The following is a 144,179-nucleotide window of genomic DNA, read 5'->3' as shown; positions in this document are numbered from 1 at the left end:
TACAATGGAAGGAACTGATTAATGTATCTGTAAGAATGTTTACAGTTGAGAGAGACAGAGACAGAGAGAGAGAGAGAGAGGAGAGAGAGAGAAAAGAAAAGAAAAGAAGAAGAAGAAGGAGAAGGAGAGGAGGAAGAGGAGGAAGAAGAAGGAGGAGGAGGAGGAGGAGGGAAAGAGCGATAACACAAGAACACAAGGGAAAGTATTTTTTAAAAAGTAAATATGTTATCTCCTATAACAAGAAGTCTGGATATGAAATGGCTCCCCAAGGGATTCATCAGGTGATTCATTGCTGTCACCAAGGATACAGGTTCTTCCCCACTAACTGTCCTGCCAGCCTCTGCTAAACTTTGGGATGGATCCTTCCAACATCCCACATTTGCTGTTGAAGTTTTCGCATCATAGGCAAAAACAAAACAAAACAAACAAAAAAACCAACCTCCGGAGACAGACAAGTGAAAGATCTCTGTTTTGTCTCAATCTTTAAGATCAAGGAAAAATTCCTAGAGTCTCATTAAATGTCCCTTTATATCTCCTTTTTCAAAATAACTTCACATGCCCTATGCTCAACCAAACTTTTATGAGGACATGGGATGAGCTTGTGTATAGGTAAGAATTACACTGACCAGAAGGGAACAGAGAAACCCCGTATAACAGTGTCTAAACAAGACAGAAGTTGCTTTCTTTCACATTTTGGAAGTCTGGCTATGCAGTTGGGAAACTCTAGCTTCAGGAACCCAGGCTCTTTCTAATCTCATGCTCCTCTGTGCATGGTTCCACTCCAAGTTGCTTCATAGCCCCAAACGGCTGCTCCAGCTCCAGTCCTCTTGTACTCATTTCAGCACCAGAGGAGAGAAAAAGAGAGGAAAAGCAAAGTTCCAGGCTGGGTGCGGTGGCTCACGCCTGTAATCCCAGAACTTTGGGAGGCCAAGCCAGGTGGATCACAAGGTCAAGAGATCAAGACCATCCTTGCCAACATTGTGAAACCGCATCTCTACTAAAAATACAAAAATTAGCCAGGCATGGTGGCGTGCACCTGTAGTCCCAGCTACTCAGGAGGCTGAGGCAGGAGAATCACTTGAACCCGGGAGGTGGACATTGCAGTGAGCCGAGATAGCACCACTGCACTCCAGCCTGGGTGACAGAGCAAGACTCCATCTAAAAAAAAAAAAAAAAAAAAAGCAAAGTTCCTTTCTATAATGGACACTTTTAGAATTGTACATTCTACATATGCTGACTCTACCTGGACAAATCTCAATCACATGGCCTTACCTGGCTGTGACAAAGGCTGAGAAATGTCTATCCTGCACAGCCATGGGCACAAATAAAAATTGGAATTTCTATTGCTATTTAAAGGGGAGAAGGTGCAGCTTACTGGGTGATAACTGGCAGTCTATGCCACACATGATTCCATCAGCACTGGGCATGACCTGGCCTACCTGAGGCCATGGCTGCCTCATACCTGCACAAAATCAGGTTCAGCTAACCTGGTGGCAAGGTTGGGAAGGGTTGTTGGATAGGCAATCACAGGTTACAGAGACTAGCAAACTCCCATCACTGCTTACCAGGTTACCCATTAGTAGGAATGAGCAAGTTTTCCTTTTGGTCTTTTCAATGTACCACATCTTCCTCCTACATTCTCTCTCCTCTTTCTCCTCTAGAATAAAATCTATAAAGCACGCAGTTGCATTATTCATCTGCTAGTCACACAACTCTTGTGCTCAGTAAGTGCCTGAATCACTTGTGAGACCCAGAGCACAGAACATTCCATCCCCATCAGATCCACTTGGGGGAGGAGGTGCTATTACCCTGAAAGTCATTTCTACGGTATAAATTCACCCTTCTTTGCAAAATGATTCATTTTTAGTGCCCACAAATCACTCTTCCAAGAATATCACCACACGTGTGGAGGGAGATTCTTTCCCTCCCAAAAGCTCAACCGTTGTGGATCTGATGACGTTATTTCCAGAATTCAGAATGAACAGAGTTACTGGGAATAAAGGATGTGACTTACAAGATGACACATGGAGGAGAGGCACATGATCAGCTCAGCTATCTAGATGTATTTAAGTATGGTTTATCATGGGGTTTCACGAAGAAGGCTCCATGTTTAAACATCTGGCTGTTCCATCTTTGCAGGAGACATTTGTTGCTTCTCTCTGTCCAACATCCAATTCCTTGAGTTTTATTGACAGAATCCATATTGCCCTTGGGAAACCGGCCCTGCAGAGGTCTCAGTTCAAGCTGAGACTAACACCACCTTTGTCTTTTGGAGTTGACATGTTACTCATGCTGTTATAGAAGTATTGAGTTCCCTTGTCCACAGCAATTTGTTCATAATTGGAAAAATGATCCCAGTCACTCAATATATCCCATTACCTGGCTTTTTATCAAAACTGTAGCAAAGACAGAGGCTCCACGTTCAGCTTGACTTGCGGTTAGGAAAATGCAAATCTAGAGATGCTGGCTGCCGTGATGTGAAGAGAGGCCACCTAAAAATGGAAGGTTTTACTTGTCTCGGTAACCTATTAACTCCCAGTACAGAAGCCATTCTCTACTTTGTCTGGTTAGCAAAACCCTGATTTTGTACATAGGGAAGCAGAACCAAGAGGTTTAGAGAGAGCTTGAATTTTCACTTCATATGTTAAGTGCCTGGGTCCACCATACCTGAAGGAATCTCACTTAAATTTTCCATTAGTGAGCCAACGTTTTTGCTTAAGCCAATTTTACTTGGATTTATATTACTTGCAATCAAAGATCCTGGTTAATTACAGCCATGTCAGTCATTGAGCTTCTCCTTTATTTGACATTGGTATGCAGTTGTGCTTCTTTTTTTTTTTTTTTTTTTTTTTGAGACAGTGTCTTGCTCTGTTGTCCAGGCTGGAGGACAGAGGTGCAGTCTCAGCTCAGTGAATCTTTGACCTCCCAGGCTTAAGCGATCCTCCCACCTCAGCTTCTCAAGTAGCTGAGACTATAGGTGCACACCACCACATCTGGTTAATTTTTGTATTTTTTGTAGAGACAGCATTTCGCCATGTTGCCCAGACTGGCCTCCTGGGCTCCAGTGATCCTCTTGCCTCAGCCTCCCAAAGTGCTGGGATTACAGGGATGAGCTACAGCACCTGGCCTAGTCTGTGCTTCTTAAAATGGTTTCTTCTCCTTGAATATCCTACAATGAACTTAACCATGAGCATTCTCCAAGGCTTGGGCTGTGATCTCCTCTTTGAGGGACACACAGTTCAACCCATACACCTGGGAAACAATGTGAGATGGGGTTTGGTATGCAGGATGGTTATCAGGGAGTGTTCATGTTGACACACGTGAAAGGAAGATGAGGAAGTAGGACCAGGCACGGGGGAAATTCAGCTATTGAGGCAGGACCACTGACTGTCTTGGCCAACCCCACTGGAGGACCTGGAGCTAGAATGGCCCTTCAGAGTCACTTAGTGTTGGGACAAGAGGGCCAGGCCCTTATATTCTCACATCTGTCAGTCACTGGATATTAGGCTGCACTAGGAAGGGGCACAACCTTGGCATGACAGTGGCATGCAGCTGAGGCAATCTCTGAGGGGCTGAAGCTGGAAGCTCTCTGCAGACACCACTGTCAGCAGCTGGGCTGTGAATCCTTCACTGAAGGGTATCTGGGGACAGGCATCTCAGCATCCTCCATGTAAGTTGGTCCCTCTGCCTGCAGGAACCTGCTTCCTTTCATCACTCCTTCAAGCCTAATGGTGTTGACAGCCCCTCAGTTACCAGCCCTCTGGCACTGCACCATGCCTTGTGGGATTCCTCTTTCCTACTTACACCTTTGCAAATGGTTCCTTTATTAAAATCTCCTCCAACTGTTGTCAAGTCCAAAGCTTGTACTGCTCACTGCATGACAACTATTAGTCGAAAGACAAGATGTTGGGGCAAGGAAAGAGATTTTATTTTGGAGGGCCAGCAAACTGAGATGGCAGACTAGTGTCCTAAAGAAACATGTTAAGCTACTATGAATTTAGGGCTCCCTTTATTTTAGGGAAATGGGGAAGATGCAGGGGGTTGAGGCCAAAAAGTGACAGATGACCACAGACATCTGAGTGGCAGTGAGGGTCAACTTCTTTTTCCTTGCTCAGGTCACAATACTCATGAAATTTTAATATAACATTGTTACTTCTGTGTATACCCTTGTTTTCTCCTCGGGTGTTAGTTTCGGAGAAGGGCTATTCTCATCCTTGCTTTAAAGTTAAACTATAAGCTACATTCCTCCCATAGTTAGATTGGCCTATGTGCAGAGACAAGCAAAAACAGTTAACCTAAAAGATATTGATACAGGAGACAGAAAGAAATTATTTAGGCAAACAGCGAGGGCAAAAGAGTCCTTGGTGGAATTTCCCTTTTAACAAAAAGCAGTCCCAGAATTATTTATTTTCCAACAAAAAACGGCTTTAAAAAGTTGAGCTGCAGACATAGATAAATAAGCAAGCTGGAAGCTTGCATGAGTGAATGCTGGCAGCTGTGCCAATAGAAAAGGTATGTTCAACATGGAGGCTTCATCTTGCCTTTTCTTTGTCACCACATATATGGTAAAGGAATAGGCAACATGGCACTGGCAGGTAGAGAACACATCTGCATAATAAAAGATTAGGGTGGGGATGGCCAAATGGCATGCCTAGTCCTAACCAGTTTTCAAGCCTTATGCAAATGGCACACCTGGTCCGACCAATCTTTTGTGCCCTATGTTAATCAGACACCACCTCCTCAAACTCATCTATAAAAACCCCTGCCTTTTGTTGGGGGCCAGAAACCCACTGAGGACCCCTCTCTCTGCAGGAGAGAGCTCTTCTCTTTTGCCTATTTAACCTCCACTCTTAACCTCATTCCTTGTGTGTCCATGTCCTTGATTTCCTTGGCATGAGACAATGAACCTTGGGTATTACCCCAGATGAATGATGTCGCTTCAATATCATCATGGGAGGCTGGACAGAAGGGGTATGTGTGGAGGGAGTTAGTTGTGCTAGGCTTCCTTTTTATGTCACATGGCCATCATATTGAGTGTGCTCTCTGCTTCCTGATGGGACCCTGACTGATGTAACCAAACAGGTCCAGAGTACTCCACCTCAGAAGATGCCACTGTGGCATATTGAGTATTTTGAGGTAAAGGCAATCAAGAATCTGCAGCAGATACAGGAAGAGCTCTCTGCCCTCCCTTGATCTGCCTAAGAGCTGGGAATAAGTTTCCCTTCCTTTGTGAAGGTGACTCCTCACTAGCACCAGGAAGGGAAGAGTAGTAACTCTCATCAACAGAGATAGGGAGTTGACACAGAGATGAGTTTGCATAAACAGACCTTGTAAAAATAATGCTTACTGTAGAAGTGAGGGGAATTTTTCCCTTTACTTTCTGAAGATTCAATTCTTTAAGTCTGCTGAAACAAACTGGCAACAGACAGAGTAACAGGAGAAAAAGCATCCAAATTCATTTCAGTCCATGGTGTCATCACAGGCAAGTCAATACCCAATAACCCAATGAGGTCTAGAAGCTCAAATGTCACTTTATGTTATGGAAAAAAATGGGGAATGGAAGATTCCTGGAGGGTAGTTGTGACAACATATGGGAGGTGGGGGGAGGAAGGCTGTTTTTATGCAGATAAGGTCTCCCAGGTAACAGCCATCAGAAAAATAGGTGATTGCCTGTGGTAAGCTCTGTCTTGAGGAGGTTTCAGACCTTTATCCATCTTTAAGCAGCTAAAACGGCCTCAGAGAAAAACCTCTGCTTCCATCTGCAGTTTACCATACTAAGGTAGATCCACGTAAGTTTCCTTTAAGAAAGGACAGCTTTTCAGGTCTATTCCTGCCTGCAGTTCTCTGAATAGCCAGTTTGAAATACATCAAGGAAGTGTGTTCTGGGGTGGCATATTCTTGCCTTCCACATTAGCTTCCACTCGTTCCCCCATGAATTCCCTAGTCACTTCCTTACCCTGCACTGTCCCTCAAAGCCCAAAGCCCCTTTCATTCTTTAAAATGGTATATAAGCCCCCAAGTCTAACCACTCTTTAGTTCTACTTCTTTTCTATGAACCCTCATGCATGTAAATATTAATAAAAATTGTGTACCTTTTCCCGTTAATCTATCATTTGTCAGGTTAATTCACAGTCCCCCATTTACTGAACCGAAGAGGGTAGAGGAGAAGTTTTTCCTCCTAGACATGACCTTAGGTTCACCTCAGCAGAGTGTGGAGAACATCACACAGCCAATTAGGAGAAGGACAAATCTTGATTTTATTCCCTCACTCTAGGTTCTGACCAATGGTACTGAACAAAACTATCAGGGAGGCCACTGTGGATGGGGGAGTGTTGGAAATATAATAAAAAGCAAAATCTCCTGGCCAACATGGTGAAACCCCGTTTCTACTAAAAATACAAAAATTAGCTGGGCATGGTGAGGTGTGCCTGTAATCCCAGCTACTCAGGAGGCTGAGGCAGGAGAATCATTTGAACCCAGGAGGCGGAGGTTGCAGTGGTTGCCACTGCATTTCAGGCTGGGTGACAGAGCGAGACCCTGTCTCAAAAAAACCAAAAACCAAAAACAAAATCTCTTTTTTTCCCAACCCAGAAAATATCTCCACAAAGCTAAAAGAGAAAGAAAACAATTTGATTATTGAATGAGCATTAAACCAGATGTGATGCCCATCACAGGCAATGCTGCTGAAAGGATTGTAAAGACAGAAAGAAATCTCACTCTTTTATGTAACTAAGTGGATGCAACCCATTCAATATGTCAGGTAGGTTTTGCAATTTGGAGTCAGGTGACAAGTTAAGCCTGTGTCCTCCCAGGAAACCGGGAGCTGGGATTTATCTTCCTTGATGATTACATTTCAAAGAGAAAGAGGTGGCTCCCAGTTCCTTGAGGAAATATTCTTGAGTTGTGAGACTGATCAGAGGCTATTTAGCCATTCAAAAGATTTACATACATTTGAGAAGGACAGAAAAAGTAATTCTGAAAGAAAAGGAAGACAGGGAGAGAAGGCTCTTTCCTTATTTTTAACAGGGAGAAAAAAAATGCTATTTGCCTTACAGAAGCCAAGGCCACACTCCAGCTGTGATAACGGAAAACGGGTGCAGCAAGGAAGAGGCCAAGGAGCTGAGGGTCCCTGCTCAGGTCCCTTGGGCACTGGCTCCTCCAGCCACCTACAGCAGGGACAGCTGTTGGCCTTTTGTTCAGCAATTTCAGAAGCAAAGAGAGGGCTCCCCTGCTCCCACACCTCTCTCTCTTACCTGTTCAGCCATTTCTCAAAATATCTGTTTTAGGCTCAGGACACGCGACTCCAAAACATGACTGTAGAAGACCAGAATAAGCTGCCTAGGCATATTCATTATTTTGAACTAAAAGAAATCAAGAACAAGCCAACACAGTAAAAGCTCTTCATGTTCCCCTCCACTGTGTAAAACAGAACTGAAACTGCCTTTGCAAAATGACTGAGACAGTGAAAGAGATCTAACTTAACCGACTCCATTTTGCTTCTAACCTCCAAGCTGTCCTTGTTCATTCCTGGGCGTAGGCCGAACTAACTTTAGGAGTAACTTAGTTTATAGTTTTGTAACAGCGCTTTCCCAAAGCAGATGTCCTTCTTGCCTGGGGACTAGATTGCCTTTGTAGGACTAACATTGGCCACAAGATTGGAAATTATGGTTTAGGAGTCATGCAGCTGGAGGCTGCAAGATTCTGACCCTCCCTAAACTGCTCCTAAGATCAGTGCTTGAGATATTTTGTAGACCTTGCACTTGATGGATCAGCTGGCACCACCCAGATGAATAAACTGGCTCATCTGATCTTGTGGCCCCCACCCAGGAATTGACTCAGCAAGAGAAGACAGCTTCTACTCCCTATGACTTCATCCCTGACCAATCAGCACTCCTGGCTCACTGGATTTCCCCCATCCACCAAGTTATCCTTAAAAACTTTAATGCTTGGGGAGACTGATATGAGTAATAATAAAACTCTGGTCTCCTGCACAGCGGCTGTGCGTGAATTACTCTTTCTCTACTGCAATTCTTCTGTCTTGATGAATCAGCTCTGTCTAGGCAGCAGGCAAGGTGAACCCCTTGGGCAGTTACAAACTCCCCTTTTGTAGAGAGAAATGTATAAAGGAAGTTTTCATTAGTAAAGATATCTATACCAGGAAGAAAGCTGCTTTGAGCCAACTTTTATTACCTGAGAGACTCTTATCTGCATAACAAGGTAACCTTTATTTTCACCATAAATTTCCTCCTCTCACCCTCCTACGATCTGTCTCTACCATTCCCTAGAAGCCCCAAACCCTTATGCCTTTCTGTAGCTCAGATTAAGTGTCAATCATCTGGCCTATCTTTTTTTTTTTTTTTAAGAGAGAGATGGGGGTCTTGCTATGTTGCCCAGGTTGGTCTCAAACTCCTGGGCTTAAGCAATCCTCCTGCCTCAGCCTCCCAAGTAGCTGGAATTACAGGCATGAGCCACTGTGCCCGCATTGGCCCTTCTTTGAGTCTTATGTTTTCATGGGGCTCCTGTGTGTGCATATGTACATAATTAAAATGGTTTCTTCCTGTTAACCTGCCTTATGCGAATTTAATTTGTAGACAAGTTCACCGAGGAGGGTAGACAGAAGCTATTTTTATTTCCCCTACACTTTCAGCAGGAGAAGGGGTTGTGATGGCTAGAGAGTGGGCTCTGGGGTCAGGTGGTATTATGGGCTAAATTGTGTCCCCCTAAAAAGATATGTTGAAGTCCTAATTCCCATTACATCAGAATGTGACCTTGTGGCAGGCCAGGTCTCACTAATGCAGGCCTCCAGTACGACTGTCCCAGCACTCACTGAGTAGCTAAGTTAAACAGTAAAAGCTGATTGAGCCAGTGCTCTTATAAAAAGGCTGAAATATAGCAAAGAGCCCAGCAAGAGTTTTGCCTAGGCTTTTCCTGAGCCTTGAAGCATGACAATATAACAAAGGAATTCTTAACAATACCTTTTTAGGATTAAACAAGTTTTATTGGGGGTCTGAAATAACTCCCCAGGCCTCCACAAACAAGTTTACTGGGGTCTAAAGGAACTCCCCAAATCTTTATGATTTAGCAGGAGACAAGATAAGGGTAATCACCCCAGCACCTAGACCCATTTAGATTAAGTAAACTTACTGAGGCTTCAGAGGAAGGTCTTCAGGACTCAGACCTTAGTTATAGATTATAAGAAGTTAATCACTTATGTCTTTGAATAAATACACACTTACACATAGAAGGTATATAAGCTCTGGTAAACTTTATTATTTTGAGTTGGTCTGGCAATAATTTCCAGGCCTTCTCCCTGTAACCAGTTACAGAAATAAGGACTCTCTTCCTTCCCAGTTCATCTGCATCTCGTTATTGGGCCACAAGAAATAGCAGCCCAACCCTCAGTTTGGTCCAGGAACACATCTTCAGCAAGAACCACAAGCAATTCCGCATCATCAGCTGGAAGCTGGATGAGCTGCACTGCCAGTTCCCAGTTCTGCTGCCAGGCAGCCTGCACTTGCTGCCGCTGCTCACACTCCACTGCAACATCATGGAATCCTATCCATCTTCTTCATCGATGTGGTTTGTGGACTCTGATGACCCAAATCTGACATTAGTTCTGGAATGTACTAAGAACAAGTTGACACCAAGAACCTGGACACCCTCCACTGGTGAGAACCTTATTTGGAAATAGGGTCTTTGTAGATTTAACTTCCTTCCACAGGTGTTGAGTGCGATAACACCCTCAGTTATGATGAGGTCATTAGGGTGGGCCCTGATTCAATATGACTAGTGTCCTTTGACAAAGAATCTTTGCTTGGCCTTGAAGTTTGCTTCACACACGTCAGTAATGCTTATAAACTTTTCCTGGCCCCTTCTGTGTACTTCCTTGTAAAATCCAGTTTCAGCAAAAACAAACAAACAAACGAACAAATGTGAAAGGAAAATATCTTGGGCCCCCAAAATCACTAAGCTACAGGGAAAAGTCAAGCTGGGAACTGCTTAGGGCAAACCTGACTCCCATTCTATTCAAAGTCATCCCTCTGCTCACTGAGATAAATGCATATCTGATTGCCTCCTTTGGAGAGGCTAATAAGAAACTCAAAATAATGCATCCATTTATCTCTTATCTACCTATGACCTGGAAGCCCCCACCCTGCCTTTCCAGACTGAACCAATCAATGTTGAATGTTCATCTTACATATGTTGATTGATGTCTCATGTCTCCCTAAAATGTATAAAATCAAAATCAAACTGTGCTCCGACCACCTTGGGCACATGTCATCAGGACCTCCTGAGGCTGTCATGGGCGTGTGTGCGTCCTCAACCTTGGCAAAATTTTCTAAATTAACTGAGACCTGTCTCAAATTTTCTGGGTCCACACAAACAAACAAAAAACCCTGCTGAAGCAGCTTAGGAGGAAGCTCCTCAACCTCGAGATCTGATCATCCTTGATATCTGATCAGGTTCCTTATCCTCCACCATCCCCCAGGTGATGTCCAATCATTCCAGCCTGTCTTCAGCAAGAATTCTAGTGGGTTGGTTTAACCAGGATCCCCCTTACCATTGATGTTTTCCTCTTGGTAATTTTCCACCCACTGACCCCCACCCTGCTCAGTAGCTATAAATTGGCTCATGTTGTATTCGGAGTTGATTCCAATCTCTCTCCCCCACTGCAAGACCCTTTTGCAGTGTTCCTCGTACCTATTGCAATGGTCCTGGATAAAGTCTTCCTTGCTGTGTTTTAACAAGTGTCACTGAATAATTTTTTCTTTAACACCAAACAAAAGAGGGAAATTTGAACATAGACACAGAGGACTATGTGAGGACACACTAGGAGAACACTGTATGAAGAGGCCCACAGAGATGAGACTCATGCAGCTGCAAGCCAGGGAATGCCAAGAACTACTGGCCACCACCAGAAGGTGGAGGATGCAAGGAAGGATTCTACCCAGAGTTTCAGAGGGAGCATGGCCCTGCCAAAACCTTGGTTTGGGACGTTTAGTATTCAGAATTGTGAGACAACAAATTTCTGTTGTTTTGAGCCACCCAGTGTGTGGTACTTTGTTATGGCAGCTCTAGCAAACTCATACAGATGGAATCCAGGCTGAGTCAGACAGACACAAGTTCAAATCTTCGCTTAGCCACCTATTGGTTGTGAAATTTGAAGGAAATTTACTTAATTGCCCTGGGTTTCCATTTCCTCTTCCGTAAAATGGAGAAATAATATTAATAGCACCATTGTTTTCAAGTTCTGAAGATACAATGTCTGTAAGGGCTTGTGCCAGTCAGCCTCCAAGATGGCTCCCAATGGTTCCTGCCTTCTGCTTGTCATTCCTTTGTGTAGTCTGTTCCCACAGTGAATGAGGATAATCTCTGTGACCAAAAGCATATTGCAGAAATACAAGGATGTCACTTCCAAGGCTGAGTCATAAATGACATTGCAATTTCTGCCTAGCTCTCTCGAATCACTGCACTGGATAACACTGGCTGCCATGTCATGAGGGTCACGAGGACTCAAGCAGCCCTGTGGAGAGCTGAAGACTCCTGCCCACAGCTAGGCAGCCATGTGAGTGAGTTATCTGGAAGTGGCTCCTCCAGCCCCCATCTAGCCTTCAGATGACTGCAGCCCTCAATGACATCTTAACTGAAACCTCATGAAGGACCTTGAACTAGAATCACTCAGCTAAGCTGCTCCTGATTTCCTGACCTGCTGAAACTATGCGAAATAATAAATATCTCTTGTTTTAAGCTGCTAGGTTTAAGGATTGTTTTTTAGCACAGTCATAGGTAAGGAATACAAGGCTAACAGTTGCTAAGTAATCGCTCCATAAATGTTAGTGGTTGTTTGTTTTCCACATGACTACTTAGGAATATGCCTTTACAGGCACTTTGCTCCTAAATCCAAATTTCTAATTGATCTTGAGTCAATGTCCAGTTTCAACTGGTAATTAGACTTTTATACGGGGTGGCTCCACTTGCAAGTAAGACTGGCAATGTGCATGGTTCCCGCTTTCCTTGAACCATTTCCCAATCCTGGAATCATGTCAACCTCTGCCTCACCCAACTAATATCTGCCCTTCCTTTAAGGTCCATCAAGAGCCTGCCTTTGGGAACAGGTCTCACCATGGCTCACACCTTCTATAACTCTGAACTTACCTCCCGATGGACTCCCACAGGATTTATTGCCTAAACTTCCAGTAAGTATTTATCTTTCTCTGCTTTATATTGTAGCTTACTTAAACAACTCTTATATTTTCTTATTTTTTAAATGGGTTACACATACCACAACTTCAGTTAGAATGATATTTGAGGTCACCTCTCTGAATTTACCTTCCAACATTCCTAGCAGAGAACCTTGCAAGTGTGCAGGTTTTGAGGAACAAATTACTGAACGAATTAGTATAAAATTTGAAAGTAAAAACATCTGGCTTACTGGCTGACTTTCCTACCCCTCACCCTCCTTTTCTGGCTCTTTTTAACTTACTTATACTTGGAAGCTAGGAACAAATTAGCATTCATCATTAATATATGTAATGAAGCCGTTTTCCACGTGCCTGGCTCTATCCGTGAATTTGTCTCCTGTGTAGGAAGTGATACATGGTATTTCTCTCTCTCATTCTAACTCAGAAGGCCTTTAACATGAGCTGAAAATATGAGGCAATTAACCATGTAATTCAGACAAAATCGCCTGGAAATGTACTTCGTGAGTAGGTACACAGCCCAGTAATGGAAGACTTGAAATTCATTCATGATAGATATGGAATCATTTATTAGCAGAAGCGTGGGCTGTGCCGGGAACATTTCTAATCTGTTAAAGTCAGCATCTTAGAGCAAAGCAGGCTTGATGACACAATCTCCCTTAATGCTTCCACTAGAGACAGAATCTGCAACTGTGAAGAGAGGAAGCAGCACTGGTTTGTGTGGAGATTGTTTCACTGTCATTTCTGTGCTGGCTAGGGTTCTAGGGTGGCAAGTAACAGAGACTGCGTCACAATATTAGGCCAAATTAATAAACAATAAAGAATTTATTGGAAGCTATGGTATAGCTCTCAGAATGGAAGAAAAAGCTGGAAAATGAGCCTTTGGAAAAAACTAGAACCAGAGAAGCTCTAGGTTTCTTGGTAGCAGGAACTAACACTGGGACTTTTTAACTTGGGAGCCCCAATGGGATCTGCCAGTACCCCTGCTCACAGGGTGCCACTGCCAGGATGAATCCACTCCAACTACTTTCTCCCTATGCCACCTGCCCTCTACCATGTGCCTTAAATGGGCATCTGTTGTTACAGATTTGCATTAAATTTTAGTGGGTCTTTTCAGTACCCATTCATTCATCTACCCAGTATTTCTTGAAAACTGTGCAAACCTTGTGACAGGTGTTATGGAGGACTGAAAAGTAAATTCATTACAGGTTCTGCCCTCTATGGAGATAAGTGCTCAAATATTCTTAAGATGGGGTAAAAAGCTGTGCACATCATGATCTTTTCATTACACAGGACAGAAACCAGTTTCCAGTCATCTTTAGGAAGGAAGAGAGATATTGGTCCCAGACAAAGGAAAGTCCAGTGACAGAGCTAGCTGAGACATGGCCGGAGGCAGGGGCCAGACACTGGGATTGGGACTCTGTCCTTGCCCATCTCTTGCTCTTCTCTCTCTCTGCTCCTCTGTTCTCAGGGATGGTCTCTGAAGCAGGTCATGATGGTGTCCCGTGTATAGCCCTTCTGCATTTGGCATTCCTGGACACACAGCTGGGACTCCTCAATGCAGCTCTGGTGATTCTCAGCCTGGGGACTTTCTCTTGCCACAGGGGCTGGTTCAGTCTGTTGTGGGCAGGCAAAAGAACCAGGGAGTTAATGGCCCTGGTAGCAGCCTTCAGCCAAAGACAGACCAATTTAGTAGATTCAACAATGAATTACTACTGTCTTTGGCTGGGAGGACTCCTGGACATGTTCTATATTTTCTCCAGATGTTTACAACAGTGCTAAGCCTCAGTTGCCTGCTGTGGCAGCCTGCTCTCCAATGTACTCTGATTTAGCCCCCTTCTCTTTCCTGTCTCACTTTCCTATTCTCCTTCCCATGCTTCCTTGGAGTCTCCAAAATAAACTTCTTGCACAGAAATCCTTGCCTCAGAGTCGTCGTCTTCTTAGGGAGCCCAGTCACTGACTCCCTGGGTGGTGGTAAGGTGGCTGCCAACAGTTGTAGGCTTGTACCCTGCCAGTGTCTGATCTGGTGGAGACAGAGATTTCTTACAGACACTTCCATTAGAATCCTGAGGCTGACTCTCATTGTTCAGAGTTGGCTACATTCCCATCCCTGGGTTGAAATATACTCATTGACTAGTTCCAGCCACCTACTCACCAGGGAGCTGAGAAGGATGGAGTGAATTCCACTCAATCCTCATGGTCTGGGAAGGGAGGAGGAATAGTTTTCTCATGAATAAGGAGGATACTGTTGCCAGTTCAGGACTGAAGGGATGGTGAACAGGTCAAATCATCAGGTGTCTGCTGCATGTGGGGTCCTCCGAAGGGGACAAACACAGTTCAGAGGAACATGACACAGGCTCTAACTTGGCGGGGAAAATTGTAGGAGGTTAAGGATCAAGGAACCTGAGATATCACCTTCTGAATTACCTACCAACCCCCCTTTTTAAAGCCACTGAGACTGGGCTTGGTGGCTCATTCCTGTAATCCCAGCACTTTGGGAGGCTGAGGCAAAAGGATCGCTGCAGGTCAGAGTTCAAAACTAGCCTGGGCAACATAACGAGACCCCCATCTCTATTAAGATAAATAAATAAGTCAGTCACCAAGAAGATGGCCAATATTCTTCCTCTTAATAATGGCATGTTTTGAAACACCATGTCATCCAAGCAAAACAGCATGTAGTCAGCAGTAATTAATTCATTCTCATATTTTTAAAACTGATAAATGGCATTATTGAGTCCATGTTCCTAATAATAGAGAAACATACCATTTCCAAGTGGTTATTGGAAATATGAAAAAGGCCTTCTAGTCTCTTCTGTTCTTCTTAGCCCCTAGGAGCTGGGGGATCCCATCATTTGATAGTTGAGGTTCTCTGGTTATACACAAAACTCTTATCAGGAGATTGGCTAGCAAATTGGGCAATTTTCATTTCTGTTAATAGTCTTTATGGCCTGGTGAATTACCCTTCAGGTCACATCTCCCAAAGAAATCCCCTGGCTTCATCATCACAGCGTTTATGTGCTAGAAAGGATCTTTGAGAGATTACACATTTCATGCCTAACTAAGGAAATTGACATGACGGGATGAACCCAGGTTCTCGCATTAATTCACAAGCCATGCGTCTCGGGCCCCTTCTATGTGCCAGGCATCTTGGGGAAACAGAGTGAAGAAAATGGAGACAGTCTTTGCCTAGGAGGCAGACAAAACTTAACAATAAAAACCATAGTTGGTTTTGGTCTACGATGTAAAGAGCTTGGAATCACCCTCACAACAAGAAAAATGCTGAACACACTGGAAATCAGCAGCTCTTAGATCCATCAGAGAATTTTGCTTACAGGGCAAGCTGCTGCCCCCAAAAAACTGGAGAGACAGATGGGTGGCTATAGAGAATCCCAGCTTCCTGAGAGCAGACTTCTTGGCCGAGCCAGGATTGGGATGAATGTGTTCAACTGTAATTGACAAATTACTGGAAGCTTGGCGTGGACCGGATTGAGATGTAAAAATTCTGAGGGGGTTAGTCTTAGGGGCTGCTCACACTTTTGTGGGTTTACCTTCAGGAGCCCTACCAAGTTCTCGCAGTGAAGATCAGAGAAAAAAAATCCCTCATGCCTCTGGCAGGGAAACGGAAAAAGGAGCCATTTTTAAGAACTTGCAGTGCTAAGTGCTATGGAGGGAATAAAAAGCGAACACTGAACAGCAATGAATGAGGAACCCATGGGAGCAGGCAGCACAGAGGCCTGAGTGAGCGAGAGCTCAGTCTGTCCCAGGAACTGAGAGGAGTCCCTGGTGGCTGGAACATGGTGAGGGAGGGAAGGTTGGAGAGGAAGCAGGGGCCAGATCACCCAGGTTCATGGGAGTTTGGTCTTTACTTTTCCTCTAACAAGCTTCATTCTTTATTTTTATTGCTCATTGTTATCAAGGCCCTCAGAAACAAACTTCATTCTCTTTTTTTTTTTTTTTTTGTGATGGAGTCTCGCTCTGTCACCCAGGCTGGAGTGCAGCAGACAGATCTCTGCTCACTGCAACCTCTGTCTCCCGGGTTCAAGCAATTCTCCTGTCTCAGCCTCCCGAGTAGCTGGAATTGCAGGCACTCGCCACCATGCCCAGCTAATTTTTGTATTTTTAGTAGATATGGGGTTTCACCATATTTGTCAGGCTGGTCTTGAACTCCTGACCTTGGGTGATCCACCTGCCTCAGCCTCCCAAAGTGCTGGAATTATAGGCATGAGCCACTGCGCCCAGCCAAGCTTCATTTTTTATATACAAGCTTGTTAGCAGATGAGCTGGGACATGAGTCTAGGTCTCCCTGCTTTCAGTCTAATGCCTGCTTCCTACTGCCCGAACACATAAAGTACTAATTTTACAGTGTACGGTCTAGAAAAAACATACATTCAGAAGCAGGTAAGATTTTCAGCCTCCCCAAGCCATGTAGGGTCTCCTACAGGGGCAGAGAAGTAGTAAAACAATCATATGCGGTTGGGTAGCCCGTATAGAATGCAGACTAATTATATTCAAATCCTGCCTCTGCCACTGGCCCGCACTAGGATCTGGGACAAGTTACACTACTTTTCCAAGCCCCTGTTTCCTCTTTTGAGGAAAGGAGAAAATAAAAATACCTCTAGATAGGGTTATTGACACAATTAAATTAAATGAGATAAAGATTGATTTTTCCCCAGACGTGTTCATTCCCTAGTCATCCATCTCAGTAAATTGTACCACCTCCCATTTAGTGCAGAGGCTCAAGACAAAGCTATTAGAGTCATTCTTGATGTTTTTCCTTTTTTTGAATCCCAAATCTATCAATCTACTCCAATGATTCTATTTCTGAAACATATCCTAAATTTGTGTGCTGTGGTTTACCTCCATTGCCCACATCCTTGTCCATGACACTATTGTATCTTACCTGGTCTACTGCAATGGTGTCCTAACTGGTCTCCCTGCCTTCTTTTTGTGTGCTACAACCTATTTTTTCACAAAGCAGCTGTTTATACTTGTTAAATGTAATTTGACTATGTGTAACTCCTTAGATTAAGCGCATCCACTGGCTTTTCGGTGTATTTACAATAAAATCCTTAGTCCATGCCTCTCTGATCTTGCACGTGCCTGTATCTCCATTCCTGTCTCCCTCTCTGCCACACTCTGTGAGAAAAAGTGGATCATTCCATGTGATTCTTAACCTTCTGAATAACCCTGCCATGGTTTTACATGGTAGAGGAGACTTCCTCGTACCTGGACTTGGGGCTTGGCCATGAGACTTCTTTTGGCCAGTGGCATATTAGTGGTCATGACATGGAAAGAACCCTGAAATCTGTGGATGGTGCACTTTATCTCTCCCCTGTTCTTCTGGGAATACTACCAGGAGAAGGGTGTGCCCTAGCCAGCTGCTTGTCCAAGGAAAGCGAGAGAAGATTTGCAGCAGATTTTAACCTAACCCATAGTCTGGAACCAAGCCTGGCCAAGCTGCAGCCAGAAGAAGAGCCATCCCAGAAGACTCCTAGTTTAATGTTAATGTTTAATATACTTGGACCACCAGTTTTGTTTCCTTTCCTGAAACTTTCATGCTGTTCCCTCTGTTTGAAGCTATTCTCTTTGGAACAGAGTTTCTCAACCTCGGCACTACTGACATTTGGGGCTTGATAATTCTGTGTTGTGTATGTATGTGGGGGAGTTGGGGGGAGTGTCCTGTACATTGTAGGATGTTTAGCACATTCCTGGCCTCTGTTGACTAGATACTGTAGCACACCTTCTGGTTGTGACAACCCACCATGCCACTAGACATTGTCAAATGCCCCCTGGAAGGCAGAATTGTCTCCAGTTGAGAATCACTGGTCTAGAACATCCCAGATCTTCACAAAGCTGGCTCCTTCTTGTCATTTAGGTCTCACCTGTGATGCACTTCTTCAGCAAGTCCATACCTTGATCGTCTTGTTGGGGCTCAGAACACAATACTCCAAAGTACGGCGCTTTGGCATGCTGAGTACTTTGAACTAAAGGAGACTGGATGGACCTCTGAAGGACCTCTGAAGCAAGCAAGGTCTCTCTGACCTTCTCCTCCCCTCCCCCCCGTCTCTGCCCCTCTTTCTCCCCTGAAATGAGTCACAGAAGCCAGAGTTCTTCTTCCTCAAGGTGGGTCATAGAAACTAGAACTTCTCTCCCACAAAGCAAGCCATAAAACCTATGTAGGCCTCTCTCCCTTCCCACTTAAAGACCTTCATCTCAGAAGGGTCCTGCCTTGTACCAGGGTTGGGTGGAAGTGGGGAGGAATGCTACACGGAGAGCCGAGAATCAGAGCCGACAGGCCTTGATGGGTGTGATATTACCATGTATTTTTTGGTCCATCCCGACTGCCAGCTCTCAGTTCCTGTAAGCCTTGTTATTTCCTAAGTGATTGGAGTAATAAGAACATCTTCTGTTAAAATATTTGCTCTTTTGTCTTTGGTTCCTGAAGTAGCAACTAAACGATAAAGGTGAAAGACAGTCTTTTGTTAATTACACCAAGCTCTTTCAAACACACCTGGGCTTATGTTAATTAGACAGTTTTTGGAAAGCCCCTAGATACTACAGGATAAAGTTCTGGTTGCCAGGAGAATCAGCCTTGTGATCAGAGGGTTGGAACTTTCAGACCCACTCCCTAACCTCCAGGGAGGAGAGAGGTGATGAAGGTTAACTTGATAGCTAGAGGCTAATGGTTTAATCAATCATGCCTTCGTAATAAAACTTCTATAAAAACCCAAAATGGACAGAGTTCAGAGAGCTTGGGGAGAGCTGAGCACATGGGGACTTACACATTCCCAACTTCTGCATTCGGGACCCTTCTAGACCCTGCCCTATGTTTCTCTTCATGTGGCTGTATATCTGTAGCCTTTGTAATATCCTTTAAAATAAGCTAATAGACATAAGTAAGTGTTTCCTTGAGTTCTGTGAGTTACTCCAGCCAATTAATCGAACCCAAAGAAGTAGCTGTGGGAACCCCAATTTATAGCTCATTGGTCAGAAGCATAGGTAAGACAACCTGGGGCTTGCAACTGGCATTGGAAGTCAGGGGCGGTCTTGTGGAACTGAGCCCTCAATGTGTGGGTCGTGATGCTATCTCCAGGTAGATAGTGTCAGAAATGAATTGCGCTAAAGGCAGGTAGTTTCTGCAGGAGAATCTGCTGCAGAATTAACTGACTGGTTGGTTGACGGTGAGAAGGAATCCCCACATGCTTCTTGGTGACCAGGGAACATTGAAGGCTTTTGCATTGATTGTTGAGTGACAGTGTGGTAGGAGAAACTGAGCTTGTTTTTTCTACTCACTGGATTCTGCCCCTCAGTCTATTACCATTAGATTATACCCTTCTGTCCAATCACACTTCCACATGGCTATCCATTCTTCATGCAACCTAAGCATAAAAATAGATAGTTTTCCTTGGGTCTCTGGGTCTAAATTTCTGAAGGCTCCTATATCACATAAAACTTTGATTAAACAAATACGTTATGTTTTTCTCTTGTTAACCTGTCTTTTGCTATAGAAGTGTAGGCCATGACCCTTACGATGGGTGAGGAAGGGTATCATGCCTTTTGCAGCTACAGTTGATTATCTTGCTCATTTATTTCTTGACTTGTTTTTCTTCCTTTCCTTCTTGCCATCACAGTGTAAGAGCCACAAAAGCAGGACCCTTGTCTGTTTTGTTTGCCATGAAAGTCTCCACTTTTAGAATGCTTCCTGGCACATGACAAGCATTCCGTAAACTTATTCCAATGAATGAAAGGTCAGAAAACACCCTGTCAACTGTGTTGACTTTAAAGCATTATATGAATTAATTATAAAAATAATAAAAGAAAGAAAAGTTATCAGAAGCAGGTCCACAGGGAGTTGAGCAGCTGGGAAATTTCTGATGCTATAATTTCCTTCTGCAGCTGTTGTCCTTCAAGTTTTGGACAGAACTACCATCAGAATGAATGTTCTGGAGCCCTAGCTGGGTTGTTTGAGAGCGCTCATTGCTCCTAGGATATCTTTAGAATGGATTTAAACAGCAAAATAGTTCAGTGGATGTGATTTAATTTATTCCCCCAAAGCAGCTGTGTCCCCCCATCCACCACCCCCACCTCCACTGATAGCTCTGCCTCTATTTGCATATGTAGCCTTCAAATAGCCACAAGTTAATAGATGGGGGTGAAGGAGGCATGTTAAAGCAAATGAGCAGGGGTACCAACCTGTTCTTAATAACTCATAATGCATGGAATTTATCATCACCCTCCATATATCCTCTAACTTAATAACAATTGACAATGCCAGTTTCCCATCGGTATCAGCCCACCAGAGTGAAATTATTTTTCCCAAATGAAGATGTCACTTTAAATACAGAATCAGCAACATCAAAGGATTTGCTGGGACTTTCAGTGGCTCAACGGGAAGGTAAGGGGAGGGGAGGTGTGGCTGGGCCCCAGTCCTCAAATCACACTTTGATCTGCAAGCTGGTGAGATAAGAAATGGCCCATACTCTTCTCGGGGAAGGCAGTGAATGTGTTGCATGTGAACTGGGATTTAGGGGCTGGAAAGAGGGAGTGGAGACAATGACAGATGATGCTTGACAAGGTCTTCCCAGAGATCAGGCAAGACAGATATGTTTTGACTCAATCTGATAGGACCTGAGACCCTGTGGTAAATTCTCAGAGCTTTACAGCTCCCTTTGGAAGACCAAATGTCTGATTTAAATTCCTAGTATTTCAGTTTAAGCCTATTTCATTTCATTCTTTCTTTTCCATAAGCTGCAAGTTGCTTCCCACTGGGTGATACAATTCCCATTGACATGGAAAAGTGATAAACAACTTTACCTTGACCCCTCACTCCCTCCAGAGGATCCTGCAGTTTCAGACCCTCTTCTTTAGGAACCACTCTATCACTCTGCCACTCAGTAGCCACATTTTCGCTGAGTCATCCCTCCCAGTGACTCCCTGGCCCTAGCTGGGCCAATCAGGACCTCTCGCCTCAGAACTGAGCCACAGAGAAGGAAGCTGAGTCACATCACAGCAAAGCTCTGAAGGGGTTCGGTTCTTGCTACCCCCAAAATTGGCCAGTTTGATACACTGATTATTTTGAGTTGAAGGCACTTAAAAAAACAGCAGCGCAGAGAGAGCCCGTCTCTGAACTTCCGTTACCTGCCCAAGGACAGATCCTGCAAAAGAAACTAAATTGTCATCAGTCCCATCCCTGGGAGTTTCATCAACCAGGGAAGATGAACTCATCACAGAGAGACTAGAAGTTGACACCACCCTCAAACAAACTTTGTCACAACCTAGCATATCTCCCATCTTATTTTCTATGGGCTCATTCATCTTTCCTAAAAATCTTCTACTCTCCTAAGTGACCCGCAACCCGCCCCACTTTCCTTATTAAGATGGAATGGAAGCTCTCAAATCTCATTGCTTTTTTGAAGTATTCACTTTTTTTTTTCTGTGATGCATTCATGCATGTTACATTAAGAATTCATAAATTTATATACTTTTTTCCCTGTTAATCTCCCTGTTGTCAGTTAATTTCATAGACCCAGCTATCAAACCTAGGAAGGTAAAGAGAAAAATCTTTCCTCCCCTACAGCTCTCAAGAAGCAACCACAAACTGGACAGAGATCTAGCTGGCAGACATGCTTTGTTTGGCCTGCACAGTTTTTAAAATATTGTAAACTTTACTAAAAACCCAGACTTTTGGATTCTGTTAGAAAACTGGACCATCTAACTATACCAGGCCTGGGATTCTGAAAGGCAGCAATTGTCTGGAGCTAAGTAGCACTCTCTTTAGTTGGGTCCCACATTCTCCAGTTCCCCCACAGTCTCTGCCAATCCATTTTGTTTACCCTGCCCTCGTTAATCCTACCTCCTAGTGCTTGGAAGCATTACGGTTTGGGATTCTTGCTCTAGAAGGAAAAATCTCAGCCAGCCGCGGTGACTCACACCTGTAATCCCAGCAGTTAGGGAGGCCAAGGCGGGTGGATCACTTGAGGCCAGGAGTTCGAGATCAGCCTGGCCAACAAGGTGAAACCTTGTCTCTACTAAAATACAAAAATTAGCCAGGTGTGGTGGTGGGTGCCTGTAATCTCAGCTACTCAGGAGGCTGAGGCAGGAGAATTGCTTGAACCCAGGAGGCGGAAGTTGCAGTGAGCTGAGATCGCGCCACTGCACTCCAGCCTGGGTGACAGAGTGAGACTCTATCTCAAAAAAATAAAATAAAAAGAAGAAAAAATCTCAAATACCTGTCGGAGCAGACCTGGAATTTGCTCTCTCTCTTTCTGTATTGTTTAGACGAAGTCTCACTCTGTTGCCAGGCTGGAGTGCAGTGGTACCATCTCAGCTCAGTGCAACCTCTGCCTCCCAGGTTCAAGTGATTCTTCTGCCTCAGCCACCCAAGTAGCAGGGACCATAGGCATGTGCCATCATGCCCAGCTAATTTTTGTAGTTTTAGTAGAGATGGTGTTTCACCATATTGGCCAGGTTGGTCTCAAACTCCTGGCCTCAGGTGATCCGCTCGCCTTCCAAAGTGCTGGGATTACAGGCGTAAGCCACCACACCCAGCCTGGTATCTGCTCTTTTAAGGCCTGTTTGTTCAACCTTTTAATGGAGTCCATGAGATACTTCTGTAACTCTTGCTACAAAAAAATAAGGAAAATAAATCTGGGAACCCCAAATTCACTAAGCCAAAGGGAAAAGTCAAGCTAGAAACTGGATCACACATACCTACCTCCCATTTTGGTTCCTAAATAAGACGGCTACAAAGATGAAAAGCTACGTACCTTCCTTACATTTTGCCCATAAGAAAATTCCTTGTGGTCCCCAAGGTCTTCACCCTAAAGCAGTTCTGTTGAAGTTCACCATGATAATGTAAATTGATAGCTTATCTTCTGCAGCTGCATAGGGACACAGGCCAGAACTCAAAGTCATCCCTCTGCATATCTGATTGTTTCCTCTGCCCTATTGTCTGCATTCCTTTTTTTTTTTTTTTTTAGGTGGAGTTTCCCTCTTGTTGCCCAAGCTGGAGTAAAGCGGTGCAATCTCAGCTCACTGCAACCTCAGCCTCCCAGGTTCAAGCAATTCTTCTGCCTCAGCCTCCCAAGTAGCTGGGATTACAGGTGCCCACCACCACATATGGTTAATTTTTTGGATTTTTTTTTTTTTTTGAGACGGAGTCTCACTCTGTCTCCCAGGCTGGAGTGCAGTGGCGCGATCTCAGCTCACTGCAACCTCCGCCTCCCAGGTTCAAGCGATTCTGCTGCCTCAGCCTCCTGAGCAGCTGGGACTACAGGTGCATGCCACCATGCCTGGTTAATTTTTTGTTTTTAGTAGAGATGGGGTTTCATCGTGTTAGCCAGGATGGTCTCAATCTCCTGACCTCGTGATCTGCCTGCCTTGGCCTCCCAAAGTGCTGGGATTACAGGCATGAGCCACCGCGCCTAGCTGCATTACCTTACATAAAAAATGCAGACTCACTGAGCCTGACAAAGACATGAATGACTATTTTCCCCTCTCCCCTTCATCTGAAAATTGTGTACTTCTCAATATCCTGCCCTTCAAACATGGAAGACCTCAAAACCATCTTTGGAGAAAGGCATAGACCTGTCTCCTGGGCATGTGTCCTTAACTTTGGCAAATAAACTTCCTAAAATGATTGAACTTGCCAAGGTCATTTTCTCTGATTTACACTATCAAGGACTAAGCTCTGCTTTTTTTCTCTTGCCCAAATTCCTATCTATGGGGTCTGGGGAATCATGCCCTACAAACCATAAATTCTCATTAGTTGGGTTTTATTTAACCCTATATATCATGACTTACTTTCCAGTCTGACTCTGTTATAACATTATGTAACAAAGAAGAAAATAAAAATATTTTACCCCAAAACATTTTTCTTTGCCATGTTTTGAAATGGCCCTGCAAAGCCATCCTTTGTGGGGGGAAAATTTGCATCTGTAAAGAATCTCTATTAACATAACTAGATCTTTTTCTTCCAGGCCCTCCCAATCCTGAAGAGATTAACTGAGAGTCTAGCACCTCTTTAAAGGTCCAAATAGGAAACTTGTGTCATGTATTGTCACTAACGGCAGCCGCTTTGAGAGTTCAAATGAACCTGTCTCCACAATCTTTTCTCTTAACCTGAACATTTTCTTTCTGTTAATCCTAGGTCTTTAGACAAACTTGACCAATTGTCAACCAGAAAATGTTTAAGTTTAGCTATAACCTGGAAGCACCCCCCTGTCCTTCGAATTGTCCCACCCTTCTGGACCAAACCAATGTATTTCTCAAACGTATTTGATTGATATCTCATGCCTCCCTAAAATGTATAAAACCAAGCTGCATCCCAACCACCTTGGGCACATGTTCTCTGGACCTCCGGAGGTAGTGTCCTGAGCCATGGTCACTCATATTTGGCTCAGAACAAATCTCTTCAAGTATTTTACAGAGTTTGACTCTTTTCATCAACAACCCTAATCCAATATGACTGGTGTCCTTATGAGAAGAGAAAGAGATGGCAGGGAGACACAGGTCCAGAGGAAAGTCCACATGAGGACGCAGAGAGAAGGCGGCTATCTACAAACTAGGGAGAGAGGTCTTAGACAAAAACAGCCCTGCTGACATCTTGATCTCAGACTTCCAGCCTCCAAAACTGTCAGACAACAGATTTCTGGTGTTTAAGCCACCCAGTTTGTGGTGCTTGTTAAGGCAGCCCTGGAAAGTGAATACAGTATCCCATCAAGAACATTCCTTCTTCCTGCCTCCCTCATCATTTAAACTAGCTCAAGTTTCTTTCCGGTACTTGCAACCAGAGACCCAACTAAGAATCGTGCGTTCTCCTGCAGTCATATAACGTTTCCTTCATTTTGCCCAGTTTCCTTGCTCTAGCTTTTAATTGTATTTTCTTATAAGCCCCACATGTGAAGGTTTCTAAAATCAAGTGTCTGAGTCAAGGTCTTTAGTTTAAGCGGAGAAGCTGTGTCAGAAATGGAGGCAAATACTATCCCTTCCTCTATGCCTCTGCTTGAGTAGCTGTGTTACCGGAAAGGGGTCCTGATTCAGATCCCAAGAGAGGGTTCTTGGATCTCATGCAAGAAAGAATTCTGGGCAAGTCCACACAATAAAGTGAAAACAAGCTTACTAAGAAAGTAGAGGAATGAAAGAACGGCTATGCCTAATGCAGAGCAGCCCCCAGGGCTGCCGGTTTCCCATTTTTATGGTTTTTTGATGATATCCTAAACAAAGGGTGGATTATTCATGCCTTTCCTTTTTAGACCATATACGGTAACTTCCTGGCATTGCCATGAAATTTGTAAATTGTCCTGGCACTGGTGGGAGTGTAGCAGTGAGGACCATCAGAGGTCACTCTCATCACCATCTTGGTGTTGGTGGGATTTGACTGGCTTCTTTACTGCAACCTGTTTTATCAGCAAGGTCTTTAATGACCTGTATCTTGTGCTGACTGTCAGGCCTCTGAGCCCAAAGCTAAGCCATCATATCCCCTGTGACCTGCATGTACACATCCAGATGGCCGGTTCCTGCCTTAACTGATGATATTCCACCACAAAAGAAATGAAAATGGCCTGTTCCTGCCTTAACTGATGACATCATCTTGTGAAATTCCTTCTCCTGGCTCATCCTGGCTCAAAAGCTTCCCTACTGAGCACCTCGTGACCCCCACTCCTGCCCACCAGAGAACAACCCCCCTTTGACTGTAATTTTCCTTTACCTACTCAAATCCTATAAAATGGCCCCACCCCTATCTCCCTTTGCTGACTCTCTTTTCAGACTCAGCCCGCCTGCACCCAGGTGAAATGAACAGCTTTATAGCTCACACAAAGCCTGTTTGGTGGTCTCTTCACAGGGACGCGAATGAAATTTGGTGCCATGACTCAGATCGGGGGACCTCCCTTGGGAGATCAATCCCCTGTCCTCCTGCTCTTTGCTCTGTGAGAAAGATCCACCTATGGCCTCAGGTCCTCAGATTGACCAGCCCAAGAAACGTCTCACCAATTTCAAATCCAATAAGCTGCCTCTTTTTACTCTCTTCTCTAACCTTCCTCATTATCCTTCAACCTCTTTCTCCTTTCAATCTTGGTACCACACTTCAATCTCTCCCTTCTCTTAATTTCAATTCCTTTCATTTTCTGGTAGAGACAAAGCAGACACGTTTTATCTGTGGACCCAAAACTCCGGCGCCGGTCATAGACTAGGGAAGGCAGCCTTCCCTTGGTGTTTAATCATTGCAGGGATGCCTCTCTGATTATTCATCCAGGTTTCAGAGGTGTCAGACCACACAGGGATGCCTGCCTTGGTCCTTCACCCTTAGCGGCAAGTCCTGCTTTTCTGGGGGAGGGGCAGAAACCCTGACCTCTTATCTCTGCGCCCCAATTCCTTATTTCCATGCCCTGACCTCTTATCTCTGTGCCCCAACCCTTTATTTCCATGCCCCAGCCCTTTCTCTGCTTTTCTGGAGGGCAAGAAACCCCCACCCCTTCTCCGTGTCTCTACTCTTTTCTCTGGGCTTGCCTCCTTTACTATAGGCAAGCTTCCACCTTCCATTCCTCCTTCTTCTCCCTTAGCCTGTGTTCTTAAGAACTTAAAACCTCCAACTCTCACCTGACCTAAAATCTAAGCATCTTATTTTCTTCTGCAATGCCGCTTGACCCCAATACAAACTCAACAGTAGTTCCAAATAGCTTGAAAACAGCACTTTCAATTTTTCCATCCTACAAGATCTAAATAATTCTGTCCTAAAATAGGCAAATGGTTTGAGGTGCCTGATGTCCAGGCGTTCTTTTACACATCGGTCCCTCTCTAGTCTCTGTTCCGAATGCAACTCATCCCAAATCTTCCTTCTTTCCCTCCCACCTGTCCCCTCAGTCCCAACCCCAAGCATCGCTGAGTCTTTCTAATCTTCCTTTTCTACAGACCCATCTGACCTCTCCCATCCTTGCCAGGCTGAGCTAGGTCCCAATTCTTCATCAGCCTCTGCTCCTCCACCCTATAATCCTTTTATCACCTCCCCTCTTCACACCCGGTCCGGCTTACAGTTTTGTTCCATGACTGGCCCTCCCCCACGTGCCCAGCAATTTACTCTTAAAAAGATGGCTGGAGCTAAAGGCATAGTCAAGGTTAATGCTCCTTTTTCTTCATCCCAAATCAGATAGCATTTAGGCTGTTTTTCATCAAATATAAAAATCCAGCCCAGTTCATGGCTCATTTGGCAGCAACCCTCAGATGCTTTACAGCCCTAGACCCTAAAAGGTCAAAAGGCCAGCTTAGTCTCAATATACATTTTATTACCCAATCTGCTCCCAACTTTAAATAAAACTCCAAAAATTAAATTCCAGCCCTCAAACTCCACAACATGACTTAATTAACCTCGCCTTCAAGGTGTACAATAATAGAGTAGAGGCAGCCAAGTAGCAACATATTTCTGAGTTGCAATTCCTTGCCTCCACTGTGAGACAAACCCCAGCCACATCTCCAGCACACAAGAACTTCCAAACGCCTAAACTGCAGTGGCCAGGCATTCCTCCAGAACCACCTCCCCCAGGAGCTTGCTACAAGTGCCAGAAATCTGGCCACCAGGCCAAGGAATGCCCATAGCCCAGGATTCCTCCTAAGCCGTGTCCCATCTGTGCAGGACCCCACCGGAAATCGGACTGTTCAACTCACCTGGCAGCCACTCCCAGAGCCCCTGGAACTCTGGCCGAAGGCTCTCTGACTGACTCCTTCCCAGATCTTCTTGGCTTAGTGGCTGAAGACTGACACTGCCCGATTGCCTCGGAAGCCCGGTACACCATCACGGACGCCGAGCTTTAGGTAACTCTCACAGTGGAGGGTAAGTCCGTCCCCTTCTTAATCAATACGGAGGCTACCCACTCCACATTACCTTCTTTTCAAGGGCCTGTTTCCCTTGCCTCCATAACTATTGTGGGTATTGACAGCCAGGCTTCTAAACCTCTTAAAACTCCCCAACTCTGGTGCCAACTTAGACAATACTCTTTTAAGCACTCCTTTTTAATTATCCCCACCTGCCCAGTTCCCTTATTAGGCTGAGACACTTTAACTAAATTATCTGCTTCCCTGATTTTCCTGGATTACAGCTACATCTCATTGCCGCCCTTCTTCCCAATCCAAAGCCTCCTTTTCGTCCTCCTCTTGTATCCCCCCCACCTTAACCCACAAGTATAAGATACCTCTACTCCCTCCTTGGTGACCGATCATGCACCCCTTACCATCTCATTAAAACCTAATCACCCTTACCCCACTCAATGCCAATATCCCATCCCACAGCATGCTTTGAAAGGATTAAAGCCTGTTATCACCTGCCTGCTACAGCATGGCCTTTTAAAGCCTATAAACTCTCCTTACAATTCCCCCATTTTACCTGTCCTAAAACCAGACAAGCCTTACAAGTTAGTTCAGGATCTATGCCTTACCAACCAAACTGTTTTGCCTATCCACCCCATAGTGCCAAACCCATATACTCTCCTATCCTCAATACCTCCCTCCACAATCCATTATTCTGTTCTGGATCTCAAACATGCTTTCTTTACTATTCCTTTGCACCCGTCATCCTAGCCTCTCTTTGCTTTCACTTGGACTGACCCTGACACCCATCAGGCTCAGCAAATTACCTGGGCTGTACTGCTGCAAAGCTTCACAGATAGCCCCCATTACTTCAGTCAAGCCCAAATTTCTTCCTTATCTGCTACCTATCTCAGCATAACTCTCATAAAAACACACGTGCTCTCCCTGCTGATCATGTCCAACTAATCTCTCAAACTCCAACCTCTTCTACAAAACAACAGCTCCTTTCCTTCCTGGGCATGGTTGGATACTTTCGCCTTTGGATACCTGGTTTTGCCATCCTAACAAAACCATTATATAAACTCACAAAAGGAAACCTAGCTGACCCCATAGATCCTAAATCCTTTCCCCACTCCTCTTTCCGTTCCTTGAAGACAGCTTTAGAGGCTGCCCCCACCCTAGCTCTCTCTGATTCATCCCAACCCTTTTCATTACACACAGCTGAAGTGCAGGGCTGTGCAGTCGGAATTCTTACACAAGGACCGGGATCGCGTCCTGTAGCCTTTTTGTCCAAACAACTTGACCTTACTGTTTTAGGCTGGCCATCATGTCTCCGTGCAGCAGCTGCTGCCGCCCTAATACTTTTAGAGGCCCTTAAAATCACAAACTATGCTCAACTCACTCTCTACAGCTCTCATAATTTCCAAAATCTATTTTCTTCCTCACACCTGACACATATACTTTCTGCTCCCCAGCTCCATCAGCTGTACTCACTCTTTGTTAAGTCTCCCACAATTACCATTGTTCCTGGCCCGGACTTCAATCCGGCCTCCCACATTATTCCTGATACCACACCTGACCCTCATGACTGCATCTCTCTGATCCACCTGACGTTCACCCCATTTCCCCACATTTCCTTCTTCCCTGTTTCTCACCTTGATCACACTTGGTTTATTGATGGCAGTTCCACCAGGCCTAATGGCCACACACCAGCAAAGGCAGGCTATGCTATAGTACAAGCCACTAGCCCGCCTCTTAGAACCTCTCATTTCCTTTCCATCGTGGAAATCTATCCTCAAGGAAATAACTTCTCGTGTTTCATCTGCTATTCTACTACTTCTCAGGGATTATTCAGGTCCCCTCCGTTCCCTACACATCAAGCTCAGGGATTTGCCCCCACCCAGGACTGGCAAATTAGCTTTACTCAACAGGCCCCGAGTCAGGAAACTAAAATACCTCTTGGTCTAGGTAGACACTTTCACTGGATAGGTAGAAGCCTTTCCCACAGGGTCTAAGAAGTCCACCATGGTCATTTCTTCCCTTCTGTCAGACATAATTCCTCGGTTTGGCGTTCCCACCTCTATACAGTCCGATAGCAGACCAGCCTTTATTAGTCAAGTCAGCAAAGCATTTTTTCAGGCTCTTGGTATTCAGTGAACCCTTTATATCCCTTACAGTCCTCAATCTTCAGGAAAAGTAGAACAGACTAATGGTCTTTTAAAAACACACCTCACCAAGCTCAGACACCAACTTAAAAAGGACTAGACAATACTTTTACCACTTTCCCTTCTCAGAATTCAGGCCTGTCCTCGGAATCCTACAGGGTACAGCCCATTTAAGCTCCTGTATAGACTCTCCTTTTTATTAGGCCCCAGTCTCATTCCAGACACCAGACCAACTTGGATTGTGCCCCCAAAAACTTGCCATCCCTACTATCTTCTTTCTAGTCATACTCCTATTCATCGTTCTCAACTACTCATACATGCCCTGCTCTTGTTTACACTGCCGGTTTACACTGTTTCTCCAAGCCATCACAGCTGATATCTCCTGGTGCTATCCCCAAACTGCCACTGTTAACTCTTAAAGTAAATAAATAATCTTTGCTGGCAGGACTATGCTGAATCTCCTTAGGCACTCTCTAATTAGATGTCCTGGGTCCTCCCAATTCTTAGACCTTTAATACCTGTTTTTCTCCTTCTCTTATTCCATTTAGTTTTTCAATCCATACAAAACCATATCCAGGCCATCACCAATAATTCTACATGACAAATGTTTCTTCTAACAGTCCCACAATATCACCCCTTACCACAAAATCTTCCTTCAGCTTAATCTCTCCCACTCTAGGTTCCCATGCCAACCCTAATCCCGCTCGAAGCAGCCCTGAGAAACATTGCCCATTATCTCTCCATACCATCTCCAAAAAATTTTCGCCGTCCCAACACTTTACCACTATTTCATTTTATTTTTCTTATTAATATAAGAAGACAGGAATGTCAGGCCTCTGAGCCCAAGCTAAGCCACCATATCCCCTGTGACCTGCACGTACACATCCAGATGGCCGATTCCTGCCTTAACTGATGACATTCCACCACAAAAGAAGTGAAAATGGCCTGTTCCTGCCTTAACTGATGACATTGTCTTGTGAAATTCCTTCTCCTGGCTCATCCTGGCTCAAAAGCTCCCCTACTGAGCACCTTGTGACCCCCACTCCTGCCCGCCAGAGAACAACTCCCCTTTGACTGTAATTTTCCTTTACCTACCCAAATCCTATAAAATGGCCCCACCCCTATCTCCCTTTGCTGACTCTCTTTTCGGACTCAGCCCGCCTGCACCCAGGTGAAATGAACAGCTTTATAGCTCACACAAAGCCTGTTTGGTGGTCTCTTCACACGGACGCGAGTAAAACTAACCTCCTATCTCATCCTGTGACTTAGAATGCCTAACCTCCTGTGAATGCAGCCCAGTAGGTCTCAGCCTCACTTTACTCCACCCCTATTCAAGATGGGGTTGCTTTGGTTCGAATGCCTCTGACAGCTGTGCAAACTTGCAGGGCTTATTGATACATCTGGATATTGTGATTAGATAAGTATCAATCTTTACCTCATTGGAAAATAGGAATACCTGTCTGAAAGAGCTCAAGGTTACATCTAGACCATACCTTCTTAATGGGGACCATAAGGCAGTCAAGAAGAAAAAAAATGAGTTTCGAGGGAGGTGAAAATCCCTTAAGTTTTTAAATGCATAAAGCACAGATAGACATAAAGCACACAAACCAATATATGGAATAGCTGTGGTTTTAGTTTCATGGGTGGCAGATCAAGAAAAAAAAAATGCCTAAAAAGGCTCTGTAGGGGGCTGAAACATTTTAAAAATGGTTGAGAAACACTGACCTGTATGTTCGGTATAGCACTACTACTCCTTTTTGAAAGACATTGCTTTCGGGGCCTTTACATAGTGATGCTAATGTGGACAATTTTACAAATTCTCAAGTAGAAAATTATCCTTTGGCCAGGCACAGTGGCTCACTCCTGTAATCCCAGAACTTTGGGAGGCTGAGGCAGGTGGATCATTTGAGGTCAGGAGTTCAAGACCAACCTGGTCAACATGGTGAAACCCTGTTTCTACTAAAAAAACAAAAATTAGCTGGGTGTGGTGGTGTGCACCTGTAATCCCAGCTGCTCAGGAGGCTGAGGCTGGAGAATTGCTTGAACCCGGGAGGCGGTGGCTGCAGTGAGCTGAGATCACACCACTGCACTCCAGCCTGGGCAACAGAGTGAGACCCTGTCTCAAAAAACAAAAAAAAAAACAAAAAACAAAAAAAACAGAAAAGATAAAAGCTATCTTCTATGCAAAGTGTAATCAAGCAGACAAAGCCATCTAGTCTTGATGACCAAAGGGCAAAGTTAAAAAAGAAGGAACTTACGAGGGTATGGCTGATGGATGCCCACCCCATAGCATTCCCTCTACCTTTCTTTTTCTTTTTTTGGTGGGGAGGGGACAGGTTCTCACTCTGTCACCCAGGCTGGAGTGAAGTGGCACAATCACGGTTCACTGCAGTCTCAACCTCCTGGGCTCAAAGGATCCTCCCACCTCAGCCCCTAACCTTCCCTTCCCCAGTAGCGGGGACCAGAGATGCATGCCACCGTCCCTGGCTAATTTTTGTATTTTTTGTAGAGACATGGTTTTGTGCCGAGACCAGCTTGGTCAGGGAGACCCTAACTCAGCGGTGCTAGACGAATTAAAGACACACACACAGAAATATAGAGGTGTGAAGTGGGAAATCAGGGGTCTCACAGCCTTCAGAGCTGAGATCCCCAAACAGAGATTTACCCACATATTTATTAACAGCAAACCAGTCATTAGCATTGTTTCTATAGATATTAAATTAACCAAAAGTATCCCTTATGGGTGAAGGGATGGGCCCAATTAAAGGAATAGGTTGGGCTAGTTACCTGCAGCATGTCCTTAAGGCACAGATTGCTCATGCTATTGTCTGTGGCTTAAGAATGCCTTTAGGTGGTTTTCCGCCCAGGGCGGGCCAGGTGTTCCTTGCCCTCATTCCCGTAAACCCACAACTTTCCAGCGTGGGCATTAGGGACATTATAAACATGTTACAGTGCTGCAGAGATTTTGTTTATGGCCAGTTTTGGGGCCAGTTTATGGCCAGACTTTGGAAGGCCTGCTCCCAACAGTTTTGCCATGTTGCCCAGGCTGGTCTTGAACTCCTGGGCTCAAGTGATCTGCCCACCTCGGCCTCCAAAAGTGCTGAGATTACAGGAGTGAGCCATGGCACCTGCCCTACTTTTTTTGTTGTTGTTGTTTTAATTTGCTGGCAAAGTTACTTCGCAAGATGGAGGCTGAACACACTAGATACAGACATGATTTCCAGCCTCCTGTGCAGCTTATGAAGCATGCGGCCCAGGAATGGGAGCTTCTGGGAAGGGGACTCCTAGCCAATAAAAAGAGTCTCAAGAGATGAAGACTGTCCTTCAGCTGGCTGCTGTCATGTCCCATGTGTTGCCTGGCACTGCAGCAGCCATCCTGTGGCCATGAGGCCACAAAACCGAGTAGTTAAGGATGGTGAAGTAGAAGGAGTAAGAGACAGGGTCATTGATAACAGTGATCAGTGAGAAGGACGGTGAACAAGATAAAAGAGCAATGAACAAAATCAACCATATTTTATATTAAAAACAAAACTAAATTTGGGGAACAAGTGGCCAAGTATACAGAAAAAGGACTAAGTAGAAGTAAGAAGTGCTGATTGATTCTTAGTCCTGATTCTAGTACTCACCAGATGGATAATTTTGAGCAAGTTATTTAGCTTCTCTAAACATTGGGTGCTATTTATTCTATTTCTCTCAGATCTTTGTTGGTCTGCATTGTTAACTTGTCCAAACTTGAACTGTACTTCCCCAAATCCTCTTCCCTATGTATTATTAATATGTCTAGGTTGAGTTGACCAAAAGAAAAAAAAATTGGGGGCATGAAGTTTGGAAGGCAAAAGTGAATCAACAGCCATTACTCTCTGAAGATCATTATGCTTGGATATAGTAAGGGACAGATGCAGAGGTATCAGCAGATTCTAGCTTATCTTCACTTTTTCCCATGCCACTTCTTTCCAACTGCCAGGTTTATTACCAACAGATCCCCAGGCCACCCACGTCTCTGAGACACCAGTCTTCTACAGACTGCCTCACTGGGTTCCCCTTTGCTGTCTCACCACAGCAGCGGGATGTGCCTGCCCTCTCCTGTACTCCCTGGCAAACTCCTACTTCCTCGCTCACGCAAGTGACTCAGGAGGACTGGTTGGTGGCTTTACTCGGATCCTCCTACTTTCCCTTTTGTCCCATGGTTCTCAGCTTCTCCCACAATTGTATAAGGTCTTCTTAAACCACAGCCCCATTGCATAATATTCTGGATTCAACCCTGAGCGATACAAGAATCAAATGAAACCATGGATCTAAAGCAATTAGGACAGCATCAGGCACATAAATTATTAGTTATTTTGTTATCATTATCATTGCTTTCATTGCTATTACTGCCACAGAACTTAGAGACCCTGCTTGTCTGATTGCCTCATTCTGCAGAGGAGTAAACTGAGATTCTGCCAGGTGAAGTGACTTGTCTAGGGTCACGCAGCTCAGTTGTGACCCAGCCAGCATCAGGACTCAGGCCTTCTGATTGCCAGTCTCACCCTTTTTCACAGACTACGCCCTGCTGCACATATGAGCCTAGCATTCTGGTTATCACCCAGTCATTATGATGCTGTGGGCTGCAAATACAAAACCTAAGTCAAACTAAACAATATGGAAGGTTTATTGGCTCACGTAACCAAAATGTTGAGAGAGAGGACAGATTTCAGACTTATTATCATAATGTCTGCAGGGCTAAGCTTCATTTCCCTAGAGTTCTCTCAACACTCCTTTCTGCTGTGTCCTAGCCATGCCTCAACTCATAGAAGCAAAAATGGCTTCAGTAGTTCCAGGCCTTACACTTCCAAGCTACAGCTATCCTGAGGAAGAGTCTTTGTAAGCCAAAGAACTGTGATTCAATATGATGGGGCCTGTTTAGTTCACACATCCACCTTCACCCAATCTCTCTGGTGGGAGGTGGTGTGGTGGGATGAAAGGCAGTGATTGGCCTAGTCTGAGTCAGGTGCTACAAACCTAGAGCTGGCAGGATGGGAGGAAGGGGCGGGGAGAGTTCGCTTCCCTAGAATTACACAGAGCCCTAAATAGAAACTGGGGGTGGGGGTGGGGGTGGAGGTGGAAAACTGGAAGTGAATGCTGGGGAAGCAACATTTGCAGAGGGAGTGTTACATTTCTTGCCCTAGTATCTTTTCCCAGTGCTCTTAGTTGGTATTTGGATAAAGCCAGAAGGGCACCGTTTCCAAAAGGAATACACAGTGGTAGGTGATGTATTTAAAAGTAATGGTCATGTGATTAAATATTTATGGCCACTTAGTTTAATGTAAAACACCCATCAACCATTTCGGCTGAGTTTGCCCCATGTCCATGAATCATGGGGGTGGTGGGGGCATCGGGGCTGCGTGTCACTCCTGGTCTATGTCATATGAATTAGCCTAAAAAACTGAGTGCCATCTACCTGCTTGTGGGTAATATCCCACCGTACAGAAATGTGGAGTAAGAAATCTGCCAGGATGTAATAATGTCTTTCTTGATAGTGCAGGCCAAGTAGAGAAGTAGGAAATTTGTCCTTTACCTTGAAATTTGGTTCTTTTTTGTTGATTTTGTATCATTACAACTAATTTGACATTGTAGGGTAGGAAAAAATAATTTTCCCTCTAATCTTCTAAGCTCTCAGCTGAGACCCCCTGTAACAAAAGACAGATTAACAAGGGTAAAACAACAGTGTTTTAACATTTATACCTCACAAACACATGGGAAATACCCCAAGAAAAATAAGTAACTCTCAAAGAAGTGGCCTAGAACTCTGCCTTACATAGCATCTTTAACTAGAACAAAGTAAAAAGGGTGTTGGGGAGGCAAGTTATGGGGAAGGTGACCAGGAAATGAATGGTAAAAAAAGAAGTTTTGTTTTGCAGAATTTAATTTGGTTCCTTCTCCACTGATAAGAGTTTCTTGGCCAGGTACAGTGGCTCACGCCTGTGATCCCAGCACTTTGGAAGGCTGAGGCAGATGGATCGCTTGAGCCCAGGAGTTTGAGACCAACCAGCCTGGGCAACATACTGAGACTCCATCTCTACAAAAAATAAACAAAATTAGCCAAACATTGTGGTCTGAGCCTGTAGTTCTAGCTACTCAGGAGGTCGAGGTGGGAGGATTGCTTGAGCTCAGGAGGTTGAGGCTACAGTAAGCCGTGATTGTGCCACTGCACTCCAGCCTGGGTGACAGAGTGAAATGCTGTCTCAAAAAAAAATTTTTTTTCTGGAGATTTAGTCATCCTTTTTTTGGTACAGAGTGGGAGACACCATTACAAATAGAGACTTCCTTTATAGATGCAAATTTCCCTTACAAAAGGGTAACTTCTACTTCATTTCCAGAGCTTCTCTTTTGTTGCTGTTTCTCAAAATAATCAGTTCAAAATAATTCTTATGCCAAAGAGGCATATTTTTGGGTGGCATATTCCAGTCCCCTACAACAAATAAAGAACACACACTAATATGCACAAAGTTTAGGTTTTCAGTTGAACGAGTATTGATAATTGTATACACCTGGGTAACCACTAGCCAAACTAAGATACAGAACATTTGCTTCATAGCTGGAAGTTCCTTCATGTGCCTTCTGAGTCAATCCCCAACCCCCATACTAAGAACCACTATGATTTCTCTCATTGTAGATTAGATTTTTATGTCTTCTTGGATTCTACATAAATGAATGAGATAGTATGCACTCTTTTATGTCTGGCTTCTTGTAATCTTTTTGAGATTCATTCACATTGCTGTGTGTAGAAGTAGTGTGCTCCTTTTAATTGCTGAGTAGTGTTCCATTGTACGACTCTGCCATAATTTTGTTTATCCACTCCTCAGAGGATGGACATTTAAATTGTTCCCAATTTTGGCTGTTATGGAAAAAATGCTGTACTCATTCTTGTATAATTCTTTTTGTGCAATATTTTTATTGCTCTTGAGAAAATACCCAAGAGTGGACTTGCTGGGTCTTAGGATGGATGTATGTTTAATTGATCAGAAATTGCTAAATAGTTCTCTAAAGTGGTTGTGCCACTTTACAATCCCACCAGCAGGGTATGAATGTCTTGGAATTTGATCCTAATTTCTGATAGAGACTCAACGATGGCATCTTTGGATCTCAAAGGGCCATTTCTTCTCAGGTGAGAAGTGAGGGGCTGCATGTGGGAACCCAGAGATGGCAGCTTCTGGGGAACAGCAGTGTACAGTCCTGTTATCTTTGATCTGTTCCCACCTCTGATCCATGCCCACCCACCCTTGCTCTGCTCTGTATCACAGGAGGCCGACCCCTGCAGCCTGTGCTTCTGAGGATCCCTGGTTTGTGGCTCCTGGTTGGGGTGACCAATGGGAGGTGCTGGGTGGGGTGTGGTCAATGGGAGATGCTGAGTTGTGTGTGTCCATTGGGAGGTGCTGAGTTGGATGTGACCAATGGGAAGTGCTGGGTTGGATATGACCAATGGGAGGTACTGAGTTGGGTGTGACAAGTGGAAGATGCTGAATTGGATGTGTCCATTGGGAGGTGCTGAGTTGGCTGTGACCAATGGGAGGTGCTGGGTTGGGTGTGGCCAATGGGAGGTACTGTGATGGATGTGACCAATGGGAGATGCTGAGTTGAGTGTGTCCACTGGGAGGTGCTGAGTTGGGTGTGACCAATGGGAAGTGCTGGGTTGGGTATGACCAATGGCAGGTACAGAATTGTGTGTGACCAGTGGAAGATGCTGAGTTGGATGTGTCCACTAGGAGGTGCTGAGTTGGGTGTGACCAATGGGAGGTGCTGGGTTGGGTGTGGCCAATGGGAAGTGCTGGGTTGGGTGTGGCCAATGGGAGGTGCTGAGTTGGATATGGCCAAGGGGAAGCTCTGCGGTGAGTTTGAGAGGTGGGAGGAAGGGAAAGGAAGAATCTTTCTCCCTCACACTTTCTGTCTCTGGCAGCTTTTCTTGGAGCCATGGTATGTCTTCCTTGGCAGCAGCTTCTGCCACACAGACCTGCCATGGCTTCAGCCTCCTCTGGATGACTCCACCTCCTGAATACAAGTAACACCACCTCTTTTTTTATTTTTTTATTTTTTACCTCTCTATCCTAGTAGTGGTTATGTCTTCCTACGGTGGCAAATCCCTGGGTTACCTCACAGTTCCCTGTTGTTTGCCTCCCAGCCCCTTCCTTCATCTGTGCAACCAGCTCCTTACATTAAATTCCCTTTGTTCAGATACTTAGAGCAGGTTCTGTTTTTCCTGGTTGGACCCTGACAGATACACACAGCATCAAGGATTAACAGAGACGATTTCAAGGCCAAATCACATCTGAGGGCTGCCAGGCAGATTTATTATCAAATCCTTAAACTGCAAAAATAGGACAACCTTCTTCAGAAACACCATCTGGTACCACACTATTCCTCTAATGTCTAGCCCAAATCCCTGCTGTGATGAAGTTTGCATCTGATAACCAGATAGAACCAAGCCACTCAGCCTCAAGAGCTAATGTGAGCATAGGTGTTAGTGGGTCCATGGGCCATGCCTTAGTGCTGGCAGGAGCCGTTATTATGTTTATGGGAGAAGGAAAGGAAAAGGTTGGGAGGAAAAGGGATATTTCTAAGCAGTCACCATAATTGGATGGATTGACCCAAATTTTAGGTTGTCAGGCCACATGCTTTGTTCTCAAGGGAGGAAGTCATCTCTGTGGCTCCTCTGCCTCTTTCTTTGGGACTTAAAACAGTGCCTGCCATGTAAGGAGATGATAAATCCTTACAGAATTGAATTTGTTCATTCACTCATTCATTATCTACTAAGCACCTGGTCAATTGTTGATTGCAAGTGATAGAAACCCAATTCAAATTAGCTTTAACAAAAAAGGAATTATAGTAACCTACATGATTCAAAAGTTCAAGGATATAATAGCTTCAGGTGTGGCTAAATCCAGGTGCTCAAATGAGGCATCAGGAGTTGTTTGTCCATTTCTCAGCTCTGCTTTCCACTGTGTTGGCTCCATTGCAGACAAACTCTTCCAAGGGAGGGTAGTGAAGAGGTCCTCAGTAGCTCCCAGCTGATATTCTATCAGAACAATAACTGTAGGGGAAAGAGAGAATGTGTCTTTTAATATATTTTTAGCAAAAATCTAGTGCTTGGCATTTACCGATTCTGATTGCCTTGGGTCTCCTGCTTCCCCTTCACCAGGGCAGAAACCAGGGCACTTTGAATTAAACTCCCCCTGCCCCTCAGACTGTCTGCAATGCGGGAGGGGTGGCTCCCCAAAGGAAAAACAAGAATGTTTTTGTCAGCAGAACAACAAATGGATGTTGAACAGGCAGGAACTGCAAATGGCCACTATGGGGACACTGATGTGATAGGCACTGTGGGCGAGGGGCAACAGCAGGGAACCCACCAGTATTTCTGTCCTCGTGGTGCTTATGTTCCAGCAAGGAAGCCTGGTGAGGACCAAGTCATTAGACTCAAGGACGTGAACCTTACCATGGTGGAAGTCCAGGATGCAAGAGGAACAGTCTCCTTGAAATGTGAGTTCACAGGCTGCCATTTGAATACTCTAATATCCTCAGATTTGGACAGGCTGGAAGCTAGAAAACTGGCTTCATGCCCACATTGGACACTCAGAATTTCAGTGATGTCTTCCAGAAATCTTTGCTGAAGCTACAGTCTAACAGACTGTGGTTTATAAGAGATGGCAGGAGCCTCTGGGAGAATGGACTGTAAACAATTTGGTCACATTGTGGTGGGGGAAGGGTTGAGACAAGGAATGGAATCTGTGGGGCTGAAGTGCCCTTTGGTTCAGCTTCCAACTTTCAACTACATTGGAAGTTGTGGAATTTTTTTTTTTTTTTTTTTCTAAAAAGCTTTTAAATTTTGAGATACTTAGTTTCACCTCAAATTGTAAGAAGCAATACAGAGAGATCCATGTTTCCCCAATTTCCCCCAGTGGTAACACAAGATGATAACATTTGTGTTAATTGGTAACACAGTTGGTTGAATGATAACATTTCAATCAATCAGAGCAAGTTGATGTTGATCACTTCATTGTATCTTTACAGAATTCTGGTTGAAGAGATTGATTCTCTTTCCCTCCCTCCCTTCCTTCCTTCCTTCCTTCCTTTCTCCTCCCTCCCTTCCTCCTCCCTCCCTCTCCTCCTCCCTCCCTCCCTCTCCTCCTCCCTCCCTCCCTCATTCCCTCCCTCCTTCCCTCCCTCCCTCCTTCCCTCCTTCCTTCCTTTCTTTTCCCTCCCTTCCTCCTCCCTCCCTCTTTTCCTTCCTCTCTCCCCTCCCTCCCTCCCTCCCTACCTCCCTCCCTCCTTCCCTCCCTCCCTCCCTCCTTCCCTCCGTCCTTCCCTCCTTTCTTCCTTCCTTCCTTTTCTGTTTCTGTGTTTTTGCTTCTTTCATTGGGCTTGAGTTTGATTCCTCCTTCTGGATAGGTCTTATCTCCCTAATTGGATGTTGGTCTTTGCCAAGTGGCCCTGTGTCTTCTGTGCTTTGCATGGTGCCATGCATTGAGTTCAGGGATGGCAAGGCCCTGATGCCTTTATTCATATATTCGATACTTGCTTAATGCACACCTACTTTGTGCATAGCGTGAGGGAGACAGTGGTGAATCAAAGAGACACAGCCCTGTCTTCATGGAGCTTATAGTCAGCAAGGTGAAAAAGACCAGAGAAAGAAACAAGTGAGCAACTAAATAAACAAGAGGGCTACAGATTGTAATAAAGGCTGTGATGGAAATGACATGGAGATGTGTTAGGGAGGGAGGTGCACTGTGCTACTTCAGGTGGTCTGGAAGGCTGCTCTGATGGCTGACTTCTCATATAAGATATGTATAGCTGGAGACTTGATGTTTCACCACCTCCCTTTCAATGCTTGTGACAGTTATCTTTAGTCAATCAATGCGGTAGTACCCCATATGCACTAGAAATATGTTCCCAGACCCCCAGTGGATGCCTGGAACTGTGGAATGTATGGAACCCTGTGTACAGTTTGCACTAATTTCCTTTCCCTTCTTCACAATTTCATGAATAGAAAATCCATTCTTACCATAGATCTTAGCAACCTCAGCATAGGATTTTTTTTTTCTTTCCACAAATTGAGAACTTTCACCATTTCACTTAAAGGAAGCACTTTATGGCTTCTCTTTGGCAATCTGAATCACCAGCATCACTACTCCTGCACTTTGGGGCCATTATTGAGTAAAGTAAGGGCTCCTTGAACACAAGCACTGTGATGCCATGACAGTTGGCCTGATAACTGAGATGCTCCTAAATGACTAGTGGGCAAGTAGTGTATACAGTGTGGATACTCTGGACAAAAGGGAGGATTCAGGTCCCAGGTGGGACAGGGTGGGGAGAAGCAGCGTGATATTTCATCACATTACTCAGAACGGTGTGCAATTGAAAACTCATGAATTGTTTATTTCTGGAATTTTCCATCGAATATTTTCAGACTAGTTTTCTGCAGGTAAGTGAAACAGAGGATAAGCGGGGGACTGCTGTATACAGTTTTAGCAGCCACTTGTAAGGAAGTAGATGTGACACATAAGATGAAACTTCTTTGCCTCCTTGACTGAGTCGTTCCTCAAGGAACATTGCGCAAGAATGAATAAATCATTGGGCTGGACGCGGTGGCTCAGGCCTGTAATTCCAGCACTTTGGGAGGCCAAGGAGGGCGGATCACTTGAGGTCAGGAGTTCGAGGCCAGCCTTGCCAACATGCAAAATCCTGTCTCTACTAAATATACAAAATAATTAGCCTGGCATTGTAACATATGACTATAATCCCAGCTACTCAGGAGGCTGAGGCAGGAGAATCACTTGAACCCAGGAGGTAGAGGTTGCAGTGAGCTGAAATTGCACCACTGCACTCTGGCCTAGATGACAGAGCAAGACTCCTTCTCAAAACAAACACCACAAATCATCCTCTTGTAAGAAATGTCACAGGCTGGGCGATATGGCAAAAGCCCATCTCTACAAACAAAAACAAAAATTAGCTAATTAGCTGGGCATGGTGTCACATGCCTGCAGTCCCAGCTACTCCAGAGGCTGAAGTGGGAGGATCACTTGAGCCCAGGAGGATGAGGCTGCAGTGAGCTGAGATCCACTCCAGCCTGGGCAACAGTGCAAGACCTAGTCTCAAAATAAATAAATAAATAAATAAATAAAAATGGGTGGGGGGGCGCAGAAGTTATGGAACTCATCAGATCAATAAAGAAATAAATCCAAGGAAAGCCTTGAACTTGCCTAAAATTTCATAGTTAGGAAGGGCAGAATAAGGAACAGAATGTAGCTGAACAGACACTAGCATAGCCCAGGCATTCTGAAACTTGGGTTGCAACAACGTTACATGGCACATATGGTAAAATGCAGATTCCTGCCCTTGGCCCAGAGAGTCAACTGTGGTAGGTCTTGCGGGGGACTCAGCAGGCTGCATTTGCAACATGCATCCCAGGGGCTTCTGATGTGGGTGATCCACAGACCAGACTCTCATAATCATTAGTCTATGGGCCACCAATTTTGCCTTGTTTCCATAACTAACCAAAGGCTCCTTCTCACGGCTGCATCTAATTTACCCACTTATTCCTATCCGGAGGTCCAGGGCCCCCAGGTGTCCTGTGCCACTGGAAACTCTAAGTAGGGAGGTGAAATGCTGACCTAGCCCTGTGCGATTTAGCTCCTGCTGCCTTCTCCAGCCTCATTGTGCACCATGCTCCCCATTCTACTTGCTGCAACCTCCCTGGCTGCTTTTCAGTCTCTGGGATACAATGACCTCAATAAGAACCTGCTGTTCCCTGCATCCAGGACATTCTTTTTTCTGTCTCTTTACCCTCTCAGCTCCTACCCACTCTTCAGATCCTAGAGCTTGTCCCTTACTGGGGGAAGACTTTCCTTTTCTTCCTGGCAGGAGCTCCACTAGGCCATAGAATTAATTTTGTTCAATTTAAGGAATGGCACCCCTTTCTTAAGACAGTTTGGATGCCACATTCCAGAAAACTGTCATAATAAATATTCAAATTTATAATGTCTATGATGTGACTGGCTCCCCCTAGAGTTGTGCAGTGTACAGCCTGCCCAACCACATGGGAGAGTCCTGTCTTGGTCAATTTCCATCTCATTGCATCTCTTTGCATTAAGAACTTCCCTCTTGGGGGCACTACTCTCAGTTGCAACCTTAAATTGCAGTATTGATTATCATCTCTTTACCCTCTCGGGGTGTAAATAGAAACTCTGTCTGGCTTTATCTATGTTTGGATCCCCAGGACCTAGAGTAGTGCTTGGTTCATACAAATCATTTAGTCAATGCTTGAAAAGCTTTTGCTTCTACACTGCTCTCAAAGTCTCCCTCAAAGAGCTCTTTCTCTGTGTATCTTTCCTGACCTCCCTGTGCTCCCTGGCACCCAGGATGTTCCAATTGTAACACACATCACAAAGTATGGCCATTGCCTGTTTTCTTTCCCCTATTTTATTTTAATCCACCCATCCCCTAACACACCAGTAGACTCTAAGCTCCTTTAGAGGAGGGGGCATGCCAATTGTTCATCTTTTGTCTTCCTCTGACTAGCCTGCTACCTGGCAGTTGCTGAACTGGGTGCTGAATGCCTGGGAGGCGAGAATGCTGCCAGTCTACCCTGAGACTGAGAGGTGCGGAGGGTGATGGCTCTGCTTAGAGGCACCTCTTAGGGTGCCCTTCACTATAAGGACAGCTCCTGGCTCACCCCACAGGGCAGAGGCCCCTGTTGTGCCAGCGATTACTATAATACAAGCCACTTCTCATTCCAACCTCATTGCTTGATATGAGAATGAATTTAGGGTATTGTCTTTCAAAGGATGTATTTATTCAGTCCCTGCCAGTTTCCTATTCAGTTCCTGCCAATTTCCTACAATACATGGCACCTAACAAGCTTCAAGACCCAGAAGCCAGAGGCAAACAGGTGCCCCAGAATGGGTGGAACGTGCAATCCTGGGTAGCCTGTGAACCCACTTTCCCAGCCTTCACAGTCAGATCCCTGCAGAATAATAAGACCCACAAATCTTTTGTCTGGAAAATTATCTTCCTGTAACACTGGAAGCTGTTACCATGGAAATAAAATAGCCTATTAGCCCAAATCTACCAAAACACGGGAGAGGCCCGGCTGCATTTCCGAGGCCCTTCATTAATAAGGAGAAAAGCAGATTAACCTTTAAGAGAATTGACAAGAATGGCCATGACTTGCCAGATTATGATTTTCATGTTGAGTTTATCTGGGCTAATATCTCAGCTTGGAGCAGCCATGCTGAGTGGAAAAGAAAGAAAGACAAGACTCAGTTTGGAAATTCAAATGACTGCCAGGTTTGGCTGGGCTTAGGTGTGTTTTTGTATTTTGGTCTTGGCCATCCTGGACTCCTTCCCTCCTATGGATTCCTGGGTATGCCTCCTAACTAGACTAGTCCACAGAAGGGAGAGCAATTTTCCTGTCTCCTATTGAGCAGCTGCTGAGAGAGGCAGGGAACTGCAGAGGGCTCCTACAGCACAGCCAAGATGCCAAACAGAAGCCGGAGACAGATGGAGCTGAACTCAGCCTGTCCTGGTCTGCCTCCTCCTCCAGAAGGGTCCTCAGTGCCAAATCCCAGACATGCAGGCTGCTGGGAGAGGCAGCAAGGACTTGCCTCTTCCTGTGGCTGGGCACAGAGGTTGCTAGCCCCAAGCAGGGATGCTCCATGATCTCAGCAGTGCCCAGCAGCCCCAGGTGCGCAGCAACCCAGTACCAGGTGGCTAGCAGAGACCTGGTCCTGCACAGTTCACTGCTCCCACACCTGGCCAGCAAGAGCTGTCAGCATCTTAACTACTGGCAGGTGGGATGTGCCAGTGTCTTGACAAGTATCAAGGAGACTCCATCCCGGGGAAACTGACAATGGCCATCCGAAGCTTGGGCTGTGCTTAACCACAGGGCACAGATTACTGGGATTTTTTTCTTCCTTCTCTTTTGATACCTTTTCTTTTTGAAGAAAGGTGGGAGAGTGGCTCTGTGAGCATCAGTCATCATTATTAAAGGCTCTGCTGCCTCGGGGACAGTGTTATGTCTTCCTCAGGTGTCTTTCATTGCCTCTGGTTACTGACACTGGGAAACAGAAGGCACCTGTTCATGTGAGCAGTGGCCTTGTGGTCTGAGACATGAGATGAGGAAAAAAAAAAAAAAGAAGTCACCTATTCATCCTCCCATTCATGTTTAACAGGGTTGTGGTAGGGGCTGAGTGGGACTCTGTTTTCCTTGAATAAGCCCCAGTGGTCAGCCTGGGCTAACTGCCATCATGAATGAGTCCTGGATCTCAGCAGCTTCATGCAAGAGTGGGGTTACTTCTCGCTCCTGTCTTAGTCCAATCAGGGGGTAGGACAGCTTTCAGAGGTCTAGATTCTTCCCATCTGTGACTCACTGTTCCCAGGGCTTTGGAATGCCTCACTGGATCCTAGCATCTTGCTGAGAGTTGGGACAGGAGAATGTGGACAACCTAGAGGGGAGGTTCCAGGGGGCAGGCCACCTGCTCTTCTCCCATTGGCTGGGCACATGTCTCTCTCCCAGGGGTAGGGGGATGAGAAATGTGGTTGAGCCAACGCAGAAGAGGAGAGTTCAGCAAGAGTCTCTTAACACAAATGGCAGATGCAGAGCTGAGAATAGCAGATATCCACTACCCTGAAGTCACAGTAGAGATTCTGAGTATCAGAGGCTATTGTGCCACGTAGCATTGCCCAAGGTATGCGAGCAATTCAGATCCTTCAATGTGCTTCACATAAATGAATTTCCTTGAGCAGATATGTTTGGAAAACAATGAAAAAGACATGTTTCCTCCTGGGCATTCACATTGTGTGGTAGCATATGAAGGCTCTGACAAGTCCTGCATTAAAGAAAATCTATCATTATTTAAAACATTTCCCACAAGTACTTGACCAGGGATGTGTCATTATTTTTCTGCTTGAAAATCTAGTAACATTTCTTAGAATCAATGTTCTAAGGGACATAGTTTAAAAAACAGACCTGGTACAATCCTACCTTTTAGAAAATATGTGTATTTTTGGCATACAAGTGCATGAGGCTCAGAATGAGGATTTGACTTACCCGAGATCAAACAGCTTGCCTCAGGAGGAAGTTGCAGGCCTGCATTAGGTCCCAAGCAGACTGCTCATTTCCCCAAACCTCTCAAATTAGGTCATGACCCCCAGGAACATGAAACTGGCCAGTATATAAGCTACAGATAAGGTACAGCACGAATACAGCACATCTTCTGAGGCGGGGGTGGGGGCTGCTATTTATTCATTCATTTGGCAAATAAATGAATAAACTGTGCCTCAGTTTTCTTACCTGTAAAATAGGGATCATGGAAAGATCATGCATTTAAAAGCACTTAGCCCAGACCTGGGGACTGTGTCTACAAATAGACAAGCCTGGCCTCTCTCTTCATAGAAACTGCAGACCATAAAGGAGACAGATAGTTAACTAAAATAATCATGAATTGTGCAAGCACTAAGCTGAAATTGCTCAAGAGACTGATAGTGACAAGTCAGTAGTGGCTGCTGTGGATGGGATGGTCCCAGGGAAGGTTCTCTGAGGATGTGATGTTTTTGCCAACACCTGAATAATAAGGGGGACTTACTATAGCAAAGCAAAAGAAGAGCCCAGTACAGGCATTGCACATAATAGATGCTCAGTAACTATTAGTTAAGTGAATGAATGAACAAATGAATGAGTTGTGGATTGGGGTATAATGTGATATTTTGAAGTTTTCAGATAAAACACCTTGAAGTAATATCATCTTTATAACCTCAAAACAATGAAGGTGTATGTTTTCTCTTCCCACTGCTCTCTGCTGATAGGGTTAATTCAGTAGGAAAGTTCAAGATATCTTAGAGTAGGTGATCTCAACCTTGGCATGATTGGCATTTGGCCGGATAGTATGTCTGAGGGATTGTAGGATGTGGAGCAGCATCCTGGCCTCTACCCGTTAGGTGCCAGTAGCCTTCTCCTTGCCCCCTAGTTATGACAACTAAAAACATCACGAATGGGGTACAAAATTACCTGTAGGTTTGGACCTATTCATCTTAAACATGGGAAATGTGGACCATAAAATCACCAAACCTCCTCTCTTTCCTCCTCCTCCTGTCTGTGGCCTCCCAGAATTTGTGGCCCAATACCACAGGAATGGCCCAAGTCCACATGTCATCATTCAGCACAGCAGCAGCTTTCCTGGCAGAGCGGTCCCAATGAGCCATATGTGTGCTTCTCTCTCCTCTTTCCCATGCCCCAGAAAAGTCCAAGTTAATTTCCAGCCATCCCATTATGACTTCTCCAGAAAGAAAGGAAGTTTCCTGGGTTTGCATTCCAGCAGCATTGCAACCTGAGCTCTTTGTATTTTTTGACATCCTGTTTCTGATTTCTGTGCTGAGCTTAAAGTAGGGAATAAACACTTTTTTGAAAGCTCTGTGCATTCCAGAGAAAATCACCCAGCAGGCTCTGAAGAAGAGAGAGGATGCAGGGACACGCTGGTGGAACGTTCTGTGCTTGCCACTGGGTGTAGAAAGAGAAAGAGCCCCAGGGTGAGCTACACGCAGGGAGTTGGGGGAAGAGAATGTGGACAACATAGAGGGGAGGGTCCAGGGGGCAGGCCACCTGCTCTCTTCCCAATGGCTAGGCACATGCAGAGACATGTGCCTAGCCAATGGGAAGAGAACATTATTATATATAATAGTAATATATAATTACATATAATAATATAATGTATAGTATAATTATTATATAATATGGCTTACATTATATATAATAATTATATATAACAATATAACTTATTTTATATTTAAATATAAATATAATATATATTTTAAAATATAAATATATATATTTTTAAATATATAGAAAATATATATTTTTAAATATATATATGTTTTTAAAAGTAGGATTGTACTAGGTGTGTTTTTTTAAACTGTGTCTCTTAGAACATTGACTCTAAGAAATGTTAGTAGATTTTCAACCAGAAAAACGATAGCACATCCCTAGTCAAGTATAGGGGGATAAGAAATGTAGTCTAGCCTAGGTAGGAGAGAAGCCTTCAGCAAGAGCCTGTTAACATAAATGCCGGCTACAAAGGTGAGATTAGCCGATGCCCACTACCCTGAAGTCACAGTAGAGATTCTGAGTATCCGAGTGAAGGTAGTCCTCGCTATTGTGCCATCCAGCATTACCCAAGAGAGTGTGGACAACTAGAGAGGACGCAGTTGCCAAAGCTGGAGAGAACATGTTCACAAGATATGGCTCTTCACTTGCTGGGGTTCTCTGGCAAGTCACTTAAACAGAGACTCAGTTTCCTCATTTGTAAAAGGTGAAAGATGCTACTGTTACTTGTGGCTGCTGTTTATGTACTGTGCTAAGCACTACGTTTTAATAATTCTTGCCCTATAGGGCTCAATGAGTTATGGTGAGGGTTATATTATATAATAATATAGATGTAAGGGCTTTGTAAACCGTAAAGTGGTATAAAAATCCAAGGTCTATTTAGGATCATTACCTACCTCAGATAGTAATATCTACAACAACAACAAAACAAAAACAAAACACACACACACACACACATACACAAAACACACCCAGGAAACAAATTAACAGAGTGGTTAAGAGCCCAAGGTTCAGAGGCAACTAACCTGGAAGTCCAATTCCAGATGGGCTACAGTGACTGTGTGACTTCGGGCCTATTATTCAACCTTCATGTGCTTCAGTTTTCTCACTGTGAAGTAGAGCAAAGTAGGATTTTCAAGAGAATTTAGGTCAGGCGTGGTGACTTATGCCTGTAATTCCAGGGCATTGGGAAGCCAAGGTGGGAAGATTGCTTGAGGCCAGGAGTTTGAAACCAGCCTGGGCACTTTAGTGAGACCATGTCTTTACAAAATAAAAATAATAACAAATACGTAATTAGCTGGGGGTGGTGGGACATGCCTGTAGTCCTAGCTACTCCAGAGCCTGAGGTGGGAGGATCTCTTGAGCCCAGGAGGTTGAGGCTACAGTGAGACATGATTGTGCCACTGCGTTCCAGCCTGGGCAACAGAGAGAGACCATATCTCTTAAATGAATGAATGAACAAACAAACAAATACATAGAATTTAACGTGATCATGCATTTAACGCACTCAGCACAGAGTCTGCCACTTAGTGAGCCTCCACCGATATTTGTGCTTGAAGGTTTGGGTACGAAGGGCCTTCCCCAGCTGGATCTTTCACTAGAAAAGCAGAAAAAGAAGGTTGAGAGTGAATTGAGTTGGAGAAATGGGGGTGCTGAACCTGTGGAATGAAGGAAAAAAAGCCCCTACTCATGGAGTTGATTCTGGCTCAGAAGGAAAGGAATAGTAAGACAGGGTCCTTGCGTCTGCTGTGCCAAGTGCGATTGAGTGGAAGAATCCTGCCAGCAACTCTTCTCAAAGCCCACGTCTGTCTCTGCTGCCAGGATGTGCTAATCGCCTGCCTTTCTCCATTTCTCCATGTCTGCCTAGTCTGGAAGAGGCTTAGCCTTGTCCTTGGAGTTCTTCTTGTGTTCTAGGTCAGTCTCCGCCGCTGCACATACACACACACACCAGCAATGACCCAAAGAAGGCGGGATACCTCAACCCCAGCCAGCCCCTGCTTCCTGGAAGTGTTGACCACTCGTGTCTCTGGAAGGCGCCCTCGAGCTTATGATGACGGAAGAGCAGAGATGTGTTAGTTGTAGCAAACACCTGGCCCTCTGAATCAGGGCTCCTCCAGGTTGGTGTTTTTGGGGGGGGGTCTTTCTGAATCTTCTTTTTCCGGCGTTATTGACACAACCGTTTGCCAGGTTTCTGATCCTCTCTGGGTTTTGTTGTTGTTGTTGTTGTTTTGTTTTTTTGAGATGGAGTCTCACTCTGTTGCCTAGGCTAGGGTGTAGTGGCACGATTTCGGCTCACTGCAACCTCTGCCTCCCAGGTTCAAGCGATTCTCCTGCCTCAGCCTCCTGAGTAGCTAGGATTACAGGCATGTGTAATCACCACATCTGGCTAATCTTTGTATTTTTAGTAGAGATGGCATTTCACCATGTTGGCCAGGCTGGTCTTGAACTCCTGACTTCGAGTGATCCACCCTCCTCGGACTCCCAAAGTGCTGGGATTACAGGCGTGAGCCACCGTGCCCAGCCTGATCCTTGCTGTTAATCTGAATTTCCCTGGCAGCCCTCTCTGGCTTGGAACCCCTCTGACTGCTCCTAGGTTGCAGTCTCCCCACAATCAGACCCTGAGGTGAAGATTTGAGTGCAAGTGGTTTATTTGGGAAGAAGGACAAATGAGGGAGTGCGGATGTTGAGATGGGGAGGGGAAACAGGCCAGGAGGGGCACTGTCAGGCAAGTTCTTGTGGTCAGTTGAGCTCATTCTGGAGAGCTCTGGGACACAGTGTGGAAGGTGCCTTCAAGTTATCCTACCTGGGGGCATGGACTGGGTGTTGGGCCACCCATCCGTATTGTTTGGGGGCTCAGAGGCCAAGGAAAATGCCCAGAAGCAGAGAGACCCAGCAATGTGCAGTACCTGCTTTCGTGGGTGGAGCTGAGAGCTGAGGGCTTATGGCAGGGCCCCAATACTCCCTACCCCTCTTCCCAACAACATTTCTCAAATCTCAGGATCCTAGACACAAGCCCAGCCTCTGCTGTGTGGGGGAAGTGGGATGTCAGGGGACCGTGACTCCACCACAGCTTCCCAGAGGGGAACCAGCTTGCAACTGTTGAAATATTGATGGAACTCTAAAAAATATGTGGAATCCGCTAAGGAAATTGCAAAACATCGGTCACAGTTCTGTTTATTTGGTGCCTCTTTAACCATAGCAAATTTTTCATCAGGAGAGAAAATTAAAACTAAGTAAAACCATGAGCACTCTCTCTCGGGAGAGGCCCACAACTCATTTCTCTGCCTGTTCCCAGCCAGCCCCTCAATGCTAATATTGAAATTAAAAAAAAAAAAAAAATATGCTTGTTTCTTTCAGTCTCAAAGATCTTCCTCCCTCTCTTGTTACACTGGCAGGCTGGGCTGGGAAAGGTGCTGGACGTTGCTTCATCCTGTTCTCCCCGGATGATCTCTGCCAGCTGGTATGAACTGATGCCCTCTGACTGGCTGGGGGTGCAACTGGTTTCTCTCCCACCTTGTTGCCTGCATTACCCTGGACAGATGTGCAAGTCCTAGGTGCCCTGGTTTCCTCATCTTTAAGGTGCTGGTAATAATAGGGTTATGATGAGGATTAAATGAGATGATGTAAGCCCACACTAAGCACGTGCATGCACGGAGTGAGTTCCCAATAAATATTAGCTCTCATTAATATCCAGAGCCCCATCTTGAGGGTGGAGGGGTGGGCTATAACCCCCAACTCCTTTTTTAAAAAATAGTTTTAGTTCTGTGGGTCCCACTCAATATTTGTCATTGACTCTCCCAATAGGTCCATTAAACATTTATGCAGATAAAACCCTGATGGCCTGCCTGTGATCTCTGGACCTGCTGGAGTTGCAGGAGAGAACTCTACAGAAGCCTGGCAACATTTTCCCAGGTATCAAGAGAAGGGAGGTAATTCTCAGTCAAGTGCAACTACACCTCAGGGTCAGGTTTTATCCCCATGCTAATCCCAGCATTTGGGAGTCAGTGTTAAGAGGAGCATGGAGAAGGGAGAGATTAATTCCAGCCAAGGGGGTCACTACTTAAACCACATCTGCATTATTCTATTTCTCCTGGGATGTCACACTTTGCTGGGTATTGGCAAATAGATATATTTTTAAAATATACAGATCAATTTCTGGGCCATATAGGATGCTATGTGTAGGTGAAGTGTGTGCTGAGAAGAAGGCTGGTAAGAGGTGAGGAAACCACTTAAATTCCTAAAGCATCTAATGCAAGGGGCTCAGGAAATACTAATGAAATTGAATTAATGAGAATATTAGACCATAAGGCTGTGCATATTGGATCAGGCCATTTGGTTGTTCATAATTATATTTTAGCAGCAGGTAACATCTCAAGCTCTCAGGAATTTTAAGCCCCAAATGGAGGTGGAAATGCCCTCCTTTTAGAAAGCTACCGTGAGTGAGAGGAGGATGCCTGAAATCTCAAACCACAGGACTCACAAAAATTGACATTCGGGAAATCACCAAAGCTCTTCCTGCCCTCCCAGTGCCAGTCCACATCTGGTGTCCTGGATCAGGGACTTCAGGTTGCCCTGTTGATAGCAGCTGTCTCCTGGGAGTGGGAATTTAGCAGCCTCCTGTTCATTCGTAATTTTATTTGCTTTGGCCAAGACATCAGAACAGAGGTGTTAGATGTGGTCCCTGTTTAAATGTACCTCACATGGGAGACTGATTAGGAAATCGGAGCAATTCGTGGTTATGAATATTCAGGGTGGAGGAAAAAACAAACAGGGTTTGTGGGGCATGTAACTGAAGACAAATAAATACTCAACCAGAGTATCAGGAATGGAGCCCAGGGATCATGACTGCCTTAGCCATAAGCTATCTGGAAGATCAGGGTTGGAGGACTTGTCTACCATGTAAAATGCTGTATTCCCAGCGCCTAGCACAATGCTGTCACCCAGTGGGTGCTGTGTAAAGATTTATCAAATAAACAAAAGAATTGGCCCACAGGTTAGAAACCCCTGCCCCGCAGATGTGTTTGTTTATCACAAATGAGGTTTTTAGAAAGTTTTCAAGTGCTGTGGTATGCAGAATTCTAAACCTGGACCCCCCCCCCCCCCCCCGCCCCCAACAAATTCCCATCCCCTGGCTATTTAATGAGACATGAGTCTACACACTGTTGGGAAGGGACTTTGCCGATGGAATTAGTGGCAAGTCAGTCAACCTTAAATTACAAAAATTATTCAGGTGGGCCTGACCCAATTAGGTGAAACCTTTAAAAGTAGAGTTTTTCTGTCCGGTAGCGGAAGGAAAGTCAGAGAGATTCAAAGCACAAGAAAGCCTTTGCTGCTTTTGAAGTCTGGATCGTGTGGGAGGATCTTTTCTGGCTAGCAGTAGATAGAGCATGGTGGTTAGGAATGTGGAATTGGAGCCACACTGCCTAGATTCACACCCCAGCTCTGTCATTTTGCCAGCCGAAAGACCTCGGGTAAGTTATTTCATCTCCCTGTGCCTTGGTTTCCTCGTCTGTGAAATGGGGAAAATTACAGTACTTCATCACCAGGTCATGGTGAGAAGCAAGTAAGGTAAAACATGTAAAGTACTTAGAACAGTGTCTAGCACACAGTACACGCTTTATAAAACTTGTTATTATTATTTTAAGACATTGCTTTCTTAGAATGTCCCCCAACACCTAGGATCTGGGAAGGCTGTGTCCATAAACCCACAGGGCAACAATCAGCCAAAGCTGCCTGACACCACCATTCCTGGTTTCCTCATATCCACCACTCCTGGCTCATTGTGTTTCCGGCCTAGCCCTTGTAGGCATTTGGGCTTGCAATCCTTGACACTAGATTGTTGCCTAGGCAGGCAAGCCAAGACATCATTCATTAGCTGAGTGGGTATAGTCTTCTCCTAAGCCCTCCTCCGTTTTTCTTTGGAAGGATTTAGAGGGCTGGCTAGAGTTTGGCTTGAAAGGATTTGAGCAAAGACACTAGCGGGCCTTTGAACTGAAGATCCCAATGGACGAAGGAAAAGTGGCCCAGGAGGGCTCTTGAGCATCTAATCCATTTGGGGCTGTCATTGCCTCTCTGCTTTGTAAAATAAAGGATAACAAGAACCCTATGAAAGATGCCATCATCCCTCTGGTGGCTCCAAAGCCCAAGCCCACTAGACATTCTGAATTGTGAATGCTGGCTGCTCAAGGGCCCTCTCACCTCTCTCTTCTGTGGTCCTCGATGATCCCCTGGTCCTGGATCCTTGCCAAGAAGGAAGAGAAAAATGCCTCTCCAAGCCTGAAGTCATCTCCCTATCTCAGGTCCAATTAGCCCAGAGCACTGGGGACGCTGTGTGTGTGAGCAGCCAGGGCAGAGAGTGCTTTCCAGCCTGCAGGCAGGTGGACCAGGAGGAGGCCAGCATTTGTTTTCAGTCTAAAGGAGAGCCCAGGTTGGAGACCACAGGCAGCTCCCATCCTGCCTCTCAAGGGTAATCTGGGGGGATGAGAAAATGCTCCATGGCTACAATACCTCAGTTTCCCTCCCTTCTTAGACTATGACCTCCCCAGGCTGTGAAGATGAACTGCTGAAAACAAACCAACCACCATCTGGTTTTCAGCCTCAATTTGGAGCAAAAGCAGAGGAGTAGACCAGTTGGCTGCACATCTCCCCAACACCCTCCCACCCTTTTCCCTTTTTCTCTCAGACTTGTTCCTAGAACTCAAGCTTGTGTGTAGTACAAGAATGTTTTGAAATATTTGATGATGTGCTTATTCTTCCTTGCTCTCCCCTTTTAGGACTCTCTCTCTCTCTCTCTCTCTCTCTCTCTTCCACAAAGTCTTGCTATTCAAAGTGAGATTGTGAGGCCAGGCTTGGTGGCTCAAGCCTGTAATCCTAGCACTTTGGGAGGCTGAGGCGGATGGATCACTTGAGTCCGGAGTTCGAGACCAGCCTGGCCAAAATGGTGAAACCCCATCTCTATTAAAAATACAAAAAATTAGCTGGGCATGGTGGCACACATCTGTAATCCCAGCTACTTGGGAGGCTGAGTCAGGAGAATTCTTGAACCAGGGAAGTGGAGATTGCAGTGAGGTGAAATCATGCCACTGCACTCCAGCCTGGGTGACAGAGTAAGACTCTGTCTCAAAACAAAACAAAACAAAACAAAACAAAAACCAAAGTGGGCTTAAGAGCTTCCTGGGCCATCAGCATTGGCATCGCCTGGGAGTTGGTTAGAAATCTGGAATCTTAGACTTGCTCCACACCTCTTGAGTCAGAAACTGCAGTTGAGTATAGTCATGTGCTGAATAATGATGTTTTGGCCACAGGTCAAACATCTTATCTTCAAATCTTATGACGTCAAATCTTATGACAGTGAGCTCATAAGATTATAATGGAACTGAAAACTTCCTTCATCTAGTGATGTAGGCACCTTAACATCGTAGCATTACTCATATATTTTTGGTGATGCTGGTGTAAACAAACTGATATGGTTTGGCTATGTCCCCACCTAAATGTCATCTTGAATTCCCATGTGTTGTGGGAGGGGCTCGGTGGGAGATAATTAAATCATGGGGGCAGGTCTTTCCCATGCTGTTCTCGTGATAGTGAATAAGTCTTGTGAGATCTGATGGTTTTGAAAAACAGGAGTCTCCCTGCACAGGCTTTCCTTTTGCCTGCTGCCATCCATGTAAGGCATGATTTGCTGCCTTCCACCAGGATTGTGAGGCCTCCCCAGACATGTGCAACTGTAAGTCCAATAAACCTCTTTCTTTTGTAAATTGCCCAGTCTTAGATATGTCTTTATCAGTAGCATGAAAATGGACTAATAAACAAATCTACACTGCCAGTCGTATAAAAAGATAGTGTATATGACTATGCTCGATATAGAATACTTGATAACAGATGACTATATTACTGATTCATGAATTTACTATACTATATTTTTATTGTTATTTAGATTATACTCCTTCTACTTATTAAAAAAAATTAAATGTAAAACAGCCTCAGGCAGGCCATTCAGGAGGTATTCCAGAAGAAGGCATTGTCATCATTGGAGATGACAGTTCCATGTGTATTATTGCCCCTGAAGACCTTCCAGTGGGATAAGATGTGGAAATAGAAGACAGTGATATTGATAATCCTGACCCCGTGTAGACCTAGGCTAATGTGTGTTTGTGCCTTAGTTTTTGTTTTTATTTTTATTTTTTGAGAAGGAGTCTCACTCTGTTGCCAGGCTGTAGTATAGCGGTGTGATCTCGGCTCACTGCAACCTCCACCTCCCGGGTTCAGGCAATTCTTCTGCCTCAGCCTCCTGAGTAGCAGGACTACAGGCGCATGCCACCATGCCCAGCTAATTTTTGTATTTTTAGTAGAGATGGGGTTTCACCATGTTAGCCAGGATGATCTTGATCTCTTGACCTCGTGATCTGCCTACCTCGGCCTCCCAAAGTGCTGGGATTACAGGTGTGAGCCACTGCGCCTGGCCCTGTTTTTTTGTTTTGTTTTGTTTTTTGGGTTTTTTTCTTGAGATGAAGTCTTGCTCTGTTGCCCAGGCTGGAGTGCAGTGCACAATCTCAGCTCACTGTAGCCTCCGCTTCCAAGGTTCAAGTGGTTCTTGTGCCTCAGCCTCCCAAGTAGCTGGGTTTACAGCTGCACACTACCACACTTGGCTAATTTTTGTATTTTTAGTAGAGACAGGGTTTCGCTGTTTTGGCCAGGCTAGTCTTGAACTCCTGACCTCAGGTAATCCGCCCGCCTTGGCCTCCCAAAGTGCTGAGATTATAGGCGTGAGCCTCCGTGCCTGGCCTGTGCCTTAGTTTTTAAAAAATCATTTTAAAAATTAAAAAAAATAGAAAAAAGCTTTATAGAATAAGAATATATGAAGAAAGATTAAAAGAAAAAATTTTTTTTTATTCTTAGTGGACATGGGATTTCACCATGTTGGTCAGGCTGGTCTTGAACTCCTGACCTCAAATGATCTGCCTGCCTCTGCCTCCTAAAGTGCGGGGATTACAGGTGTGAGCCACCATGCCTTGCCAAGAAAGAAAATATTTTTGTATAGCTGTACAATGTGTTTGTGTTGTAAGCTAAGTGTTATTATGTAAGAGTCAAAAAGTTTATAAAATAGTAATAAAAAAGATATAGTAAACCAAGGGAAAGAAAAATATTCTTTTGTAGATTTAGTGTCGCCTAAGCCTCCAATGTGTACAAGGTCTACAGTAGTGTACAATAATGTCCTAGGTCTTCACATTCACTCACTGACTCACTCAGAGCAACTTCCAGTCCTGCAAACTCCATTCATGGTAAGGGTCCTATACGGGTGTACCATTTTAAAATCTTTTAAATTGTGTTTTTACTGTTCCTCTTCTATGTTTAGATATGTTTAGATGCACAAATACTTACCAATGTGTTACAATATCCTGCAATATTCAGTACAGTCACATGCCATAGAGGTTTGTAGCCCAGGAGCAATAGGCCATACCATACAGCCTAGGTATGTAGTAGGCTCTGCCATCTAGGTTTATCTAAGAGTTTGGACTCTGCTCTGTGATATTTGCACAATGACAAAATTACCTGATGACACATTTCTCGGAGTTCATTCCCTCACTGAGCCATGTTTAATTGTATTATCCCTAGGGGATTGATGTGAGCATTAAAATTTGAGAAGCAATCCCTAGGCTGGGGCTCTTCCTCCCTGGCCCAGATGGACAGAGTCACCCACTGCTTTGGGGGAAAGAAGAAAACAAAGCAGGAAGAGGGATGCAAATTCCTGACTACCGAGTTTTTAAAAATTCACTTGCTTAAATTTAAGGCAGAAATCATAGTGCATATACCTGCAGAACACATTTTTTCTCTGCTGTCAGATAAATGAAGACTCCACCCCTGAGGGACAGAGGAAGAAGAGGGACCATGGAGACAGGAGCTAAGTGAGATCAAGAGGCTCCAGGTCTTGGGAGTGATGCCATCCATCCCAGTGCCAGGGAGCCACATGGCTGCCCAGTTTGTGCCCAGTTGTCCTCCTCATGGCCATCTGCTAGGGCACACTCATGGTCATGTTGCCAGCGAATCAGACAGAAGGACTGAGGCTCTTCTGCAGCCAGAGAATTTGCTTTAGCCACTGTCTGACTATGCAGACCCATGTGGGCCACAGCTCCCCCCGGAATAGAGTATGGGGCCCTAGATACCTTCAGAGGTAATGTGACCAAGAGGAAAAGCTCCATTAGGAACAAGACCTCACCATGTCAAAGACATCCAGCAACGCACTCTACACTTTTGATTTGGTTTCCCCCTTGCATGTCCCATTATGTGAAGAGAAGGCTCTGGAACTTCCAACTTCATCCTTCATGGGAAAAAATGAAAATAATGAAGGTGACTTAACAGCACAATGGCTTGTCAGAGCTGGGAATGACCTTATAGTCATCCAAACCATAAAAAAAGATCTCTCCCTTCCATCTGTCCATCCTTTCTTCTATCTCTTCCTTCCATCTTTCCATCCATCCTTCCATCCATCCATCCATCCATCCATCCATCCATCCATCCATCCATCCAGACTTTCATTAACTGGACAAGCATTTATTGAGTATCTCCTACTAGTCAGGAATCAGGCTAGGCACTGGGGGATCTATTGCTTGGCAAAAGCAGATATAGATCCTGCCCTGGAACCCCTGGCCCATTATTGCTTTGTCTCATTCAGCCACTGACCATCTACTGGAAGAACGGAAACAGAGGATCTCTGAGCTCAGAAAAGTATGACGGATTAGTTTTCCAAGAGATAAATTGGGAGAAGCATGCCTCCCTTTAAAAAGTCACTTTGCTAGCAATAGCTAACAGTTTTTAAGGTCTTGCTTTATGCTATATGAAGAGAATGCATTAAAGCCTCACACTAAGCCCTATTACATAATCTTTTAATCCTCACAAGAACTTTTAAGAGTTGGTTGTATTATTAGTCCCATTTTACAGATGCAGACACTGAGTCTTAGAAGGTTAAAAGACTTGCCCAACATGATTGAAACTAGTAAGTGGTAAAGCTGGGGTCTGAATCCCATGCTCTACTTGGGATAGGAAACATGGTGTTGAAATACTGCAAGGCAGCCATGAGCCTGCTTCATAGACACACAAGCAGTGAAGTGGCACAGAACCTGGCTCAGAGGCCCACATTTGGGGTTTAATGCTCCAGAGTTGTCACCTTGAAACTCCTAATAATTATACCTTTGATTTTGGGTTTTGTAAGCCGATTTTGATGGGACTGTGGAGCTGTCCTGCTGCTGCTTTTCTACCTCGTCATCTCCCCAGGATGAGTTCTCTGTCACTCGCTCCTGTGCCCCATAACACCCTGATACTGCTTGGCCTCTCTCTCTTTCTCTCTCTCTCTCTCTCTGCCACTCCCCAGTGACTACAGCAACCCCCACCAACAGGTGTCCCTAAGCATTGTCCAATGATTGATGCTGCCTTCCAGCCCCAACAGAGGCCTAGGCGCTGGCATGGGAAGAGTGAACTTCGGTGCATGCACTTAGTGGCATCCAGGAGCAAGATACGGCTGCACCTCGGCATGCCTGGTAGACAGCTTGGCAGGAGTGAGCCTCTGCCCATCTGATCCATACCAGTGTGCCCAGCATGGAGGTTGCAATCCTTGAGGGTTGCCTATCCACTGCGGGTTGGGGTAGCTGGCCAGTAGGAAGGGGAGAATGGCTTCTCTGCCCTTGGCTGGGGTGCAGGCGTCAGTCTGGTGGCTGCTAGGAGCAGGAGCCTAGCAGGTGGGGCCGAGGGCTGGCATGTGCTGAGTCACAGGATTCCCAGTACCTGTGACAGTCACACTGTCTGCGTGAGTATTCCTTTGCCTGAGGAGATGGCACATTAAATAACAAATAAAAACACAGAAGTCGGGGAGAGAAAAGGAACAAGAGACAAAGAGACAGACAGTAGAAGAGTAGAAGAGTGGAGAAAGTTTTCTTTTTCAGTTCCTTTGATTGCACCTTTATCTTGATTTATGAACAAGGGGTCCTGTGTTTTTATTTTGCACTGGACCTTACAAATGATGTCGCTGGGCCCCAAACCGCACCACAGATTGCTGTGCCGGCAGTGAGTGTCCTTCACCTACTAAGCTTCCAAGAGAACCTTTTCTCACTCCCCTCCCAAAAAGGAGAGACTGTTCCTTTAAAAAGAGCCCTCCCTACCCCCGCCCCATCTAAATCTCAGTGCTCCAATTTGGAAGCTTCTCTCAGGCTAGGTCTACATGCATTCCATCTGTCTAGCTTCTTCAGGTTCATTCCCTTATATGTTACTTTACTTAGCTTTTAATGCTCATATTTGTTGGGTGCTTGCCATGTTAAACCCTTTACACAGAATGTCTCATTTAATTCTCACAGCAGCCCTGTGAACTACATGCTACTATTATGCCCGTGTTGCATATGGGAAAACTGAAGCTTGAGAGGCTAAAGGGTTAGCCCAGTGAAAATGAGGACCTTTCTGCAGTTCCTTTGCACATCTTTTGTCTGTTCAGCCCAGCATGCCTTGCACTTGCTACCACCTGTCTTTGCCGACAGTTTCCATTTCATAAAGTAGCCTTCCTTCTCATTCCCTTCTAGGGCCAGACTACCTTCATGGAACCTAAAATTCATGGATTTTCTAGCGTTATTCTTAACACATTTCAGAGGTGCCTGGGATCTGCCCTGGACAAGCTTCCTGGAGTTAGAAGGACTGGCTGCTGGTCCTGGGAAACGCTTTCTGGAAAGAGGAGATACTGGGAACACATAAAAAAAAAAAAAAAAAAAAAACCCATTGGGAATATATGGCTTGGGCGAGACATTTTAAATATCACCCCTCCATGCCACCAACAGGCAATGACTTAGTCCCAGCTGCCCAGTTATTTACCAAAGGAAGTCTGCCGCAGGCAGGCACACTGGAGACTTTCTTCTGCGGGCCTTTCATTGCCAGGAGGCACCCAGAGAATGTACAGATTACAAGCCCCATCACCTCAAGCCAACTTGCAGAGGGATTGCTGAATAGAGCTCTCTTTGGAGGCCAAGCCAGGATTACAGTAATTGCAGGCCGGCTGCCGGCTCTCTGGCGGCAGTGCCCGGTGGAGGCTGCCAGCTGGCCCTGCTAATTACCTGTCGCCCAGAATAGGGAGGAGAACATGAGAAAGGACTGACGAGGCCCAGACAGAAGGCACTGGAGCATGGCAGGCTGGCATCTCCAGGATCCAGGCCTCCCAGCCGGCCCCATGGCTATGTCTCTGCTGTTGCAGAGAATGACTTGGCATGTTTCTACCTTGTTCCTCCCAAACAGCTCCCTTGCGCAGGCCTGCCTGTCTCCCCTTCAGAGCAATAAACCTCTCTAGTCTGGAGTTTTCCCTGGGACACTACAGGAATTGCTGAGAGTGGGGTTTTGGGCAGAAGCTCAGAGAAGGCAAGAGAAAGAAACCCTTTCTAGACTAGTGCTGTTCAATGTAACATAAGCCACAAATGTAATTTTAATTTTTTAGTAGCTATATTAAAAAGAAAAGGTAGGCGGGGCGTGGTGGCTCACGCCTGTAATCCCAGCACTTTGGGAGGCTGAGGCAGGTGGATCACCTGAGGTCAGAAGTTCAAGAGCAGCCTGGTCCACATGGTGAAACCACATCTCTACTAAATATACAAAAAATTAGCTGGGCGTGGTGGCAGTCGCCTGTAATCCCAGCTACTCGGGAGGCTGAGGCAGGAGAATTGCTTGAACCCGGGAGGCAGAGGTTGCAGTGAGCTGAGATCGTGCCATTGCACTCCAGCCTGGGCAACAAGAGCAGAAACTTCGCCTCAAAAAAAAAAAAAAAAAAGAAAAGAAAAGGTAAAAAGAAACAGGTGACGTTAATTTCAGTAACATGGGTATATTTTATTTAGCCTAATATATCTAAAATATTATTTCAACATGTAATAATGTTTTTAAAGTATTGAGATATTTTACATTATTTTCTTGGTACCAAGTATTGAAAATCCAGTGTGTATTTTACATGTTAGAGCACATGTCCATTAGGGCTAGCCCATAGCCACACAGGGCCAGTGACTACCATGTTGGCCAGCACAGCTTCAGATGTGATGGAAAATACAACTCAAAGCTTACCTACAGGCTTTCTTTAGCCATATTTGGGTTTTGTCCGAGCACATGTCCATTAGGGCTAGCCCATAGCCACACAGGGCCAGTGACTACCATGTTGGCCAGCACAGCTTCAGATGTGATGGAAAATACAACTCAAAGCTTACCTACAGGCTTTCTTTAGCCATATTTGGGTTTTGTCCCCAAACTTCCAGTCTTTCTTCTGAGCTTGACATTTGCTCTCCAAGTCTTAGATTCCTGCTCCTCCCGCTGTGGGCCAAGCACAACAGCACTGGACATTCACCTTGGAGCTTGGTCAAAATGCAGAATTTCAAGTTCCCGCCAGGACCTACTGCATCAGAGTCTTCATTTCACCAAGATCTCCAGGTGACTTGAATAGTCAGTTTGAGAAGTGCTGCTCTAGGCTTCTCCCTCTTCCCCCATCCCTCCTGATTGCATTTGAACTGGTGCACCTGGTCATTCACTTCAATCTTGGGCTCCTTTTTGCCTGGATTCCTTTTTCCATCTTCCAAACCTTTGGCTTTTGCCAGATGTAGATGACACTTGCATTATCTGCTTCTGTCTCTGGACTGCAGAAAGGCAAAAGTGGAAATTATCAACCACAAGTGAAAATGACAACTTGTCTACCACTTATTTGATACTTTCTATGAATCAGGCCCCATGCTCAGCACTTTGCATGCATAATCTCACAGAATTCTCACTGGGTTTTAGAACCTGGTGCATTATTACATACATTTCAGAAACAAAGCCCAGAGACTAACATCCACACACAGCTAATTTCTGGTGGAGTAAGAATGAAACCGTGAATCCGCCTGATTGGAAAGCCCATATACTTTGACTAGGTTGAAGTTAAAGTTGTTTTAATGTGGGTGGTGGCAAAGGCGGGTGTATTAGTCTGTTTTCACGCTGCTGATAAAGATATACCCGACACTGGGTAATTTATAAAGAAAAAGAGGTTTCATGGACTCAAGTTCCACGTGGCTGGGGAAGAGGCCTCACAGTCATGGTGGAAGGCAAAACGCACGTCTCACATGGCAGCAGGCAGGAGGGAGCTTGCGCAGGGAAACTCCCCTTTATAAAACCATCAGATCTCGTGAAACTTATTTACTATCATGAGAACAGCATGAGAAAGACCCCCCCCCCCCCATGATTCAATTACCTCCCACCAGATCCCTCCCGCACCACATGGGAATTGTGGAAGCTACAATTCAAGATGAGATTTGGGTGGGGACACCACCAAGCCATATCAGTGGGGGTACTTATTCTTGTTCAGAAAGCCTTTCATCCTGATTTGTCCATTTTCCATGGTCTTCCTCTCAATGGTAGCTACATACTTTGTTGTTTTTGAACTCCCACCTCACCAACCTGACCTTCTGAAGATAACTTCTCCTTCTAAGGGAAACTTGAACCCCATCTCACATGAATGTCCTCAGTTTCCCTCTTCTCAGTCTCAAAATCTCCATGTGTCTGCTTTGCCTTGATTTGGCTTTGTTTCCTGGCTTCCCAGGCAACCTTCTGACTTTGGGATTGCAAGCTAGCTTCAACCAGGCACTTTCCTGGGGGGGAGGAGAAATGCTGCTAAGGCTATATTAGTATTCCTGAGCCTGCCTGGCAGCTGGCGTAAATTCACTTACTGTAAGTTCACAATTCGCATTCTGATTTATATCCCAGACTCTTGGGGGCATGGTTAATGTGAGTCTTTAATGTGGCTTTTTAAAACCATATCTCTATGCTGGGTCAGCTTAGAGAGTTGCATCTCTCCCAGAGAGATTTTGGATGCACATAGATAAAGACCCAGGTGAAGACTCTGCCACGGGGCTCCAGCTGAGCAGTTGGCTGGACAACTTTGCTGTCATTGCTCTTTCTCTCTGTATATGACACAGGGGCTCTCTGACAGAGCTCCTAACACATGGAGTCTTGTATTGTGTTGGCTGGATAAACTGGTATTGCCAGCTAGGTTTTAAAGCCCCTAAGGTATGGGCCACAGCCTTTGCTACATAGGAGGAATTGGAGGGATGCTTGTGAATGAATACCTAGCTGTGTTAGTTTGGGTTCCTCCAGAAATTGTCTCTAAGGCAAGGATTAGAGTGGTGACAGTTTGAGATTTGGGAAGGAAGGGGACATTAGGAGGCAGGTCAAGGTGAAGAGAAGGAAGGGATAAAAGTTAATAAAGGGTATGTTTTCAAGCTAGCTACTCCTGTGGGTGACTAGAGCTTAGTCCCACTGAAGAAACTCTAGGATTCAGTGTAGAAATGTGCCTCTGAGATATCCTGCTCCAAGGGTGAGGGGGCTAGGGTATTTATATACCAACTCCCATTAGTAATTCATTGAGGGCTGCTCTCAGGGGGTTCCGTCAGGAAGAGAAACTCCCAGGCAAAGAAACAGAGATGCTAGCAGTTGGAAGTCAGGCCAGTATGCATAAAAGTGGCAAGAATGAGGGGTACAGGAGGGTCCTGACAATGTCTGCCATGGCAGACTAGATTAATAAACCTCTTGCCATAACCAAGTCAAGGGGGAATAAGCTAGCTCTTGCCCTTTGACACCTAGCTCTTGAATTCCTTTCAGTCATTTATGGTGTTCATTTTTAACCAGGTATCACTCTTATTAAAATGTTGGAATGAGCTGAGCCACAGGCAGTTGGCCTACATGGCAACTTGTTCCAAACCCTGACCTACAAATGCCTTTGGATAGATCCCTGGAAAGGCATGGCTCCAAATCCCTCTCTCTTGGTTTCTGTTGGCTGGCTGGTAAGGCATAGCAGTGAAGTCAGGCTCCATGTGAATGTTGGGATCCTGTCCCTCTCCTGTCCCATGTGTTCCAACTTGACCAGTCAAGACTGGCTGGGCAGGCACACAATCCAACTCAAAAACACCAGCATCAAGCAGTTTCTTGGTGTCTCTGTTTTGGGGGCAGAAATGAATTCTGGGGAAAGGAAGCTATCCTGGGGGAAGGAGGGTGGAAGAAATTTCTATTATCTGTCTACACCTATCTATGTATCTATCTATGTACTCTATCTATCTATCTATCCATCTCTCTCTCTCTCTCTATCTGTATTATCACACTGCTGATAAAGACATACCTATAAAAGAAAGAGTTTTAATTGGAATTAAAGTTCCACATGATGCAGAAGCCTCACAATCATGACGGAAGGCAGGAGGAGCAAGTCACATCTTACGTGGATGGTGGCTGGCAAAAAATGAGAGAGCTTGTGCAGGGGAATGCCTCTTTTTAAAACCATCAGATCTTGTGAGACTTATTCACTATCACTATCATGATAACAGCACAGGAAAGACTTGACTCCATGATTCAATTCCCTCCCACCAGGTCCCTCCCACAACACATGGGAATTCAAGATGAGATTTGGGTGGGGACACAGCCAAACCATATCATTCTGCCCCTGACCCCTCCCAAATCTCATGTCCTCATATTTCAAAACCAATCATGCCTTCCCAACAGTCCCTCAAAGTCTTAACTCGTTTCAGCATTAACTCAAAAGTCCACAGTCCAAAGTCTCATCTGAGACAAGACAAGTCCCTTCCACCGATGAGCCTGTAAATCAAAAGCAAATTGGTTACTTTCTAGATACAATGGGGGTACAGGCATTGGGTAAATATACCCATTCCAAACGGGAGAAATTGGCCAAAACAAAGGGGCTACAGGTCCCATGCAAGTCCAGAATCCAGCACGGCAGTCAAATATTAAAGCTTCAAAATGATCTCCTTTGACTCCATGTCTCACATCCAGGTCATGCCGATGCAAGAGGTGGGTTCCCATGGTCTTGGACAGCTCCACTCCTGTGGCTTTGCAGGGTACAGCCTCCCTCCCAGCTGCCTTCATGGGCTGGTGTTGAGTTTCTGTGGCTTTTCCAGGCACATGGTGCAAGTTGTCAGTGGATCTACCATTCTGGGGTCTTGAGGACAGTGGTCCTTCTCATAACTCCACTAGGCAGTGCCCCAGTGGGCACTCTGTGTGGGGGCTCTGACCCCACATTTCCCTTCTGCACTGCCCTAGCAGAGGTTCTCCATGAGGACCCCACCCCTGCAGCAAACTTCTGCCTGGGGATCCAGGTATTTCCATACATCTTCTGAAATCTAGGCAGAGGTTCCCAAATCTCAACTCTTGACTTCTGTGTACTCACAGCCTCAACACCATGTGGAAGCTGCCAAGGCTTGGGGCTTGGACCCTCTGAAGCCATGGCCTGAGCTCTACGTTGACCCCTTTCAGCCACAGCTGGAACAGCTGGGATGCAGGCTACCAAGTCCTTAGGCTGCACACAGCATGCCCATGAAACCACTTTTTCCTCCTAGGCCTCAGGGCCTGTGATGGGAGGGGCTGCTGTGAAGACCTCTGACATGCCCTGGAGACATTTTCCCCACTGCTTGGTGATTAACATTCGGCTCCTTGTTACTTATGCAAATTTCGGCAGCCAGCTTGAATTTCTTCTCAGAAAATGGGATTTTCTTTTTTATCCCATTGTTCAAATTTTTTTGAACTTTTATGCTCTGCTTCCCTTATAAAACTGAATGCTTTTAACAGCACCCAAGTCACATCTTGAATGCTTTTCTGCTTAGAAATTTCTTTTGCCAGATACCCTAAATCATCTCTCTCAAGCTCAAAGTTTCACAAATCTCTAAGGCAGGGACAAAATGCTGCCAGTCTCCTTGCTAAAACATAACAAGAGTCACCTGTGCTCCAGTTCCCAACAAATTCCTCATCTCCATCTGAGACCACCTCAGCCTGGATTTCATTGGCCATATCATATCAGCATTTTGGTCAAAGCCATTCAACAAGTCTCTAGCAAGTTCCAAACTTTTCCACATTTTCCTATCTTCTACTGAGCCCTCCAAACTGTTCCAACCTCTGCCTGTTACCCAGTTCCAAAGTCGCTTCCACATTTTCAGGTGTCTTTTCAGCAGTGCCCCACTCTACTGGCACCAATTTACTGTGTTAGTACATTTTCATGCTGCTGATAAAGACATACCCAAGGCTGAGCAATTTATAAGAGAAAGAGATTTAATTGGAATTACAGTTCCATGTGGCTGAGGAAGCCTCACAATCATGGTGGAAGGCCAGGAGGAACAAGTCACAACTTATGTGGATGGCGGCTGGCAAAAAATGAGAGAGCCTGTGCAGGGGAACGCCTCTTTTTAAAACCATCAGATCTTGTGAGACTTTTCACTATCATGAGAACAGCATGGGAAAGACTTGTCCCCATGATTCAATTCCCTCCCACCAGGTCCCTCCCACAACACATGAGAATTCAAGATGAGATTTGGGTGGGGACACAGCCAAACCATCTCTATCTATCTATCTATCTATCTATCTATCTATCTATCTATCTATAATCTATCTATCTATCTATAATCTATCTATCTATCTATAATCTATCTATCTATCTATCTAGTTTTAGAAGGGATATTGCAGGGCAAGGATAGGAGAAATATGTTTCCTGTCAGTGGTGGAGAAATCCCACAGGAGGGGAGGATTTGACAGTTTCAAAGGTTAGCACCTCATTTTGCCAAAATCAACCTAGATGGGTCTGCATTTGGGTCTGTTTTCTTTCTAGTCTGTTGATATTAATATCACCCTGTGAATACGTTCCATATACTCCAAGGCCTTTTAATCTTTTTATTATTCTACGCATTCAAAGGAGGAGAGAGAAAGGAAAGAGGGAAAGAAAAGGTAAGCGATAGAGAGGGTAAAACTGAAGTTCCGATGAAAATGCAAACATGGCACATCTCTTTAAAAGAGAATGAGGCAGCAGGTTCATTGGTTTTCCACAGTGCTACAGAGCTCCAGGCCTTTGTTCATTCATAGCTCTTCAGAAACAAGATTCTTTTATTGGAGTGAACTGTTCCTCACTGGATGGATCTCAAATTCCAAGCCAAGTGAATGTGACTATAGGGGAAAGAGTGTTCACTGCAGGAGAATGAAGAGCCCAGTGCAAACCAAGGAGGCTCAGGACATCATTGATTCAATATTTTGTCAACTGTATTGATTTAACTAGGCAGAAGAGGCCCCTTCCCTTATCATTCTGAATCAAGGGCTTGAAGCGAGTTCATCAATTCACTTTTTCACTCCTTCATTTATTCATTCAGTCAGTCTTTATTGAGCATCTATTCTATTATGGATTTAGTGATGAATAACAAAGCCAGGTTGCCTGTCTTCGTAGAGTTTATATTCTAGTGGTGGTGGGAAATAGGAAATAAGGAAGTTAAATAAATGTGGTAATTTCAGATTGTGGCAGGTGCTATGAAGGGAATAAAACAATGGTGCAGTAGATGTTAATCAGTCAGGGTGGTATGTTATATAAAGTGGTGTTCTTATGATCTATTACTGTGTAACAGATCACTTCAAAACTTAATGGTCAAAACAAACATCTCTGCCCCATGGAGTGTCAGCTGGAGAGGCTCAGCTAGGGCTGGCTCATTCACATGGCTGGCAAGTTGGTGCTGGTTGTGAGCTGAGAACTCAGCCTGGACTGCCTGACACCCATGGGTTTTAGTACTTTTCCATGTGGCTGCTTGAGCTTCTTTACAGTGTGATTGTTGCATTCTAAGAGTTAGTATTCCAAGAGGCAAGGTGGCAGCTGCAAAGCTTGATATAATCTAGACTTGAAAGTCTCCATAGTTTACTTTTGCTGCATGTGACTGTTCAAACAAGTCACTGAGGCCAGCCTAGATTCATGGAGAGGGGAACAGACTCCACAGGTGGTCTGGAGGATCTCTCTGAGGAGATGATTTTGAAACTATTAATATATCTTGAAGAATGATTTAAGTACCAACTAGGTAAAAAGCACGAGGTAGGGCTTCTAGGCAGAAAGAACAACAAATGCCAAGGCCATGAGGAAGAAAAGAACATGGCATGACTGCAGGACAGTTTGTTGAAAGGACACTGTGACTACAGCACTGTGGGCTGGAGAAGCTTAGTGGTAGATGAGTTGAAAAGATAAGCAGTGACCGGGTGATGTAGCCCACATTAAGGAGTGCAGATTTTATTCTAAGTGTGGTGAGAAGCCCTTCAAGGATTTTTAAACAGGAGTGACATGACCTGATTTACTTTTGAGAGTTTACACTGACAGCTATATTAGCTTGCTAGGGCTTCCGTAAAAAAATACTACAGACTGGGTGACTTAAACAACAGAAATTTATTTTCTCATAGTCTGGAAGCTGGAAGTCCAAGATCAAGGTGTCGGCAAATATGATTTCTTGGGGCCTCTCTCCTTGGCTCGCAGATGGCCACCTTCTCACGGTGTCCTCACGTGATCTTTACTCTGTGTGTATGCATCCCTGGATGTCTTTCTGTGTGTCAAAATCCCTCTGATCACATATGCTGGATGCTATTTGAGAAGGCCATCCTCTGGCCAGCCTGGTCCTGGAATATTTCTGCACAATATATCACTGGATGCAATGGTGCATAAAGTGGTTCATCTGTCTAAAGGGGTATATTAGTCAGTTTTCACATTGCTCATAAAGACATACCTGAGATTGGGCAATTTACAAAAGAAAGAGGTTTAATTGGACCCACAGTTCCACGTGGCTGGGGAGGCCTTACAATCATGGTGGAAGGCAAGGAAGAGCAAGTCACATCTTATGTGGATGGCAGCAGGTAAAGAGAGCATGTGGAGGGAAACTCTCCTTTTTAAAAACCATCAGATCTCATGAGACTTATTCACTGTCACAAAAACAGCACAGGAAAGACCTGCCCCGATGATTCAATGACCTCCCACTGGGCACCTCCCATAACATGTCGAAATTCAAGATGAGATTGGGGTGGGGACACAGCCAAACCATATCAAGGGGCTAAAGAAAAAAATATCCCTTATTTTAACCTCCACTTTCCGCTTTCCCTATCCTCATGCAATGGACTACCTAAGAGGTGGGGAAGGGAAGATTTGCCAATTACTACCAAGGGAGTTAAAAACTTGAAAGCAGCAAAAGAGGAGTATTTTTGATGTTCAGGTTTTCTTAAGCAAGACCACATCGTGCACAGAATAAATTATACAAGACAGAAGGAGAGAAACGTTATAGGCTAAATACTATTTAACTAGTAGGGGTGAGGTTGGGAAGGTAGAGTTGGAAGAACAATATCATCAGGATCTTAGGGAGTGAAGTTTCTCTGGCACACACACAAGACAGAACTTTGGTGGTTTAAAATATGTCCAGAATTGCTTGGCAGTCCTCCTAATTTCCATCCCTGACTTGAGTGTGGGGCTGGACTTAGTGATTTACTTCTAACCAGTAGATATAATGAGACTGATCATGTATGACTTCCAAGACTAGATCATAAGACACACTTAAGCTTCCTTCTTTCTTAGGTCACTCATTCTGGGAAAAGCCAGGTGCCATGTCACGAGGATACACCAAACAGTATATGGAGAGGCCATATGGTGAGAAATTGAGGGCTTCTGCCAACAGCCATGTGCTCCTCCTGCCCCAGTCAAACCTTCAGTTGACCACAGACCCAGCTGGCATCTTGACTGCAACTACATGAGAGACCCTAAGCCAGAGCCCAGCTATGTCTCAAATTCCTAATTCACAGAAATTGTGGAGATAGTAAATATTTTTTGTGTGTTAAGCCACTAAATTTTAGGGGTAATTTTTTGTGCTACAATAGATAATTATTTGATTATTAGTGGGGGTGGGGAGATAGAACAGGAAGAAACCATCATGAAGATTTTAGGAAGCAAAATTGCTCTAGCACATGACATATAACAGGGATCAACATTTCTTGCCTCTACTGTCTACTGAATTGAAACAAAATACTGGGGATAATCTACGTATTATCTACAGAATTCTCATGGAACCAGAATTTCTGGGTCAAAAGATAACTCAGAGGGTTGAAAAATCTTCATTTTTTTCCCTAATAGATAGGGAAACCTAGGTTGAGAGAAAATAAGTGATTTTCCTGAAGTTCTTTTATCCAGTTTGGAGGAATCCTGGTTTAAGTTGGAGGCAACAGGCAAATTCTGAAAAGTTATTGATATCAGGAATTTCCAACTGGCCTAGGTAATAATGTTTTCTGCACATCACCAATACTGAGGGTTCACAAACATATTTACAATAGCCAGGAGACAAAGCTGTCTGTGGAATTACAATTCAATATCAATATGTAAAACTGATTTGTTGTTTGTTTAAGGAAAATTGTTGCAATCTTTCCTTAAGCAAGTTGTAAGTCCCCAAAACACAGAAAGTGTTGACTCATATTCAGCGGCTTCATGTAAACAATTGGTTTGCCATCTGACAACCCTAGCCTTCAAAAGGCCCTGGAGTGCAAAGACTGGTTAAGGAAAACCTCTCCATGGGAGATGTCCCATGGAGGTTCCCCAGCTATTAAGCTTGTTCTTCAGCTCTTGAGAAGATTGCTTTTCTGAAACAATAATTTTTTTGCCATTACTTTCAATGGCAAAAACTACAATTACTTTTACACCAACCTAATAATAAGGGATGGTCTGACTTTATGGAGTCCTGGATCATTTCAATTTGGTGATGTTCAGGCTTTCTTAAGTTCCACGCCTTAAGCACTTTTTTTGAGCAAGCAAATAGACACCTTTATACCAATTTGATACCCACAAATACTCAGGTAGAAGCTTCTTCAAAGACCTGCTCTAATTTCTCTATCCATCACCATCTTTTTATAAGTAGTAATAAGTAGTAATCTGGAGTTCTATAAACTTGACTTTTGTACATCACTGTGCACAACCCGGCTTCTGTCCTCGTCTCCCACTCAATCAGGTACCACTGTGCCCCTTGATCACTCCACTCCAGACACATTGACCTTCCTTTTGTTCCTAAAATAAGACAGATTCTTTCCCATCTGAGATCCTTTCCATCTGCTTTTCTTTCCATCTGGAATATTTTCATCTCGTGGCTCTTAGAATGGCAGTTTAATGCTCAGTGTTTCAATGTTCACGTATCAATTCAAATGACGCCACCTCTTAGAGAAGCCTTCCTTGTGTGGGCACCCCTCCCTTTCCCATTTGTGACAGTCAGTTGTATGTGTCAGCATGGCTAGGTTATAGTTCCTAGTTATTCAATGGAGCACTAGTCTAGGTGTTGCTGGGAAGGTATTTTGTGGGTGTGATTAAAGTCCATAATCTTTCAGTAAGGAAAATTATTCTCCATAGTCTGGGTGGACCTGACCTAATCAGTTGAAAGGTCTTAAAACTAGAGTTGAGGTTTCTCTGAGGAAGATGAAATTCTGTCTTTCAACAGCAGATTCAGTTGTGCTCAAGATTTCCAGCCATCCTTCCTGATAGCCAGTTCTACAGATTTTAGTCTGGCCTAGCCAGCCCCTATACCTGCTCAAGACAATTCTCTGCAATAAATGTCTTAATATATTCTACTGGTTCTTTTTCTGTGGTGGAGCCCTGTGTGATATAACACTCCAGTTACTCCATTTATTTTCTTAGTGCTCAGGTTGCCTGAGTTAGCTAGTAAAAATACAATATTGCAGCTAGGATGCAATACTTGGGATGTACATATACTAAAAAAATTTGATGTTTATTTGAAATTCAGATTTAACTGGACATCCTGTATTTCAGGGGTTCCCAACTCCCAGTAAGGAACTGGGCCTCACAGCAGGAGGTGAACAGCAGGTGAGTGAGCAAAGCTCCATCTGTGTTTACAGCCACTCCCCATCACTTGCTTTACTGCCTGAGCTCTGCCTCCTATCAGATCAGCAGTGGCATTAGATTCTCATAGAAGAACGAACCCTCTTGAGAACTGCGTATGTGAGGGATCTAGGTTGCTGGCTCCTTATGAGAATCTAATGCCTGATGATCTGTCACTGTCTCCCATCACCTCAGATGGGATTGTCTAGTTGCAGGAAGACAAGCTTAGGGCTCCCACTGATTCTGCATTATGGTGAGTTACAGAATGTACAATATAATAATAATAGAAATAAAGTGCACAGTAAATGTAATGTACTTGAATGATCCCAAAACCATCCCCCTGGGCCCCCACCCTTGGTCTGTGGAAAAATTGTCTTCCACAAAACTGCTCCCTAGTGCCAAAAACTTTGGGGACTGCAGCTGTATTTGATCTGGTAACCCTACTTAGTATTTATCACAATTTTAACTTACATCATCATTATTATTATTATTATTATTATTATTGAGACAGAGTCTCACTCTGCCACCCAGGGTGGTGTACAGTGGCATGATCTTGGCTCACTGCAACCTCTGCCTCCTGGGTTCAAGCAATTCTCATGCCTCAGCCTTCCAAGTAGCTGAGATTACAGGCGTGTGCCACTACACCTGGCTAATTTTTTGTATTTTTGGTAGAGGAAGGGGTTTCACCATGTTGGCCATGCTGGTCTCGAACTCCTGGCTTCAAGTGATCCACCCATCTCGGCCTCCCAAAGTGCTGGGATTACAGGCATCAGCCACCGCACCCAGCCTGAATTTACCTTACTTCTTGATGTGCTTACTTATATATTGTGCATCTCCCCATCTAGTCTGGAGGTTCCATGAGGATGGGGACCTTATATGTCAATTTCATGGCTATATCCCATTTCCTGAAACAGTGTCTGGAAATGAAAAGGTCTTTAGTAGATATTTATTAAGTGAATTAATAAATGAATATATTATGTCACCTGTACAGTTATGCTTTCTGCCTTGAGAGGCCCGAATCACCCTTCACATGCAGAAATTGGGTTTCTGTTTTTCGGCAGTTGTATCAGTGCTTCAAACGATGGCATCCGAGTGTGTGGTCTGTTGGCTAAGGGTTCCATTTTTCACATTGCTGTTGTTGTCTGCCCAGGAGAGTGTTGGTTTGTGTGATTATTTGACTATTTTAGGAGCTCATTGCTCTTATTATTTTGTAAAAATGAACGAAAACGGAAAAACAAAAGTGCTGAGAGTGGTGATAAGATTCTTGTCTCATAAACTTAGTATAATCACACCGCAAAATAAATCACAAGACAAGCCAAATGCAGCAGATCTTCAGCCCTGATCAGAAGCACATAGAACTCAGGCTGCCTGGCTGTCGAATCATGCAAGGAGAAAAAGGAGCAATAATAAGAACATGCGTGAAATCCTAAGGCTCTGTCGCTGAGGACTAGTTAGAGTGGAATTAGAAATTTTTTTCTTTTAGCATCTGGAGGCAGAAATCACTTTTAAGAAGTGAATCTATTGTTTGATTTGGGGCATTGGCTTTTTGTTCTGCCTGCAATTTAAGCCTCAACTCAAGTGTCACCTCTTCCCTGAAGACTTCCCAGCTCCTTTTCCCCCAGCCCCACCCCCGAGAACTATTTTTTTGTTTTTTTCCCTGTGCTCCCAGGAGTGTGTTGTTTGAAACCATTTTAAGTACGTGTTTTCACTCTCCTTTTAATTTTACTTACCTACTACAATTGTTTCCTCCTTTAAATAGCAAATTCCTTGAAAACAGGAAATGCTTTACACTCCCTTCCTGCAAATATCCCAAACTCCGTTATAGGGAGCTCAGTGCTAGCGTGGAAGTTAATGTGGACTTGATGTTAAATGCCTGGGTTTGGAACCCAGCTCTGCCCTTTGAAAACTGTGTGCCCTTTGATATATAATTGCATTCCTCTCCAAGGCTCAGTCTCCTCACCTGTCAAATGGGAACACAACTATCTACTGAGAGGTTTATATGGGTTACTACTGGGGAACAATTGGAACTGTAAAATGCCAGCTCCGTGGAAGGTCTTAATGATGTCTAAGCAGAAACAATGATCAAAAATGTTGGTTGAATGAATGTCTTTGTTAGCTCGAAATCTCAAGAGTTGAAAAAGAATACCAAGATATCTCTATATAAGAATACAGAGTTTTTACATAGGCAAGAATGTCTCTGGATTCTGATGGAATAGGCCCCTCCACTCTAATCTCACCCTTCTACCAAGTAGGATTGAATCTATCTGCTCCTGAACAAATTCTGTCCCGACCTGGCCCAATGCCTTAAGCCTTCACCATTACTCCTGTAGGCTGATACATTCTGTTCATTGTCTCTGGGCTGAAATCAGTGGGCCTCCAGACAGGCTTAGTAGGTCAAGTTGGGGTGAAGAAAAAGCAATGCATTTGGGGCCTGGCAGCAAAGCCTTCTACAGCCCTGCCACATACCACCTACTTGACCCCCCACCTCAACATTCTGTAATTCAACCTTTCTTAGCTTCAGTTTTCTCATCTAGGAGTCATGCATGATAAGCACACCCTCCCTCACAAGATTACTAAGGCACGGTTTCTCAACCTCAGCACTATCGACATTCTGGTTAGATAATTCTGTGTGTGTGTGTGTGTGTGTGTGTAGGGAGAGTACCCTGTGCATTGCAAGATGTTTATCAGCATCTCTATTCTCCAGCTACTAGATGCCAGTAGCACCTTCTACCAGTTGTGACAACCAAAAACATCTCCAAATATTCTATGGGAAACAAAATTGCCCATAGTCAGGAAACACCGCAGTAAGGATTGAAATCAGTAATTCCTATGTGAGCCTTTGTAAATTTGAGAGCCCAATACAAGTGTTAGTTTTAATTATTTTGCTCTGATTTCAGAGAAAATTAAATTTCCCTCTTCTGTGATTCCTTAGCACTGAAAAAATAATAACAGCTAGCAATAATTGAATACTTGTTATGTGGTAGGCTCTGGTATTGTCTTATTTTGCACATAAGAAAACTAAGCCTCTGAGTGGCATGCCCAAGATTACAAGAGTAAGCAGTCAAGGCAAAATTTGAACCCACAATGTTTGTTCAATGAGTCTAAACCCATGCTCTCAACTTGCATTAGTTATTTATTGCTGTATAACAAATTATCACAACTTAGCAGCTTAAAACAGCATACATTTGTTTTCTCACTGTATCTGTAGGTAAGGAATCTGGGCACAACTTAGGAGGTCCTCTGAATAACTACAACCAAGGTTTTGGCCAGGACTGAGGTTTCATTTGAATGCTCAACTGGAGAAAGAGCTACTTTCCAGTTCACATGGCTGTTGGCAGAATCCAGTTGTTTTTAGGTTGTAAGATAGAGCCTCAGGTCCCTACTTGCTGTCAGCTGGAGGTCACCCTGAGTTCCTTGCCAGATAAGCCTCACTGTAGGATAGCTCACAACATGGCAACTTGCTTCATCAAGTCTAGCAAAGGAGAGAGACGGTTAGCAATATGGACATTGCAATTTTATGTAACATAATCATGGAAGTGACGTGTTATCACCTTTGCTATATTCTATTGGTTAAAAGCAACCCACCGTCACACAGTAGGATCACAGGGGCAGACATACCAGGAGGTGAGGATCCTTGAGGCCATCTAAGAGTCAGCCTACCAAACCATGCTGTCCTGCCTCCTGCTTAGCCCACTTATTACAAATGTGTAAGCCTGTTTCAGCTACTAGCCCAAGTGCTGTTTTTAGGGTTTTGTTTTTGCTTTATAGATTGTTTCCATCTTCACAGGCTGCAATAACAAAATACCATAGAGTGAATAGCTTAAACAACAGCCAATTCTTTCTCACATTTCTGGAGGCTGGGAGATTCAGGATCAAGGTGCCTACTGATGCATTTTTCTGATGAGGGCTCTCTTTCTGGCTTGCAGACAGACACCTTCTTGCTGTGTCTTCAGACAGCAGAGAGAGAGAGAGAGAGAGAGAGATAGAGCTCACCCTCCCTCCTCTTGTAAAGCCATGAATCCTGTGAGGAGGGTTCTATGTGCATGACCTCATCTAAATCTAATCATCTCCCAAAGGTCCCATCCCCAAATACCAGAGAGAGGGATGTTGATTCTTCTAGGATAGGCTATATATATATATATAGCCTATCTATATATATGAGACAGGGTCTTGCTCTGTCACCCACGTTGGAGTGCAGTGGCATGATCACTGCTCACTGCAACCTCAACCTCCCTGGCTCAGGCAATCCTTCCCAATTCAACCTCCTGAGTAGCTGGGACTACAGATACGCACCATCATGCCTGGCTAGTTTTTATATTTTTTGTAGAGATGAGATTTTGCCATGTTGCCCAGGCTGGTCTTAAACTTTTGAGCTCAAGTGATCTACTTGCCTTACCCTCTGAAAGTGCTAGGATTACAGGTGTGAGCCACCCCATCCAGCCTGGAATAAGCATCTTTTTTATATACCTATCTTGGAACCTAAGCCAAGGCTTGGTACTTGGTAGGTCTCAGAAACTGTAGGCTGAGTGGATGAAAAACACATGCATAGGAACAGAGGAAAAAGTTCCAAGAGATTGGGACCCAGGACTGGTAAACATTAATGGGGGTTGTGGAAGCACTCTGAAATAAGGATAATGGAAGTCTGCCTGAGTCAAGCAATATGACAGAAACATGGGCTTTGAAGTTCAATAAACTACACTGTTGAATTAATCTCTGCAAGCAGCATTTTCTCTCTTGCAAGTGGGAATATTGTTGATACCTGCCTCAAAGTGGTGTTGTGAGGAATGGAGAAGGTAATGCATGAAAGTCCCTTACATAGTTTATGTTTAGATCAGTGATTGGCAAAATCTGTATTAGTCTCCTTTGCTGCTACAACAAATGACCATTATCGGAAGAACCAGCCCCAATATTTCAATGTAGGTTCTTTTCTATTTCCCCTAAGTGTCGGCCGGTCTGAGAAATAAAGAGAAAGAGTACAAAAGGGAGAAATTTTACGGCTGGGCCTCCGGGGGTGACTTCACATGTTGGCAGGTTCTGTGATGCCCCTTGAGCCACAAAACCAGCAAGTTTTTACTAAGGACTTCAAAAGGGGGTACGAATAGGGAGTGGCTCACAGAGATCACATGCTTCCTAGGGCAATAAAAGATCACAAGACAAGTGGCAGAGCAAGATCACAAGGCCAGGGCAAAATTAGAATTACTGATGAGGTTCCATGTCCTGCTGGGCATACATTGTCATTGATAAACATGTTAACAGGAAACAGGGTTAGAGAGCAGACAACCGGTCTGACTAGAATTCGCCAGGCTGGAATTTCCCAATCCTAGCAAGCCTGAGGGCAGTGCAGGAGACCAGGGCATATTTCATCCCTTATCTTCAACCGCATAAGACAGACACTCCCAGAGCGGCCATTTTACAGACCTTCCCCTGGGAATACATTCCTTTCCCAGGTTTATTCCTTGCTGGGAAAAGAATTCAGTGATATTTCTCCTATTCGCCTTCTGCAAGAAGAGAAATATGACTCTGTTCTGCCCGGCCCCACAGTCAGTCAGACCTTATGGTTATCTCCCTTGTTCCCTGAAAATCACTGTTATCCTGTTCTTTTTTAGGATGCCCAGATTTCATATTGTTCAAACACACATGTTTTACAAACAATTTGTGCAGTTAACGCAGTTATCACAGGGTCCTGAGGTGACATATATCCTCAGTTTACGAAGATGACGGGATTAAGAGATTAAAGTAAAGACAGGCATAGGAAATTATAAGAGTATTGATTGGGGAAGTGATAAATGTCCATGAAATCTTCACAATTTATGTTCTTCTGCCACGACTTCAGCCAGTCCCTCCATTTGGGGTCCCTGACTTTCCACAACAGATCACAAACACAGTGGGCTTAAAACAATGTGAATTTATTATCCTATAGTTCTGGAATAAAAATACTGGGCTAAAATCAAGGTGTCAGCCTATCTTCCTTTTGGAGGCTCTAGGGGAAAATCTGCTTCCTTGCTTTGTCCAGCTTCTAGAGACTGCCTGCATTCCTTGGCTTCTGGCCCCTTCTTCCAGCTTCAAAGCCAGAACTGTGGCATCTTCTCTTTTCTCTGACCTCAGCTTCCATCCTTACATCTTCTCTCTCTGATTCTGATGCTTCTGCTGATCTCTCACAAGGACTCTTCTGATTACATTGGGCCCACCAGGATAACTTCCCCGTCTCAAGATCCTCAACATAATCACACCTGCAGAATTCCTTTTACAGTGGAAAATAATATATTCACAGGTTCCAGGGATTAGGATATGGACATCTTTGGAGGGCCATTATTATTATTATTATTTAATTTAAAAAGAGACAGTATCTCACTATATTGCCCAGGCTGGTCTTGAACTCCTGGGCTCGAGTGATCCTCTTTCCTCAGCCTACCAAAGTGTTGGGATTACAGGTGTGAGCCACTGTGCTGGCCTGGAGGCCATTGTTCAACCTGCAAAAATCTGCTGTCTGTTCCCAAAGTTTTATGTCTATCTCAACTGCATTGACCCCATTCTTCAAAACTCTCAACCCATTACAGCAATCAACCTGAATCCAAAATCTCATCTAAGTCTTATCAGGTCAAAAGTTTCATTTCTCTTCACATAAATCATCTAATATAGGCATAGGTGAAGCTCTGGGTATAGTCCAGTGTGTGGCACAATTTCTTTCTATCTGTGGACCTATGAAGCTAGCAAAGAAATTACCTGCTCCCAAAATACAAAATGAAACACACTCCACCAGGGTAACAGCACTCCCATTCAAAACGAGAGAAGAATGAAAGAAAAAAAAGAGTTCCTGGTCCCAAATGTTTTCTAAATCCAACCAGAAAAACTCCATTAGGTTTCAAGGCATGGCTCTCAGCTCTGCCTTCTGAGCCTATAAGGTCTGCTCTCACAGTCATCTTTCCTTTTTCATGAAGGGTAATACTTGTTTGCAGCTGTAGTTTTACCCATCTGTTTCTTGTCTGTAGAATTTTGGGGATCTGACAGCCTTCTTTCATTTTGTTCTCTCTGTCCCTTTCAGGTCAAGCTGGCAGTGTTTTGGGGGACATACCATTTTTAAAAGCCTTGTGAGTTTCCTGTGTATGTCACACCGACTCACTCCATTTGACCATCAGGCCAAATCAAACCTATTGCCTTTTTTTGTAAATGAAGTTTTATCGCAACACAGACACACCTACCTGTTCATTTACATATTGTTGATGGCTATTTACATGATATAACAGAGTGAAGGGTTGCAACAGAGACAGTGTGGCTCACAAGCTGAGACTATTTACTATTTAACCCTTTTCAGAAAATGTTTGCTGATGACTGGCCCAGAGCCAAAACCCAAATAAGTAGTAGTTTTTAAACAAATGACAGGCTTGGGTGGGTTGCAAAAGTGGGGCCGCTTGGAGGTTGTGAATATTTCAGATGTTGTGCGGGAGGTGTGAGGAGAAAAGTGAGAAGAGGTGAGGGACGAAGGAAGAGGAATTGAGAAGCCATGGACTTCAGAAGTAAACTTGATCTCTGCGAGTTGCCTTGGAAGCCTGGGGCCGGGGTCATTAAGCAGCAAGATTACCATGAAGGAAAAGAGTGAATCAAAAGAAAGTAAGGGGAGAAATTCAAACTGGGCTCAATTGTGACAGAAAAGAAAAATTATACCTAGAGCAGTACACTGAGTCCCTTAGTGTGAAAGAACCACATTGCCTCCTCCTCATCCTCCCTCTGAAAAGAAGCCCGCTGTGCACACCTATGGGACAGCATTTGCTTAATTCTATGTGCCAGCGGCAGCTTCCCAGTAACCCTTCTCCCCTTCACTTTTGCTCCGTGGAAATGAGAACACACCAAGGGTGACGTTTGTGTGTGGGTTTTGGCGCTTTCACAAAAAGCTTGATTAGCCTTATTTAGAATATGATTACTCCTTCAATCCCTGTGCATAAATGGATTTCAGGTAACCATGCCTGTCACAGGCCCCTGCTCGCCTGGTTACTGGCTTGAGGTATTCTTTGGTTTAAACAAAGCAGGACAAATAAAGAGCAAAGACCCACTAGGGGCCCTAGACGTTCATAGAAACCGATTTTGCCTTAAAAAAACAGCTCACTGTGGGAGTTGTAAATAGGAAGAAATGAACCATTTAAGAGAGTCTTTGAGACTACTGCCTGTTGGAATGGAACCAGTTTGGGGTTTGGGGTGGAGGTGGCATGTCAAATTTGCGGTTACTGCCTAAACACACACAAACTGTTTCAATATCAGATTTGAATATGCTGCAACTGCCCCCCGCCAAACCCCTGCCCAGGAGTATTTCCCCCAACAAACAGCTAAGCCAAGAACCCCAGGACAATTTGCTCTCTGTGCTGATAGACTATCTGGGGTTTCTAAAGCAGGCGATGTATTCTATTTCAGGAAATCAGACCAAATAAAAATCATTCCAATTAAAAAGTGCCACTGGGCAAGTAGAACAGCAAGTGCCCACCTCACACAAAACAGACCAACCACAAAGTGCAGGCTTTCATATATGTTGTTGATGGCAGAGTCACTGCCTTAGAGCCTTGAGTTTATTCAATGGGATAAAAGTTGCCTGGTAAATTGGGCTGAGAGGATTTTTTCCCAGAAGGCCATCACAAGGCATTTTGATGTACTTATCATTTACAAGAGCCCAGAGGACTAGAGGAATCTAAAAGTGATTTTGATTTCAAATACTATAGAACCCAGTTATTATATAGCTTATTAATACTGAGCTTCAAATAACCATCAGATATATTCTGAGATACACACATACGCACACACATACACATATACACACACACACCCTCTGTACAGGCTTGCAATATGAGGCCTGTGATGGTGATGTCTCATCTTATTAGGGAGTCGGGTTCTAAATTTCTACAAAGATGAAAATTGTGTACGGTTAAACGTGCATTTGGAAAATCCCTTCAAATGCCCACTAGCACAGTGAGGTGCTTGTACCGTGGGAGGTAGGAAGTAAATCTGATTACTTCAGCTCTCACATGTCCCTTGCAGGTGAGGATGGGCAGAACCAACACCCTGTCAGCCCTCTTTCTCACTCTTCTTGCTGAGGGCATGGAGATGAAATCACTTTAGTCAACTGTATAGGTTATATAATTTCACCTTGATCAGCTCACCCCCCAGGAGGGTTAGTCCTCTCTACAAATACAAAAGCCACTTGGGTCTTTTTTGTAGGAAAAATTCCTCACTACCTGGTAAGGAAGACCCTCCATTGTCTCATCCACTAAAAACACTCCCAGTGTCTTCCATCCCTTTTCCTTCCTCTTTCTCTCCTAAAAAGACTGACTTCGGCTTTTGAAAATTGGTGAAGCCTTCTCTCTCTCCCTCTTTTCTCTCTTTCTCATTAGCATTTCTAAGTGTAATGTTCAAAGCTTCCAATGGGGACAATGCCCTGAAATTTCAGACAGCTCTAAAGGACCCCTTCCCACGCTGATGTAGGCACTGGAGTTTTGAATTAGCAATTTCCCAGCACAACCTGAATTCTAGAAGTTAGACGTTACAAGTGGATTGATGAACTTTATTATTCAGACCTTTTTAGTTAAAAGTGCCAGAAACCAACTCAAAGCTTAAGTAAAATGGGGAAGTTTTTTTGACTCATGCGAGTGAAAATTTGAATGTAGTATTAGCCTTGGGATGCTAGTGAATCGAACGACAAGGATCTCTTTTCCCTCCCCTTGCCTTCCTCTTTTCCACTGTCCCTTCCTCCCTCCCCATCTCTTCTTCTTCCTTTCCCCCTTTCTCCCTCCCCTGCCCAGTCTTAGCTTCTCTTTTCTCTGTAGGTTGGGGCTGATTCCCTCATACAAGAAGACTCCATTCATTTATGGGGTTGGGTGAACTGCATGCTTCACTCACATCATCACATCTTAGGGCCGTCCGAGGAAACAGTGATTTCTCTCTTCTGGTACCCATAGGTGTGTCAACAAGAAGAGTCAAACTCTGTAAAATATTTGAAGAGATTTATTCTAGCCAAACATGAGTGACCAATGGCCTGTGACACAACCCTCAGGAGATCCTGAGAACATGTGCCCGAGGTGGTTGAGCTACAACTTGGTTTTCTACATTTTAGGGAGACATAAGAAGATCAATCAATACATGTAAGATGTGTATTGGTTCGGTCTGGAATGGCAGGACAACTGGAAGCGGGGGCGCTCACAGGTCATAGGCAGATTCAGACTTTTTGATTAGCAATTGGTTAAAAGAGTTATTATCTAAAGACCTGGAATCAACAGAAGGAATGTCTGGGTTGTGATAAGGCATTGTAGACACCAAGGTTTATCATGTAGATGAAGCCTAGGGTGGCAGGCTGCAGAGAGAATAGATTGTAAACGTTTCTTATCAGACTTAAAACATCTGTTCTATCAGTCTTAAGTTTGAGTTGATGTTAATGCTGGTCAGGTGAGCCTGAATTCCAAAAGGGGAGGAAGGTATGGTGAAGCATGTCTGACTCCCTCTTCCCATCATGGCCTGAACTAGTTTTTCTGGTTAACTTTGTAATGCCTTGGCCAAGAGATGGGGTCCATCAAGATGGTTGGGGGACTTAGAATTTTATTTTTGGTTTACAGATGAATCCCAGACAAGGATTCTGATAGGCTGGTCTGGTCACAAGCTTCCTTAGCCCAGTCACAGGGGCTGAAGGAAGAAGACACTAGGATTGGGCAGACCTCGATCCCATACCCACCGTTGTGGCTTACGGGAAGACTGAGGAGTTTAGCAGCCTGACAGACACCAGACAGCAGTATGCAGTGTGCCAGGCATGGTGGCTCATGCCTATAATCCCAACGCTTTGGGAGGCCAAGGTGGGCAGATCTCCTGGAGTCAGGAGTTTGAGGCCCAACAAGGTGAGACCCCATCTCTACTAAAAATACAAAAATTAGCTAGGTGTGGTGATGTGTGTCTGTAATTTCAGCTACTGAGGAGGCTGAGGCAGGAGAATCACTTGAACCCTGGAGGCAGGGCTTGTCCTGAGCTGAGATCACACCGCTGCACTCCAGCCTGGGCAACAGAGTGAAATTCTGTCCAAAAAAAAAAAAAAAAAAAAAAGAAGAAGAAGAAGTATACAGTGACAAGGATTTTCCCAAAGAAAGATAAAGGGAGAGTGCAAGTACAAATGTAAAGAAGAAATAAGCGCTATGTGGAAGAAACCACATATGTTCACCTCAGGGTCCTAAGAAAAATCAGAAAAAAAACAAAAAAAAACAGACCATCTCACTCCTACCATCATACATTCAACCAAACATCCTAATGGGCCTGCAGATCAAGCTGACCTTACCAGCACTGTGTATGATATTACCTTGCGACTAGTATCAGTCTTAGCAACCGGCCCCAAATAGTCATCTTTGAGCAGTGATCCACAACTTGGAGAAGGCATGAAAACTAAGTTTCTCTGATTTGAAAATCTGCTCACTTTGTAAGTCAGGATTTTGCAAGTTTTCTAATTATAGTGGTTTACCCTTAAAGCCAAACAAAACCAAAAAACCAATGTCATAATTGCATGCCATGCTTGAAGCAATTATTTTTGGCAGCTCCAGGCACCACCTCCGTTCTCCGGCATCCATCACAGCGTGGATTGAATGTCTGCAGAGCAAGCATTCTGCTGCCATTCCAGACCAAAAGTCATGCTAATGTCTCTGTCTGTTTTTTCTCTTTATCTTTCTTCTTCCCTCTTTTAAAGTCTGTGTCCCTAGACAAGCAGCATCAGCATCTCCTGGGAACTTACTTGAAATGCAAATTCTTGAACCCCTTCCCAGACCTGCTGAATCTGAAAGACAAAGTAGAGACAGCAGCAACCTATGTTTTCACAAGCCCTCAAAGGGATCCTGAAGCACCCTCATGTTTGCTGAATCCCACCTTATGTAATGCCCTATTGTCACACTGACTTCAGAGCTATGCACACATATGCTTCCTCTTTTTGTTTCCTGCTCAGAATCTCCCCATGGTCCAGATAATAAATTACATACTCAGTTTAGCCATTCAAAGACCTTGGCAATCTCATTTTCCTAACTTATTGCTTATTAATGTATTCATTGTTATGAATCTTATTTATTTACTGAGCATTTAGAATGAGCCAAGCACTATACAAGGTCCTTAGTATACCTTGTGTATTAGTCAGCTTAGGTTGCCATAACAAAATACCATAGCCTGGGTGGTTTAAACAACAGGTATTTATTTTCTCACAGTTCTGGAGGCTGGAAGTCTAATATTAAGGTGCTGGCTAATTCTGGTTCTGGTGAAGGCCCTCTTCCTGGCTTGTAGACAGCTGCCTTCTTGTGGTGTCCTTGTATGGTAAAGAGACAGAACTCTCTCTCTCTCTCTGTTTTTTCATCTTCTTATAAAGCCACCAATCCTATCATGGGGGCTCCTCTCCCTTGACCTCATCTAGCCTTAATTACCTCCTGAGAGTCTTATCTCCAAATTCGACACATTGGTGGTTAGTGCATCAACATGAACCTAGGGGGTATGCAGTTCAGATCATAGTATGTTGATTTATGTAAACCTTCCAACAAGCTGTGAGATAAGAATCACTGAGCCCATTGGCTGTTGAGGAAACTGAAGCTTAGAGAAGCCCAGGAAGCTGCCTAAAACCAAAGTTAGTAGGGGGTGGTGTCAGAGTCCAATCCTGTGGAGGCATTCTTCTCCCGCACAGCATTACTCCCACGACCTGTTCTCTCCGTTATCTATGGCTGCCCAGGTGTCCAGACGTGCCCCTGCCTTCCCTCCTGGACACCTTGCTCAAACCACCCCTAAACCTGGATCTCCTCTCTGGGCTCCTTTGTCTAAATGTATTGAGTCCTGGAAAACAAATCCATCTTCACCGGCTTCCCTGATCAGAATCATTTTCTTTTTCTTTTCTTTCTTTCCTTCTTTTCTCCTTTTTTGCAGCAAGTTTTTCATTCCTTTTATTTCTAACATTATTCTCAGGGCTCCTCTGTCCCTCCAAATTCTCTTTGCTCACCCCAGGCAGTGCATGCCTCTCTAAGTTCCTTGCTAACTTCACTTCCAATAGCTCAAGGGAGATCCCTATGGAGCATTATTGATAACAGGATTATTAGTGTTTCTAAATATTTTGGAAATGTCCACCACATTCTAGCAACTACAGGTTTCTGCAGACACCCAAAGTCTTGTTTGGAAAGAGCTGATGACCCAGAGTCAGCAGATTGAAACTCAAAGCAAAAGGTTTATTTGGCCAACGGTTTTCAAATCCTTTCTGTCTCTCTCTTTCTCTCCCTTTTTTTTTCTTTTTCTTTTTCTTGTCTTTTTGTTTGTTTGTTTTAGGGATAGCAGAATCAAATGAAGCAATGATAGAAAAAGGTAAGTTGGACAGAATAATGAGTGGTGCCCTCACTCCCAGTGGTCAGTTCTGATATCAGTATGACAACAGAGTAGTATATAAGGCAGAGGTTGGCAAACTATAGCATGCATCACAATGACCTGGAGTGCTTGTGAAAGCACGATTGCTGCTGCACCCATTCCCTTTCAGATTGACAAGAACTGGATGGGGCCCAAGAATATGCATTTCTAATCAGTTTCCAGGTGATGTCAATACTGCTGGTCCAGGGACCACACTTTGAGAACCACTGACCTAAAAGGCTTCCTTACTCTTGTTGGAGATTTAGAAATAGGTGAGCATATATATATATCACTGAGATGCTTTGGCTATGGTATGAGTAAACCTACCTGAATGTAGTTTAGGCAGTAAGACATCAAAGGAAGTCTGAAGGTAGCATCCATGGATAGCTCAGCCAATGATTGACTTCAATAAGGGATTAGCCTCTCCCTGTCTTTCTGTCCTGCCATCCTCATCATGTTGGCTTTGTTCTTGGGCTTGTCTCTTCATTATTCCAGAAAGGATGAAGGCTGCCACTATTCCAGTTATCACATGTGAACCCACAAACATCAGTCTGAAGAAGAGATGGGGTTTTCTTCCTTGTGGGTTTTTTTTTTTTTTTTTTTTGGAGACAGAGTCTTGCTGTGTCGCCCAGGCTAGGGTGCAATGGTAGGATCTTGACTCATTGCAACCTCCACCTCCCAGGTTCAAGCAATTCTCCTGCCTCAGCCTCCCAAGTAGCTGGGATTACAGGCATGTACCACCATGCCCAGCTAATTTTTGTATTTTTAGTAGAGATGGGGTTTCACCAGGTTGGCCAGGCTGGTCTTGAACTCCTGACCTCAAGTGTTCCACCTGCCTCGGCCTCCCAAAGTGCTGGAATTACAGGCGTGAGCCACCGTGCCTGGCCCATGTGTCTTTTTATTCAGGAGGAACAACTCTCCCAGAGGTGCCCAGAGGATATTCCATTAAATCCCACTCACTACGATAGTCATGTACCCACAGTTGCTGGCAAGGGCAATGGAATTACCATGATCTGGTGAGTCCAAGCGATATCCCTCCCTGGGGCTGGGGAGGAGCCCTGTGCCCCTGTCTCCCTGGCCCGCCAGCAGATTGTAGGGGAGGAAAGAGAACCGGCAGTGCAGGCTTACAGAGCATTGAAGCAGCGGTAGCTGCATGGGGAGTGACCCCCTCCTCACTTCCAAGAAGAAGCCAGAGCCACAGCTGTGATGGAGAGAGCTGGGGCCTGGCCACGCTCCTGGAAAACTGGCACCAGGAGCTGCCACACCTGGGTGGGGGAGAGGCAGGCAGATCCTTTTCTCTGGCCATGCTAGCAGCGTGGGGGTGAGGCCTCCAGGTACTTGTTCACACGTTGGGCATCAGCGGGTCCACATCTTGCAAGGGGTGAGTGCCCGATGGACTAGGGCCAAGGCCTGGTTGACGGTCGGCCTGTGGGGCCCGGAGTCACTCACAGTTGCGTCTCTTTGTTCTGAACATCCATTCTGAGTCGCAGCCCAGATACACCTTAGGAAGGGCTGGGTCCCATTACCCTGTCCCTGAACACTACTTATTAAGACAGCTGATGAGCCTGGCTCGGTGTGTGATGGAGGCCCCTGGGAGTCAGCAGAGCCGAGCACATAGCACACAGCACACATCAGGCAGAGCAGGCCAGAGATGGTCAACTCTTGAACTTAGCCAGCTAAAAGAAAGTGGGAAAGGTCCTTGGGGGAGGCAATTGACTGTGTCAGCCACAATCACCTACTCCTCCTTCTCTGCAGATCCCACTAGGGGAGAAAATAGACACAAGGGGGTAAGGGGAATAAAGTATGGATCAGGGCTTCCTGGCACACTGCATTGAAGGATGCCTGCGGTGGACATCTGCAACTTTTCCTACCCAGTGTCCGCCCGCTCCTTTCTCCTAACAGCACCCAATTTTCCTCTGGGGAACCACTCCACCCCCATTTGGGTGGTCTTGGTGGGTCAAGCAAGGTGCACTGACTTCACCTGGCCTTTCCCATCACCCAAGCTTGGCCAATCTGAGTTTCTATCCTGGGGATTTCAACCTTGAGCAAAACAACACAAGAGCAGAAAACATTTGAAGTGGGCAGGTGTCCTCCCCTCTCTGGAAACAGGAAATAAGCATCCCCCACTTACAATCGTCTTCCTCCTCCTCCTCTTTTAGATATAGCATGTGCAGGTGCTCTGTGGGAAACTTTACATGCATGGTCTCAACTAATGCTAGCAACAATCTTATGGGTGACTACCATTACCTCCATTTTACAGATGAAAAGCCAAAGCTTCAAGAACTTTAAGGATCACAGAGCTAGTAACTGGTAGATCTTAGATTTGAATTTATACCTATAAGATTATGAAGCCCTGTTTTTCTTGTTCTCCTAGAATATCAGGAGAAAATGAGCTCTCCCCAGGCAGCACTGTGAAATGGCTGAAGGTCTTTTATCTTCTCTGTCCATATACGTGGGAGTCTTAGCGCCTACACTGCTGTCTAATCCAGGCTTGTTAGGGCTGGGCAGTGTTTCACAATCCTCCCAGATAGCTGGCAGTAAGATGTAAATGACACTCATAGGGGCCCTCACGGACAGCTGCTTGGAGACAGTCTGTGTGTAATATGGATAGAAAAAGAAGCACTGCTGATAGTATCTGAACCTCTGGATCTGGCAATACCTGAAGTCCAGACTCCTGAACTTCATTTTTGCATAAGTCAGTTTGAATTGGGTTTTATTGCTTACAACTGAAAAAGTTTTAGCCAGTGTTTCTTAATCACTTTAAAAAATGGAGGAAGGCAGAAGTGGCTTCGCTAGGGAAGCTTCCAGCGTGGAGATGGCGCAAGCTGGACATGGAGCAGCGGTGCCCAGGGTGCCGGCGGGTCCTGGGAGTCCCCAGCGGGAGCAGCAGTGGGCAGCAAGTGCAGCCGCTGGGGAACCAGCGCCCAGCCCCATGGTCCAGGCTTCACAGCAAAGAGGAGAAAGGGAATTGCAAGCCCAAAACCCAGGACGAACAGGAGATCCCTTTCCGGCTCTGGGAGATTATGAGGAGCCGCCGGGAGATGAAAAATCCGACCGGTAACAAGAAGAGGAAGAAAGCGGCCCAGGTGGCCTTCAGAAAGACATTGGAAAAGGAAGCAAAGGGAGTGGAGCCCAACATTGCCGTCCCCAAGTTCAAGCAGAGGAAGGGGGAGTCCGACTAGGCCTATATCCAGCGCGTGCAGCAAGAGGCCCAGCACATGCTATTCCTCAGCAAGAGCCAGGCCACCCTGCAGCCAGAGGTCCAGACAGCTCCCAAGGAGAAGTCTGAGCTGTAAAAAGCAAAAAAAGGGTTCCAGAAGCGACTACTAGATAAAGTCTGGCAGAAAAAGGAGGAAAAGACGGCAGACAGGCTGGAGCAGGAGTTACTCCGAGACACGGTGAAGTTTGGTAAGGTTGTCCTGCAGGGCCCAGAGCTGACTACCAGGCCCTGGAGGAGCCTAAGCAAGGACCAGCCTGGCAGAAGATCGCAGATGCTGAGGATGCTTCTGAGCCCCCGCGGTGTATTCCAGCCTCTGACTGCCTCCCTGGCCTACCAGCGGATTGTGGGGGAGGAGAGAGAGTGGGCCTTGCAAGCCTACAGATGTTGAAGCAGCCGCGGTGGCTGCATGGGGAGTGACCCCCCCCCACTCACTTCCAAGAAGAAGCCAGAGCCACAGCTGTGATGGAGAGACCCGGGGCCTGGCCACGCTCCTGGGAAACTGGCACCAGGAGCTGCCACACCTAGGTGGGGGAGAGGCAGGCAGATCCTTTTCCCTGGCCATGCTAGCAGTGTGGGGTGAGGCCTCTAGGTACTCGTTCACAACGTTGGGCATCGGCGGGTCCACATCTTGCAGGGGGTGAGTGCGCGATGGACTAGGGCCAAGGCCTGGTTGACAGTCGGCCTGTGGGGTCACTCACAGTTGCGTCTCTTTGTTCTGAACATCCATTCTGAGTCGCAGCCCAGGTACACCTTAGGAAGGGCTGGATCCCATTCCCCTGTCCCTGAACACCACCTACCTCATGAGGCTGGCTTGGTGTGTGACCGAGGCCCCCTGGGAGTCAGCAGAGCCAAGTGCACAGTGCACATCAGGCAGAGCAGGCTAGGGGCAGGGAAGATGCACCTGGGCCAGGGCTGGTGGGCACATCTGGACCACCTGCGAGGACTCTGCAGGGGACTGTGACTACAGGCCAGTTGTGAGTAGTCCCCTGCAGAGGCTACCCACTCAAGATTTGGTTGGGGTGGAATGTGATGACAGCGCATACACCAAGAAGGTGGGAACGGGGGCCGTGCGCGGTGGCTCATGCCTGTAATCCCAGCACTTTGGGAGGCTGAGGCGAGTGGATCACCTGAGGTCAGGAATTCGAGACCAGCCTGGCCAATATGGTGAAACCCTGCCTCTACTAAAGATACAAGGAACAAACAAACAAAAAACAGTGTTGTCAGCCACATGACAGGGCTCTGAGAGAGCTGGGCAGGCCCAAAGTGGCTTGAGAAAGTAAAGGAAGGATCCTGGCCTGGGCTCAGGGTCACAGAGTGGGGCCCAGTGGGAGTTCCTGCTGAGGGCAGGGCCTTGCCAGGCTTCAGTCTTCATCTGGTGCCAAAGGAGGGAGAGCCCAGGCTGTCAGCATCTCCAGATGAGGGCAGAAGGGAGAGGCTTAAACCCAAGTCACAGATCTAGCAATGGAGTCCGCCTTCCCAGCACCGTTTGGGAAGGGAGGAGGCTTCTGCCGGGCCGCAGCACTGTCTGGGAAGTGAGGAGCGCCTCTGCCTGGCCGCCCCACAGTCTGGGAAGTGAGGAACGCCTCTGCCGGGCCGCCCCACCGTCTGGGAAGTGAGGAGCACCTCTGCCCTGCCCCGCATCGTCTGGGAAGTGAGGAGCACCTCTGCCCTGCCCCGCATCGTCTGGGAAGTGAGGAGCACCTCTGCCCTGCCCCGCATCGTCTGGGAAGTGAGGAGCACCTCTGCCCTGCCCCGCATCGTCTGGGAAGTGAGGAGCACCTCTGCCCTGACCCGCACCTTCTGGGAAGTGAGGAGCGCTTTTGCGGGGCAGCCCCACCGTTTGGGAATTGCGGAGCGCCTCTGGCCTGCAGTCCCACTGTCTGGGAAGTGAGGAGCGCCTCTGCCCGGCTTCCGCACCGCCTGGCAAGTGAGGAGCGCTTCTGCCCGGCCGCCGTGCAACTCTCTAGGTGTGAAGTGGCAGCCTTATGTGTGATCTTTCTGCCCTCCCCAAGTTTGCGTTTTCGACATTAAAGTTTACTTTTAAATTAAAAAAAAAAAAAAAGATCCCCCCCAAGAATTTTTACACAATTTTTTTCTTTATTGTCTGTTCCCCTCACCATGAACTTTTAGCACCACAGATATACTCTGTATCTGTTTATGTACAGTATGTATATCTTTGTTTATACATAAAAAGAGTAATTTTTTTTCATTCCTTCCAAGAATGAATGTTTTGCCTGGTTGGGATGGTATTGGCCCTGCTGAGATTGCATGGCCTTGACTAGTGAAGATGGCCCTCAATGATCCTCACCTCCTGGCATTCATGCCTTCCCACATTTAATCAGGGCTTGCCTGTGTAGATGGTATACCATGGTGGAAGTGATGATTTGTGACTCTCAAAGCTAAGTCATGAAGGCTTTCTAGCTCCTGTCTTGCCCTCTGCTTGGATGGTTCGGCCTGGGGGAAGTCAACCAGCATGTCGTCAGGACACTTAAGCAGCCTCTGCAGGGAAACTGAGGCCTCCTGCCAATAGCCAGCACTAAGCTGCCAGCCATGTGAGTGGGCCACCTTGGAAGTGGATCTTCCAGCCCCAGTCAAGCCTTCAGATGACTGCAACCTCATGAGAAGTTCAGATTCTGGACCTCCCAGCCAAGCTGCTGCACAGGAACTGTGAAATGTAATAAGTGACTCTTGTTTTAAGCCACTAAGCTTTGCCATGATTTGTTATACAACATTAAGTAACTATTAGGTTGGTATAAGCACTCTTCTCCATCATATATACATATATGGAATGGCTGGGCACTGCAGCTCATGTCTGTAATCACAGCACTTTGGGAGGCCAGGGAAGGAGGACTGCTTGAGCCCAGGAGTTCAAGACCAGCCTGGGCAACATAGGGAGACCAAAAAAAAAAAAAAAAAAAAAAGAAAGAAAAACAAAGAAAGAAAGGAAGAAAAAAAGAAAAGAAAAGAATACATATGGAATGTACAAGTGGGGGCTGGGTAGTGTATAGGTATGGAATAACAACAAAATGTTTAGGAAATCAGAGATTCTATCAACATACTGCAAGGCATATTACAATAAACATTAAATAGCTTGTTTAAAAAAAAAGCTAGTGAGAGAAATATTCCACCTCCAAGTGAATTCAACAAGCCTTTGCCATTACTTACTCTGTGGAAGGCACTGTGTGAGATACTTAATATATTAGTGTCCTGGGGCTGCTGTGACAAAGGACCACAAACTGGGTGGCTTAGAACAACAAACATTTATTCTCTCACAGTTCCTCCCTGGAGGCTGGAAGTCTGGAATCAGGGTGTCAGCAGGGCTGTGCTCTTTCTGAAGGCTCTAGGGGAGATCTGCTCCATGCCTTTTTCTGAGCTTCTGGTTTTGCCAGCAGATCTGGAGTTCCTTGACTCATGCAAGCATCGTCACTGCAATCTCTGCCTTTGTGTTCTCCCTGTGTGTCTTCACATCATCTTCCTTCTGTGCCCGTCTGTGTCTGTCTCTCTTCTCTTGGATTAGGGCTCACCCTAATGACCTCATTTTAACTTGATTACATCTGCAATGACCCTATTTCCGAATAAAGTCATACTCACAGGTACCGAGGGTTAAGACTTCAATACCCTTTGGTGGGTACACATTTGAACTCTTAACTAGAGATAGCTGAGAGAATCAGATTCATTCTTGACCTTTTAGAATACAAACCATGCTGACTAGAGACCCATGCATAACTAGCAATAACCCACGTTGCAAGGGCAAGCACAATTTGGGAATGCCTCGTGGGCAGAAGCGCAGTGTCACTAGCCTTCAGAGGATGTGTAGAATTTTGACAGTTGGAAGCAGGGCAGATGACATTCCAGACAGAAGCAGAGTGAGCAAAGGCAAGAAGGCCAGAAGGCAGAAGAACTCTTAAGGGCTGAGGAGCTGCTCTGCAGCTGAGCAGGAGTGAAGATTTGACAGCGAGGTTGTCGCCAGGTGCAGGAGGTATTGATTGCTAGTCTAAGGAAGTTGCACTAGATTCTTGGAACAGACGCTATCAGTATCTGAGGTCAGGTGAAGGTGGGGAGTACGAGTCTGGGTGAGGCTGCTCCCATTGCTCAAGGGCAAGCCTCAGGAGAAGGCTGCAGATGTGAGCCTTTACCTGCAGCAATGCAGGCAGCGGCTTGGAAATGGGGGTAGAAAAAAGACCCCGTGGGATCTGGGTGGGGCACGCCAGCCTCAGCTACACTAGGGAAAATCCAGGTGCCTAGGTCTTGGAGCAGGTGGAATGAAGGACATGGAGATTTGGAGCCAGGTCTGGGCTGAAGTTGTATATCAGGGATTCATCCCAATACAGAAGATGTTAACAGCTGGTAGTGGAGGAGACCACTGAGACAAAGCATGGGGACTTCAAAGACAAGGACAGAATGAAGATGGGGGTTGCAAGAAACTGAATTAAGGAGATCAGTGTGCCTGAACTCTTTTAATTAGGCATCTGCAGTCACTAGATAATTACCACCAAGGGTGAAAGCTAGTGCCTTGGGGAGTTTCAATAAAACTTGTCCCCAAATCTTCAACATGCTTTAGGGGCAGGAAAAAAAAGTCACACGGCTCCCACATGGCTGAGGTTCATTTTACTAGGGGGCATTTGAGAGATACAAAGTCCTTACTCAAAAAAGTGACCAGGGTTAGTTGAGAGCTTGGGCTCCGGGGTTGGATGCTTAGATCTGGATTTCAACTTTACCAATCATTTAAGTGGGAGGCTCTCACCAAGTTACTTATTGATTTGAGCCTCAATTTCTTCCTCTGTAAAAGATGAAGAATAACAGTACCTATCTAAAAGAGTTGATAAGAAGATGCACTGGGATACTACATATAAAGTGCTTAGGACAATACTGTGCTTTTAATAAATGCTGAATAAGTAATTGTCACATTTAGTCATGTACTATGGCCAATGGGGGGTGGTATTTGTGGTTGGGCTGGAACTTAGGGCATCTCTCAAGTCACCTCCACAGTGATAAAGGGCAGCAGCTCTGGAGCCAAACTGTCTGAGTTCCAATCTTAGCAATGCCACCTGCTAACTCTGAGACTCTATGCCCTGGTTTTCTTATCTGTAAAATGGGGATGTAAATGGCACCTACTAATCTTGTGGGGTTGTTATGCACATTAAAAGAACCCGTGCATGTAATATGCTCAGAATGGTGCCTGACATGTAGTGAGTGCTCAAGAAGTGCTTATCATAATGATTATTATCCCTGCTATTCCTTCTTCTAAGCTCAGACACAACAATGGCCAACCTCACAATGCACACAGCTCCATCCAGTAAGCTAGGATTCCCAAATGGAATGGTCACCAAAGATGTTACACCAGACAATTTGGACCTTAAGCAGAGAAGAAAATAATATATATTATTTGCTGCATGGCTCTAGCTCACATCTCTGTGTGTGGGAGCCCGCATTTATCAGATGGTCTCTAGAGAAACTCTTCACTCTGCAAGGCTCTCAGTTGGGAGTGAAGCCCTGATTTTACCATATTTTAGAGTAACTCACATAAACTCTGGGGTCCAAGTCATTCAGTCTTTAAGCAATAGCCTGTCAGAAGAAGCACAGAGACAAAGCCTTAAGTCATCTTTGAAGGAGGTTGAAGGGGCTCCCGTCCACCTGACAGGCCTTCTTTCTGTGGCTGGAAGTGGCCCTGGAACCTCTGACCCCTTGCCCATTTTCAATTCTTCATTTTCAACTTTCTACTCCAGCTTTTGCAGACATTCAGGCTTCAAGGTCCCTGTCTTTGAAACCTATTCTTCTTCCTTCCCCCTTCCCAGACCTGTCTCTCTTCTTCATCCTCCTTCCCAGACCTCCTGATGCCACAGCATGAAGTCTTGGAATGGGCTGGCTGAACTGACCCTCATTAGAGTGCCACGAGGAGGAGGAACTGAAAGGTGAAGACAAAATTCCCCTTGGACATAGGGATACACTGGGGGCGAGGGAGGTGGGAGGCCCTTACGTGCTCTTATCTCAAACCATGCTCTCTGCTTCTCATGGGCACCAGCTACACCCATCTCCTTATGTGGCCCACGTAGGCTGCGTGCTCTTCCAATTATCTGCCTTTACTTATACAGCTCCCTCTGCCAGTAATGTTCTTCTCCCTCTCTTGTTACATCTCATTCTTCAAGTTTCAGCATAAACACATCCTTTTCAGAGAAGCCTTTGCAAATCAACTTCTCCAAGTTGCCCCATCCCTCTCCCCGTTTTTCTCTCAGCATTCTCTTAGTTTGTCTTCCCTTTGTAGCATTTACTGTAATTTGTGGTTCTTTCATTTGTTTACTTTTTTTTTCTATCAGCCTCTTCAGAATCCAAGCTCCAAGTTCCATGAAAACAGAGACATTACAGAAGCATCCCCAGGGCTGGGCACTTAGTAGGGCTCTCAGTAAATAGTTATGAATAAACAAATAACGGAATGATTGTTTTACATCTTCAACTCACGATCAGTGTGACTCTGGAAAACTCAACCATTCTGGGCTTTATTCACAACTAAAGGGATGGCAAAATTTACTCTTCCTCCAGAGGCGGTCGTGAGGACCAGCCCCATAAGGCAACCACAAAACACCTCAAAATGCAAAAAGCTTTACTATGTAGAAGTATTAGTGAGCCTTAAAAGCTGAAAGTTTGAAAAGATGTAAACAGCACTGAATGGTGCGTGTTGCTGTGTAGTAGGGTACATTTTGTTGGTGCATTCTCTTGTTTTGAGTTTTCACCCATTTCACCCTGCCCTGACCCACAGTATTTCCGAAGGAGCACACCCAAGGAGCAGTGTGCAAGTAGGCAAATCATCTGCCGCTAACTGCTGCCCCTCACCTACTGTCAGCTGCTGTCTACATAGACAGCAGCTTTCCAAGAAAAATATACATCACTCTCTACTGCTGGTCTGGCTTGTCATTATCATATTGTTCAGCTCTAGCCCCATTAAACATCCCTCTGACTGCAACTAAACGGTCTACAAGGCAGAAACCTCGCCTGGCCTTCCCAGAAAACAGGCAAGGTTTTGCAGAAGAGTGGAACGCTCTGCCGCCATCTCCACCCTAAAGCAGAAGAAAAACAACCTAAGCCCCCAGCCTCGTCACACTACAGTTTGGCTATTATTTAACTGACTAAATGCCCGCTTTTCATATTTGCACCTGGAGTAACAAATCAATCTCATCTGCTTGCCAAGCGCTCTCCTGCCTTGTGATTAGCAGGCAGTGCTGAGACTGACAGAGAGGTGTTGGGGCCTGGGCTAACCCTCTTGCATCCTGTTCTAGCACCTAAAATTGATCTTGCTTCTTGCATTTCTCCTCTCCTTTCTTCCCCACTCATCTATTTCCCACCCCACAGACTGCACTTATTTAGGGCTTGGGAAGACATGGCCATGTCCTTGATTTATTTCAAATGAGCGGAAAATCAATAATCTAGATACATCCCCTGTGTGCCTGGTTGAATGTATCTTAATTTTGTCCCATCCAGGGAGGGTAGCACTGTCTCTCTGTATGCCTGCAGCATCCACAGGAAAAAAGACTGGTGGATTACCACCACTGCAGAATGTTCTGGAGCAGTACTGTCCAATAAACTTTCAGCAATGATCAGGCTATTCTATATCTGTACTGTCCAATATGGTAGCCACCAGCCAGTGACACATGGCAATTGAGCAGTTGAAATGTATGTAGCTAGTGCAACTGAGGAGCTGAATTTTTAATTTAATTTAAATCTAAATAACCTCCTATGGTTAGTGGCTATGGTATTGAACTATGCAGTCCTGGAGCAGGGCTTTTCAAACCTGTGTGAATAGGAATCTTCGTGTTAAAATGCAGATTCTTCTTTTTTTTTCTTTTTTTGAGACAGAGTTTCATCCTTGTTGCCCAGGCTGGAGTGCAATGGCACAATCTTGGCTCACTGCAACCTCTGCCTCCCGGCTTCAAGCGATTCTCCTGCCTCAGCCTCCCAAGTAGCTGGGATTACAGGCATGCACCACCACACCCGGCTAATTTTCTGTTTTTAGTACAGACGGGGTTTCTCCATGTTGGTCAGGCTGGTCTTGAGCTCCCAACCTCAGGTGATCCGTCCACCTTGGAATCCACACAAGTTTGAAAAGCCCTGCTCCAGAACCTCACAGTCTAATACCATAGCCACTAACCACATGAGGTTATATAAAAAGGAATGAGATCATGTCCTTTGCAGGGACATGGATGAAGCTAGAAGCCATCATCCTCAGCAGACTAACACAGGAAGAGAAAACCAAACACTGCATATTCTCACTCATAAGTGGGAGTTGAACATTGAGAACACGTGGACACAGAGAGGGAAACAGCACACACCAGGGCCTGTTGAGGGGTAGAGGGTGAGGGGAGGGAATTAGAGGACAGGTCAACAGGTGCAGCAAACCACCATGGCACACATATACCTATATAACAAAACTGCACGTTCTGCACATGTATCCCCCTTTTTTAGAAGAAATAAAATAAAAAACAAAATAAAATTTAAAAGAACAATAAAATGCAGATTCTGAAACAGTAGATCTGGGAAAAGGCCTGAGAGTCTGCATTTTTAACAAGCTTCTCAAGGATGTTGATGCTACCAATCTCTGCTCCAGCCTTTGAGTAGCTGGGGACTGGACTGTTGGTTCTCAAACTTGATTGCACACTGGGCTTCCCAGGGGAGCTTTAAAAAATACTGATGCCTGGGTCCCGCCCGAGTGACTCTGATGTAATTGGTGAGGGTGCAGCCTGGGCATCTGGATTTTTTAAAAGTCCCAAGAGGATTCTAGTCAGCAGCCTTGGCCACTCACACTGCATTGCAAATGACCTAGTTAATGCTTTTTAAAATAACCAGTCATCGCAGAGAACAGAGCACTAGCTTATACTAATCTCTGAAGGGATCTTATTGGTTCATGGCCAAATCTTCAGGGAGTTTAGACTGATTTTGCCCATCCTGACTAGAATGGAAGCAAGCTTTTTAAGGTCAATCCAATCAGATCATGTGCAGCTCTGGAGATGGGGTGGGGTGGGGACTTGGGAGTTGGGAGGTCTGTAAGAATCATCCCAGGAGATATCCAGCCTATATCTGCCAGTTCTATCCTAGCCCCAACCTGGAATTCTATGTCACTACAAAGCCCTACCTGTGCCAACCCCTCCTAGTCCTTCTACCAGAGACTAAAAGCCACACGGATTTCAGACCTTAGGCTTCTGGACCAAAGTTCCTGCATTTGAACTCTAATTCTGCTGCTCATTAGGTTTGTAACTTGTGCAAGTTACCTACACTATCTGGGCCTTGATTCTCTCATCTGTAAAATGGGAATACGTATAGTACCTTTCTCCCAGACTTGTGTGAAGGTTGGCCTAGTTCCCAGCACTGTGTGACAGTTCTAAGTGTCAGCTTTGTCATTAATCCCTCCCCGCATATCTTTTCCATCCTCTGTGCTCGAATCCCACTGAACTTCTAGTTTTTTTGTTTGTTTGTTTGTTTGTTTTTGATATGGAGTCTTGCTCTGTTGCCCAGGGTGGAGTGCAGTGGTGTAATTTCAGCTCACTGCGAGTTCCACCTCCTGGGTTCACGCTATTCTCCTGCCTCAGCCTCCCGAGTAGCTGGAAATACGGGCGCCTGCCATCACTCCTGGCTAATTTTTTTTGTATTTTTAGTAGAGACAGGGTTTCACTGTATTAGCCAGGATGGTCTTGATCTCCTGACCTCGTGATCTGCCTGCCTCAGCCTCCCAAAGTGCTGGGATTACAGGTGTGAGCCACCGCACCCGGCCTCCTTCTAGTTTCTTAAGCCCACCATGCTCCTGCTCACCCAGCACACTGGCATATGCTGGTGTTTCCTGCACGGATTTATTTCCATCTCCTTTAGGCTTACTTGATGCCTCCCAACTTTCCTTAGATCAGCCCAACTATCACTTCCCTTGGAAACTCTCTTGTCTCTAATCCTTCTCAGCCCACGCTTATTAGCACTTAGTGTGGTCAATGTTTAATCATTCAATACACATTGTTTCAGCACCTACTATATCCCATGCATTGTTTTCTACTCTGGGAATTTTGTTCTCTGCAGAGAACAATAAAAGATTTTATGAAAAGAAAAATCTGTATTCTTATGAAGCTTACATTCTGGGAGAGATGGTCCATAAACAGAGAAGTATGCTAGAGAGATAAAAAGAGCAGGAATGTTGACAGAGTGAGTGGCCAAGAAGGCCATAAGTGAAGAGGGATGATTGTGAAAAGGCCTAGAGGAAGTATGGAGGAAGCCGGGCAGACACCTTGCAGGGACAAGCATTCCAGGCAGAGGGAACAGCAAGTGCAAAGGCAAAATTGCAACATCACATTTTGTGTAATCATTGGATTAATCTTTAATGCATCAACACAGATCACAAACTCTATGGCAGAGGGCAGGAATCATACTTTTTTGTTCTTAGCACCCAGCTCCTTGGCATGTAGTTAGGCACTAAATATATGTGGAATGAATCCACTCACTGAGCATTCTGGAATTTCTAGAGAATGTGTGTTAGGGATAGGGGTGGGGAGTGGTTTGTATTCACTCAAGAATCTTTCATCAATATCAATACCTGTCACTTGTTGAAAATAACTGTGTCAGGAGAAAAATCTCTTGAAATGGAATACGGTTCTTTTCTTTTTCACATTTCCTTTAAATGGTCTCCCTTCTACCCAGCCAGAGGGATCCATCACACTGGAGAGGATTAGGACTGTGTGGCAGGAATGCAGAGAGGAAGAAAGAGCTGATGTTCAGATTTCAACTCCTGAAATAGGCACTCGAAGCCCATTTCCGAGAATTCAATAGGCATGAAAGGCAGTGCTTCTGATGTACAAAACTGGTGTTTGTGAAAGGAAAACATTTAATACCTTTATAGAAATGGGTTTTTTCTTCCTCCATATGAAAAGGTAAGGCTGTGAAAGAGGAGGACACACATGTATCTATAAGAAATAGATTCCAAAGCAAGTAGATGCCATAGGGAACCCAGACCAGCTGGGAGGGAGAAGGGTTGGAGGGGTTGGAGGGGTTGGAGAAGGGGGAGCTGCAGGGCCCTGGAAGGTCTCTCTGAAGCAAGGCTTTAAGCAGTGAGCAGTGGCCTAGACCCCTTTATCAGTCAGCATCCCCACCAACTGCTCAACCAAAGAGACTTCAGTGGGGGGAACTATTGACAAAGGTGTGGGCAGGGGAAAGGAACCAGCAAGGGAGGTTGTGGCACTCAGACACCAGCAACCATGGGAAGCCCTTATGTTCCTCAGCCTGCAGGGACAAGGGGAGCGGGGCCATGACTCTGATCCCAGGAAGAGCTGTCAGCGCTACTGCCTGAGCCATGGTGCTGAGGCAGGGAGGGAATGGGAAAGGATTAACCCCACCTACCTCTTCTCCCACCCTCAGAACTCCCGAGGGCTCCTCCCAAAGACCAAGGCACCTAATGTATGGCAGGTCCTTTGGGATGCCCCACACCATGCCCCCTGGGTCTGCTTCTCATAAAGTTCAGACTCTCGCAACAGCACCCCACCTCAAGTGCACCCACTTTCTGCTCAGGATCGTCCTTGAAGACAGGGAGGCCTCTCAGCCAGTGCATATGTGAAGCCCAGAAATGCAGGGCAGTGAAAGCCCTCACAGGCAGCTCTGGTTCTGTGCGGCCCGGGAGCTGATGGACAGATACTGCCCAGTGAAAGGCTCCAGGCATCTTGTACCCATCTCAGAGGTCCTAGCAGAATCTTTGTCTCAGACAACATACCCTTAAATTGACTCTCCCTGCTTTCCTGTCCTCTTTCCCTGCTCCCTGTCTCTGAGTCCTGAGATCAGCTCTACCACAGGTTGGGTTCTCTGCAAGAAGACTCTGAGATGGAATATGGGGTGCAAGGTGTTTATCAGGGAATCAATGCCTGTGAAAGGAATGGGGAGGAAGTAGATTTGGGCAGAGGGAGAAGCTGAGATGTGATGCAGGGATATAGGATCAGCCAAGCCTTGGGTAGCCCAGCAGGTTGCTGGGAGCATGTCCTGAGTCTCCCGTGGGATGAATGGCCGGGCTTCTGTGCCCCCATGCAGATGAGGATGTGAGCAGCCCAGGAGGGCGTGTTCCATGGCTGTCTCTGTAGTTGAGGCAAATCCTGAAGGAGCCAACAGGGGGGCAATCAGTCCCTCCTGGAAGGGGGCCTGCATGGGGAGCTCCACATTCACCATAAGCTCCCCAAGAAACAGGCTGCCCTCACATCCTTATCTGGGGCTCTGCTTTTGGGAGAGCCCAGATAAAGACACTGGGTGAGGTACTGCCGGGGTCAGCATCCCAGGGCACAGAGAGGATAGAGAAGGGCAGAGAACAGATTTGGGGGTTGAGGGAAGCACATCCATTCGACAAGCACAGCTGACATCCAGTGCTGGAGGCCCAGAGGTGCCCAGTGTGTGCAAGGCTGCCCTCCTGCCTCCTTGCTGAGTGGACACCCTCCCCCTCTTCTAGCACTCAGAGGACCCCGCCCAGGAAAGCCTTCCTGCTTTTACTAGGGAGGAACAGAAACTGCTTGATCTCCCCAACAAGTGCCACCTGAGCTAGAGGGGAGTAAAATCTACCCTCATTTGGGGACTGTCTTATTTATATCTTTTACAACATTAAACAGAAGAAAGCATCACTTAGCAGGTGCCCACCCTGATATCCAGCACCACCCTTTGCATTTGCGATGATTACCTCCTTTAACACAGGTGGAAAATGTGACTCAGAGAGGTTAAGTAACTTACCCAAAGTCACACAGCCAAAACCCAACAGAGCCAGGATTTAGAGACATTCTGATTGACTTCACATTCCATGTAGATGGCACTATGAGGCACTGTCGCAGAAAGTTTTCTGCACACATATTCCCCCGTCCTACTCTCCAAGGCAGAGCAGAAGCCTGGGCTCTGGGCTTTTCTGGTTTGGGATGCCTTAATCAGACCTCCAGCCCAAGCCAGTTTTCAGCGGCTTCTCCCGCGTTCCCAGCCTGTCTTCAATCACGCCGCAGCAGCCCCTACCTTGTTCATCACCAGCTTTCCTTCTCGTGCCTCCTCTAATTTTGCTCCATATCCTTTATGATAAGCCATTGCATAGAGGGTGATTTACAGCCTCCACTCTCATCTGCCTAGGGTTTAAAAAAAAAAAATAGAAGAATTAAATTGGATCAAGCGCTCCAAGAACCTGTCTCTGACTTCAGCCTCTCTCGTTTACCCAGTGATGCATCACGCTGTGTTCTAATGGCTTCCTAATGGGCAACTTAATCTGTCATTAAACCCACTCACCAAGCGCCCCTTGCCAGACTCCTTGGCCATTGGTCTGCTTGCTGAGCCACGGCGTCTGTGGGGTGGCCCCGTCCTCAGATTGGCAGAAGTTCTAAAAGGAAGCGTATCCTTTCGTCTGGGGTCCCAGGCTCAAATGCCGACGGGGCCAGAGAGGTAAGAAAGGTGAGCAGGGCTGGGGGCTGGGACTCTGCGGCCGTCTAACGGGCAGCCCCTGCTCGGCCCCTGTCATCGCTGACTTATGGGGATCTGGGCCCAGAACTTCCCGTTTCTTGACACAAGTCGGAGATGTAGAAGTGTATGTATAATCTTCCCCTTTTAAAAATGTCAGCATCTATTTAAAAACATTTTTTTTAAACACTGGGCAGGCCAAATAAAACATGGCAGCCGGCAGCTTTGGTCCCCACTGTCAACTCCTTCTTAGAGAGACCCCGAGATACCCCCCTGTGCTGCTCCCGGCCCCGAAGATTGCCTACAGCTCTGCTCAGCACGGGTAAGAGAATAATAAATCGGCCACTTCACTATCCAATTAACAGCCGTTGCTCCCCGCTGGAGGAAGAAAACAAACAGGAAGACCCTGCCCTGTTTTGTTTAGGATCAAACTCACCTCTGTACCACCTACCGGAGGGACTCTGGGGTTTGAGCTCTGGGGACAAGCGCGTACCCCTGGCTCCGAATGAGCTCCTTTTACGTGTAGGTCCTGGGCACCAAACCACAGCCACCACAAGCCGCGGATGCTTCCCCAGCGGGCCCCGGGAAGGGAAACTCTGTGCAGGGGCAAAGCTGAGTTTTGCAACCAGTGAGCCGGAGCCCGGGGGGCGTGGCCAGGCTGAGGGGATGCGTTGTCCTGGTAACTCGTAACTTCCAGAACCATCCATCCTTTGGGGACTTCCTCTATGGGGCTGAAGGGCTTTCTTTCAGTCTCTCCTCAAGCCCTGTCAACAGCACAGCAACATATTCCCTTAAAATCCTGAAAAGGTGCCACACTTGAGAGGCAGTGTAGAGTGTGAACCCTGGAACCAGACCACATAGGATTAGGTGAAAGGCACTTAGCTTCCGCGGGAGCTGGAGCAAGACATTTAACCCCTCCTGCCTCAGTTTTCTTATCTGTCAAGTGGAGATCATAGCTGTGCTGACCCTGAAGGTGAAGATTAAATCAGTTAACATACGTAGCACATCCGCTGTAGTTCCTAGGGCAGGGTAAGTACTATGTAAGTGTCAGGAATGGTAATAATAATTTGGGGGAGCATCCGCTGTCCTCTTAGCTCTGAGAGATAGAGGCTCATCAATCTATGGGATCTCACATTAAGACATAGTTGAGCTGTCTCTGGGATGCCAAACTCCTAGAGTTTATCACTTTCCCCCTCTCCATGTATTGTATCCTCTCCCCTCCATCTACTCTTTGGAACTTTGGAAAGTTCTACCCCCTTTCCAAACCCAACTCCAACAATACTCCTTCATACCACACACAATGTTCTTCACCCTCCTCTGAACTCATTTTATGCTCTATTGGCACACACACAAGAGCACTTATCACAATTTGCCTTAGACAGTAGCTATGTGTGGATATGTCTTATCTCCCTGGAGACCGTGACCTCATCTTATTTTGTATATCCCCCATCGCACTGTGTCTTCGACATAATAGGTGTTAAGTCAATATTTGCTAAAGATACGTTAAGTGAATAAATGAATTAGATTCCCTGAAACAACCAGGGAGATTCACCTGGAGGAAGTCTGAAGTTTGAGAGCTTAGAATTCTCAGAATGGACTTGAACTTGGCCAAGGAAATCTCAGGGGCTATCAATAATAAGCAATAATTATAATAAATAATAAAACACTAGCATTTATTGTGTGTCTGCTGAATGCCAGATGCTGCTCTAAACTATTGACACGGACTATTTTCTGGAATCTTCACACCTGTCTGGTAAGGTTTGTTCTACTTTTGTCATCTCACAATCCCAGCCAAGGATGCTGCAGTTTAGGGGAGTGGAGTAATGTTCCTAAGACACAGCTGGCCAGTGGCAGAGTACGGATTTGAACCAGGTAATTTTGTTCCCATGGAAGCAAATATTTGAGCGCATACAGTTAATTAGGGAAGTGGCCCTAGGGAGCACTGGTAGGGGGATGGGGAAGTGAAACGGAGGGAAGGAAGTAGAGTGAGAGTGTGTTCACAAGCAGGTCATCTCTTTGTGCAATGAAGCTCATTCCCACTGGGGACTATGGGGAGACTTTGTAGAATAGAACCTGCCTCAGAGCCATCCTCCCAGAGGCTAGGGAGCATGGGCATTTACCCAATTCCCTTCATCTTTGATTGGGGCTGCTCTTGGGGACAACCCCGGGCCAGTGCATGGCCAGTGCATGGACTGAGCATGCTCCTGTGGCTGGAGACAGCCCCAGACAGAGTGGCAGGTTTCCACAGTAAGAAGCTGGTGTTGCGTACAGCAATGGTGAGTGCCAAAGGCAGGAGATAGGAGGCCAACATCATCTTCTACACCAGGGGCTGGTTCCAGAGGCATTCCTCTTTCCACCAGTCCACAGTCCAGCTCTGCTCACCAAAAGGTTCCTTCCTTCTCTCTCTCTCTCTCTTTCTTTCTTTCCTTCTTTCACAGTTTCACTCTGTCACCCAGGCTGGAGGGCAGTAGCACGATTTTGTCTGCCTCCCGGGTTCAACCAATTCTTGTGCCTCAGCCTCCTGAGTAGCTGGGAATCCAGGTGCCCTGCCACTGTGCCCAGCTAATTTGTGTATTTTTAGTAGAGATGAGGTTTTGCCATGTTGTCCAGGCTGGTCTCGACCTCCTGAGCTCAGGCAATCCACCCATCTCGGCCTTACAAAGTGCTGGGATTACAGGCATGAGCCACCATGCCTGGCCCAGAAAGTCCACTTTCTGATGTTCTTGTCTGGGCAGCAGATGCCTCCTCTAGGCACATTTTAGCCTATTTTTAGTCTCATTATTGTTTCCATAGCCTTGGTGTCCTACTTTGTACTCCTTAACACACACATGTATATCACAAACATAAACCTCTACGGGGCAAGACCTCCCTTCTGGAGGAAGTAAGCAAAGCCTGGAAGGTTGAAGTACCTTGATGAGAACCACCTGGATGGCTCATGGCTCATGGCAGTGCAGTGGCCAGGCCTTAGCATCCGGAGAGTCAGGCATGAGTTTTGTTTTATTTTTATGTATTTGTTTATTTGGGGGGGTAAAAATATTGTCCTGTTGAACAGCCTGATGAATATTAGAAATGAGCTCTTATTGGTGAAATTTAAAAAATTCCCAAGACACGTGGATGGGCTTCAACCTTTTGGAGCTGTGCCACATAGACATGCAGGTAGGTAGGCCGCTTCCCTAATACTGTTCTGTTTTTTTAGACGGAGTCTTGTTCTGTCACCCAGGCTGGAGTGCAGTGGCACAATCTCTGCTCACTGAACCTCTGCCTCCCAGGTTCAAGCGATTCTCATGCCTCTGCTTCCTGAGTAGCTGGGATTACAGGTGCACCACCACACCAGCTAATTTTTGTATTTTTAGTAGAGACGGGGTTTCACCATGTTGGCCAGGCTGGTCTTGAACTCCTGACCTCAGGTGATCTGCCTGCCTCGGCCTCCCAAAGTGCTAGGCTTAAAGGTGTGAGCCACCGCGCCCGGCCCCTAATACTATTCTGGCATATGGGTCATGGAAGAACAGAAAATAGCCCACCAGGAAGCCCCATGCCCACTTCATTTCCCCTCCTGATTTTGCAGACAGCCCTTCTGCAGGCAGTATAGGCCAGAAGTGAAGAACTTGGAGAACAAACAGACCTGGGTCCAAATCCTGGTTGGATCTGCTATGAAGACCTTGGGTGAGTTATGAAATCACTCTGAGGTTTGGGCTTCTCACTAATAAAATGGGTATAAACAACACTATCTACCTGATAGGGTTGTTGTGGGCATTAAATAAAGTACATGCACATAACACCAGGTACTATGCCCAGATGGAGACTGACCAGAGACAATTTGGTAGAAGACAACCCCAGGTTCTTTTGCAGTATGTGCAGAGCAGCCAGTGAAGAGGTTTGAGGTGCCAAGGGTTTGCCACTCTCTACGTGGCTTTGTTTCTGAGCTTTAAAGAAAGGGACTGTCTACCACACACAGGAGGGCTTATCAATTATTACTGTTTTAGCAAGCAGGCACAAGAACAGTTCACATGGCCTATTTTGCTGCAGCCACCACCTAGCATGAAAAGATTCATTCGTGAGAGCATTAAATGATTTTTGTCTAGTAATTTTCTTAGGGTAAAGTCTATAGACTCCCCTGCATTCTTCTATCATGTTCATGAAAACATGTGGCATGTCTCTCCAGGATTTAAGCCAATCCATATATTGTGAATGCCTTAATTTCACCAATGAAAGCCCATTTCTGATGTGCATTGAGCTGGTCAACAGGCCAATACTTACACACAGACATGCACACTCTCATATCTGACATTCTGGGTGCTAGATAACAAAGCTTTCATTGTTACTCAAGAGGTGGGAAACAAGGACTTGCAGCAGTCAGCTCTAGAATAAGCTTTCTGGTCTTCCTTGAACCATTCATTCTTTCATTCTTTTTTTTTTTTTTTTGAAATGGAGTCTCACTCTGTCACCCAGGCTGGAGTGCAGTGGCACAACCTCGGCTCACTGCAACCTCCGCCTCCTGGGTTCAAATGATTCTCCTGCCTCAGCCTCCTGAGTAGCTGGGACTACAGGCAGGCACCACCAAGCCCAGCTAATTTTTTTTTTTTTTTTTTTTGTATATTTGTAGAGATGGGGTTTCACCATGTTAGGCAGGCTGGTCTTGAACTCCTGACCTCAAGAGATCTGCCCACCTCAGCCTCCCAAAGTAGTGGGATTACAGGCATGAGTGTGGCTCGGCTGAACCATTCATTCTTGACTGGGCTGCTCATCATTACTGGGTTATAGATTAAGCAAAATCAATATCACACTACCTATGCTGAAGGACTTTAAAGGAAAGCAGAAACATCCTAAGCCCAGAAGACAATTAGCATTCAGTAACTGATAGCTCTTACTGTCGGGACAGGGCCGTCCCACGTCACCACCTCTACTTGACCCTGACTCTCCAAACTGGAACTACTTTTATGAGGCACAGGCTAAAGTGGTGAAAAAGCAAGCAACTGTACAATCTTCACTCAATTAACACTTGCTGAGGCTGAGATAAAGGTTTGTATTTCCTATGCAGCATGATTAGGAAAAAGGAAGAATGGTGGGTGGAGGCTGTGATGAGCTACCGAAATCATCCTTAAGGAGAGAGGCACTTAGGCCCCCAGCTGCTGGGAGAGCTGCCTGCTGACAGCCCTCAGTTGTCAGCACCCTAGGGGATTGCCTTGGTGGAAGAGAGCTGCCTCCTTGCCACTGTCATGCCCCCTTCCATGGAGGGCTGCATCTAATGACTGATCGACAAAAGGGTGTGGAGTCCGGAGCCTCTCAGCCTTAACTTGGATGACTCGGAAAGATATTCCCAGCAAAGAATTCCCTGTCGAGTGGGCTGAGACCTTCCTCGTGACTACACTGTAGCTCAGTTTCTCCCTCTGCCCAATTTGACTTCCTTCCCTTCCCAATTCTCCAGATGTTGATCCCATGAGAACTCCCTAATAAACCTCCTGCTCGCTAATCTCCATCTTAGAGTGTGCTTTCTGGGAAATCTACCCTGCAAAAAGGAGGGAAGGGAAAAGTTGAGCTTGTAGGGGAGGAACATGTTTTCCTCGACCCTCGTCGGATCCCTGGTTTCATCTGAAAATTAAATTGACAAAGGTTAACAGAAGAAGAGCATGTAATTTATTTCATACAAGTTTTACGTGACACAGCAGCCTTTATAGGAAAATGAAGACCCCCCCAAAAAAACAGTTAAACAGTTACCAGGTTTGGGGAAGAGTGGAAAATGGAAAACCATGATAGGACAAAAGGATGTGGGCTATGAGTAGTGAGCTGGGGACACGTAGCAAGGCCTGTTCATGTGGATTCCTCTCAGGGTTCCTCTGTCTTCAGAGAGAAGGATGCGCCTTGCTCCTGGTACAGGGAGGGGACCTGTCACCTGAGGGGCTTATGACCTGCTTCAGGGAAGGTCAGAGAGTCCTTCCTGCACCTGCTGTTTCTCAAATTCCTTCAGCTTTAAATATTCAATATACCAAGGTACCATATGTTGGAGTAGCGTGTTCAGAAGCTCCTGAAACTGCGGCACAACGTATGTTATTCAGAATTCAGATCTGGAGCTCATGGAGGGCCTGGGACTGTGATTGTCTTAATAGAAGTGTGAGGACCACCTTTGAAGCCAGGTCCCCAAGGGTCAGCACATAGAGGATTTTATGTTTCCAAGCTTCTTCCAGTTAATAGCTAGCAGATGCCAGATTCAAACCTCAAGACAACTTGCCCCTGGAACCTCTCCCTTCTCAGTCTTCTTTCAAATATCTTCCAGTAAACCAAGTGCTCAGGAACGAGGCTTCCAATGCAAATGGATTCTGCCATGCTCAGAGTAAAGCAGGGCTTTGGAGAGCCTTACAGCTCACTGGTTCAGACCTGATACTCTCAGATGAGGACACCAAGGCCTGGAATGGAGTATGGACAAATCCAAGGTCTAAATGACTTTGTGGTGGAGCTGGGACACAGACCCAGACCTCTCAGCTCTGTCTTGAATTTTCTAATTTATTCAGCCCCATCACATGGGAGTGGTGGGGCAAGAATACTCAAAATCCCACCAGCCTGGGCAAAGGCCCTTTCAACAGTAATAACACATTTTAGTGAGCATTTACTCTGTGGCAGGAGTCAGATTACACTCTTTGGCTTGTTTAAACCGTAATCTCATTGAATTTTTACAATTATCTGATAAAAATAGATACTATACCCATTTTATAGAAGACGAATCAGACTCAGAGAGGTAACATAATTTGCTGAGGGATGCCCAGCAAACTGGTGGCCAGATTGAACACGAGGTCAATTTCACTTTATCTTATTTTTTGAGACAAGCTCTCCCTCTGTTGCCCAGGCTGGAGTGCAGTGGCACAATCATAGCTCAATGCAGCCTCGACCTCCAGGTTCAAGCAATCCTCCCACTTCAGTCTCCCAAGTAGCTGGGACTACAGGAGCATAACACCATGCTAAGCTAATTTTTTAGTATCTTTTTATAGAGACAGGGTCTCACTGTGTTGTCCAGGCTGGCCTTAACTTCTGGGCTCAAGCGATCCTCCTGCCTTGGCCTCCCAAAGTGCTGGGATTATAGGCATGAACCACCACGCCCACCCAGCCTGACTTCACTTTAGAGGTCCCCCTCTTCTACAGTGTAATTTACAGTCCTTAGTCTTTTTTTTCTAGCCCACTAAAGACTTTAGTTTCCTTGCTGGTCTTTCACCCCTCTGCTCCCTGTCACAACTACAAAACAGGTGGAAATGATGTGTCTTGTAAATGAGTGTTTAGGACTTGCAGTAGCCCTTGAAATCAACATGTCGTGGATTCAAATCTTGACTCCGCTGCTTGCTAGCTCTGTCCCCTGTCTGAACCTCCGATTCTTCATTGGCACAATAAGCAGAAAACCTGTGATTATAAACCCTTCTATCCTGCTGGAGAAAAGACTAGGCTGCCGGTTAGAGACCTTTCAGGCAATTCTGTTCCAATAAGTCCTCACCCATGGAGTTAAGAGTAAGGATGGTCTCAGGGTTGATAATGACTGCAGCAGGGGGAAGGGTGAAGGAGCAGGCAGGAAGGTGATATTTGAAATATTCAACCAACTAATCACCATTGGCCTTGGCTCAGTTTTCCCATCTGTACAATGCAAATGAAGCTAACAGACCTGCCTCCTGAGGGTGTGATGAGACTTGAGCGAGATAATGCCTGAGAAGTGCCAAGGCCAGTGCCTGGTACATCACACATGATCAATGAATGGTTCTATTATTATCATCATCCCAGAGCTAGTGCCTTACAAGTCCTGAGTGTCACCCTTGGATCATGCCAAGAAGCAGAAACATGAGCTATACGCCAGCAGGAGAATCTAGACTCTAGGTTCTCAGATTTTTTTTTTTTTTTTGAGATGGAGTCTTGCTCTGTCGCCCAGGCTGGAGTGCAGTGGCGTGATCTCGGCTCACTGCAAGCTCCGCCTCCCAAGTTCACACCATTCTCCTGCCTCAGCCTCCTAAGTAGCTGGGACTACAGGCACCCACCACCACGCCCTGCTAATTTTTTGTATTTTTAGTAGAGACGAGGTTTCACCGTGTTAGCCAGGATGGTCTTGATCTCCTGACCTAGTGATCCGCCCGCCTCAGCCTCCCAAAGTGCTGGGATTACAGGAGTGAGCCACCGCGCCCAGCCGGTTCTCAGATTTTAGCATGCGTCGGAGTCACTTGGATACAGAGTCACCTTCATGGGTGGATATTCCATGTAGTCACACGGGGCTCCATGCTCAGAGGGCTCTCTGCTTGGCTCAGTGCCATGCAGTCACTGTCTTGAAAGTCTGAATTTCTGAACAAGGGATTGTGTGTTTTCATTTTGCAGTAGCCCCTGAAAATTATGTAACCAGTGTTGTCTGGAGAACTTATTACAGCATAGATAACTGGCCCACCTCCAGATTTCTGATGTGGTAGTTCTGGAGGGTGGGCCCCTCGGATGTGCATTTCTGACAAGTTCGCAGGTTGTGCTGGCACTGCTGGTCCATGGGCCACATTTTGAGAACCTGTATTGAGACTGTTGTTGTGAACACTGCTTATACATTAGAATTACCTGGAGAACCTAAAAAAAAGGCAAAATGCCTGGGATCTACCTTCACCCAATCAAATGGAATTGCTGTGAGTGCACTCTTGGCTTCAGTTGGTTTAAAAGCTCACCAGGTGGTTCTAATGCACAGCGGGGACTGCGAACCACAGGGTGTGAGCAGAGAATCCTTGAACTTCCCTCAGGAAGAGTCCCCTGTGGGCATTACTTACCCACACAAACACCCCACCCTGTCCTAGAACCAGTGCTTTGGGGAATCTCCAGAGACGGGACAAGGAGGCAGTATGTTCAACAAGCACCTCAGATGATCCTTGTCCTGCTACAATTTAGGAAAAACTGGTGCCTCCCACCATCCGGCCTACCGCAAGTCGTAAACGCTCATTTGCAAGACACATCATTTTTCCCCTTTAGTAGTTTTGAAAGGGAGAAGAGGGGCGAAAGACCAGCAAGGAAACTAAGGTTCCCAGTGGGATAGAAAAAGAGACTAAAGGACTGTAAATTACACTGGGGAAGAGGGAAAAAAGTGAAGTCAGGCTGCGTGTGGTGGCTCACACCTGTAATCCCAGCACTTTCGGAGGCCAAGGCAGGAGGATTGCTTGAGCCCAGGAGTTCGACAGAGAACAGAGCTAGCAACTGGCGCCTGTACTTCTCAATCTTCCACGCACACAGGAAACACCTGGCATCTTGTTAGGCAGCAGATTCTGGTTCAGGAGGCCTGGGGTGGGGTCTAAGAATTTAGATTTCGCACCTGCTCCCAGAAATGCTGATGCCACTGGTGCAGGGATCACAGTTTGAGAAACAAGAAGGTGATAGGGTGACTAAAATTTTGGTGAAGCAATCGCTGGTTGTCCTGTGAGAAAAGAAGCTGGTGAAAAAGGCCATGTGCCCCAGCTTCTGTTTGTGTGTGGAGTGTTCATTTCACCTTGGGGAAGCCGGATGTTAGGGCTCATTCTCAAAGTGGCGTCTGAGAAGTTCCAGACATGCTATGGATAAGGACCTTGGCACACGGCCGACACTCGTCCCCCAGAAGAGTTCTTTTTTTTTTCTAATTTTAAAATCTATTTATTTATATTCTGAGACTGGGTTATGAGACTGGCTAATTTTTTGATTTTTAGTAGACCTGGGGTTTTCACCATGTTGCGAAGGCTGCTCTTGAACACCTGGGCTCAAGCGATCCACCCGCCTCGGGTGGATTCCCAACGTGCTGGGATTACAGGCGTGAGTCACTGCACCCGGCCCTAGAGGAGTTCTTTTGCTCAGCCCATCAGAACACGGACCAGAGCCGTGGTTTCTGTTCCTGGTCCTCACACTGGCTGATGGTGAAACTCCAGACAAGGCCAGTCCTCCTCTCTGAGCCCCCATCTGTGTACTGGTGAGATTGGCAGGATGTCTATTGGTCTACTTCACAGCTGCTTCTGGACGTCTCACTGTGAAGGTCCTTTGGATAACAAGACTCCACACCAAATATTGTTCTTGTTACTTCTGGATATTGGCAGGTTCCTTCTTCCCCTCTTCCCAATTTTCCTTCACTTCCAGGTGACATGCATTATGTCCCTGGAATGCTTACTCTCAGTCAATCCACTCCAGGCTGGAGTGCAGTGGCATGATCTCTGCTCATTGCAACCTCTGCCTCCTGGGTTCAAGCTATTCTCATGTCTCAACCTCCCGAGTAGCTGGGATTACAGGTGTGTGCCACCACGCCTGGCTAATTTTTGTATTTTTATAGCGACAGGGTTTTGCCATGTTGGTCAGGTTGGTCTCAAACTCCTGGCCTCAGGTGATCCACCTGCCTCGGCCTCCCAAAATGCAGATTACAGGCACGAGACACTGGGCCCGGCCTCCACTCCAGAAACTTTTATAAGCTGGGTGAATGAAAAATGTAAACGGGGAAGAGGTGGCAAGGATTGATGGCAAGTGAGGGGTGCAGAGACGGGTTCCTTATGAGAAATCTCCAGATTGTGGAAACCAAGATGGCCCATGCATTGAGTAGGTGGAGGGCAGAGCACCCAGGTGAAGGGACAGGCACATGAACAGGTGAACTCTATTTAGGGGACAGCAGGGACCCAAGTTGGTAGGACGGGACATGGGAATGTATAATTCTAGGATCTTTTAGAACTGCAAGGCCCCTAAACCAACCTATTCGTGCAGGGAAACAGAGGCTATGAATGAGGACATGTATCAGTAAAACATCTTCAGTTACAGGTAATAGAAACAACAGTCCCAAGGAAGCCCGAAGCCCCGCCTAAGCTGGAGGTGGCTTTTGGCAATTGAAATGACAAGCGCCTCGCCCACCTGTAGGCAGAGCAGTCACCAGAAAACCTCCTTTGCCAGAGCACTGTCATAAATTAATCTTTAATTTCCACTGCTGGGTCTGTGGCACAGCTAATCACGACCACTAATTGCATGACAAGCTTCTCCCTTTTCTTTTTATGTTTCCATATTAGCCTGTTTAGTATGCTTTGTGTCTGTTTATTTTATAGCCAGAAATACTTTTAATAGCCTAGTAAATTGAAAATGGACTTTACTACCATCTGACTTTACCAGAGTTTTACAACCACTCAATTAACGGTATCAGTAATCTTCCTTCATAATTAGACGGTTAGTAGCTTTGTCAGGCACTGCTGTTAACTAAATTAGTACTCAGCATCCACCTAATCATATTTTTGGGGGGCTCCAAATGGGAAACTTGCCAGCTTGGGGGCTGCCAGGATAGAGTGCCATGATCAGCTGGCTGTAAATACCGCCTGCAAATATATGGTTTATTATGGTGATAACGGGCATTTGTAGCTTACATAAATCTGAGCATTCCTGCTGACAGAGGAGAAATGGTTTTCCTTGGTTGCTAGGAAATAGAGTTAGTTCCTGGGTCTCGCATGCTTCATTGGCTTCTCCCGGCAGCTGATGGATTCTCTACATGAGGGGAGAACAGCCCTTAGCCACTCAGAGCAAAGGTAGAAAGTATCAAATCCAGTTCCCCCCACGCACACACCAAGTGAGTCTACTCTGTGCGAGGTGATGCCTGTAGGATAGAGGCAGAAGGAGGATGAAGTTAGATCTGTGCAGCATTGATGGTCTGAAGGCTGATTTTTAATGTCTGAAAACAATCACAATCTCTCATATGCCCAAGAATTTCTGCCAACTGTCATACTTTGAAAGGAGACAGATTGTTTAAGTGCATGAGAAATTGGCAACTTGTAACATATAACCCAAGTGGTCCTATTTCCATATATTTACAGTAATTACATCCCCCAAATATATTTCAGTATTTAACAAAAATTTAAGTTCCTTTAAAAAATAGATAAATGTTCCTTGTTAGAAATAGTTTGACAACCCACATATTTTCAATAATTAAAATGCAAAGAAGACTGTATTTTCATAATGCAGGCACATTTGAGTGAAACTTCAGTAATTATCCAATTAGATTTCTGACACTCTCCTGAGTGTCCAGGGAGTAGATCCCAAACACCGACTAATGCTGCCATTCTATTTTTAAAACCTGTATATCTGCCGGCTTTCTAAAACTTCTGAATTCTGACAACACTTGAAATTTGATTGAGTAGTAGGTTCTTGAGACATCAAGAGGCGCTCAGCAGAGGTTTAAAAAAAGGGACTTGTGGGAACAGGGAAAAACATATAGACCTATTTGGGCTGAAGGTGAGCAACGGTTTAGCTGACTTTAATCGGGAAGTCAGTATTCTAGAAGGAAAATGAGACTGGAGTTCAGATACTGGTGCTGCTCGTCACTAGCTGTGTGACCCTAGGCAACTTGCTTAACCTCTCTGGGCCTGTTTCCTTCCTTGTAAAATGGGGACACTCTTTCTTCATAGAATTGTAGTAAGGATTTAAGGGAATGACAGAATGTAAAACACTTGGCAAACTGAGGGTTCGCTGCAGATCTGCAATAAATATTAGCTTCACTTCTTCCTTCTTTTCTCATTCCTTAAAACCCCCTACCCAGACTCCTTTTCTTTTTGTTCCGTTCAGCAAATGCCAAGTTCTACAAAAGATCCCCCAAATAAGGTCCTATTTCAAGAGGCTTTCAGTCTCCTGGACTTTTAATTCACTGCCCACCCCCCAGCCCTGCCCAAATATCATAGTTGGAGGAGGAAATGTCTTTTCTAAAAGCTGTTTGAGGAGTCTATGAAGCTTCTGTTATGTGGACCTTCCTGAAATTTCCTCTGAAAGGCCTCCATACAATACCACTAGAGTAAACCACAAAAGCAGAAATCAATTCCATGGCTGAGGAGACTTAAAGTGATTTGAATTGTGAGCAGTTGGCTGGTATTTATCCAGTCCTAGCAAAATAAGAATTATCTTGGTGGACACAACCTTTTCCATCACCAAAGGACTGATCTTTAATATTTAAGAAAAAAATTACTCTCTGGTCTTTATGGCAGTGTGGATGATAGAGGCAACAAAACATCCTGCTATTTGTAAGACAGTAAGGAAGGTCAGGAAGGTGCGAGGCTGGTTGGGAGGTAGCCTGGAGAGGTGGGCTCCGTGAGTCACTGTGAGGGGGTTACACTTTATCCTAAGGTCAATGGGCAGCACTAAAGGTGTGGGAAGCCACAAGGTCAGAGATGTGAGACAGTGACAGAGTAGGATGCAAGGACTAAGTTGGGTGGAGTTCAAAACTAAGGCTATGAACAGGGAGAGAATCCACCAGGGTCATCTTTTATAAGGTGTCTGCTGCGTGGGGTGGGGGTAGCAGCTGATAGCACCACAAGACCAGATAGCTTAGGAGTGGGAGTAAATTGCCTGTAAAACTCTGAGGGGTACGCCACTGTATCAGGCTGAACTGAGGAATGAGGCTGTATATGTGTAATTTATGTACCTGTTTGAATCCTGGGCTCTCAAATAAATTTAGCTCCTGGCCAACAGCCTGAGCACATGTGTTGGGCTGGAGGACTGCCATGGAGGACAACCAGAGCGGAAATTGAGAACAGATGGCATGCCGTGCAATTGCTCTTTGGAGAAAAGCCACCGCCTACCTCCACCTCCCACCCAACCAGGTTTGGGGAGGTGATATCAGACAAGAGTTCTTGGGACAGAGCTTAGTTTCCCTCTAAAGTTCTTTTGGTTTTTTCCAAGGTCACATCTACAAACTGCATGAACTTGGGGAAATTAATCTCTCTGTAGCCTCAGTTTCCTTATTATAGAATGACAGTGATGAAACTACCTACCTTGTAGGTTGTCATAAAAATTAAATAACTCAATATATACGTGAAACACTTAGAACATAATCTGGTACTTAGTAAACAGTTGTTCAGGATTAGCTGCTGTTATTACTATCACAGTGACTTCATGTAGCCATTGGACACTGTTCATTCAACAACCATTAAGCGCCCATCTTCTATGGGTTAGATGCCAGGGATACAAAGATAAACCATGCGTAATATTTATTCTCTAGGAACTCCCCAATATTTTCATTTTAAACTGAAGCCTTAAATAATTTAACACAAAAATGAAAGAGAAACTTGAGAATTTCTTGCATTTTGGTAAAGCCAAGGAATGTATTGTGAGAGAAGACTTTTAGACAGGCAATTGTTGCTTTTTTGCCCCAAGTCCCAGGAATTTCACTTTATCCTCCCATCAACCCAATGAGATAGGAACTACTATTGCTGCTCCTGTTTTATAGACCAAAAAAATAATATATTGCTTTTAGTTACACAACCAATAGTTACACAACTAATAAGAGGCGAAGGTAGGATTTGAACCTATTATCCAACTCTGGTGCTCAATCTCTAAACCACGGTATGTCATATTGTCTCTTAGGGTAATAAATGTGGGTGCAAGGCAAGTAGAAGCTGCTGTAAGTTGCAGCAAGACTAATTAAGGAAGGTATTTTTGAGAGCGGGGACCAAGACAAATGGGAGAGAGAGGGTCAGCCACGGAAAATGGTGACATCCTCCATAAGTTTAATATATTTTGTCTGGAGGCAAGAATTCAATTCAATAATTTCTCAATATACAATACTGACTGAAAACCCATTGGACACTTGCCATTCTGCTTCTGCAGGGCCTGGAGTTAAGACGTGTTCCTTGCTATGTTTGACTGGCCCTGGAAATCTTACAGTGCAAGGACACCTTCTTGCCAAATACTAAAGGAATGGAATGCTCTCCCTACAACTCACTGGACAGCTCTGGCCATTGGGCAAGCTTTAAAATGCCAGCCATTGGAATGGTAATGAAGTGAGGTGGTTAAAAGCTTAGATCCTGGGGGTTCTGGTTGGTTGCAACTAGGGACAGTACTCCCTTTCCCACCAGGGTGATTAGAAATGTATGAAGGTGGTTCTGGTTGTCCCAGTGACTGGGAGTTTCCATTGGCATTTAGCAGGCAGGGGCCAAGGTTGAAGAATATCCCATAATTTCCATGAAAGTCCAACCCCAAATAAACTTAGCAACCCCATTGAGACTTTTTCAGATTCCAAACTCTCCCCATAGTGGCTACCTGGCCTTGTGACTGTATTGATCAGCAGCAGACCCACTCTGATGATAGGGATGGAGACACAGAGCTACCTTTTTACCACTCCTGGACTCACTGTCCACATAGAGCGAGATCAACCTCTTAGCCTCCATATCAGTCCGCCAGGGCTGCAACAAGAAAGTACCACAGGCTGGGTGGATTACACAAGGAACGTTGATTTTCTCACAGTTCTGGAGGCAGGGAAGTTCAAGCTCAAGGTTGGTTCCCGGTAAGGGCCCTCTGGCTCTCTTCCTGGCTTGTAGGTGGCCATTATCTCTCTTTGTGCTCACAAAACCTCTTTGTGCATGCAGAGTACGACAGGAAGAGAGGGAGAGAGGTGTGTCACTCTCTGGTGTATCTTCTTTTAAGGACACTAATCCTTAAATGAAGCTCCTGTCCTCATGACCTCATCTAACCCCAGTTACCTCCCAGAGGCCCCACCTCCAAATGCCATCAATGATGGGGGATACATTTAAGTCCATAGAAGCTTCACTGGGAAGTCTGCATAATGGCTATTTGAACCCTGGAGAAAGGGCAAATTACTCTATACTTCCTTCGTGCAAAGTCAAGAGCTCAGGCTAAAGCACATTTAACCATAGGCCTCAGCCACAGAAGCAAATCAAGACCTTTTAGGAGAGAGGTATTGATGGCAAAAAGTCAGGCTCAGAGAATTCTTCAGAAACAACTAAAATGAAATGTCACTGGCATAAATTCTGATGGCTTTTCATCATGCAGTGGTAGCAGGACGACCTGAAAATCTAGCCCTGCAGTGCTGCTCATTTGCTTTCTAATTATTAAAAAGCTTCAAATGATGAATTTAAGAGCTTTTATTATGGGATTTCATGAAGTTTTTATTTGAGAAGAATGGGGTTTGGGTGGAGGTTTTTCCAAAATCTATGGCTAGTGACGTCTTTTGAAGACTGCTGCTGCATTCTCAAAACTGAGGGCAGGGACTGTTTCTGTCTCCCTAGTTGGCCATCGTATCCTGCGGATGAGTCTTGTCAATGAAACACAAGATTCTGCACCAAGAGAACTGTCTCTTTTCTCTTTTTGAAACCTATGCCCTGTGATCTTACATTAACTTGGGTGTCTGCCCACATCTGTCAGAATTCTTTTGTTTTCAAATGACAGAGCCTCCATTCACATTTGCGTCAGCAGGAAATATAATGAATTGGCATGTCACAGAAAATCCAGAGGTACTTTGGCTTTGAGTACACCTGAATCCAGACATTTCAGCAGAGCTATCAGTGAGTACTAGTGCCTCTCTGCTTCTTTCCATTCCTCAGCTTTAATTTCATCTACACTGGTTTCATTCTCAGGGCAGGACGACTGCCAGGTGTCCAGCTTGGCGGTGCTTAGTGTTTGTGATCTCAGGAGCAAGTGCATCCTCCTAGATAGTGCTAACAAACGTTCCAGGGAAAACTGTGGTTGACCCAGGTTGCATTGGAGCCCTGAACTGATCACTGTATTGGAGGTGACAGTGCTCGAGTCAGGTGTAAACTCCTAGGTCTTTTCTACCTAACCCCTACAACCTGAAATGAGGCTTGGGGAAGATGCTGTTAGGCCCCACCCGTTAGCCCTGACACTCACTATTCCCGCACGCCTGGCTTCCTAGTGGAAATACCCATGACTTGACCCGGGGGCTTCCTCTGGACAGAGGAGTAGGTGGCACTCATGCACAGGGCAGGGCAGAGGGTCAGGGAACAGCTGTCAACCAATGACATGTAGGAATTGATGGAAAAAGACCCCAGCTTCCTCAAAACCACCTCCCAGGTGGAACAACTCAAATATATGCTCTACCCTGCCTTCCAGAGGTCCCCAGCACAACTGAGCTCTAGTTGCCCACAGTGGCAACCTGCTCCCCAACACACCCTCTAATTGGCTTCTGTCTCTTCCCTGTTTCACTCTCCTACTGCTGTGCATCCTGCCATTGTCTTCCAAATAAACTACTTGTAGTCAAATCCTTGTTATCTGTATCTTCTGAAGGAATCCCAACTAAGTCAGGGATGCTGGGGCCTCATGAAGCTTATGTCCACCAAACTGTCTGCAGGTGGGCCCTGCCATCATAGAGAGCACTTCTTACCTTAGGGCTGGGGTCCACATTATTTTTAAAAGTATATATCTGAGAAGCATATGCCAAGATGGGATTAAATGTATACAGATTTTATTATAAAAAACACTCATGGGAGAAAATCGAGAAGGGGCTAGAAGAGGTTGGGAGAGCTGTCGGACCACAGTGCAGGTCTAACTCTGTGTAAAGGAGAGAGGGAAGGAAGGTCGAGTAGATGTGCTCTAGAATGTGTGTAGTCCAAAGTTCAACAAGATGACTCACTAAATTCAGCCATCAAAGGAGCTCACATCTCCCAGAAATGGGCCTGCCTCAGTTTTCCCACTTGGTCGTTGGCTGAGAGCAGCCTGTGGGGAGTGTGGCTTTGGTGCAAATGCAGGGATGGATCTAAGAGCACAGCAGCCAGGGCACTTGGCCAGTTAGGCTCCCTGTAGTCTGCAGGGTACATTCTCATGGGGGCCACACATATTATAAGAATTCCCACATATTCTCAGACTAAGGTGTTTGCCTCACCTTTCTGAGCCTCAGAGAGCTTGTTGTGGGGCTCAAATAAGACCATATCTGTGAAAGCCAGTATTTAAAAAAATAGAATATGTGGCTGGGCATGGTGGCTCACTCTTGTGATCCTAGAGCCTTGAGAGGCCAAGGCAGGAAGATCACTCAAGGCCAGGGTTTGAGATCAGCTTGGCAACATAGCAAGACCCTCGCTCTACAAAAATAAAAAAAATTAGCAGGGTGTGGTGGCATGTGCCTATAGTCCCAGCTACTCAGGAGGATGAGGTGGGAGGATCAGTTGAGGAGTTTGAGGCTGCAGTGAGCTATGATGGCATCACTGCACTCCAGCCTGGGTGACAGAGCAAAATCCTGTCTTAAAATACATACATATATATATATATATATATATATATATATATATATATATATACAAACACATACACACACACACGTACACATGAATATGTAATGAGAGCCAGTGGGATTCAGGCCCCAGGGACCACAGAAGCTTGTGGCATTAATGCTCCTATAACAGAGAATTCTGGTCTGTGGGCAAAAAGGCAGTGAGCAAAGCCCTGTTTGGATTCAGTCTCTCCTGCCTTCTGCAAGCCATAAAAGGCAACACATTCTAAGTGTGGCAAAAATTTCCCATGCATTTTTTTTTTTTTTTTTTACCAGCGCTATGTACATTTGAAAGTAAATCTGTTCAGATTAATCTCAGAACCATTAAAAGTGCTTAAAATCTCATCTTCTAGAAGCTGTTTCAAAAATCTCCAATTTTTTTTGTGCATTTCTTTAGAGACATAGTTACCATTGTTTGCTAAGGGTAAGTGGAGTACATTTGGAATTCCCTCCCCTATCAGGAAGTTGTGCTTCCTGCCTGCAAAGCACTTTTCATTTCCAAACCTACTAGAGAGGTCCTCATGACTGCTCAGATAGTCTAGATCAGGGGTTGGAAAACTATGGCCTGTGGGCCAAATCCAGCCTGCTGCCTCGGTTTATAAATAAAGTTTTATTGGAATGCAGCTACACTCATTTGCTTATACATTGTCCATAGCTTTATGTGTATGTTTATGTATGTTTATACTTATGTCTGTGGCTTGTACTACAGCAGAGTTGAGTAGCTGCAATACAGACCACATGATCTACAAAGTCTAAAATGTTTACTACCTAGTCCTTTAAGAAAAAGTTTACTGAACCCTGGTCTAGATAATTTCCAAAAGGCAATAAATAGGAGGTAAAGAAAGAGAATATAGGGCAGGATAGAAGAAAAAAAAAAGACTATACAGTTAAAACATTTCTTAACCCTCATAGCAATGTAATAAGGCTGACATGAAATATGAGGAAATTGAAGCAAAGAGAGCTAAATGGCTGGCTCGAGGTCATACAGTCAGCAGATAATGGAGCTGGGATTTGAACTCATTTCTCTTTGACTCCAAAGCGCAGGCTTTTCAACTTAGTCTGTTTGTAGAAGTCACTGTGTCAACAAGGAGTGGCCCCAACATGATTTCTTACCCCAGTTGTGATGGTTAATTTTGTGCTAACTTAACCGAGGCATGGGATGCCCAGATAGCTGTTTAAATATTTCTGCGTGTGTCTGCAAGTGTGTTTCTGGATGAGATGAGCATTTGAATTGGTCGAACTGAGTAAAGGAGATCACCTTCACCAATGTCGGCAGTGCCTTGCAGTCAGATGAGGCAGAAGAAGGGTGAATTTGTTCTCTTTACTTGAGCTGGGACATCCGTCTTCTTCTACACTCATCCATCAGTGCTCCTGGTTTGGGGGTCTTTGAGACTTTCAGGCCTTCAGGACTCAGATGGGGACTTACACCATCAACTCTCTGGTTCTAGGGCCTTCCAACTTCACCACCAGCTCTCCTAGGTCTCCAGCTTACAGATGGCAGATGGTGGGACTTCCCAGCCTCCGTAATTGCATGAGCCAATTCCTTATAATAAATCTATCTCTCTATATCACCTATTAGTTCTATTTCTCTAGAGAACCCAGACTAATATATCAGTCAAATAAAAATATTCTTTAATACGGACATTTTCTCAATATTATATAAAATTTGAAGGACAGCACTTTTAACTCTAAGAAAAACTGTCTGCTTGCTCTATAAACAATGATCGAAGGTAAGCCCATCATTGCTGTGATCTAATAAAGTCAACACTGTAGATCACTTACAAAGGAGTTGGAACTGTGATTAATGAAGACTACATCACCTGTAACTAGGGCCATCTCTAAAAAAAATCATGAAATGAATAAACTTTGCCTCAAAGGTCCTCATCTCTCCTTTTGGAAGGTCTCACAAATTACTTAATATTCCTCGGTCTCAGTTTTCTCATCTGTTAAATGGGAATAATTAGAGTACCTTACTCATAGGGTTGTTTTGAGGATTAAATGAGATCATCTACATAGAGTCTTATTGTGGGCCTGGGACATAGCAGGAGCTCAATAAATGTTATCACCTTCAGTCCCGAGCTGTCCCAGGTAATGTCCACCAGGACTTGCTTTTTATCATAACATTCTCACATTTAGTGTTTTAGCTTCTGAAGCAAAACTTAACAATTCTATGTTCTATTCTCCCAAAACTTCAATCTGTCTTCCACAAGCTATCCCAGGGGGTGTGGGGAGGGAGATGAATGTATAGTCATTATTTCTAAAGACATATTATTCTCCCAGGGAAGACATTTAATAATGTACATGGGCCTGAAAGTTCACCAGTTCTTCACACCCGAAATGTCCCAAGGAGAATTCCTACTCTTTCCCCTTAACCTGCTCTCTCCACCCCACCCCTAGGTGCCCAGTGATGTCACCACTCACCTGGGCTTGGACTGGGGAAGTGGCCCTTGACCATGCCCTCACTCATTCACCAGGTTCAGCCCCTTCCTAAGCCCTGCCTCTCTTCTCTTTCTGTGCCCCAGATTCCTGCCATTTTCTTGTACGAACTGTCATTCTCCATTTTCTAACTAGTAACCTCTAGTTTCCTCCTTTTTCCAATTAACCTGACCCAGACCTGTCAGATCCAAGTCTGGCCAAGTCACTTCCTGTGCAGAAATCGTCCATGGCTCCCCGGGCAAAAGTCCAAACACCTCAACCTGGTACCCAGGGTTCCTGCATTGTGGCCCCAGCTTCTCTGGCTGGCCTTAACTCCACTACCCGTACTATGGTCAAGGGTGGTGTTTAAATACAGTCATGCGTTCCTGTAGGGATATGTTCTGAGAAATGTGTTGTTAGGCAATTTTGACACTGCAGTCAGTTGTAACACAATGGTATGTATTTGTGTATCTAAACATGGAAAAGGTACAGTAAAAGTATGGTGTAGAAGATGGCAAATAGTCCACCTGTATAGGGCACTGACCATAAATAGAGCTTGCAGTACTGGAAGTTGCTGTGGGTCAGTGAGTGAATGTGAAAGTCTAGAACATTACTGTATACTACAGTAGACTTTATAAACACTGTATACCTGGGTGACACTAAGTTTATAAAAAATAAAGTAATTGCACTGATACTATGACAGCTGTGATCTCGCTAGATAACAGGAATTTTCAGCTCCATTATAATCTTATGGGACCACAGGGGTATATGTGATCTGTCGTTGACCTAAATGTCCCTATGTGTAGTGCTTGATTGTATCTGAGAACCAGCCATAGGCACTGACCAACAGATAGGAAGTTAGCGGTGCCAGGAAGTACCCTTTCAGTTCCTGGTTCAGGAGAAGGTCTGATGGAGGATTCCTGGGGGAACAACGCTCTCTACCAACTATAACAGCACGTTTCAACACCTGATGGATATCAGACTTCCCTGTGGACAAACAGAAAAATTGGATACTTTCTTACCATGCCGTTTACACTCTTCTCTGTGTTTATAAACCTGGCCCTTTCTTCATAGACCATCTTAATTGCCACTTTTCTCACAAAATGCCATAGAGAAGTCACCTTTCTCTGTTATTGTGAATTCCCATAGCGTGTCCCCGCTAATCTACCTCTCTTAGGACACAGAACTTTTACGTTACATTAGAGCTATTAGCATACATGTTGTATTCGCTCCTAGGATGATAACATAGATCTACAAACTGACAACACACAGGCTCAATTCAGCTTGCAGCGACTGGTGAAACCTGAAAGTATATATTTTTTAATGATAAATTTCAGACTTCAGATTTCAAAACTCTGTCTTTCTGGCTTCTCTTGAAGCATTGGCAAGCCTGGCCCCACTAGGCCTGTCTACTCTAGTAGTTACAGTGGGCTGGGTCTGCAAAGTGGCTGCCCCACCCCCAGCTCCCAGAAGGGAAGCCAGCTCTTCGTTTCTCCACAATTCCCACGTGCCTGTTTCACTCCTGCCGGATCCCTGTCAGCAGTGGAGTTTGCAGCCCTGCTGTAACAACTTTGAGGGCAGAAAGCATTCCTTACTAATCTTGGTTTGGTGTGATGATTAAAAGCACAGATATTGAGCCCAAACTATTTAGGGTCCTATTTAGTGCTGATGCTCACTAGCTTGTGGGCCTTGGCAAGGTACTTATCCTTTCCTTGATCCAGCTTTCTCTTCTGTAAAATGGGGATAACAATATTGTAGTGCCTACTTGATAGGATTCTTGTGATGATTAAATGAGCTAATACATAAAAGGTGCTTAAAACAGTGCCTGGTAGGTAGCTAGCCATCCAATGCCAGCTTCATCTACTAGTTACAGTAGAGATGATAGAATATTCCTCACAGAACCTAGCATATATAGTAGGTGTACAAACACATTTACTAAATGAATGAACAAATTACATATCATTTACAAGGTCCTCACAGAAACTGGGCTAGCCCAGATGGCAGCCTGATATAATGGAATTCCCATCAATGTGGCTATCCTGGATCAATTAGTTGAAGGACAATAGGACATGATTCGCCTGTTTCAACTTTAGCCTGTCACAGGCTGGGAGTGGTGGCTCATGCCTGTAACCCCAACATTTTGGGAGGCGGAGGTGGGTGGATGGCTTGAGCTTAGGAGTTTGAGACCAGCCTGGGCAACATGGCAAAAGCCCTTCTCTACAAAAATAAATAAATAAATAAATATAATTAGCTGGGTGCGGTGGTGCACCTGTAGTCCCAGCTACTCAGGAGGCTGAGGAGAGAGGACTGCTTGAGTGCAGGAGGTTGAGGCTGCAGTGAGCTGTGGTTGCACCACTGCACTCCAGCCTGGGTGACAAAGTGAGACCCTGTTTAAAAAAAAACTTTAGCCTGTGAAAAGATATCTATATATGTATCCAAGGGAAAACAACAAAACAAAACATCAGGTTGAATGGTGGAGATTGTATGCTAATTATCCAAGTACACAATTCTCAAAGTTCCAATAAGGTTGTCTGAATTCCAGTCAGGGTCCTCCAAAACTTCTAACCAGAGGTGCTTGGGGACAATATGGCAGAAGAAAGGGGATGGCGTGGTCATAGCGTGGAAGTGAAGTGCTCCTGCAGAGAAGTTCATTATTTCTGCTGAGGTTGTATGTTCATTGGAATGGCTAGAGGAGGTTCGTTGATGGAAATTATGGGAGAATTAACTTTTTCTTCCTTGTACAAGACCTCTTCCAGGTACAACTCTCAGTCTACATCAATGACCATATACTAGTTGAAAGGACTAAGCAGCGATGAAGATAATAGCCACATTCAAATGCAGAGAAAACAGACATTCACTTCTAGAAAAATCTAACTCTTTGCAATGTCTCTCAAAAAGAAAATGCCATGGAGCATAGTTGAGTATTCTCAGCCCTTATCCCTGAACCTATGGTGAGGGATTCTAATTCAAAAGTGATTTGTATCCCTATGGTGGATACCTTATGGATGACGTTTAACTGAGCCTAAACCAGAGGAAAAGTACTCAGTAAAAGAAACTTTATCACCCTCACGAAAGGCCAACAGCTGGAAGATATTTTGTACCTATTCTAATTAAGGTAGATGCTTTGCTTTTCTTCTGGAATTCCTGCAGGAATGACCTCGGGGAAAATGATGTCAGTAGATCATCATCTCCAGGCCAAGAGTTGTTCCTTCCAAAAACAAGACCCCAGAACTCTGTCTAGAAGGGATCAGCCAAGACTTGGGTGCCTTTGCCTGCAGGCCACAGTTCAGTTGTGTTAGAGGAAAGGTAAGCTGTGATGATTTTGAAAGCCGAGATCTGACGTAGCCTTAAATTCATGTGATAACAAGTTTCCAGTCCTGGATTTGGAAGATCTCCAAGGAAACTTCTTTCCAGAGCATCAAAGGAAGCCAAGAGAGATTACGACATCTGGGACCAGCACTGAACATTTGAAGGTGATGATTGTTTAGGCAAGTGATTTACTGGTGACCTGCAGGGAAAACAAAGTCAAGCAGAGAAGGAGACTGACGTGGCAGGCAGAAGCAGCCAGTGAAAGCTGATGGTATGAATCATCAGTGGCCCTGAGCCAAGATAAGTACCTGAGAGTGAAGTAGAAGAGATTGGTGGAGGGGACAGGAGACCTGTGTTCTGGTCCCAACTTGGCCACTTATTTTCTGTTACCTTATATGAGAGGCTTTGCTGTTGAACTTTTTTTGTCTCCCTCTATAGCATAGAAGAGGAAGATTAGGTCTCAACAGTCAAATCTCAAAAGCCTTCAGAGACCAGGCTGGAAACACCTATCATGAAGGAGATTGGGTGAGACAATAAAGAGGCAGGGAATGTGGGTGATTGCGGCTAACCAAAAGAGTATCCACTGCTGGGTATGGTAGGTCGCACCTGTAGTCCCAGTTACTTGGGAGACTGAGGTGGGAGGCTTGCTTGAGGCCAGCAGTTCAAGACAAGCCTGGAAAACATAGCAAGACTTTGTCTTTAAAAAAGTAAAAAAAAAATTAGCAAGATGTGGTCGCATGTGCCTGGAGTCCCAGCTACTTGGGAGGCTGAAGTCTGGGGGATCGCTTGAGCCTAGGAGTTTGAGGCTGCAGTGAGCTATGATTGTGCCACTGCATTCCAGCCAGGGTGACAGAGTAAGACCCTGTCTCCAGTAAAAAATAAAAATGTAAAAAAGAGTGTCCACTCCTGGCTAAAATCTTTCAGGTGTATTATTGCTAAAGTGCTGCCTGATGAATGTGCCTCTGTTCTGACTTGGCCTGCAGACTGTTATCTTATTCATCCATGGGAACCAAATGATGCCCAGGGCCACATATGGCCCTAAGCTTTTGGGTGTCTGTGATCCTAAAATGGGTCCATCTCACTCTTAAATACAAAGCACATGGGGCTGTAGCTTGTTTGGATGAAGAGCATGGGCTCTGCAGTAATGTGGGGTTGAGTCTTCTGCTCTGTCACTAACTAGGGGCCCATGTTCCACTGTTTGTGCTTCCAAAATTCAACAACTTCGAAAACCAAAAGATTTTCTGTAAGTTTACAGTCATTTGGTGGCAAAACTTACCTGAATTATTTAGGAAGATCATTTATACCAGAGGTTGGCAATTTTTTTTTTCCCGTAAAGGGCCAGATAGTATTTTTGGCACTCAGCTCTACCCTTGTGGCAGGGAAGCAGCCATAAGAAGTGGGCATGGCTGTGTTCCCACAAAACCTGATCTACATAAACAGGTGGGATTTGGCCCACAGGGTGTAGTCTGCTGACTTCTGAAGTATACTATTTAGCACAAACAATTCAGACATTTTGCTACAGAAATATTAATGATTCTGATTATTGGGTGCTGTCCCAGATACCTCTGGGGTTATGGTAGATAGACTAATGGTCCCCAAAGATGTTTGGGTCCTAATCCCTAAAACCTGTGGATGTGTTACCTTACATGGCAATGGGAACTTTGCAGATGTGATTAAATGGAGGACCTTGAAGATGCAGAGGTGATCCTACTTTCTCTGGGTGATCACACCTTCCCCAGTGTAATCACATAGGTCCTTCTAGGAGGGGATGCAGAGTCAGAAACACACAAAGTTCAGATGCACAGGAGATGCTATGACAGTGGCAGAGGTTAGAGAAATAGAAGTTTGAAGATGCTGCGCTCCTGGCTTTGAAGATGGAGGGAGGGGTGTGAGCCAGGGAAAACATGCAGCCTGTAGAACCTGGAGAAGGCGAGGAAACAGATCCTCTCCTAGGGCCTTTAGGAGGAACACATCCCTGCTGTCCTTGAGTTTAGACCTTCTGACCTTCAGAACTGTAAGAGAATAAATCTGTATTGTTTTAAGTCATTAAGTTTGTGGTAATTTTAACAATAATAATAGAAATTAACACAGAGGTATAGTGACATATATGGTATATGCACTAAATTTCCTTTCTAAAATCTAAGATTTCTGAATATGAAAACTTGTGAGCTGAAAGCTTTGGGTCGGATACTGGCTTGTGGATTTGTAGTGGCATGATCTTGAGCAAGATCATTCAGCTCCTTAAATCTCAGTTTCCCCATCTATACAGTGGGTATAAAATCCTATCTTCCCTTATAAAGTCGTTGAGGAGAGGATGGTGATGTTCCTTCCAGATCTCCCTTCAAGAAAGGGGTGCGCAAACTGCAGTAGGCGCTTCTGGTAGGAAGTCTGCCTTTGGTATTAGCCCAGTAGGGGTTATCTCAGCTGCAGAACACCCTGAGGGGGAGCATATCTATGTCAGATCAGAGTTGAGTATATAGGGCTTGCCATTTCCAAAATGCTGAGAACCAAGAGTCAGAATTTCCAGTTATCAGCAAACACTTCAGTCTAAACTTTAAAAATTGGGGAAGCTTGGTGGGTATTTCAAAATAGTTTGCTAAAGTCGTAGGAAATGCCCAGTCTTCCAGTATTTGGGTGGAGTTGTCCCTTTTGGTGTCCCTATACCCTTCTCACACTTAGTAAATAGTCTCTTTATTAAAATCTCCCCAAGTTCCCCAATTTAAGTCTGTCATTTGCTTCCTGCTGCAACCCCACTAATGTCAGTAACAATGAACTTTATTAAACATTTGCTGTAAGTCCTGCAAGCGCAGTGTCATTTAATCCCCGCGAGAATTCCGCGAAGTGAGTGTTACTAGTCCATCTTATGGAAGATGAATCTAAAGCTTAAAGAAATTACAATCACAGAGTTAGAAAATAACAAACCAGGAACTGAATCCCTACTGAATCCCTACTCCAGCTGTTTGACTGCAAACTCTGATCTTAAGCACTATGCCATGCCACTGTGATGGATCACCAAACCTCCATTTCCCAAAACTCGGCAGATCACTGAAATATTTTTAGAAACTGTTTCTTCCCCCCAGCACCAAATGATGATACCAACAGGTTAGTATCTGGTCTACAACGGGTAAAAATGATCAGTGTTATTGCTGACAATTTTCAGATGCACTCACTCCAAGCAGCCTTTCTTCATCTTTTTCTGAGAGGCTAAAAAAAAGTTTTGAATCTGTGAGATCTGTAAGTGGTAGAGTGTGAGTGGGAGGGTGGGAGCAAGAGAGAGAGAGAATGAAAAAGGTCTAGACAGGCAGGTCATGCTTAAATACCAAATCACTCTCAGCCACGCTTTGGTCTTCAATAAGAGGGTGGCAGATGTACACATTGTGAGTGCTGACCTTTGAAATTGAGAGCCAGCTTTTATAGACAGGATCTCAGCTCAGTCCAGCAGAGTGAGAGGCTATGTGCACTAGGGAATGAAATTTTTGTCTGCCAAATTAGACCAGCCAGAGACCCTTTATCTTTAAACTGGTGGCTCTATAAACCATAGTCCCCACTTAGTGCAGTCATAGATCTTTGTGGCCTCACATTTCCTTTTCAAAACCTTCTTGAATATCTTGCACATACAGATGACCTTTAGACTCCATTTAGCAAGTTCTTAAATCTACCCCCATCCCACTGGGATCTGGGTTGGAATAGTGTGAACTTTCCCATTAATTTCAGTGTAACTCATTGTCTCCATGAGGCTTCTCTGTTGCAGGCAACAGAATCCAACTCTGGCTAACCTAAGCAAAGAGAAACTTATTGAAAATACATTAAGGGCTTGTCAAATTCTGGGGAGACTTGCACGATTTTTAGGGACTAGGTTTGACATGGATAGGAACTAAGGAAGTTTCATAGTATCAAGGAAGCAGAGAAGAGGGCTCCTCTCTGGAACCTGAAAGAGTCTGATCCAAATGCCTCCGACTCCATCATGAAAGGCTTCTAGCCAGTCCCTCCTTTTGTACTGGGCATGACTCAAAAAGTGCATAGAGAAAGTGCCTGGGTGACTCAGCTGAGGCTTTATTCACTCTCTCCCACCTCTTCCCAACTCCTTTCACCAACTAGAGTGGAGAGCAGGGGATCTGGCTTTCCCAGTTGAAAGTGGTAACCAAGAATTGCCCTCTGCAGAAGATGCTGTCAACACCCATGTGTATCCTCTTGGCCTCCCCCGGAAGTTGCCTCTAGGTTTGCCTCTACACACATTGGTCATCTCTGTGGCCAGTGGGCTACCCTCAACCCACGAGGGCCAGGATTTGGAAGATCAATAGCCCAGCATCCTTGACCCTCAGGAAGAAGTTCTGAAGTGTGTTCCACACAGTCTCTCAGTGCGACTGAGCCAAGTTGCCCACAGCAGTAATCTGTGCATTAATGTCAATAAGGGACATTGGCTTCCTCCGTTCCACATTGCACTTCTTAGTGCTTCCTGACATCTCCTCCCAAATAAACCGTTTGCACCTAAATCTCTGTCCCAAGATCTGTTTTAGGGGAACCCGTACTAAAATGTCTTAACCAGGCTGTATGCAAAAGGGTAGAGTCAAGTCCCTAATAAGCAACTGGGCTGTTATGAGGTAAAGGGAATTGATGATGAACAACCGCAAATGTCAAATAATCACACATGCATTAAAATGATAGCAACAAAAAATTTTAAAAATATTTTTAAAAGGGGGAAAACCTACTTAAAGCTTTTATTTTGCTACCTTGTTTTAAGATAAATAGAATAAGATTCTCCAGTTGTATCATCGTGTCTTTTAGAAGTATACTTGTATTAGTTATCTGTCACTGTATAAAATACTGTTCCAAAATATGGTGATTTAACACCATAAACATCTATTATCTCACAGTTTTTGTGGGTCAGGGATTTGGGGACAGCTTTGTTGGGAGGGTCTAGCATAGGAGCTCTTGTGAGATTAGAGAGAAGATGTCAGCTGGGGCTGAGGTCACCTGAAGGCTGGAAGATCTGCTTCCAAGCTGGTCTTCTCACATGGCTGTTGGCAGGAGGCCTCAGTTTCTCACCACTTGGGCCTCCCTAAAGGAATGCTTGAGTGTCCTCCTGACACGGCAGATGGTGGCCCCGAGTGAGTGATCCAGCAAGAGCAGGAAGATGGAAACTGTCTTTTGAGATCTAGCTTCTGAAGTCACATTATTCATTTCTGCGGAATCTGATTGTTTACACAAGTCAGCCCTATTCCATGTAGAAGAGGACTCCATACAAGTGTAAATATTAGGAGGTGGTGAGTACTGGGGACCATTTAGAGGCTGGCACAGTACTCATCTTCTTCTACATCAGTCAACTATTTTTGATGTCTTTATGAAACTGACTAACGAACAATTCTACTGTGGAGTCGAGTCAGGGACCCCCATCCCACATCTACTAGGTCCACAACTAGATGCTTAGGGTAACAGTTTACTACGTAGCCAACATGTTCTCTGTTGTGAAAGTAAGGACATCAGTGCAGTGTATTTAACTTGTGCTTGTGATTCTGGCCTTGAGTCTGAGAATAACCAAGTTGCCAGAGTTGGAACCAAAATGTGACTTGTGCTGGATAGACTTGTGTCTGGACAGACAGTCTCTCCCCTGCCAATTTTCTACCTCCTCCTCCACAGTGAACAGATCCTAAACTCTAGCGTGAAGTAAACAAAAGAGAGAAAATTCCTTTGTAAGCCCACCAGAACCTAATAAAAACAGAGCCATATGCTGCAGAACCCAATCCGGAAATTCCAGCTTAACATAAAAAATATAAAATACCATCCTCAATGTGCCAAGCTTTTATAAAGAAGATGAGTGACTCTGCCAACCCAAATAAGAGGGAAGGCCAAATGAGTTAAAGTGCCAAGCACATTTTAGAACTACCCTGCCCCCTCCAAATCATAAATCCAATGTTAGTAGGGCCTGTGGAGAAGGGTCTGGAAGATTATCTTTCATGGCATTCTTTTTATTCACCAGGGCTTGATGTGCGTGAGTCTTAGATTGTACTGACCCGGAGCTCAAAGGGAGAATAACATTGTTACCTGAGAAATTGGCGCCTAAAAATAGACTCTAACAAGAGCATTTCTCTTCATGAGAAATGGAAATTACAGGAATATTTTGAAAAGCATTGAAATTTATACAATAGCAGTATCCCATGCATTGATTTAAAGAGTGGGTCATTTCACTGCAAATTTGGGACATAAATACACTGATTCAGATGACAAAATGCCAGACTTAAACAGCGTTAGACATCTCTTTTGCAGAAATGTTAATTGTGTGTGCTCTCTGATTCCCTAACTCAATCACTGGACTTGCAACCATGTGGCTGCTTGGTCCAAAAAACTGGGAGGCACCTTGAAATTTCTCATTCACATGTTCATACTCCATTTCTAATTTATTATCGAGGTTTTTATATGCCATATCTTTCTCAATTTTTTCCACATCTCTCTGTCTCCACCACCCCACTCAGGCCTCTTGCTGGAGAGCTGCAGACAACCCCCACATTCTTATTCCTGCTTCTATTCTTGCCACACCCCTCCTCCGCAGAAGTTATCATTAGTTTCTGCTCTAACTGACACACTCAGAATAAAAGTGTAAGAAGTGTGGAGGTTAGAAATCCAGGGCTGGCATGGCATTCTTTCACATCACCAGAGACTCAGCCTTCTTCATTCTTGTGTTCTACTGTGTGGCTTCTGAGCCAAGGTCACCTCATGTATCAAAATGGCTGCTAGAGCTCCGGCCATTGCATTTGAGTTGCAGCTAGCAGGAATGAGGAAAAGGGTTGAAGAAAATCACGCCTCCTTTTTAAAAGGACACTTCCCAGAATCATACACACAAACCTTTACATTGCATTGGCTATAACTTAGTTGCATGACCACACCTGGTAGCAAGGGAGGTTAAAAAATTTAGTCTTTATTCCAGTCATGAGCCCAGTAAAAATCAGGGCGGCTATTACTAAAGAAAAGGATGGAGCAGATATTAGGGTGCTACAAGTAGTTTCTGCTTCACCTCTTCCATATCCCCTCAGTCAGAACATGTTCTTTATATGCCCTATGAGGACATGCTCATAGAGGTCCCATAGGCCATGGTAAATAGTTTAGTTTTATTGGACGATGGCAAGCCTCTATGGAGTTTTAAGCATGCAAATGATGTGGCCCAATGTGCGTCTTTAAAAGTTCACCTTGGCTACTCTGGAGCACCGGGTGTAGTCAGGCACACATAAGGCAGGAAGACCATCCAGGAGACCAGTATAGTGCTCCAAGGGAGAGGTGATAAAAGTGGTAGAATAGCAGTGCTGAGAAGTGGTTGAGCTTGAGCCATACTGTGGTTATAGAGCCAACAAAACTTGTTGATAATTTGGAATGTGGGTATGATCAAATGAAGCGTGGTCAGGATGGTCCCTGGATTTTAGACAGGGATGCCATACCATTCATTGAGGATGAACTGGCTGGGAGAGGAGCACACCGAGGAAGGGAAAAATCAGAAGTTCTTTTTTGGAGGAGTTAGCAGTGCCTAGCAGGTATCTAAGTGAAGACATCAGGTAGACAGTTGGTAGAGGAGTCTGGTGTGCAAGGGTAGGGCCAGGGCTGGAGGTATATATATTTTTGGATTCCTGAGCGCATGGATGATATTGAAAGCCACTGGGTGAGATCACCTATGGAGAATATCAATGCAAGAAGAGGAGGGGAGGAAAGGAAAGAAGAGAGGCTAAGGACAAAAACCTTAATGTATTCTAATACATACAACTCTGTGGGACATAGGACACGGATCACTCAAAAACTCAGTTCCCTGAGCTGTAAAATGGGAATGTGTCTGGAAAAGTGCATGGGCCTTCATATAGTTCTTTGCAAATGAAAGATAGTCCTTGTTTCTGCATCAAAATAGAAGCAGTGTACTTCGAAACAACTGATTACCTTTATCCAGTCAACTGGAATGTTTTATAGCCAGCTGTTATAAAAATAATTCGTGGTTTCTTTGTGTTTAACATAACTCTGCTTGTCTTTGCTTCGGTTTTCAGTATCAGTTTATGTGTTTAGACATAGCCCATGAACCACCAAATAAATGTAAAATTTGTTATTAAAAGTGTACATAAAACCTCCTTCATAGTTCTCCTGTTTTATGTAACAAATAACATCCCAAAACACCCTTGGGAAAAGGATTTGGAAGATAAACATCTAAAAGAGAAAAAAAATGTTCTGTTTTGTTTTTTACATTGAGTGCTAGCCACCATATTAAATTTATTCATGTATATCATGATAAAAATAATAAAAAGGAAAATGGCTAACATTTCTTAAACACCTACCATATATGGGACACTGTAATTATTATTATGTACCTCATCTTATTTGATTTTTTTTTCAGCTATGGTAAGAGGTGGGTATTACTATATGCAGGTTACAGTGGGAAAAACAGAGGCCCAGAGATCTTGAGTAACTTTTCAAGCTAGAAAGTATCAGAGCCGGTTTATAAATACAGGTTAAGTTGGCCCTGAAATGCATGCACGGAACTTTCATTCTACTGTATCATAGTTATGATCTCAGTTGCTTCTCTATCATATCAGTTTCCTTTTTCTGCTGTAACACATTATTACAAATTTAGTGACTTAATACCAATTTGTTATCTTACAGTGCTGTAGTTCAGAAGTCCAAACATGGTTGTTGTGGGCTAAAATTAAGGTATCAACCAGGTGCATCCCTTCTGGAGGCTCCAGGAGGGAATCCATTCCCTGTCTTTTTCAGCTTTGACGGCATGCCCACATTCCTTCCAACAATCACGTCACTCTGGACTCATCACATCTCCCCCTCTGACTCTGGCCCTCCTGCCTCCATTGGATAAGGATAGCTGTGACTGCATTGAGTCCGCTGGGATAATCCAGGCTCCTCTCCCCATCTCAACATCCTTAACTTAGTCACATCTGCAAAGTCCCTTTTGCCATGGAAGGAAATACATTCACAAGTCCCAGGGATAGGATGTGAACATCTTTGGGGGAATGTCATTCTGTCTACCGCACTTATCTGACTTCTCTTGCATGTTCCCATCTTTCCCTTTAACGAGGAAATTGTGATAGAGCATTTGAGGTCTCCACGCAGTGGTGAGTCTCCTTTTGGGGCCTTTGCCCACCTGTATCCGTCAGATAGTGTTCTGGCCTGGCAAACATGGGCCCTGGGCAGAGTGGGGTCCCCTGCCTCCCAGTGAACTGGTCTCTGCCATTCATTTATCTTCTTTAGGTTGGACACAGGGAATGTGGGGTAAATGGGCACCCCCCATTCTACAGGCTGGAGACTGGGTTGCTTCTATTTTCAAACAGCTCCTCCCATCCCCATGCCTTTTTCCCAAGGTCATAAGCCCTGAGCGGGAGAAGAAAGCTGAGAGGAGTCTGAAAGGTGAACGGCAGCTTTCAGTGGTGGCATTCAGCCCTTTGTTGTCTCTGACTTTTCCAGCCACAGCCCCCATTCCCAATAACATGGCCCAGCTCCAGCCACAGCCAGCTCCTCACCAGCCCTGAACAGACCCTGCCCTTTCACTTATCACTGCAGATGCACACTCACCTCCCACTAAGTGCCCTGGACTCCTTTGCTGGCTGAGAATTGACTTATCTTTGAAGATGGCCCACATATCACATCCTTCGGAAAACCTACACTGATTCCCCTGGTCAGAGTTAATAGGACTGCCCTCTGGGCTCCCAGTCACTTTGCTCATACCCATTTTCAGATAGAAACCCTGCAGCTGCCAGTGCCCACGCCCAACAGGAACTTACTGACTTATGTAGCTGACATTCAGGAGTGGATCTTGCTTGCTTCAGGTGTAGCTGGATCCAGGGTCTCAGCCAATTTTTGTCAGCTTCCTGAGTTTCCTCTCTCCTTCTCTCTACATCTCCCTACATCTTAGCTCTGTCCTTTCCCATATGCCCACCCATGCAGCTTGAGACGGTGACTGCTATCCTCACCTGATTCCAGTTTTACAAACCCAGTGGAAAACAAGGCCCTCTCTCTCTCACACAAATGCCAGTCCTAAGGAGGAATCATTTGCCCTTTTGTTCCCCTGCCCATCACTAAACACATCACTTTGTCCAGAGAGGATAAAATTATCTGTCATTGGCCACTCTGGGTCATAGTTCCAACCTTGCGTGGAGAAGACAGGGCACTTTGGGTCAGCTCCAGTGGGACCCACAGTGTAGGAGAGGGGATCGCCAAAGAGCCATGCTAAACAGACCAAAATCACAGTGTCTTTGTCCTACACAGCTGGGGTAGCACTTACCACTTTGTATTTTCCTTTATCTGTTTAAACCATTAGCTACTAGTTATCATTACTTCAATTCTGTAACGTGAATTCATACATTTCATTCATTTGACGAATATTGACCAAATGCCTACTGTGTGCTAGACTGAGGGGCATGAAATTAGGCTGTGTCTTACTCCTCATGGCAACACTGTGGGCTGGGCATTTTCATTACCTCCACACAGGGATAACATAGTGTTATGGGTTGAATGGTGTACCCCCAAATTCATATGTCAAAATCCTAGCCTCCAGTATCTCAGAATGTGACTGTATTTGAAAATAGAATCTTTACAGAGGTAATCAAGTCAACATGAGGTCCTTAAGGTGCGCCCTAATCCAGTATGACTGGTGTTCCTATAAAATGGGGAAATTTGGACACAGAGACATGCATAAAGGAAGAAAAGGTGAAGACGTCCATCTACAAGTCAAGGAGAGAGGCCTAGAGTAGATCCTTCCCTCACAGTCCTCAGAAGGAACCAACTTTGTGGACGCTTTGACCTTAGGCTCCCAACCTCCAGAACTGTGAGAGAAGAACTTTCAGTTGTTTAAGCCACCCAGTTTGTGGTACTTTGTTAGGGAAGCCCTAGCAAACTAATATACATAGATTTACTATGTATTTGCCTATGTGCATTGCACGTGCACACACACACATACACAGGTGCACATGCACACACACATATTATTTCATTTTTTTTAAAAAAGCCCCTAAAAAATAAAATGATCATGAATGCTTAGCAAAGAAATCAACCAAATTTCATTCATAGTCATCACCACCCACCCCTCCTCTCCACAGCTAGAATAAAAGGGCTTCATTAAAGGAAGTAAGAACGAAAATCTTTCTTGTCTCTCACCTTCTACATAAAAGGTTTACTCAGGGGAAATCACCATTTGAAAGCCAGTTTTATCTGGGTCTTACTTAGAAACAGCCTTACCAGAATGCAGAAGTAGAGCGAGAGAAGAGGAAAAAGACTGTCTTTAAGCCACATGTCTGTTGCTGCTCACAAGGGAGCCCGTTGGGACAGCCAGGAGCTGAAGAGGCAGAGAGACCCACGAGGGTTGCCAACCATCTCGTTCTGCCTGGGACTAGGATTCCTGGGATCTGGAACTTTCAGTGCTAAAAATTGGATAGTCCTAGGCACACCAGATGGCTGGTCTCCCTCCAGTCCTTTGCCCCACAGGGTGGCAGGCTCCAAGGAGAGGCTGTGGAGCGGACAGCCTGTGCTGGGACCCCAGTCCCTGCCTCCTCGCTGGGCAGAAGATTCACCTGTCTGAGCCTCAGTTTCCTTAGCTTGAAGATGGGGATAATAAGAATAATTCCTTACCCTGTAAAGGTGTTGAGAGGCGTGGCAGTAGCCCCTGGATGTTCCTGAGGTGAGCAGTTCTGGCTGAACTCAGACTCACCTGCTTTGCCTAGAAGCATCTTTCTGTATTTTGCTTTAGGGCTTTCTGCGCTGAGGCAGCTTGCTTGGCCAGTGCAGAAAGCACAGGCCAGGACAGCAGAGGAGTTACTGCCCCCTAGGGTAACCTTCTACCAATTAGGCTTAGAAGCAGTGAATCAGTGCTTAGACCTCCCCGACATTCAGGAACATTTCTTGGAGGCATTCTCTATGCTTCTCCAAGGCCCCACTGCAGCTGGCTTTGGGGTCTGGAGCAGCAATTTTGAGAAACCCCCTTATATGAGCCTGACAGTCACCCACTCCACACTCCTGCTTCCTAGAGTCACCCCTCAAGTAAATCCCCTGTATCCAAGCCCTTGTTGCAGGCTCAGGCTTCAGGGGAACCCAAACTTAGGATAATTAAAAGTCACAACCAGGTTTAGCAAATGTCAAGCAGCCATTTCAAAAATGCCCATTGTGGTTATTTGTCTGGGATTTAGAGTTCACGGGTGCTGGGAAACCCTGCTTTTAAGGTGGGCCATCTCAGGGACCCATGGGCTGTCAATACACTTTAGTAACAGCCCTAAGAAAGTGGATCAAGTCCACCTGTAGATGGAGGTCACTTGGCTAAGCTGAAATTTGTTCAAAATAGAAAATGCCTGGAAGAGTTTGGGGTATTTCTTCAAGTTGGATGAAAACGTTTCACCCTCCCAACTGTATAAAATTGTGGGTGCCTAAAATTATAACCATTCTCCCCACCATTGGTTTTTATGTCCTCAAAGCAAAGAGATAAAGGAACAAAAAAAGTCTGTACAATAGCCAAACACAATGGTGTGATTTTTCCAGGGCACTAAAGGGTGGTTAGGGTACCTTCCCAATGCTCACTTAGCTTGTAAACAAATAGCTTTAGGCAAGCGACCTTGTCACAGAAATGTTTCTGAGATTTGCAATGAGACAAGTCTTTTGACATTAAAGCCCGAAGTACACAGGGAGATGAAAATGACAGCGGGGTCTGGATTCAAAAGAAATGACAATGGTGTTCCACAACATGCCATCTGAATATAAGCCATTTCCCATAAGGATTTCTGCCCAACATTTCTCCAGATATGGATCAAGAGTATTTGAGATCCAAGGGCTGGAAGTGTGGCTTGACTCCTGTTAGGTATTGTTTGAAGGTGAGCTATGCCTAGGTTCTCTAAGGCTATGGATGGAGATCCAGCTCTAAAGGGGTTGCCAGGGACCCAGAAGGGTCTGAAACACAGGGAGTTAACCACAGGGGATCATCTACTTCAAGAGGTCTTGAAAAAGACAAGGAAGAATAATAGAGGTGAGGAATTGGGATCCTTAAACAGCACTTTTCAAACTTTCATGTTCATTTGAATCCCCTGGGGCTCTTGTTAAGATGTTGATTCTGATTCAGTAGGCCCAGGATTGGGCCTGAGATTCAGCATTTCCCATAAGTTCCCAGGTGATGTTCATGGTTCACAGACCACACTTTGAGGAGCAAAGCTTAAAAGACAGAGGCTGTAAAATGGACTTGAATAGTAAAGACATCGGAGCAGAAGTTTGGTGCCCCGCTGGAAGCTTGTTAAAGTCTCTCCTCAAATCACAACTCTGGGTATGTGTGGGACAGAGATTGAGAAAGGCTGAGAGAGGATCTGAGGGAAGAAGGAAGAGAGAGGGGGAGGAAGAGGGAAAGAAGAGAGGCTGGGAAACACATATATGTGATTACTTCTACTTCAGTGAAATCAGAGAACAGAGCTAATTTCTCCAGATACTACTATGATTTCTGTACTGAAAGATTCTTTAATCAAATAAACACATTCTTAAAGACCATTTCCTTCGTAGCTGTCAGCACCCAGTCCTTGTTACCAAGATAATCAGGGACTGTGAGTCCTGGAGGGGCCCCCAGAGATCACTTATCCAATTCTTCCAATTTCCCCCAAATTTAGGGCTTGAAAAGCAAACTGCAGAAGGATTAGACTACCGATGAAGGCCTTCTAAATGAAGCCATTTGGAGAGGTGTCTCAACCTATCCATATTGGGGCATAAAAATCTGAGCCATTTCTATCTTTGCAATTGCTGCTATGAACAGTGCAGAATGGACATTCACCTTCATCCCATCCCTGCATCTCCAAATGGTAAAGGGTTCCTTAACTGACTTTTAATCCTATTCTGTAACTTTCCACCTCTAGTGATCATTAACATGGTCTCACTTTGGATCTTAAGGCTCAGCTCTATTCATTTTAAAGCTTCAATCTCATATTTGATTGAAAGTTTGCCTACTTTTTGCCAGGGAGTTGGCCCCAGAGGTTGTTCCCCCCACAAAGCCCCAGCCCTCGGCTGATGGGGAGAGAGACAGAAAACTGACTTCCTCTTCTCTTCTGCAGCCCAGGGCTGGCGTGGATGTCTCCTTTTTCTTTATCATCATTTCCAGGCTCTCTGTAGGGCAATTCCCAAAGGCTCATTCTTGGTGAAGCATATTTGTGGAGCTTTTAAAATAGGCCCATAGACTCTTTAGTTTCCCTCTCCTTGAACACAAGCCAGGCTTAGTGATTCATTTCTAACAAACAGAATGTGGCAGAAGTTATGCAGTGTGGCTTCTGACTTAGGTTAGAAAATGTGATCCAAATTCCACCTGGCTCTGTCTCCTGGCGTATTTGCCTTTGGGACCAGCCACCATGCTGTGCAGAAGCCAAGCATGGAAAGGCCATGTGTAGGTATTTTAGGCAACAGCTCCAGCCAAGGTCCCCCCAAGGGCCAGCATTCACCACCAGACATGTGAGTGAGAGGCCCCAGCTCTTGGCCTTGGAGCCACTCAAGCTGATAACGAGTGATCAGGGAGGAGCTGTCTTGCTGAGAACGGTCCAATCTGCATATTCATGAGCAGAATGATGAGTTGTTTTGTTAAGCTACCAAGTATTGGGATGGTTTGGTACCCAGCATTAAATAACCACAACAAAAATGGTTGGTTCTTTGGAAAACCCACTGGGGATCTCCCTACTGCACAGAGCCTAGACACAGGTGATCTGGTTCAGGCTCAAGTTCCTCTTCCCCCACCCCCGGGTTCTGCTCTGAGCCATCAGCTTCATGGCAGGCCTTAGTAGCAAGGTCCCTGTGCCCAGAGGGTGGCGCTCCTTGTGGGAACAGCCCAGCTACCTTCACTGGTATCCGCTGACCCACGGAAGACTGGCGTACCCTTGCTAGGCCCCTAGGTGGGCCTTCAGGCAACCCCACCCCTCCTAGAGTCACAGTCTCATCTCCTTCATCTCCTTCCTGCTCCTCTCTCCAAACCCAGGAGCTCCTGGACTGGAGTTTGACAACTTTGGGCCAAAGAGACTATCACCATTCCCTGATATGCTCCATGTGCACCATCTTTTAAGAGGTGGGATATGCAAAGGGGAGAGGAGGTTGCTGCCCCACACGCTGCAGTGGGCCCACGAGGTTACTGCCCTTCTCTCTCTACCCAGCTTCTCTTCCATCCATGGGTGGGAATAGAGGGGGCTGATGGTATTGGGGACTCAGCCAAAATGTCACCACCCACAAACCCTGCAGGGAAGTGGTTGGTCCAGGCAGTTGGTGGTTCTCAGAATTTGGATTGAGGAATACTTAACAGTATGGCTGCAACATGTCTTGTGCAGTTTGGGCACTGCCCAACTCCCAGGGCAGGGGTCTGCAACTTTTTACCATACTGGGTCAGACAGTAAATATTTTGGGCTTCTCAGACCATGTAAGATCTGCCTCAATTATACTGTGTTGTATAGCAATTATACTGTGCCTCAATTATACTGTGCCTCAATTATACTGTGTTGTATACTGTGTTGTATAGCAAGAAAGCAGCTATACACAATACATAAATGGATGAGTATAATTGTGTTTCAATAAAACTTTATTCAGTAAAACAGACAATGAGAAGATTTGGCCCCAGGATTATAGTGTGCCATCCTTCATTCTAGGGGATACCATTCACAAGGCACAATGCACACAGTCTTAAGCTGTGGCTCTGCTTAGCACTGTGTGCTCTATGGGCCTCGGTTCTGGGAAAACAGGAACAATCCAGATGAGTGCCTGACACCATCCTGGAGGAGTGTTTTCAAGGAGGCAGTAGAATCCTCTGGGATGAGTCTAGAATATTCCTTTCACCTTCGGGAAATCTTTTGGGCATTCTACTCTTTCATTCATGAAAAGAGTCATTTTGAGCAGGTGCTCTGTGTCAAGCATTGGGCCCAGTGCTGGGAATATAACGGAGAACAAGACAGACACAGTTCTGGTCCTTATGGAACCCACAGAATTGTGGAGAAGAGAGACTTTGAACAAGTAATTACAAATGGAATAAATCTTACAAAAGGGGAGGCTCAGGGGCCATGGGAGCTCTTGTGGGGAAGCTAAGCCCATCTGAGGAGTCAGGAGATAGCTGTGGTCTAAAGTGTAGTCCCCAACACTTTTGGCACCAGGGACCAGTTTGTGGAAGACAATTTTTCCACAGACCAAGGTGGGAGGGATGGTTTGGGATGATTCAAGCAGATTGCATTTATTGTGTACTTTATTTATATTATTATTAAACTACAATATATAATGAAATAATTATACAGCTCACCATAATGTAGAATCAGTGGGAGCCTGGAGTTTGTTTTCCTGCAACTAGATGGTCCCATCTGGGGGTGATAGGGTGATGGGAGACAGTGACAGATCATCAGGCATTAGATTCTTACAAGGAACATGCAACCTAGATCCCTTGTAAGCATAGTTCACCATAGGGTTCACACTCCTATGAGAATCTAATGCCGCCACTGATCTGACAGGAGGCAGAGCTCAGATGGTAATGTGAGTGATGGGGAGTGGCTGTAAATACAGACAAAGCTTCGCTCACTTGCCCGCGGTTCATCTCCTGCTGTACAGCCCAGTTCTTAACAGACCACAGACCTAACAGGTCAGAGTTTGTGGATGCCAGTCAAAGGATGAAAAGGAGGTAACCAGGCAAACAGTGGAGGGATGTGTGTTGCAGGCAGACAGGCCAGCATGTGCAAAGGGAGAGCACAGCACTGTGACAGAGGGTGAGCTTGCGACCACGTATTCCACGGCTAAGTCTCTCCTCGCTCTACTTTTGACCTTTTGTAGATCACCAAGATCAAGATCATAACCTGGCATCTCTCATCAAGCTGGTGAATCTGTACTGCTTGGTCACATAGTTTAAAAACTTTTGAACTGTTTGCCAATATTAGAAAGTCAAGATATCTCAAATAAAATCTGTATCTCTGGCTTCTCTTATAAAAAAAAAAAATCCTAGCACCTAGGTCTAATCCCTGCCCAGTGACAATTGGCTTGGGGCTGCTGGTGGCTGCCCCCTTAGATGGGGTATGTGCTCCCCCTTTTGTCTCACTCCCCATCGCTCCCAATTGCTTTATATCAGGTCTGATTCACTCATTTGCATTACTTGTCTGGCCAATGCAGACATCTGAATTTGTGACTTTCTGATCCAGGCAAATCTCATAATGCACAGAAATGGATTCAAGACAGTAGGAAAGGGGGATCTGACCACATTCTCCAAAAACAAATGCACACTGTGGTAAAGATGAATTATGCTTTCCTGAAAAATCCAGTCACCAAATAGACAATTCCCCAAGGCATGCTCCTGAAATGCAAGCTGTACACTGACTAAGGACATCTCTTTTCAGCCCTGTCATAGTCTGTGTTGTGTTGCTATAAGAGAATACCTGAGACTGGATGATTTATAAAGAAAAGAGTTTTATTTAGCTCATGGTTCTGGAGGCTGGGAAGCCCAAGAAGCATGGTGCCAGCATCTGGTTGGCTTTTGGTGAGGGCCTTGTGCTATGTTGTAACACAGCAGGGAAGCTGAAGGGGAAGTGGTGTGCAAAAGAGAGCAAATACCAGAGTCAGCCTTGCTGCTGACTTGTCTTACTGCCACTCCGGCAGTAACTAATTCAAGCCCTCCAGAGAGAGACTGCATTAATCCCTTCATGCGAATGTACTTCTCATGACCCAACACCTCTTAAAGATCCCACCACCTCTCAACACCGTCATGTTGGGGACAAAGCCTCAATGTGAGTTTTGTTGGGGACAAGCCATACTCAGACCATAGCAGGCCTCTTGCAGAAACCCTGACAGTGTTTGAGGACAGCACAGAAGGGCTCCAGAGAAAGAGGGCTGAGCTAGCGATAGGCTCCAAAGGAGGCTTTTGTTTTGTTTTTTCCCCTCAGGCTCTTCCTCTCCAGATAATCATTCCAGGGGATGAATTTTTCTCCAAGGAGGAGTTTTTCAAAGTATGTGCCAAAGAATACTAGATCTAAATGATACTGAAAGATGTTT

At 45.2% G+C, this 144,179-nt stretch overlaps 1 long non-coding RNA gene and 1 pseudogene across 2 annotated transcripts; one reads left to right on the top strand and one right to left on the bottom strand.

Annotated features, from left to right (window-relative positions):
- Positions 1 to 38,469: 38,469 nt before the first annotated feature.
- LOC129033702 (uncharacterized) lies at positions 38,470 to 103,092 on the bottom strand. Of its 2 annotated transcripts, none has more exons than XR_008501654.2 (4): positions 102,927 to 103,092; positions 102,059 to 102,165; positions 62,006 to 62,428; positions 38,470 to 39,230 (listed from the first exon to the last, which is right to left on the bottom strand). It is a non-coding gene; the product is annotated as an uncharacterized LOC129033702 (long non-coding RNA). The 2 variants fall into 2 exon arrangements; XR_010125629.1 differs by having other exon boundaries at positions 38,677 to 39,230; positions 61,866 to 62,428.
- On the top strand, positions 88,613 to 89,528 carry LOC129033701 (coiled-coil domain-containing protein 137-like; annotated as a pseudogene).
- Positions 103,093 to 144,179: the final 41,087 nt, after the last annotated feature.

This window comes from Pongo pygmaeus, chromosome 2, assembly GCF_028885625.2.
Source record: "Pongo pygmaeus isolate AG05252 chromosome 2, NHGRI_mPonPyg2-v2.0_pri, whole genome shotgun sequence".
Lineage (NCBI taxonomy): Eukaryota > Metazoa > Chordata > Mammalia > Primates > Hominidae > Pongo > Pongo pygmaeus.
This window is presented reverse-complemented; position numbering and strand designations above follow the sequence as displayed.